Source organism: Lepidochelys kempii, chromosome 2, assembly GCF_965140285.1.
Source record: "Lepidochelys kempii isolate rLepKem1 chromosome 2, rLepKem1.hap1, whole genome shotgun sequence".
Classification (NCBI taxonomy): domain Eukaryota; kingdom Metazoa; phylum Chordata; order Testudines; family Cheloniidae; genus Lepidochelys; species Lepidochelys kempii.
In genome coordinates, this window is record NC_136381.1 from 269,753,682 (window position 1) to 269,875,577 (window position 121,896).

The following is a 121,896-nucleotide window of genomic DNA, read 5'->3' on the forward strand; positions in this document are numbered from 1 at the left end:
ATCTCACTTTTCCATTGTACTTTCATCACCTGTGGCAATGATTCAACATACAGTATGTTAAACCAAATCCCCACAAGGTATCCTAGATACATACCAGGTTTGGTTCTTTGAGGTGCTGAGCGCCTGCAGAGAAGGTTTGCGGGCACTGGGCATCTCTGCACCCAGCTGAGCTTAGCACAGTGACTGAGTAGGGAGGAAGGTGGCTTTACAACACCTTTAACTTGGGACAAAGGCAGGAGCGGGGGGGAGGGCTGGACTCTCTCGCAGGGTAGAGTAGCCTCCAGACTGCCCAAAATGACACCCAGCTGCCTTGCGGTTGTTGCAGCAGTTGGGAACAAGAAGTTACATCATCTGTGCATTTCAAGCATTCTCTGTCCGAACTTTGTTCCCCTCACTCCCGCCCCCCACATTCTCCCATCTCAGGCAGGCTTTAGGCACCCAAATGCCAGAGAGAAACCGGCTTGTTCCCTGCATTTCCACCTGCCTAACTCAGACATATTTTCATTTTTCACTCTTTGTAGGCAGTTTAAAATACTCCCCCTTGCCAACCCCAGTCCCTCCTATACATACAACCTTTTCGGTGTCAGTTGAGTTTGGAGATCAAATCTGTGAGATTTCTTCAGATGAAGCAGATATTTACAACTTCTGCACAGTCCTCCCAGCTTGTGGTATTACTCAAAAATGTCTGAAGTCTTCTGGTTTCTCTTTTTGACAGTAGTTTCGTATTAATAGTGGATGAAACTGTTGTGAAAATGAAAACGAACTACTCAGTGATTCAAATTTCTTTGTAACTAAATGCAGTGCGATGAGCCGCTGCCACTGACCAGGAAATACCTTTTGCTAAATGAAGAAGTCTGAATTTTACAGGAAGTGGGTTTGTGCTGAACGTATGAGAACATTCAGCCTGCATCCAAACTACCCTGTGTTTAAGGACAGAACAACATCAACCGCCATAAAGAAAGCCACACAAAGATTATATGAACAGTATGCAACAGATCTAACCATTTAGACATGACAAATCCTGCATTTTGGCAGGGGGTTATGCTAGATGACCCTTGCGGTCCCTTCTAACCCTATGAGTTTGCAAATATGTGCCATTTTAAGTGAGTAAATAAATACAGGACTGTACCCAGGAAGATGTATGTGTGTGAGAAACAAAGAAAAATGCACAACCAGATTCATCAGAGATCTATACAATATTTGTGTGTGTATCTATCTATATAAAAACCTTTTGATGCTCTGACAAAAGTAGCGATCAGAAATCTTGGGCTGTGATATTTTTCTCTGATGACACATTGTAACCATTAACGATTAATAATAATCATATCTCTATATGTATTATTATTTTGGTAGCATGTGAAGGCTCCAGTTGAACCCCATCATTCTGAGTAGTGTTCAGACACAGAAAAGACATACTCCCTGCCCACAAGGGCTTACAGTATAAAGACACAAACAGAAATGAAGACTAGGGGATGGGATAAAACATACAAACAAAAGAATCTGGTGAAGAATTGGGATGTACTAAAAATGTGCCAGATTTCCCCATACAGAAAACATACAAACTGCAACATGTGGGAGGCATACGGTGCATCCTTTTAGGGAGGCAACATCAGTTTGTCACTATAATTTTGCAGATATTTCTAAACTATTTTATTGACAGAAAAAGAAAAAAAACCCAGGTGAATCCTAGTAGTTTTGGCAGAACAGCAGCATCCTGGAAGGACAATGTAAAAACTGGAGGGATCTGTGAAGCCGAAGTCTGCATTCAGACAGCTAAAGCCAAATTTTCAGAAGCAGAGGGGAGAATTCCATGTGCAAATAAACAGCTGCAGTTACGCAGGAATTACTGAGATTAGACATTAACCACATACACAACTAGATACCGAACCAAGGGTCTGTGCTCTCTGGGGTAAACTGGATCTACACACTGTGGCAATCATCTCTTTGTTTTTGTACAGCACCCAACGCAATTCAGTTGCCCACTCAGAATCATAGAATCATAGAATATCAGGGTTGGAAGGGACCTCAGGAAGTCATGTAGTCCAACCCCTGCTCAAACCTGGACCAATCCTCTGCTAAATCATCCCAGCCAGGGCTTTGTCAAGCCTGACCTTAAAAACTTCAAAGGAAGGAGATTCCAGCACCTCCCTAGTGAAAAAGTTTTTCCTAATATCCAACCTAAACCTCCCCCACTGCAACTTGAGACCATTGCTCCTCGTTCTGTCATCTGGTACCACTGAGAACAGTCTAGAGCCATCCTCTTTGGAACCCCCTTTCAGGTAATTGAAAGCAGCTATCAAATCCCCCCTCACTCTTATCTTCTGCAGACTAAACAAGCCCAGTTCCCACTAATTCTTCCAAGTTTGTGAGCAGCAGGTCAAGAAGAGCTCTGCCCCTAGTTGGTTCCTCCAGCACTTGCACCAGGAAATTGTCCCCTACACTTTCCAAAAACTTCCTGGATTGTCTGTGAACTGCTGTATTGCTCTCCCAGCAGATATCAGGGTGATTGAAGTCTCCCATGAGAACCAGGGGCTGCGATCTAGTAACTTCCGTGAGTTGCTGGAAGAAAGCCTCGTCCACTTCATCCCCCTGGTTTGGTGGTCTATAGCAGACTCCCATCATGACATCACCCTTGTTGCTCACACTTCTAAACTTAATCCAGAGACTCTCAGGTTTTTCTGCTGTTTCATACCGGAGCTCTGAGCAGTCATACTGCTCCCTTACATACAATGCAACTCCCCCACCTTTTCTGCCCTGCCTGTCCTTCCTGAACAGTTTATAACCATCCATGACAGTACTCCAGTCATGTGAGTTATCCCACCAAGTCTTTGTTATTCCACTCACATCATAATTCCTTGACTGTGCCAGGACTTCCAGTTCTCCCTGCTTGTTTCCCAGGCTTCTTGCATTTGTGTCTAGGCACTTGAGATAACTTGCTGTTTGTCCTGCTTTCTTATTATGGGGCAGGAGCCCTCCCCTCTCAGGCTCTCCTGCTCGTGCTTCCTCCCGGTATCCCGTGTCCCCACTTACCTCAGGGCTTTAGTCTCATTCCCCCAGTGAACCTAGTTTAAAGCTCTCCTCAGTAGGTTAGCCAGCCTGCTTGCGAAGATGCTCTTCCCTCTCTTTGTTAGGTGGAGCCCATCTCTGCCTAGCACTACTCCTTCTTGGAATACCATCCCATGGTCAAAGACACCACCTGCGTAGCCATTCGTTGACTTCCACGATTCGATGGTCTCTACCCAGGCCTTTTCCTTCCACGGGGAGGATGGATGAGAACACCACTTGCACCTCAAACTCCTTTATCCTTCTTCCCAGAGCCACGTAGTCTGCAGTGATCCGCTCAGGGTCATTCTTGGCAGTATCATTGGTGCCCACGTGGAGAAGCAGGAAGGGGTAGCGATCCGAGGGCTTGATGAGTCTCAGCAGTCTCTCCGTCACATCGTGAATCTTAGCTCCTGGCAAACAGCAGACTTCTCAGTTTTCCCAGTCAGGGCGGCACATAGATGACTCAGTCCCCCTGAGGAGAGAGTCCCCGACCACCACCACCCGCCTCCTTCTCTTGGGAGCGGTGGTCGTGGAACCCCCATCCCTAGGACAGTGGATCTCATGCCTTCCAATCGGTGGAGTCTCCTTCTGCTCCCTTCCCTCAGACGTATCATCTAGTCCACTCTCCGCATTAGTACCTGTGGAGAGAACATGAAAACGGTTACTTACCTGTATCTGCATTGCTGGTACGTGGACGCTCCCCTTTCTTCTTCTGGAGGTCACATGCTGCCAAATTTCTTCACCGTCCTCCTGTCCCCGCTGCACAGCCTGCTCTGAATCTTCAGAACATTGTGTCCGTAGAAGCATATCCTGACGTCTGTCCAAGAAATCTTCAGATTCTCTTATGCAACGCAGGGTCGATACCTGTTGCTCCAGACCTTGAACCTTCTCTTCCAATATGGAGACCAGCTTGCACTTTGTACAGACAAAGTCGCTTCTGTCCTGTGGAAGAAAGACAAACATGGCACATCCAGTGCAGGACACAACAGCTGAACACTCCCCATCCATATTACCTTCCTTCTACGAGCTTCCTCAGGAGTTGTAGTAACTACTCAGAGAAGCCGGCAAGATGTCAGCCTCAGTGGGCTCTCCCCAGGCAAACTCCCAGGCAAACTCCCTATGTTAGCCTCTCTGCTGTTCACCGCTCAGCTGGTACCATGTTTTATAACAGTCTGGGCCACTCAAGGCTCACCTGGAACAAAGCACTCCAAATTCACACTGTTCAAACAACCAAGCAAGCAAGCAACACACGGTCAAACTGTCAAACTGTCCCCACAACAGATACTTGCTTCATTAGATCCTGAATTTGTGGCTTCTTAGGAGATGATGTAAAAGCAGGCTCCATTCTCTTGGCGTTTTTAAAGGGAATATTGATTAATGAGAGTGTAACAGGGGCAGGGCTTGGATGGCCAGCCAGTCATCTGGTTTGATTGCCTGGCTCTCAGCTAGGGTTGCCAACTCCCTTGAAGCGGACGCCATTTTGTGGCGATGGTGTCTGGTCCAGGACAGCTGGCAACCCTCCTCTCAGCCTCCCTGCCCCATAACAGCTGAGTGTCCTCAGTCTTTAAGGCTGAGAGATGGGTAGGGGGACTCAATCCCTTCCTCTCCACTAAGTCTCAGCCCAGGGCCATGTGCATGTCAGCCCTTGAACAGGGGGTTGGTGTCCCTCCCAGCAGGGAGTCAGAATCCGCTGCCTTGGGCTACTTCCTACCAGTCTGTTAGTCCATTCACATTGGGGCAGAGCCCCCTAGTCCAATATACCAGGCAGTTTGTTACCTGCAAGATTCCCCCGGGGGTCAGACAGCACCTTGCTGCGTTCCCAGGCTCCTCCGGGCTGGGCAGCTGCAAGCTGGTGAGGGCAAGCCCCACAATGTCTCTGGGGCTCACTCAGTTAGTAATCTGCAGTGCTGGGGATTCCTCCACAGTTGCCCTTTGTCAGGAAACCAGTGCTTGCCTGCAGGGCTGTGCTCTGTGCCTTCAGAAAGGGACCTCCCACCATCTATGCCACTTTATGTCAGCTGAGAGCTTCCCCCCACCAGGGAAGTGTTACCAGATTTGCCCATTACTTTGGGGTACACTGATTTATGAGGGTTTCTCTTCGGGGGGGAGGGGTTCTGTAATTCTATCAATGTACTGCTTGTGTCACTTGTGTTTTCATATGGAGTTCTACTTCTCCCTTCTGCAAGTCCCCTCCCAATGGAGCTTCCTGCAGGACCGAGATTCCCCAGGACTGGGTTCCTCCAGCCCCAGAACCAGATGAACACACACACACACACACACACACACTAATAAAGCGAGTCTGAGTGGACCGGGTCAGTCAGCACTCTCAAGCTGACCCCTTATATGTCCCTGGGCTCAGTGGCCTGGGTCAAGCAGCACTTTCAAGCTGCCACCCTCGTATTTCACAGGTTCATCATGTCCCTATCCCCACTTTCATGTTACAGTTGTTCTGGTCGTAACCCACTCGATGAGCAAACTCCACAGGATTTTGGGGCACTACGGGGATCTTTATCTTAGGTAAAAGAAGTGTTGCTGCAGAGTAAATGGGGAAGCCAAAAACACAAGAGAGTAAAGTTCGGGCGGGGCGGGGCGGGGCGGGGCGGGGCGGAGTGGGGCAGGGGGGAAGCAACCAGCTTAACCATAAACGTTATTTATTGAATAATAGTGATAACCACACATGGAGAGCCTAAATAAACATGACAGTTACATTATTAAAGATTACAGAAGTCATATATAGAAAACTATACCTGATCAAACAAGTCAGGGTTAAAAGTTATACCTGAGGTAGAAAAGAAAACAGAGAGAGAGAGAGAGAGAGCTGGGGTCTCACCACTCCATGAAGCTTGAACTTGTGCTTCCCGGTGATGGTGGTAGCTCGGGGTCCTGAGTGCTGGAGACAGGCAGAGCCCCTAGCACGATCAATCAGGAGAAGATGAAGTCCCAGTGGGACTAATGCAGAGTTTGGATCCAGGCATCAGAACATGTACTTGAGCGTGGGTAGGGGTTTTTTGTAGGGCAACAACAGTGGTTCCAGGGAGAACACTAGATTTGTTTATGGGTAAACTGATGACTCAAGGGTTTTCTTTAGGCTAGACAATAGGAACTGATCATTCCTGGGTATGTGTTGCGGTTCAAATACAAGACAGCACAAAGCTTTAAGCAAGCAAACAGGCTGGTCTGCCAACGGACTGGTGCTGTCAGCTTTCCACCCTCTCCTTTATTCTTTCTCTCCCCCCGCGCATTACATTCTCCAACAGATAAAAGGAATACACTGGCTTTGTTTAACATTCTTATTTACCAATTTCTATCTACCGCATTCCTTGCTCTCGGGCCTTGAGCCCAGTCCTGGGAGGCTTCCCACGGTTCATGTCATCTGGGCGAGATTCCAAGGTTCATGCCCTTGAGAGGAGCTGTGTGTGCACAGCTCCTACACAACACTCCGGGTGTGCCCTGAATGTTGCCAAGTGCATGAGCCTTGTATGAATCCTACAGGTACGGGTGGTGTTCCTTCAAGGGAGCTCACAATGCAATTAGGCAGCTTCAGTATTTTGGATATCAGTCAAGGATTCATTACTAGAATTGGTCTGATAACTGTTGAGCTGGGTGTGTGCAAGCGTGGGTTCATTGACATCTGGAGAAGAGATCCCCCATGATGCATTGCTTCCCTGCTTTTCTGGTCCCAGAGTTCAGAGTGGTTCTTGCCTTGGAATCTCTGTTCTCCATTCTGTATGCTAATGGAGATGCCTCCCTGTCCCATTTTTGATGCAGATGAGGCTTGGGGAGTTGCCTTAATCCTGTCACCCTTGTCAGGAGGGGTGTCATAAATAGGGGTTTAGGTTTGTCTCCCACGGCCTTTTCGTTGCTTTCTGTAAGTCTTTCTTCTGATTGGTTTTGGTTCAAGCAGAGCCTGGGGTGTGGGGGTGTCCTTCATGAGTCAGACAGGCTGGATACTGTGCCCTGGTTCCCCAAGAACACAGAGCTGACTGGTGTCAAGTGTCCCAGACACAACCCTAGGAACCTCCATCTTGCAGTGTCCAGTTATGCCCACTGGATGCTGCAAGCTTATATGAGTTTGTCAATTTAACAAAGAAATTGATATGTACCAGGCTTGTTATCCCAAGGGGAGCCTCTGACATGCTTCAAACCAAACGCACTGCTTCAGATAGAATAAACAAACTAATTTATTAACTACAAAAGATAGCTTTTAAGTGATTATAAGTCAAAGCATAACAAGTCAGATTTGGTCAATGAAATAAAAGCAAAACACATTCTAAGCTGATCTTAACACTTTCAGTGTCCTTACAAACTTAGATGCTTCTCACCACAGGCTGGCTGGTTGCCCTTCAGCCAGGCTCTCCCCTTTGATCAGCGCTTCTGTCACTTGGTGGTGACGTCTGTAGATGGAGATGGAAGAGAGAGGAAAAGCATGACAAACGTCTCTCCCTTTTATCATGTTCTTACTTCCCTCTTAGCTTTGTCCCCCACCCCTGCTTCAGGGTCAGGTGAACATTATCTCATCGTAGACCCTGACTGACCAAGGGAATGGGGGTGACTCACTGGACAGTCCAACAGATCCTTTATTGCTGCCTAGGCCAGTATCCTTTGTTCCTGTGAGGCTGGGCTGGGTTTGTCCCATACATGCCCTGATGAGATGTGAACTGCCCCTTTGGTCCTGGAGAGTTTTGCCTGAGCTTGTTTTAAGCCATGAGGACACATTTTCAGCCTCATAACTATAAACATGAAATTACAACTTATAACATTACTACAACAACAATGCTCAGTGCATCATGAGCCTTCTGAAGACACCCAACATGACAAACTTTGCATTGGATACCACACAACCATACTATGAGGATGAACATGGGGGTGCAGGGTCTTCCCCCGAGATAGAGTGTCACACCTGCCCCCTTAGTTTACTGCAAGAGGGTTAGCCACTGACTATCTCGAAGGCAGTTTGTGTTATAGTTCTCTTGGCATCCAGCCATTAAGACCATGAGGCAGCGTGCCTCAGTTTCCCCATTCAGCAAACCAGGTTTTTTAGGGTTTCTCTGCTGTGATAAGCTTTAAACCTGTTTACAGGTATTAACTGAAAAGTAGCATTATCATAAGGTTTAACTTCCATGTCAAAATTCTTATCCCCAAAACTTAATATTAATACCAAAATTTTTATCACAGATGGGTATTTACAAGTATCTTTATGATACAATGCCCTCTGTTCAGATAGTGTAGTTTGAGGTTAGTTTGTTCATTACCCATGGCGTCCTTTGACTCATGCCCATATAATCAGTCACTGGCTTTTCTTTCCCTCCAGTGTCCCCTCTGTGTGGACTCTTCATTTAATCATGTTTCTGGAATTTTGGTATCTCAGGATCTGGCAAGATAAGAGTCTAGGGGGATCCTGCACATTGGCTGGCCCTTTGGGGAGCAGTCTCCCAACCCCAGGACTGTACATATACCAAAAATCCAGCTCTCTTTTTGGGGGGGTGGGGGGGGTACTTTGGGGCTGTGAACACTTATCTGCACCACCAGGGTTCCAAAAGCTTAGTTTTGCGTTTGCATGAAAGGTGCCTTTGGGGCTCTTGCTAATGCTCCGTTCCTGTCCCGTATCCTGCAATCTCAGTCAAGAACCAGTCACCTAATGTCTGATCTCATTTCCCAGAGTCAGTTGGGAACCTATGGGACAGGGGGCTGCTCTCAGCTGAGAGCCATTAGCATGAGGCAGCTAACACACGTGTAACACTAGTCCAGGATCGCCACACACACGGCTGCAGCACACAGGTTATTGTGGTTCAGCCTAGGCTGAGCCCTGGGACACACATGTTACCTAATCCCCATCTAACACGAGCTTTTCCCTAATCTAGACACAGGTGAACACCTGGTACCTCGATTTCACTGGTCCAGGTCAAGCTTCAGGGAACCTGGAGCCAGCATGGACCAGTGAAATTGAGGCAGGAGGTGTTGGCCTGCATCTACACTCGGGCTAATGTTGATATTAGGCCAGGTTTAGCTAACCCTGACCTATACTTGACCTATTCTCCACTGCTGACCCCCAAATGGGGCACCCTCACCGGGGAAGAGGAACATCCACCTGCAGAGGCAAGAGGCAGAAAGGGAGATTTGCAGAGGCACAAGGGGCCACTAGGCTCCTAACTCCCATGGAAAGTCAATAGGGGTTAGGCACCTCACAGCAATGGTGGCCTTTCACTCTGCCCCAGATTGCCCAGGCAGCCTGCTCACAGCTCCTCCTCCATCCTCCTGAGCCTTCCTGGCCCCTGCCTGGCTCTGCCGGGGCTCCAGGATTTCCCCAGAGTTCCCCTCTGCAGTGTATTGAAGGGCAGTTGCTGAAGCTTTGGGGCCTCAGACTGGGGTTATCTATAACAGGGTTTTGCTTGTGCTGCCCTCTTCCCCCCGCATCTCACCCCCCCCCCGGGGCACTCGCTCATTCACTCACCTGCCCACACAGGCGACACCTGCTCCCAGGTTTGCGGGACCAGCCTGGTTTGGAGGATCTGGCCGGGGAGCTGACGAGGGCAGAACCGGCACCTGTGTGTGCTGCACCCCCTGCCTGTGACGTCACCATGGGGCTACTGCTGGGGCAGCCCCTCCTGGTGCGGGGTCCGTCCTGGGGGACTGATACTCACATGGCAGCTCCGTGTCCCGTCACTGCCCCAGTGTGGGGACTGCAGCATGCGCCCAGCTCACTCTGTGTCCTCACGTGGGGGTGTGACACACCAGCCTGGTGTCCTAGTGTGGATGCTGGGTGCTGAGGCCAGTCTCATGTATGGAGTCGTGTGGTCATGACACAACACGGCACCTCTGGAGACTCAAAGCACTGGGGACCCTGCTTGCAAGAGGCGGACAGACCCATAAAAACCAGGCCTGTCCCCGGATCTCAGAGGGGCTGGAGCCCCCACTCGGTGCCTGGCTAAAGGACGTGTTCACTTCTCTGCCTGGCCAGGGTGTGCTGCGGGGGGGGGGGCGGTCAGGGGGGGGGAAGGGGTGTTATGGGGGGGAGCGGCTAACAGCAGCCCCGAGCACTGCAGCTCTGACAGGCTGACAGCGCACCTCGGGCTCCCTGGCTCCCATGGCCTTTCTGCAGGTCCCTCTGCAGCACAGGGCGTGTGGCAGGCAATGACCCAGCTGTACCCCCCTCTCCTGGCATGGGACAGATGGAGGGAGTGAGGAGCAGCCAGAGAGGGGATGGTGCCACCCAGCCACTGAAACACAGATGCCATCAAACCCACCAACCCCAGCTACCGCCTGAAACGTGCTCCCAGAGACAGAGCCAGCGAGCACCTTCAGCAGCCGCGGAGGAGGAGGAATGCCGGGGTGAAATGAGGGAGCAAAGGGAAACACACTGCCCAAGTTGAAGGGTCACAGCGCTGGGCTCGGTTCAGTTCGCTGTGCAATAGAATATTCACTGGGCTCTGGTGCAGTGTTTCCAGGTCACTCTGGGAGCAGCCTGCTCTGGAGATGGGCAGGGGGCTGGACAGGCCTTTCCCACCTCTAAGGGCTGGGACTACAGGGAAACCTCTCCAGAACCATCTCTCCCCGCGGAAGGGAAGGCAGAGAAACCAGGTCTCTCTGTGTTGTGGGCGGCTGCTCACCCACTTCTGGGATTTGGCGCCATCGTGTGTCCTTTTGCTTCCCCAATTCATGATGTGGTGTTAGCTGTCATTGTTTATTCAGGCTGCTGTTACGATACTAACAGTGGAAAGACAAAGGCGTTATTCACAGATTGTATCTTGCTCCACTGGTGGATCTTGGGCTCTTTCACGTAACAGCAATAATACAGACAGGAGGCAAAGACAAAACAAGAAGCTCCGCAGCTTCAGGGTGAGCTTCAGCCTGCACAAGTGGCCAGGTGACTCCAAGTGCAGCCGCACACACAGCAGAGCAGAACTTGGCTTCCCGTTGTCTCTTTCCTCATACAACGTGCCCCTGGGGGATCATCAGCAAGGATTGAACCCAGGGGGCAGACATCTAAAACCAGGAGCCGCAGCACTTCGCCAAGCAAGTATAGACACAACCAGTCTTCTAGGCAGGGCTGGATTTATACCTTACGCACCCCTAGGCCCAGCATTGTCAGCGCTCCCCCCACCCCCAGCTGACCTTTGTGTTTTCCGTAAAAAATGAAACTTTTAACCCACTTTTAACTTTTAGGTGCCAGTAGAACACCGGTGCCCCAGGCAGGTACCTACTGTGCCTAACTGGAAATCCAGCCCTGGTTCTAAGCATGTACTGGACACACCAATACCATCCGGCAAGCAGTGGCTACCAGTGGTTGGAGATGTGGGGCTCAGCCGTTATACTGAGGAACATACAAATCACCAAATTTCTTATTACAGCCACTTATGATCATCAGTCATAGTCCTCTCTTCTGACAAGCCAAAATCCCTGATAGTTCCTCTAAACCCTGCATTCAGCGGACATAGTCTGGCCGTTGACCATGTCTAAGAGTTTTCTCTTCACCTGTTCCAAGGCGTATCACAGGATGAGGCATTTGATTGGCGGAACAAGACTGATCGTTGACACAGAGAGCCCTAGATCTCATTTATAAGACAAATGTACAGTTTGGGGTGACGGCCAGGCGGTTTGGATTTCTTGGGGACTAGGCAGTTTGCCCCATTTGACCTTCGCTTTTCTGGGTCTCACAGCAAGTTATTCCAAACTCGTTTAAACTTACATTTTCTACCCCTTTAAAGCTGTAGCTTAATTAAGGCTCCTTATTGGGATGGGCCTATTGACTCTCATTCTCTTTTCCTCCAAGAGGAAGCCAAAGGTTTGGAAGATGCATAAAGGTGATTGATGGCAGTCTGAGAACAGATTGAGACAGAGTGAGAACCACCACTCTTAGTAATATATTTTCAGGAGAGACAAGGTGAGGGAGGTGATATCTTTTATTGGACGAACTTCTGTTGGTGAGAGAGACAAGCTTTCGAGCTACACAGAGCTCTTCTTCAGGTCTGGGAAAGGTACTCTGAGCAATCACTCTGAACCTGACCTATCAGTCCTCACCCTCATCCTCAAAGGAAACCTGCACAACACTTTCAAAAGATGAGCCTGTAAATTCACAACTCTGCTAGACACTAAAATCATGGGCTGAACAGAGACATGGGAGTCCTGGCTTATTAGAACCATCTGTAACCCACGAACCCCTGCTGTTTTACCCCATGGCTGCAGAGTTGTTAATGGGCCACTCTGCCTTGAATGGTCCCTTGGAAGGTGTGTTAACTACTGATGCTAAACAATTTGTTCTACCTGGCATTTAGCTGTGATGCTTGGGGTACCCTTTTAAAAAAAATGTTGATATGTTGAACATTTTAAGATCTTGTTGGATTGTATCTATGATCATTGTAGGTGACGTTATGAAGTATTGTGATATGTGCCACTGAAATATGTTGCGAGGCTGGGAGATGCCCACAGGTGGCCTTTCTGTAGGGACAAAGGAGCAGCCATCACTGGCCAGACAGGTGTTAATGGCTCATCAAGAAGAATTACTCCTGGGGGAATTCTGCGCCACTGCCCACGGCAGAATTCATGTGTCCTGCAGAATTTTTTTCCAGAAAATACATTCTGCCCAAGCAGTGCTGCAGTTCTGCCTTTCACCCTCCAGATGCTGCTTTGGCACCAGAACAGCCAGCAGCATGAAGGCAGCCGTTCCTCTGCCTCTTTCTGAGCTTTGTCCCCGGTCCAGCACAGAGACAAAGCCGGAGATGATTTGTCTGTTACCAGTCAGGGGATGCCATTGTGTAGAGAGCTCCCCTCCATCCCGGCTGCCATGACCTTACCTGCGCAGTGCGGGCGAGGTCACACCAGCTGGGGCGGGCCAGCGAGCTCTTCAAAACAGCGTCCGCCATGCAGTTTGATGGTGTGGGTGAGGTCACGCCAGTGGGGGTGGGATCACATCAGACGGGGCAGGGTCACGCCGTTCCCAGAAGTACCAGAACATCCGGTATTCCAGGAATGCGTGAGTGGCCCCCCTACTAGGAGCTTCCATTTGAGTCACCCGACCCCAATCACCTGACCACTCCTTGACCCTTCCCAGCTGTGTCTAATTACCCCAAATGCCAGTCTGGGGCAGCTGGGAGAGGGGGAGCACTGCCCCACTCCTGCTACAACATTTCAGGTCTCAGGCCTTTGGAGGAACTGTGGTCTGGGTTTTTTTCTACCTTCAATCTCCCATAACAGCCCCTTCCCCAGGACCAGCAGCGTCTCTCCCAGTGACTGCTTCCAGGCCTGCATCCGCTTTTCCCTGGACACATGGAATGAGTAACTACATCCTCTAGCCTTAAAGGGCCAGACCCCCATTACAGGCTGCATTGCTGGAGAGTCTTTGTGGGGCAGGAGAAAGCTGATCCAGTGGTCAGTGCAAATTCCCTTCTCTGGCTTCAGCGTCCTCAATATTGGCTGTTTGTCAAAATCTGAACGTACCTCTAGTAACCCCCCCACACACTATTAGCTACGGTGTGTTTGACAGCCGCTAGTAACCTGTGCAGAGCAAAGCCTTGAGCTGAGACCCTTTTGCTTTTTATCTCTCTAGCTTTGTGAGGTGTCAGACAAACTTGCTGCCATGCTGTGGGATTCGTCACAAACCTGAAACCCCAGGGGCATGTCTCTGCACTGAGCACGGTCAGTGCAAAGGAGGAGATGGGGTGCTGCTTATGGACAACAGACTGGCCTCATCTCATCTATCCATCTTACTTGCTTGAAAACTCCTGACCTCAGTCTCAGGACTCTGTGTCCTGCGAAAGGCAAGCTGTTTGCAGGTCTCTGATGTGGAAAGAGCGGAGAAAACGTGTGCTTTGTTTGGGGTGGGTTTCTGGCTCACGTTTGGAGCCAGGCATTTTGGTTTCTTGATCAGGGTCAGGGGAAACGATCTTTGCTCCTTTCTGCAGAGGGCGATGCTGTACGAGTGTCTGGCAGAAGCTCTGCCTGGGTCTGCCTGGGTGATGCTGTTCCCCTGTTCACACCACAGAACGTGTTGTGTAGTCAGCAGAGCTGGAGTGAGCAGATGCAATTTTTATTTGGCGGTGTCCCTCCGTAGAGCAGATTGCCCCCTGCAGAGGGAGCTGCTGCCCCCTTGCCATGGGGCTGGCGGAGGAGGTGTCCCGAAGCTCCTTGTGTCAAAGCACCGGAGGGGTGATAGACAGAGGAGTCCTGCACTGTGGGTTCACCTCTCTTTTATATCACTGATCTGAGCTGAGGTGCTGAGGGGAGAAGGAGCTGGGAGCCCGTTCAGCTCCGGAGTGGGGAGCTGGGAAGACCAAGAAAGGTTTCTGTCCCCAGCAACAGATGAACCCCTTAGTCTGGGGGTTTGTTTCACAACCTTCTTCTGTGAACAGACGCTTTAGGGTATGAAGTTATATCAGCTCAGTAGATACGCATGTGTATAGAAAAAGCTTTACCGGCAGAGGGTGAGTTCTGGCTACACGACTGTATCCAGCTGTGCTGACCTAGTTGTACTTTTTACAGTTATTCAGTAGCTATCACTCCTCTAGGAAGATTTCAGGGGTTGCTTGCAATGGAGCCTGGTCACTCAAAGAGAAAAAACCAGCATCAATAGGATTTAGGTGAATGAGGCTTCAGGTAGCTCTTGTATAATTACATGAACTGGTGACGTTATAATAAAAACCTGCTGGATTCTTCTCGTGTTGTAGGGCTCAGCACTACAAATAATACAAACCTTCTTCATTTCCTGGAGGGAGGGTGTTGCACTTCCCAGTGAGACCATCACTGAACTCCAGCAGCTGCCCACCTGCCTGAGGCATTACCGCACAGCCTTGCAGTGGTGCGATTCCTGAATCCAGACTTCAAACAGGCTTTTTGCTTTCGTTTAGGCAAAGGGCTTGTCTACACTACCGAAGGGTTGATCTAAAATACGTAACTCCAGCTACGTGAATAGTGTAGCTAAAGTTGACGTACTTAGATCTACTCACCGTGGCGTCTCCCCTGCAGTAATAGAATAATCATAGAATATAATCATAGAATATAAGGGTTGGAAGGGACCCCAGAAGGTCATCTAGTCCAACCCCCTGCTCGAAGCAGGACCAATTCCCAGTTAAATCATCCCAGCCAGGGCTTTGTCAAGCCTGACCTTAAAAACCTCTAAGGAAGGAGATTCTACCACCTCCCTAGGTAATGCATTCCAGTGTTTCACCACCCTCTTAGTGAAAAAGTTTTTCCTAATATCCAATCTAAACCTCCCCCACTGCAACTTGAGACCATTACTCCTCGTTCTGTCATCTGCTACCATTGAGAACAGTCTAGAGCCATCCTCTTTGGAACCACCTCTCAGGTAGTTGAAAGCAGCTATCAAATCCCCCCTCATTCTTCTCTTCTGCAGGCTAAACAAGCCCAGCTCCCTCAGCCTCTCCTCATAACTCATGTGTTCCAGACCCCTAATCATTTTTGTTGCCCTTCGCTGGACTCTCTCCAATTTATCCACATCCTTCTTGAAGTGTGGGGCCCAAAACTGGACACAGTACTCCAGATGAGGCCTCACCAGGGTCGAATAGAGGGAAACGATCACGTCCCTCGATCTGCTCGCTATGCCCCTACTTATGTTGTACCAATAAAATAAAAACCAGCAGGATCTTATTAAAGGGAAAAAAGCAAAATACCACATTTATTGTGAATACAGAAAGAATCATAGTAAGCAGTTAGTTATAGTTATAACATTCCATTCAATCTCAAATTTATTCTCACATTCATTCATTCATTCATTCATACACACACACACACACACAGGTTCTGCAAGGTTGTTATCATAGTTACCAGCCTTAGAGTTGCTCATGCCAAGCCACTGGCCAGGTGGCCTGGACATGAGGAGGGAGCAGGGCCTTGTCAGATGCTCATCTGATGCTCCTGGAAGTTGGTTTGCAGAATCAGACCCCCAAAGTTCTCACTTTTTAGAGTCTATTTTTATAGGAATTTCTTCCTATGCCAGTCTATGGGAATTGCTTCATCATGCTGTTGCTGAATCAATCAGCAGATAGCACATTCCTGACGGCTCCAAGATGTTATCTTGTTCTTTGGTTCTCCCATCCTTGAGGCTGTTGGGTGGATTCCAGTCTGCCCTCCAGGTGGGGTCCTCTGGTTATTTCCACTTGACGCCTTCTTCAGCCGATGGACACTGGATTCTTAGGCTGGCACCTCCCTGATCATTCAGTTATTATCCACACCAAGCATCCATCCACATACATCCTCTATCTCTATTTTAATCACAATGGTTAATACAACAAAAGGGCGGGGAGTCTCTGGGTGCTGTTTCTGTTGTTAGAGTATTGCTTTGAGTCTCTCTCTCTGTGAACTGCTTTGAGAACAGACTCTGTCTTAGAATGTACTAACACAGTTAGCAGCTTGCAAGTTTCACACATAGAGGGAGAGAAACAGCACCAAAAACCAAGAGACCTCTTCATTAGTAATACCCTGGAATTGAAACTCTGGGGAATCAAACTCATTTGTGATTTTAATACAGAACTTCTTTAATATGATCCAACATAATCCCCCTTTTGACACTAAGATTTATAATCGTCAGTGTCACTTTCTATGTAGCCTATTCAAGAGAAAGTACTGTGAGGCAATTTGAGTTTGTGATTCCAATTCATGCCACATACATGATCCTAGTGATGTATCTTTACTACAAGGTTCTGGGGAAACAGGCAAGGTGAGGCACACCCACTTTTGAGGAGTCCATTCGGTACAACCTCTAGTGTCCAATAGCTTCCCTCCCTCCCCAGCCCACTGGCTCAAGGTCCAGGGTAGCCAAAAGGATCCCATGTGTAATATGGGGAGTGGGTTAACCTTCAATACCTTTGCCTCCAGGGACTGTTGGTGTGCAATTTTGACAACAATTTCTCCCATTAACAAGTCTGGTTTACAATAGTGGAAACATATTGCATCCATTCATATTGATAAGTGTCAAACAATGATCTCTTTCTTTTTTAACAAATGCATCAAACCCTTAATATTTCCCAATATGACCCAGAACATTTTGTGTTCCAAAGTAGCTAGTGCAAGTATCTGCATTTCAGTGCATCCCATAGCTATGGCTGTGTAGTTTCCTATTTCTAATATTTTTTTTTCTTATGGATAAGCCATGTGGTAGTATTAAGCCATTACTAAAGATTCCATTGGCCTTTTAGGTTACCTAGACCAATTTGGACCAAGTCTACATTGGCATGTACTTGTTTTTGTATCAGGCTGTCCTGTAGCTGGGACAGAAAGCTTAATTTATTTTTAAGTTCCTGCAGGTCTTCAGTATTTTTTTTTTTTAAACACACAACAGTGCTAGCAACAACACAAAACACAAGACAAAACATAGAACACAGAACACAATTTCTATTGTGACAGTAGATTCATGGTATTGGGTTGCTTTTCAGCTGGCAGCTTTTCCTGATTTTCTGAAAGACAAAAAAACATGTTTCTACCCCTTTTGGGGTGGCAGATTATTGCTTAAAATATTTCTTTTACAAATACCCTTGCTGATTGCAGGCAAAACAGAGAAATTGCCCCCATATTTTCCTGTTTTTGTTCTATAGGCAGGCCAGGTTTCAAAGGCTTTTATCTTTTAAGGGTTATGGGGAAATTATCCCACTGTTTAGTCATTAAATCCCTGAGTTTTCCTTCTTATACAGCAGACTAAGTTTATAATGTTTTTCCTGCTGTGTTAAGCTTTAAGTTTTATTTACAGGTAATAACTGAGAAGCATCATTACCATACGACCTTAAAGGATTTTTCCAAAAATCATACACACTATACGTTGTTACAGGGATACTTATTATCATTACATTTATTAAAATTATCTTGTTGTCCCATGCCTTTTATTTAGACAATTTGTTTGCTGACCAGGTATGTCCTTTATCTGCAGCTCCTTTGTGCTGCTAGTTCTTTCCTTCCTTTATCATTTAGGTCATTTGCATTTTCACAGAAACTTCCTGCTTTTGGATTTAAAGCCATCAGCAGCTCAGAGACTCTATCTTAAAAGGGACACAATCAACTTTCACCAGAGTTTTGATTACTTTTAACTTCTGCTTCCAAAACACACAGCAATCTGAAAAAGAAAACCCAACCTATTGTGGCTCCCTTTGGAGCCCTAATAGCATTTTAATTAAGTAGCATGGTATGTTTGCATTTCTTTTGCCCCTTCTACAATATACCCTGCACATGTTCTGGGGCAAATGCACATTCCTTCCATAGTTTAACTTCTATAACATTGTCCAGATCCATTTTTACATAAGGTGTCACTATTTCTTTTTTTTTGCTTACAGAGTTTTCATGTACCTTTATCAAAGTGACAGTCTGATTACTCAGAGCCATTTTAAGACTCAGTGTTTCTAACATTGCTTCTTTTTGTTTTGTGCACCTCACCCCTGCTGTTGCTTCAGAGAGGCAGTCTTTTTTTAATTTTTTTTTTTACTACAACTCTCATCTGCTATTTTGTTACAAAAACAAACAAACAAAAAACAAACAAAAAGAATCCAAAACAATTTTTTTTTATATTCTCCTGATTTTGACTGCCCTGCTGCAGCCACAACTTAAAAACATTTTAAATTTTGTAAAGCATTGAGTTACCTTTTAAGGGTTAAATGCCAAATCCCAAAGCCAAACAACACTAATTACCTGTGTCTAGCAAAAAGGTCTGTCAGTTTTGCAACTTTGAATTAAAGAGTCAAATGGATTTTTAGTGGCATTAACAAAAACAAAACTAACTGGTCCTTAGAACTTTACATATTTACACACACACAGACAGATACATACACATTTTCTTTTCCTTAACATCCCTTCCACACTGCTCTGTTTTTTACATCTTACATTCCCTTTATACATTTGAGGCAGTTAAGTTCCAATAGAACCCTCTTATGTTCTTTTAGCAAATTTGACTAAATTGTCCAGTCAAATGATTTTAATCAGATAGTTTATTTTTGCCTGGCTAATTTACAGACATTCCTTTGGAAAAGGGCCCATTTTTCTTTCAGAATGGCTGCAAAGAAACCAAGAATGCTCTAACACTTTTCTTTTTTAACATTTTCGGTTAAAAGTTGTTTGGGTGAAATACAAAGTTTAACTGCTTAATTCCCTCCAGCCTCTGCAGAGTTAACTTTTTTTTTTTTTTTACTCTCTTTTCTCTTTGTAATTATGCCTGGGGGTGCCGTACATAGGACCTTCTCCCCCTTTACCTGCCTCCCTCCAGCCTCTGCAGAGTTAACTTTTTCACTCTTTTTGTATTCCTGGAGTGCCTCTTTCACTATTTTCAGCTGGCTTTGGGTATTTGTAGCCAGCACCTTCCAATTGTCTGCTCCCTTTTCCATTTGTGCCTTTTCCTCTTTACATGAAGACAAGCGGAGGGAAGAATCCTTACATGCCTCCCACAACAACCAAATTGCTGCTGCATCTCTTTTGGCAGCACTAGAAGGTTTGTATATGAGGATATACTGAGCCAATCTATCCTCTAGGTCCGAAATAGTGCAGACATCAGCTAGGGCTTGTTTAGTCCAAGGACTGTGCCCAAATTTTTGAAGGATTTGTTTAAAAGGTGTAATTTCTTTAACAAAAGGTGAGGTTGGAGTTCCTTCTGACTCCATTCCTCCCTCTAGTACTGGCTTACCCTGTTTTCTTTTAAACATCTTAACATGGATATTTCAATCTCTTTGTCACTGCTGGTATTACTTAGCAAGTGACACAGCCTAGATTCTGAAATCATAGCTTAATCTATGCGTTTTTCCCCTGCTACCTTCCCGGAGGCCAGCAGGTCCCCTGCTACCTTCCCAGAGGCCAGCAGGTCCAGTTAACCTATTTCTCCCTGCTACCTTCTCGGAGGCCAGCAGGTCTGGTTAACCTGTTTCTCCCTGCTACCTTCTCGGAGGCCAGCAGGTCCGGTTAACCTGTTCTTCCCTGCTACCTTCTCGGAGGCCAGCAGGTCCCCTGCTACCTTCTCGGAGGCCAGCAGGTCTGGTTTAATCTGTTTTCCCTACTACCTTCTCGGAGGCCAGCAGGTCCCCTGCTACCTTCTCGGAGGCCAGCAGCTCTGGTTTAATCTGTTTTTCCTGCTACCTTCTCGGAGGCCAGCAGGTCCCCTGCTACCTTCTCGGAGGCCAGCAGGTCTGGTTTAATCTGTTTTCCCTACTACCTTCTCGGAGGCCAGCAGGTCCCCTGCTACCTTCTCGGAGGCCAGCAGCTCTGGTTTAATCTGTTTTTCCTGCTACCTTCTCGGAGGCCAGCAGGTCCCCTGCTACCTTCTCGGAGGCCAGCAGGTCTGGTTTAATCTGTTTTCCCTACTACCTTCTCGGAGGCCAGCAGGTCCCCTGCTACCTTCTCGGAGGCCAGCAGCTCTGGTTTAATCTGTTTTTCCTGCTACCTTCTCGGAGGCCAGCAGGTCCCCTGCTACCTTCTCGGAGGCCAGCAGGTCTGGTTTAATCTGTTTTTCCTGCTACCTTCTCGGAGGCCAGCAGGTCCCCTGCTACCTTCTCGGAGGCCAGCAGGTCTGGTTTAATCTGTTTTTCCTGCTACCTTCTCGGAGGCCAGCAGGTCCCCTGCTACCTTCTCGGAGGCCAGCAGGTCTGGTTAACCTAATAGAAATGCCTAGCTCACTAGAGCTGGCGGTGTGCACACCAATATTTACAATAACTGAGGTTTTTTACCAATATTCCCCCTTTCGCAATTCTCCACCAAAATGTTGTACCAATAAAATAAAAACCAGCAGGATCTTATTAAAGGGAAAAAAGCAAAATACCACATTTATTGTGAATACAGAAAGAATCATAGTAAGCAGTTAGTTATAGTTATAACATTCCATTCAATCTCAAATTTATTCTCACATTCATTCATTCATTCATTCATACACACACACACACACACAGGTTCTGCAAGGTTGTTATCATAGTTACCAGCCTTAGAGTTGCTCATGCCAAGCCACTGGCCAGGTGGCCTGGACATGAGGAGGGAGCAGGGCCTTGTCAGATGCTCATCTGATGCTCCTGGAAGTTGGTTTGCAGAATCAGACCCCCAAAGTTCTCACTTTTTAGAGTCTATTTTTATAGGAATTTCTTCCTATGCCAGTCTATGGGAATTGCTTCATCATGCTGTTGCTGAATCAATCAGCAGATAGCACATTCCTGATGGCTCCAAGATGTTATCTTGTTCTTTGGTTCTCCCATTCTTGAGGCTGTTGGGTGGATTCCAGTCTGCCCACCGGGGGGGGGGGGGGGGTCCTCTGATTATTTCCACTTGACGCCTTCTTCAGCCGATGGACACTGGATTCTTAGGCTGGCACCTCCCTGATCATTCAGTTATTATCCACACCAAGCATCCATCCACATACATCCTCTATCTCTATTTTAATCACAATGGTTAATACAACAAAAGGGCGGGGAGTCTCTGGGTGCTGTTTCTGTTGTTAGAGTATTGCTTTGAGTCTCTCTCTCTGTGAACTGCTTTGAGAACAGACTCTGTCTTAGGATGTACTAACACAGTTAGCAGCTTGCAAGTTTCACACATAGAGGGAGAGAAACAGCACCAAAAACCAAGAGACCTCTTCATTAGTAATACCCTGGAATTGAAACTCTGGGGAATCAAACTCATTTGTGATTTTAATACAGAACTTCTTTAATATGATCCAACACTTATACATCCCAAAATGCCATTGGCCTTCTTGGCAACAAGGGCACACTGCTGACTCATATCCAGCTTCTCGTCCACTGTCACCCCTAGGTCCTTTTCCGCAGAACTGCTGCCTAGCCATTCGGTCCCTAGTCTGTAGCTGTGCATTGGGTTCTTCCGTCCTAAGTGCAGGACCCTGCACTTATCCTTATTGAACCTCATCAGATTTAAGTAAGCTGACAGCTGACGCTCTCCCGTTGACTCCGCTTGCGCTCCTCGTTCTGGCGTCCTCAGCTCATCCTCCTAGTACCGGAGTCGACGGGAGAGCGCTCAGCAGTCGATTTATCGCGTCTAGACTAGATGCGATAAATTGACCCCTGCTGGATTGATCGCTGCCCGCCAATCCGGCTGGTAGTGTAGACAAGCCCTAAATTTTCAATTCAGTTTCAGAAGAGGAAAAGAAATCATCAGGTAATCTGAACAGGTAGGATATTTATTCCCTACCAATGGTCACCTGTCTGATTTGTTCTGAAGCCAGATGGTATCAGCCTCACTCCTACAAACCGAGACAAAACAGTGTCGTTACTAGGGCACTGTCTCATGAAAAGTGAAAATTTACTTAAACACATTTGATCTGTGCTCCATTTTAAAATGTGTGTAAAATCGCCATCTCTGACGGGGCAATTGGGGAAAATCTCCCCTAACCCTGCCCCAACTTCTTCCCCCCTCACCCCCTGCAGGACATTTATCCCCACTCTCCTGCCTCACCAAAACATCCCTGTTTTCCCTTAAATCTTATGTGGCTTTGTGACGAAGCAGGACTGTTCTTAATGTTTCCTCTGAATATTGTGGGGGTGCCTCAGTTTCCCCTATGCAGTTCTTAAGTATCTAGGTGGTGGGGTAAGGGTGTATGATCATTGCAGAGCCCTAGAGGGCAGGTGTGTGCAGGGGTCTGGACACAGAGAATGGCCGACACCCTGTTTCCTGGCCACTGATGGCCTGGGCCCTTCCCCCCTGCAAGGTGAGAGCTAAAGGGTTGGAGAACAAAGGAATCAGGTGACCACCTGGCCTGGGAAAGCCCAGAGGAGGAGGGGCTGGAGGGAGTTTCAGTTTGGGGCTGGCTGGAGACAGGGAGTGAAGGGCAGACGTGGTTGTCTGGCTCACTGCCCCCCAAAATGGACCCAGCTGAGGGGTCCTGTTCTCTGCACCTACAAGCTCTGTGTTAGACCATGTTCCTGTCATCTAATAAACCTTCTGTGTTACTGGCTGGCTGAGAGTCACGTCCGTCTGCGAAGTTGCGGAGCAGGACCCTCTGGCTTCCCCAGGACCCCACCTGAGCGGACTCTCTGTAGGAAGCGCACGGAGGGGCAGAGGAGGCTGAACACTCCGAGGTCAGACCCAGGAAGGTGGGAGCCGGGTGAGCTGTGTGTCCTGCAGACAGGCTGCTCACAGAGAGGAGACTTCCCAGAGTCCTGCCTGGCTATGTAGGGAGCAGTTCCAGAGCAACACCTGGGGACTCCGTGACAGGCTTCAGGGGACGTTGTGGGAGGTTCTGCACCAGCTCTGAGGGCCTTTCCCTCTTTGCCAGAAGCTGGGAATGGGTGACAGGGGATGGATCACTTGATGATTCCCTGTTCTGTTCATTCCCTCTGGGGCACCTGGCACCGGCCACTGTCGAAAGACAGGACACTGGGCGAGATGGACCTTTGGTCTGACCCAGTCTGGTGGTTCTTATGTTCTTAAGAACATGGGCAAGGGGACTGGGCCAGATAAAGGGGTTTCCCCAGCCTGGGGAATGCCGGGTTCGGGAGTGGCACCGTTTGAGCAGCGGGCAGATTGTGGCTAGATCCTTGTGGTGGATCCTGCTACCTGCAGCAGCCACGCACCATCCAAGATGATACATTAATATTGTCACCAGCTTTCATTTGAAAGCCCCGTTTTAGCCCCCTTATAACTTTAGCCTGGAAAATATCTTAGGCCCAAAAAATCCCAGATTCACTTTGTAAGCCAAGAGCTTCTGAGGAGTCTGACTGTAACTCGTGAAATGGTGTTTGAGTTACGGAACATGAAAACGTTCCCCCGATTTGACATTTTCACATTTCAATGTTTCTTTGGCTCCCTCTAGCTCAAAGAGCCGCTTGTTTGTTCTTCAAAGTTCCTATATTGTTAAATCGCCCTGAGAGCTCATGCACTGGCGATATTTGGTAAAAAGAGATTGTAATTAGGCTGTTATTTAATCTTTTTTTTGTTGGGGCCCAGCCTAGTTCCTGTTGATAACAAGAGGAGTCGTTTCTCCTGGGCTTCGATGGGACCAGAACTGGGCTCTGTACGCGTGTGTGCTCTGTACGGGAGTCCCTCCTTGGTCCCCTCCACTTCTCCCTAAACACACTGGTTTCCGGCGATCTCAGGCCTGCTGACGGGGGAGGGGGCAATTGCCCAGGGGCCTGGGCGATTTCAAAGGGCAGAACAGTCAAGGGGCCCCCTATGACGTGGGCTACCTGACATTTGGGCAGTGCTGCGCAGGAATGATTCAAGTAGGGTGACAAGATGTCCCGATTTTATAGGGACAGTCCAGATATTCAGGGCTTTTTCTTATATAGGCACTTATTAACCCCCCACCCCCCGTCCCGATTTTTCACACTTGCTGTCTCGTCATCCTAGATTCAAGTGCTGCCTGGCTGATTATCAGAGCGCAGTGTTCAGTGGTGCTCCTCCCCACATCGCTCCGTCCTGCTGCGGCTCCCGGGACCCGCACCCGAGCTGTGCAGAGCGGGCAGTAGGGGGTGCTGATGTGAGGGTGTCCCCGCCTCTGCACCCCATCTCTGCAGAGCAAGGCACAGGGGACATGACACGACACCGCCTGGTTCAGGAGGACTCAGAGCTACTGCAGGCTCCTCTGTGGTAAGTGCCTGCCTTTCCTAAAGAGACACTGCTCTGATTGTGAGATTTTCCCAGCAGCCAGCTCACACTGTCTCTCTCTCTCTCTCTCGCACACACACACTGCCCTGTCTGTCTCTGTGTCTCACACATACTGTCCTGTCTTTGTGTTTCTCTCACACACACACAGTCCTCTCTCTCTCTCACACACACACACACACACACTGTCCTGTCTCTGTCCCTCTCTCTGTCTCACACACACACAGAGTCTCTTTCACACTCACCTCCCAACACATACGTGTATTATTGTTGTTGTTACTTCTTGGTACTTCCTGCAGTGCACATATATTCTCTGCCATTTTATTCTTTTAAAGTGTGTTATTTTCATATTTTAACTGGTCTGTACATTTCAGTATTTGTATTTCTCTTACACTTTAAATTTACTTCTTTGAGTAGTGAGTTCTAAAATGCCTAACCTGTCCTGGCTGGAGTAATTATCCCTATGGTAACTTTTTAATCTATATATACATAATAGCTGGGAGGGGGGGTGTTTGTTTCTACAGGTGGTGCGCATCCACACGTACCTCGGTGCACACAACAACATTTATTGCTCACTGGATGGGAAAAAAATAGAGGGAACATGCAAGCAGGGCAGGCACAGCACTGCCCAAATGTCAGGCAGCCCGCGTCATAGGGGGCCCCTTGACTGTTCTGCCCTGGGGCCCAGAATTGCTATCCGCGGGCCTGGGTGATCTCACTCAGCGGTCACCTCTATGCTGGGGACCCACAACAGGCCAGATTCGACGGCAGCTTCTCTGCCTCGGACCCAGCGTGGAGTCCAGGAGGGCCTGGGCTCCCATACACCACCTCCGCTCCGCGGTGAACAGAAGCCCCGGTGTAGTGGTGCGGCAGCCCACTCCAAAAGGGGAGCAGGGAAAGCAGCCTTCGGGAGGCTGCGCAAACCTGCAGCCAATTAGAAAGGGCCTGTGGGGAGCCAATCAGGGCCCATGTCAAGGTTCCTTCCCCACTCTGAACTCTAGGGTACAGATGTGGGGACCCGCATGAAAGACCCCCTAAGCTTATTCTTACCAGCTTAGGTTAAAACTTCCCCAAGGCACAGATTCCTTTCTCGCCTTGGGAACCAGCGTAGGTGAAAACCTGTACGCTGCCACCACCACGCGATTTAACAAAGAATCCGGGAAGAACCCACTTGGAGACGTCTTCCCCCAAAATACCCCCCCAAGCCCTTCACCCTCTCTCCTGGGGAGGCTTGAGAATAAACAAGATTCTAAGATTCAAGATTCTTATGATTCTAAGATGAGCACAAACCAGCCTTGGATTTTTAAGACCCTAAAAACCCCATCAGATTCTTAAAAAACAGAACTTGATTAAAAGAACAAAACAAAGATAAAAGAATCATAGAATCATAGAATATCAGGGTTGGAAGGGACCCCAGAAGGTCATCTAGTCCAACCCCCTGCTCAAAGCAGGACCAATTCCCAGTTAAATCATCCCAGCCAGGGCTTTGTCAAGCCTGACCTTAAAAACCTCTAAGGAAGGAGATTCTACCACCTCCCTAGGTAACGCATTCCAGTGTTTCACCACCCTCTTAGTGAAAAAGTTTTTCCTAATATCCAATCTAAACCTCCCCCACTGCAACTTGAGACCATTACTCCTCGTTCTGTCATCTGCTACCATTGAGAACAGTCTAGAGCCATCCTCTTTGGAACCCCCTTTCAGGTAGTTGAAAGCAGCTATCAAATCCCCCCTCATTCTTCTCTTCTGCAGGCTAAACAATCCCAGCTCCCTCAGCCTCTCCTCATAACTCATGTGTTCCAGTCCCCTAATCATTTTTGTTGCCCTTCGCTGGACTCTCTCCAATTTATCCACATCCTTCTTGAAGTGTGGGGCCCAAAACTGGACACAGTACCCAGATGAGGCCTCACCAATGTCGAATAGAAACACTGTGTAAGATCAGAATGGAAGATAATCTTACAGGTAATCAGATTCAAATCATAGAGAATCCCTCTAGGCTAAACCTTAAGTTAAAAAAGACACAAAAACAGCAATACACATTTCCTCCAGCACAGCGACTTTACAAGCCAAAACAAAGAAAACCTAATGCATTTTCTAGCTAGATTACTTACTAACTTTACAGGAGTTGGAGGGCTTGCATCCTTGATCTGTTCCCGGCAAAGGTATCACACAGACAGACCAAAGCCTTTTCTCCCCCCTCCAGATTTGAAAGTATCTTGTACCTTCATTGGCCATTTTGGTCAGGTGCCAGCGGGGTACCTTAGCTTCTTAACCTTTTACAGGTGAAAGGGTTTTGCCTCTGGCCAGGAGGGATTTTATAACACTGTATACAGAAAGGTGGTGACCCTTCCCTTTATATTTATGACAGCCCATCTGGGCCCTATAAAAAGGCTGCAGAGCTGAGAGGAGATGAGTCTAGCCCTGACCAGCAAGGGTGAAGGACTGGTTCCCTGTAGAACATCAGTTCTCAAACTGGGGGGCGTGAAGAAATTCCAAGGGGGGGTGCAAGGCTACCCGACCCTTGAGCTCCTGGCCCCTCCCCTCCTGTCCACCCTCCCCTGCAGCTTGCGCCTGCCCAGCTCCCAGGCTTTCCAATAAGCCAGTCCTGCCACTCTGAGAGGCCTGGTAAGGGAGCGCAGAGAGGTGGGATAAGGGGCAGGGGGTCCTGGTGGGGCAGTCAGGGGACAGGGGGCAGTTGGATGGAACGGAGGTTCTGGGGGGCGGTCAGGAGACAGGGAGCAGAGGGGATTGGATAGGGGGTGGGGTCCCGGGGGGGGCAGTTAGGGGCAGGGGTCTGGATAGGGGGCAGGGCAGTCAGGGAGCAGGGGGAGTTGGATAGGCGTGGGAGTCCCGGGGGGCCTGTCAGGGGGTGGGGGTGTGAATAGGGGTTGAGGCAGTCAGGAGACAGGGAGCAGGGGGGGTTGAATAGGGGGTGGGGTCCTGGGGGTGTGGGGGGTCCCGGGAGGGGGCGGTCAGGGGACAGGGAGCAGGGGGGGTTGGATAATGGTAAAAGAGAAGTGGGGGGTGTGAGGGTTTCTCGAAAATTAAAAAGGGGGCATGATGCCGAAAAGTTTGGGAACCACTGCTGTAGATGGAGCAGCACCTTGGACAGAGCCGTGCTGGGCAGGCTCAGGGGAGCAGAGCGAGAGCTCCGGCCTGTTACCTGCCAGGTTGAGGCCCCTGACAGAAAGAGCCGAGGACGTGCAATGGCCAAGGGGAAGTGGCCCAGGGAGCATGAACAATAGAGGGGAGAGAAGGAGGGCAGGACACGGCTGCTGCTAGAGGGTCCCTGGGTCGGGACCTAGAGTAGTGGGCAGGCCTGGGTCCCCCCACCCCCACCTCCCTTGCTCTGCACTTGTTACGGAGCAATGTGGCCGAGACAGATTGCAGTTTGCCCTGAGGCTGCAGTTGGCCACAGAGGCCATGCAGAGACTGCAGACAGACTGACAATACCCCCGGAAGGGGGCAGAATGGAGTTGGGGGCACAGCTGGAGTGCTGTGTCCTGAAGCGACGCTGCGGCCCAAGGCGCAACATGGGTCCAGCTACAGGCGGTGGAGACAGAGCAGAGCAGACACCAGGCGAGACACCAGCCGAAGGCAGCGCACTCAGACTGGATTGAGCTAATTCCCGGACTGACCAGCAGGAGGTGCCGCGGTGGTGAGTCTGCGCCCCGTCACACCCAGCAATCAAGGGGGCAAAGGGACTGGTTGGAGCCCTTGCAGCCAAGGCGTGAAAGGGCTTGTTTGGTTTGTTTACACTCTTGTTTTATCCTGCCAGGGCAGGTGGAGGGGTCGAGGAGAACTCTTCCTTTGGCCAGAGATCTCAAAGCACCAAACTACCACCTCATTAATGCAGCCCATTACCAGATGTGGAGGGAAGCTGAACCAGCAGTCGCTCCAGGCAGAGAGTCAGGTGAGCAGCCCTGTTACTCTCAGATTCAGGAATCTGGCTTTTCTCATTTCAAAATGTCCAAATGCCGGGTGTCTTGGAGTCACCAGAGCTTAGGTCAGCAACTGACAGCAACAGGCTTCTGGAATTTCTGTCTAAAAGTGGGATGTTCCTTGCACTCAGGTGTATTTAGAGACTGAGGTCTGGAAAGTTTTGTTAGCTCTTAAGGCATGTTTAAGTGTTTGTACAAAGCATTCCTCTAGTCCCTGTGTAGCAGGGTGGTGTGGAGCTGAATGTCTGTGCTGAATTCCATTTAAAGACGTGATGCCTAGCCTTCATCCGTACAATGCCAAAATGACCTTCATGAAGAGTTTCCAAACCCCGAGACTGATGTGATTTCGGAATGATCACTCGCATTCCCCCCAAAACACAACTGTGATTCACAGATAATTCACACTGATGTGACACGAATGGTGTGAACTGGGGATTCTTTTGATCCAATGCTCTACCTTGTAGCACCATCCCCTTCACAAGAGAAAGCACATCATCCTTAGTGGTTTCTTCGTTGATGTCTGCGCTAGTGACGGGTAACCTAGCCACCAAATTGAGACAAAGCACTTTGTCGCAAGTTTCTTTGGGTTGATGAGAGCTTGGACTTGGCAGATGTGACTGCCCATCAGCATTGCCATGCTGAGTTCCTTCACAGAACTGAATAGTATAGGAATGAGCTGAAAGTAGCAAGGCCCATCGTTGCATACGAGCAGCAGTTAGTGACGAAGTTCCACGCTTTGGTCCAAAAATTGAAAGTAACAAGCGATGATCCTTCAGCAAGGTAAAATGTCTAGCACACGGATAGGAAATTTCCAAATTCTAAAGATAATGCTCAGAGCTTCTCAATCTGTTTGCGCATAGTTCTTCTCAGACATGGTGAGTGCTCAAGAGGGAAGGCAATTGGTTTTTTCATGCCATTAGGAAAAAAGTGGGGAAAAACTGCACCCACTCCAAGTGGTGAAGCATCACAAGTCAATTGCAGTGGTAACAAAGCATCTAAGCATGTAAGAGCGTTGGCTGATTTCAGCAGTTTCATTGCTTCCTTAATTTCACACTCGCAATCTTTAGTCCATTTCAAGTTTTTATTTACTCATAACAGTTCACACAAAGGTGCCAATACGTTTGCCAGATTAGGCAGAAATTGGCTGTAGTAGTTAAGCAGTCCTAAAAATGAATTTAACTGTCACATGTTCTCTGTCAATTTCCTTAAGCTCACGGCACCAGTTACGTGTCCAAGGTATTCAAATTAAGGTTTGAAAAACTCACATTTGTCTCAGCGCACTCTCAGTCCATGGACTTCCAAATGTCGCAAAACAGCATCCAAATGTCAAAGATGATCCTCTTAATCCTTTCCTGTATTAAGAATGTCATCCAAATAGCACTGAACTCTGTTCAGTCCCTTCAGAATCTTATCCATGGCTTTCTGGAAGAGGGCAGGTGCCCAGTGTGATACTGAAAGGTAACCTGTGGTAGCGAAATGTAACCCACACACCTCCTGGAGGTGGGGTTCTGTCCCATCTCGTGGCACCGAGACCACTTACGGAGAGAGATAAAATGAGTCTGCTCGATAGCCTGAGCTAACAGCCAGCTGGCTTTTAGCTCCTGCGGTAGAGGCTCATGCACTAAGCTCCAGAGGCCCCAGGTTCGATCCCGCCCGTCAGTGACCAGGGTCTGATGGCATTACGCAAACAAGACTGTTTGTGAGATATTTGCGAGATGCCAGGTCAGTCTCCATTTGTACATATGCGCTGAGCAAATCCAATTTACTGAAACACTGTCCTCCACCAAGAATAGCAAACAAATCCACAATATGAGGTAGTAGGCACTGCACATAAAACTGGATTCAGTGTCACTTTGGAAAGTCAGATGGAGCCATCCTTCTTGATCACTGGTATCATGGATGTAGCCCACTCACTGCTGCGATGGGTGTAGCCAGGGGTGAAAGTAACTTAAATTTCTTACAGGTACTGTCATATCATATGAATGCAGGGGGCTCAGGGCAGGGGGTTAGGGGTCTGGGAGGGCTCAGGGCAGAGGGTTGGGGTGCAGGGGAGTGAGGGCTCTGGGCTGGGGGTGTGGACTCTGGGGTGGGCCCGTGGATGAGGGGTTTGGGATGCAAGAGAGGGCTACAGGTTTAGGGAGGGGCTCAGAGCTGGGGGTTGGGGTGCAGGAGAGGGTACGAGCTCTGAGCTGGGGGTGCAGGCTTTGGGGTGGGGCGAAGATGAGGGGTTTGGGGTGCAGGAGGGGGTTCTGGGTTTGGGGGGGGCTCAGGGCTGGGGCGGGGGGTTGGGTCTTGGGCTTACCTTGGGCAGCTCCTGGGCAGTGGCGCTAAGGCAGGCTGCTTGTTTGTCTTGGCTCCATGCTGAGCCCTGGAAGCGGCCAGCAGGTCTGGTCCCTAGGTGGGGGTGGGGAGCAGGAGGCTCTGTGGCATGCACACTGCTCTTGCCCACAAGCACCCCTCCGCAGTTCCCATTGGCCGGTTCCCGCCCAATGCGATTTCGGAGCCGGTGCTCAAGGCAGGGGCACTGTGCAGAGCCCCGTGGCTCCCCTGCCTAGCCTGCCTTGGCTCCGCAGCACCGGCAACCGGACTTTTAATGGTCCGGTCGGCGGTGCTGACTGGAGCTGCCAGGGTCCCTTTTCAACCGGGGGTTGGGGGATGTGGAGGGTGTGGGGGGCTCAGGGCAGGGAGTTGGGGGGGCTCAGGGCAGGGGCTTGGGGGCATGGCGGGGTCAGGGCAGGAGGTTGGGGGGGGGGTGTAGGGGTTTGTGGGGGGGGGAGTTGGGGCTAGGGCAGTCCCGGTTGCAGTCGGTGACCCTGCCCTGCACTGCTCCTGTTCCCAGCCAAATGGGAGCTGTGGGGGTGGTGCCTGCAGGCAAGGCAGCGCACGAAGACCCCCAGCTGCTCCATTCCCCCCAGGGGCTGCACGCCACAGGGACAGACCTGCGCTGCTTCCCCAGCTCCTCTCCTCCCCCCCAAAGTGCACCGTGTCCCCGCTCCTCTGCCTACCTCCCAGCGCTTCCCGCTACCAAACAGCTGTTTGGTGGTGCTTAGGGCTTTCCCGGAGGGAGGGGGAGGAGTGGGGACACAGCACGCTCAGGGGAGGAGGCAGAGAAGAGGCGGGGCCGGGGCGGGGATTTGGGGAAGGGGTGGGAATGGGGCAGGGAGGGGGCGGGGTTGGGGCGGGGATTTGGGGAAGGGGTTGGAATGGGGGCAGGAAGGGGTGGGAAGAGGCGGGGCAGGGCCCCATGGAAAGGGTGGAGTGGGGACAGGGGCAGAGGGGAGGTCTTGAACAGAAGTAATTCTAAAAGTAAATGCGTGGTTTGTTGTTTGAGTGGGGTGCATTATTGAGTGTTTATATTTTATTAAAACCCCTCGGAAATTACTTTGGCATCGAAAAAAAGAACACTTGTGGAAGAAAAGAGAGTTTTCCAAGACAAATGGGAGAATTTATATTTTTTCACAGAGGTAAAAGATAAAATTCAATGCCTTATTTGTCAGCAAACGATTCCTGTTCCCAAGGAGTATAACGTATGACAGCCCTACCACACGATGCACTGTGAAAAATGTGATGCATTCACTGGAAAAATCCGAGAGGAAAAAGTTCGGCAACTTAAAGCAGCATTTGCCAAGCAAAGAAATTTCTTTTTGGAGATTAACAAATCTAGTGAAGATTCAGTAAGAGCAAGTTTTGTAATAAGCAAAATGACAGCTAAATCATTGTGACCTTTTACAGAAGGCCTATTTGTAAAAGAATGTCTTGTGAAGGCCAGCGAAATTTTATGTCCTGATAGGAAGAAAGTTTTTGAAGGCATAAGCTTGTCTGCCACTATGGTTGCCTGCAGGATAACGGATTTAACGGATAATGTACAAAAACAATTGATTCAAATGGCAAAAGACTTCACAGCATTTTCAATTGCTCTTGATGAGAGTACAAATGTATCAGATACTGCACAGAGTGCAGTGTTCATTAGAGGTGTGGACTGCAATTTGAGTATAACCGAAGAATTGCTAGACGTAATGCCACTGAAGGGTCCCACAGTGGGACGTGACATATTTCAAGGACTGGAAGAGTGCATTGAAAAAGCTGCGCTGCCATGGAACAAACTCGTATCTTGGGCTACGGACGGTGGCCATCAGCGTGCTCTGAAAACGTTGGCATGGTTGGATGATTGAAGACCGAAAGGAACAGGCCCAATAGACCAGGCATTAGCTTCACCAGCATACACTGCATTTTGCACCAAGAAGCCCTGTGTAGTAAAAGTCTACAAATGAAGGAAGTTATGGATGTAGTTGTTAAAACCGTTAATTTTATACATGCACGAGGGCTGAATCACAGACAGGTCACTTCTTGTCTAGCAAGTATGGACAGCGAATATGGGGAACTTCTGTATCACACTCAAGTGAGCTGGCTGAGTCGTGGAAATGTTCTGAAGGGTTTTTCGCACTTAGAGAGGAGATTGATTCCTTCATGAAAATGAAAAACAAGGAGGTTGCATAGCTTGCTGATTCCACTTTTATCTGCAGCCTTGCTTTTCTCACAGACAGAACTGATCACCTGAACGCACTGAACGTGAAGCTTCAGGGCAGAAAACAGGCGATAACACAGATGTATGACAGTGTGAAGTCATTCAAAGTCAAGCTTACTTTGAGGGGGAAACAGCTGACTGCTGGCAATTTGGTCCATTTCTCAACTTTGAATTCCTTAGGAAAAGTTGAACCCGAATCCTTGAAAGAATATGCAGATATCATTTCTAACTTACACATACAGTTTGATGTGCGGTTTAAAGATTTCAAGGTGCTTGAACCACATTTTCAACTTTTTTCCACACTATTTTCTGTAGAAATTGACAATGTTGCAGAGGAAATGAGGATGGAGTTAGTGGAGCTTCAGTGTGATACCATTTTGAAGCAGAACTATACAGATGTTGGAATTCCAGAATTCTACCGGTTTCTTTCACAAGAAAGATTTCCCATGTTATTCTCTGCTTCCGCAAGGGTAATGGCAATGTTTGGAAGTACATAGATATGTGAACAGTTTTTCTCTTCCATGAAGATTAACAAATCTGTGTTAAGATCAAGGCTCACTGGTGAACATTTGCGAGCAACACTGAGATTGGTTTCATCTCCGGATATCAAACCTAATATTGATGCTCTGGTTGATGCAAAACGCTGTCAGCTAAGTGGACAAAAATGAAATGACTGTCAAAATTAGCACTTCGCATTACAATTCTTAAAAAGTTAAGACATTGATTTTTAATAGCATATTACTCTTCATTTTTTTTCATTTTTTACTATACTTTTGTATCGTTGTATGAAAAGGTTTCAGTGACGCAGCCCTTGGGCCAATGTACTAGTCCTCATGTGGCCCTCGTGGTGATCTGAGTTTGAGATCCCTGATCTTGTTGAACTTTCACCTGGCGTATCCCTTTTGGGACTAACTTTTCTCTGGTATAAGGCTTCAAAACCGTGGCAGTTTCTTCCGGAGGAACTTGTGACAAAGTCTGGTGACAGGTGAATGCAGGAGACAGCAGCTCCAGTATCAAGCTCCAAGCTTGTAGGAACTCCCTCGATCGAAGGTGTGACCCTGATGCCATCTCTGACTCCAGCTTCCGATAACCCATGTAGTGCTAGGTCTTGGGCAGTGTCACTAGAGCTCTTGTCTTTTCCCACATTATGAATTCCTGACTTCGATGCTGTCTTAGGTTCACTCTTCATAGGTGTCTTCTGGGGTGGGTGGTTAGTCTGTGCTCCTGGTCATTGAACTCTGCGACAGGACACAGCGAGGTGTCCTTTCTTCTGGCACTTCCTGTGAATGACCTGGCAGGCCCAGCAATCCTGCTCTGCATGCACAGTTTGTTCACAACATCCACATGGACATTCCTTACATGTCTGTGTTTCTCTGCGTCACCAATTCAGAAGGTGAATTTCTTGGTTCACACTAAATCCCAGGGTAACTGTCTCTGCAGTTTCCATGGCCCTAGATATTTCAATAGCCTTCTTGAACGTAAGTGCTGATGCAGTCAGTAACTTTTTCTGAATCTGGTCATTACATAATCCAGAGACAAACTGGTCATGCAGAGCATCACTTACCGTTTGTCCGAACTGACAGTGCTCTGACAACTTCCTTAGAGTAGGAACTCCGACTCTCCACTTCTCTGACGTCGCCGATGGAACCAATATCATTCCGCTGTCATTGATGGGGTTGGGGAAAAATGTCCCCACATTGCTGCCGAAATTGTGATGTGCGTGGCCATTCTGGGCACAGTTGGAGACAAACGCTCATGCAGCAGTCCGCGTGCCTGCTCGGTCTACAAGACTGAAACTCTTCGTCTGTCTGGATTGGAGTTGCAAGCTACAAATTACTCAAAATGTTCAAGGCCCACCACCCAGGATTCACAGTGGGAGCGAGGACTCAGATCCTAGACGTCACCTCTGCCACAAGAAAACGGATTTGTTTGTCATGTGCTCTGTCTGAGCTGGATTTCCATGTACTGGCTCCTGCCTATGTAAGCGGGGGGATAGTCCCGCTATTGTGGGGAACTTTCCTGGCTTATACACGACCCCAGTGGAATTGGCTAGTGAAAGGATCTGAGTCCTCGCTCCCACTCCCTTTACCCAGAGGCCTGCCTGACCTCGAGGGCTCCCCTCCCACTCTCCCGTGTGGCAGAGTCCTCATAACCCCAACAAAGCTTACTCCAGGATTCTTGGGGGGCTCGACTCCAACCTTGCTGTGGTCACTTAGGGCAGGGGCTAGGGTGTCCCCACTCCGGGGTGCTCTCTCTGCACTGGATGCTTCCCTGACCCACTGATCGTTACATACAGTTTAAAGCAAATACAATTTATTAAACAGCAACCAATTAAAATAATAAGGAAAACTGGGAAAGGTGACAGGAAAACCCACCCCCCGGCTCTGTGGCAGGGACCATCACAAACAGCATCTCTGGGATGTCAGGGCAGTTCACAGTCTGTTCCTCACACGTCCCAGGCTCCTGCCCAGGCCCTGGCTATGCTGCAGGGATGCTACGGGTCAGACACTCGCTCTGGTGGTGGCCACGCGCCCTCAGGCTCCAGGTGGCAGGACCCTTCTTCCCAGCATCGGCCCCCACGTCGGGGCTACAATCCCCCTCCGAGTCTGGCCTGCAGAGCCTCTTGGCTGGGGTGTCTCTCTGCGCTGGGCCCGCTGCCCAGGGTCCCGGTCGCTCTGCCCAGCTGCTCCCCGCACCCAGCTCCGGACGGCTCCAGTCCCAGCCCCATCTCCACTCTGCCTCAGCACGGCTGGTGCTGCTGCTCTGCCTCCAGCCCCCTGGGCTGCTTCTCTGGCCCCCCTGGCTCCGGTCGCTGCAGCTCTGCCCCCAGCACAGGGGCTGCTCCCTGCGCTGCTTCTGTGACTCTGCTCCCAGCTCTGACCTTCTCCCTGGCTGCTTCTCTGGCCCCTCTGGCTGGCCCAACTCTGCTCCCAGCTCAGCTTGGGCCCCTGCTCTCCCCTTAGTTCGGCCCCCCTCTGTCTGACCCAGGAAATTCTGGCTCACATGGAGGATGGGACCCCCCTGGCCTCCTGACTCCCTGATTACCCTGCCCGCCCTGTCAATCAGGCTGACCTGGAGCATTGGCCTCTCCCCATTGCCCCTGGGGACTGTCAGTCTCAGGGATCTGGTTTCCCATTGACCCTTCCCCTTCCTTTTTGTACTGGGAGCTAGCAACCAAAACACCCCCACTGAGTTTTAGTGAGGGGACAACAGTCCCCTTACACTAGGAACTAATTGCTGCCGGTCCAGGGATGCACTGCGAGCAGCCAGCCACCCATAAACCTGAATGGGACATGCTCCCCAGGGCCATGCTTAGGCATATGCAGTGTATGCGGCTGCGAAAGGCACCCGAAAATTTGGGGCACCCATGGGTCTCAGTGGCCACCCTCCTGCCTCTTCCTATCCCTGTTCTGACTCTTCCTGCAGGCTCCCACAGCTCGCTGCTGCAGCCTGGTGAGTCTTCCTCCAGAAGGGATCTAGTAACTTAAAAGTGAAAAAGCCTCCAACCTGCCAGACTGATTAGCACAACATTGAAACTGTTAAAGAGCCATTCAAGGGGGAATGAAGCCATTTAACAGGCATTTGCCAATCCCCAGGTATAGACTGTCAGTTTCTGAATTTACTGACAGAAACAGTTGTACATTGCAGTAATATTTACTCAGAACATGTCAGTCTACAGGACCTTAGTTTAAAATTTGCTTTAAAAATATTTCATTAGTGAGTTGCTGAAGATTTTAAAATCACATCTCTAAAAAATCCTTGCATAGATTTTTAGATGCACAATCTGAATATTCATCTTTAGCCTTAAATGCTCGGATCTTCAGACATATAGTTTTTTAAATAAATCCTTCAAAAGACCACCCTTCTCTAACATACACATTTTAATTGTAATTACTATAGTACAAAAAACTTGCTTCCAAAGTCTTCCTGTCCATCCCTTTCTCCTTGAAGAGAGCCCTTAAAGGGACAGGATCGCTGGACAAACGAGTTTCCCTTTCTTTACTTCTGACTATTTGATGAACCAGTTTTAAGAGAACCCTCCAGCAAAATCAGCACCTGGTCAGATATAAAACCCTTTGTTGTGCCTAAAATCTTTGGAAACATATTTTTTAAAGTTGGTGAAATTTCATAAGCATGAAATTTAATAAGAATAATAAGAAAATAAGAATATTTCCAACACACCTCGGAACAACATACTAATCCACAGAGACCTCCATACCAACCCTACAAAAAGAGGGATTCTAGGTGGACTCCTCCTGAAGGTCGAGACAGCAGACTGGACTTCTACATAGAGTGCTTCCGCCGATGTGCACGGGCTGAAATTGTGGAAAAGCAGCATCACTGGCCCCATAACCTCAGCCGTGCAGAACACAATGCCATCCACAGCCTCAGAAACAACTCTGACATCATAATCAAAAAGGCTGACAAAGGAGGTGCTGTTGTCATCATGAATAGGTCGGAATATGAACAAGAGGCTGGTAGGCAGCTCTCCAACACGACTTTCTACAAGCCATTACCCTCTGATCCCACTGAAGGTTACCAAAAGAAACTACAGCATTTGCTCAAGAAACTCCCTGAAAAAGCACAAGATCAAATCCGCACAGACACACCCCTGGAACCCCGACCTGGGGTATTCTATCTGCTACCCAAGATCCATAAACCTGGAAATCCTGGACGCCCCATCATCTCAGGCATTGGCACCCTGACAGCAGGATTGTCTGGCTATGTAGACTCCCTCCTCAGGCCCTACGCTACCAGCACTCCCAGCTACCTTCGAGACACCACTGACTTCCTGAGGAAACTACAATCCATCAGTGATCTTCCTAATAACACCATCCTGGCCACTATGGATGTAGAAGCCCTCTACACCAACATTCCACACAAAGATGGACTACAAGCTGTCAGGAACACTATCCCCGATAATGTCACGGCTAACCTGGTGGCTAAACTTTGTGACTTTGTCCTCACCCATAACTATTTCACATTTGGGGACAATGTATACCTTCAGATCAGTGGCATTGCTATGGGTACCCGCATGGCCCCACAGTATGCCAACATTTTTATGGCTGATTTAGAACAACGCTTCCTCAGCTCTCGTCCCCTAACGCCCCTACTCTACTTGCGCTATATTGATGACATCTTCATCATCTGGACCCATGGAAAAGAAGCCCTTGAGGAATTCCACCATGATTTCAACCATTTCCATCCCACCATCAACCTCAGCCTGGGCCAGTCCACACAAGAGATCCACTTCCTGGACACTACAGTGCTAATAAACGATGGTCACATAAACACCACCCTATACCGGAAACCTACTGACCGCTATTCCTACCTACATGCCTCCAGCTTTCACCCAGACCACACCACACGATCCATCGTCTACAGCCAAGCTCTACGATACAACCGCATTTGCTCCAACCCCTCAAACAGAGACAAACAGCTACAGGATCTCTATCAAGCATTCTTACAGCTACAATATCCACCTGCTGAAGTGAAGAAATAGATTGACAGAGCCAGAGGAGTACCCAGAAGTCACCTACTACAGGACAGGCCTAACAAAGAAAATAACAGAACGCCACTCGCCGTCACCTTCAGCTCCCAACTAAAACCTCTCCAACGCATCATCAAGGATCTACAACCTATCCTGAAGGACGACCCATCACTCTCACAAATCTTGGGAGACAGGCCAGTCCTTTCCTACAGACAGCCCCCCAACCTGAAGCAAATACTCACCAGCAACCACACACCACACAACAGAACCACTAACCCAGGAACCTATCCTTGCAACAAAGCCCATTGCCAACTGTGTCCACATATCTATTCAGGGGACACCATCATAGGGCCTAATCACATCAGCCACACTATCAGAGGCTCGTTCACCTGCACATCTACCCATGTGATATGTGCCAGCAATGCCCCTCTGCCGTGTACATTGGTCAAACTGGACAGTCTCTACGTAAAAGAATAAATGGACACAAATCAGATGTCAAGAATTATAACATTCATAAACCAGTCGGAGAACACTTCAATCTCTCTGGTCACTCGATTTCTGGCCTGAAAGTGTCTATTCTTCAACAGAAAAGCTTCATGAACAGACTCCAACGAGAGACTGCTGAATTGGAATTCATTTGCAAATTGGATACAATTCACTTAGGCTTGAATAGAGACTGGGAGTGGTTGAGTCATTATACAAAGTAACCTATTTCCCCTTGTTTATCCCCCCTCCCCCCCACCCCTGTTCCTCAGACGTTCTTGTTAAACCCTGGATTTGTGCTGGAAATGGCCCACCTTGATTGTCATACCCATTGTAAGGAGAGTGATCACTTTAGATAAGCTATTACCAGCAGGAGAGTGGGGTGGGGAAAGAGAAAACGTTTTGAAGTGATAAACACCCATTTTTTCATGGTCTGTGTGTATAAAAACCTCCTCACTGTATTTTCCACTTTATGCATCCGATGAAGTGAGCTGTAGCTCACGAAAGCTCATGCTCAAATAAATTGGTTAGTCTCTAAGGTGCCACAAGTCCTCCTTTTCTTTTTGAGAATACAGACTAACACGGCTGCTACTCTGAAATAAACACGTCTATTGTTATGGAGATCACACAAAATAAATTATTGTCCCTTTTTCTAAAAGCAGTGAACATTGTTATGAACACACTACACCGCTGTGACTGATGAATTTAACATAATGTCTTTGTTTCAGTGAGTTAAATCTGTAGTACTCTGGAATGATTCCTTTCTGAAGGCTTAAGAGTGCATTTGAAATATAAGATCAGCTTAGAAATACTGATTAAGAAAATGTAAAACAGAGAAGAGCTGCATCATGTATCCCATAATATTTCACGTTGTATTCAGCACGGCAGCTGACTCGCCCTTACTACAAAGTTTTTGCAAATAAATCTCTGACAAACTTCTGGGCATATCAAAAAACCTGTCACTGACACTTTTTATTCCCAAATTTAGTGCTTTTAATTAGGTACCTTCTGCATGTCCAGTCGTCACCATCTGACATGCAGTGGAAAACACGCTCCATTTTCTCTAGAAAGAAATGGCAGAAGAGTGTTTTTTTCAAATGTCATTTGCTTCATTTGGGTTCAGGGATTTGGCTGGAAGGGGGTGAGCAGGGAGGAGGAGGGAAGAGACGGAGGAGATAGTGGGGAGAGGGCGGGGCCTGGGCGGAGTGGGGGCGTGGCCTGGGTGGAGTGGGGGAGGAGCAGGGGTGGAGTATGGGCGGGGCCACAGGCAGAAGAGCTGGGTGGGGAGAGAGGATCCCCAAGCGGCAGCTTCACTCACCGCCCATGACAGCAGGTGAGAGCGGGTCGGCTCCCGCACACCCAGCGCACACTGCCTTCTCCTTCGGCAGGGGCCGGATTCACAGAGCCGAATGCACCAGTACCGCGCATTCTGTGTGAGGGAGAGGGTCCGGGGGTCTCTGAGGGGAACTGTGACTCTCCGCCACCGTGAGGTGGGCCGGGCGGCTTGGTATCCTTTGCTGCCTCGTCCCTCCCGCCCTGGGCTGCGACCCCGGGCTGCCGTCGGGCATAGGGGCACCAGTTTAATAATACTGCGTAGGGCCCCATAAATCCTAAGGATGGCCCTGACGTTCCCTGACCCTCTCACAGCTGATAGGTGTATCTGGTCCCATCACGGCTCTGGAAAGAAGGCTGGCATGTGAAATAGACCCATTCTCCCTCTAACCTTTACTAATCCTCGACAAGAATTCTGCGGATTCGGCAGCCATTAACTGAGACACTGAGTGCAGGAAGCAAACAAGGGAAAAACCAAATATCCTGCCCCAGAAACACGGAAAAAGACAGACCTGGATTCTTCATCATTCTCCAGTTTACAACGAAATATTCTTCTGGCTTATCTGAAAGGGAGAAGTGACAATAAACTGCTGAGAGGCTTTTCTGCTCAGGTAGAACATTATTAATTCTTATTGTTTCTATTGCAGTAGCACAAAGAATCTCGTTGCACTTGGTGTTGGACAGGCACAGAGACAGACACAGCTTCCAGCATAGCCAGTGTTTACCCTAGACTCAGAATTCAGCATCATTCGTTGCAGGAAGACTTTAGAACGCTGTCAGCCACTGTTTAATAGACCTGGGTTTCTATTGACAACAAGCTAAATCCTTGGAGTTTGTGAGTAGTTTTTATGTGACTCTTTTAGTAAGACGTGACTTTGGTATAAATTCAGACTCGCCTTCTATACAATTAACAAACAGGCTTTTAATTTAACCTCCTGTTGCTACAGTGGGGACGAATGAAATGGGCTTTGTTTGTTCCTGTGCTGTTCATCCCGGATGATATTTCTGAGGAATAGAAAAGGCAGCTGGGTGGTGCCACCGTGTGGCATTTGCTGTTCACATCTAAAGAGGGACTGTCTGCTGCAGTTTCCACGATATGCATCTGAAGAAGTGAGCTGTAGCTCACGAAAGCTTATGCTCTAATAAATTGGTTAGTCTCTAAGGTGCCACAAGTCCTCCTTTTCTTTTATGCCTAAGTAATTTAAAAGTTTGGGGCCAGATTCTGATCTGTTTTAATCCAGTAATAACTTCTCTGAAATCAGCAGAGATTGTCTGAATTTCCATCGGTCTGACTGAGGGCACAGGCCCGTACTCTTGTAAAGCTCCTCTGTGATTTCAGCACTTTTGTATATAACAATATAGTGAAAATTCAAATTGGAAATAAAGGGCAAATTTTGAAGTGCGTGTGATTAGCCACTGGAAGGAGCTTCCCAAGGGGATGTGGTGGATTCTTTGTCATTTTAAGTCTATAAATTGAGATTCGATGTCTGTTTTCTAAGACAGTTTTTCAACCTTTTCGATACCAGGGACCAGCTTGCTGCATTTCTAAACTGTGTCAGAGAGATCTCAGGGACCAGCGCCAGCCCACAACCCGTCGCTGAAAAACACTGTTGTAAGAGATGCTTGAGTTTAACTACCAGTTACTAGGCTCACAGTGTCACTTACATACAAGAGAAGAATAATTCCTCCTCCAATACAGGAATTGCTGGATCCTGAGTGAAATTCCCCAGCCTGTGTGTGCAGAAGATCATAGAATCAGAGAATATCAGGGTTGGAAGGGACCTCAGGAGGTCATCTAGTCCAACCCCCTGCTCAAAGCAGGACCAACCCCAACTAAATCATCCCAGCCAGGGCTTTGTCAAGCTGGGCCTTAAAAACCTCTAAGGAAGGAGATTCCACCACCTCCCTAGGGAACCCATTCCAGTGTTTCACCACCCTTCTAGTGAAATGGTGTTTCCTAATATCCAGCCTAGACCTCCCCCACTGCAACTTGTTCTGTCATCTACCACCACTGAGAACAGCCGAGCTCCACCCTCTTTGGAACCCCCCTTCAGGTAGTTGAAGGCTGCCATCAAAACCCCCCTCACTCTTCTCTTCTGCAGACTAAACAAGCCCAGTTCCCTCAGCCTCTCCTCATAAGTCATGTGCCCCAGCCCCCTAATCATTTTTGTTGGCCTCCGCTGGACTCTCTCCAGATGGGATTGGCATAATGGTCCTTCCTGGTCTTAAAATCTATGAACCACTGCTGAATTTGACCTCAGTGTTCCGGGATATTGACTCTGGTTTGGGGGCGGTGTTTGTCTTTGTTTTTTAATGTCACCATCCACTGTCAACAAAATAACTTCAGAATTCCTTTATTATACCCAGCAGGTGAGGTCCCATGGTTGAAAAGGAAAAGCATCAACATGGAGCGGTCTCAAGAAGCTGGGAAGAGAATGGCTTCCAGAGCTGTGACAGTGGGAGACACTGCAGGAGCCCACACAATGTGATACAGGAACCGAGCAGGAAACACACTAGACATTAGTGTGTTGTGGAAGAGGTTCCAACAAAGCCACAAACTTTATCACCCATATGAATGTGGGAAAGAATCCAGAGGAGAGGTGTTAGATTTATCCCTGTGGGTCTGCAAAGGGCAAACCTAACAGAAATATCCTCAGGTAAAGGAAGATGCTCAAGGTGCATCCAGGTATCTGCATCCAGGGGAGAGGGCGGTGTAAATGCACTGAGTGTGGCAAAAACCTTCCGGCAGAAGAAGATCCTGAAGGTGCATCAGATTGTGCCCATGGGGGAGAGGCCACACCAAGGCAGAGAGTGTGGGAGAAGAGCTACCGGCATAAACAGATGCTTCTGACACACCAGCATCTGCACACGGGGGAGCGGCCATATGCCTGTGCTGAGTGTGGGAAGAGCTTCCGGCAGAGGAAGATCCTGTTGAAGCACCAGGCAATCCACATGGGGGAATGGCCCTATCCCTGCACCGACTGTGGGCAGAGCTTCTGGCAAAAGGAGATGCTGATCATCCACCAGTGTATCCACACCGGGGAGCGGCCCCACGCCTGCCTACGCCGCGGGAAGATCTTCCGCAGAAGAGCGGCTTGAACAAGCACTAGAGAGTCCACGGGGTGGACGTGACCCCGCATTGTGCCCAGTGTAGGAGGGACATCGGCAAGACTCAGGGGGTCTCGGTACACCAGGCCTCCTATCGATGTCCTGAGTGCAGCATAGACTTGAGTCTGAGAATCCACCTGCAGGACATGATACATCGCTACAGTGACAGCAGGAGGGGCTTTGGGAAGGAGCCAAAACCGATCAGGCCACTGGAATGCCATGCAGCAGAGAGGCCCTTCACAGGCACAGAATGTGGGAACAGCTTAAAGCAGAGCAACCACATGCTGAGCCACCAGCAGCCCCACGCCCTCGGCGAGCCACCAGCCGCCCCACGCCCTCGGCGAGCCACCAGCAGCCCCATGCCCTCGGCGAGCCACCGGCAGCCCCACGCCCTCGGCAAGCCACCACATATGCAGCCAGTGTGGAAAGAGCTTCAGCCAATGGATACATCTGACAGCGCACGAGAAAACTCACACAGCAGAGAATCAGATTAAATGCACTGACTGTGGGTAAAATCGGTTCCTGGGAGAATAGCCCCATCACATGCTTAGAGTTAGGGCAGGGGAAAGAACGCTTTCTGTGTGTCGGTGGTGGAGGGACACCTTAGCAAGGGAATGACACAGGAAGGAGACTCCGTAGGGGTCTATTTACATGCAAAGAACCACAGAAACAGATTGTGTTTGAACATCCCTGCTCTGACCAAGGTCTGCTGAGCACCAGACTCGGGGAACGTGGGGTCAAGGGGCTTTAACACCTTTACACTCCCCTGATCCAGGAGTCTGTCCCCAGCCTATGCGATAGCACCTCATAGCTGCTCTAACATGTCAGCTGCTCAAAGCCCCAGGGAGCCGTTCCGGCAGCAGGGGATTGCCGGGGTGCAAGTTCACTTTGGACTTGCCCCTTCACCACAAGGCACATCACCTGTTAACGTGGTTCTACACCACCCGAGAATTCCCCAACACTGTGGGGATCCTCAGCGTATCCCCTGCTTCCACGGCTGCAGAGGGCAGCGAAGCGGCTGAGACAGACGTGTCATTGCTGAGTTCTCCTCCCCCAGCTGAACTCACTGGGAGAGAAACTCAATAAATGTGAGCAAAGCTGTTTTGAATGTTCCATGCCACACTAGGCCCTGGTCTACACTAGGACTTTAGGTCGAATTTAGCAGCATTAAATCGATGTAAACCTGCACCCGTCCACATGATGAAGCCCTTTATTTCTACTTAAAGGGCTCTTAAAATCGATTTCCTTACTCCACCCCTGACAAGTGGATTAGCGCTTAAATCGGCCTTGCCGGCTCGAATTTGGGGTACTGTGGACACAATTCGACGGTATTGGCCTCCGGGAGCTATCCCAGAGTGCTCCATTGTGACCGCTCTGGACAGCACTCTCAACTCAGATGCACTGGCCAGGTAGAACCGTGAACTTTTGAATCTCATTTCCTGTTTGGCCAGCGTGGCAAGCTGCAGGTGACCACGCAGAGCTCATCAGCAGAGGTGAGCATGATGAAGTCCGAGAATCGCAAAAGAGCTCCAGCATGGACCGAACGGGAGGTATGGGATCTGATCGCTGTTTGGGGAGAGGAATCCGTGCTATCAGAACTCCGTTCCAGTTTTCGAAATGCCAAAACCTTTGTCAAAATCTCCCAGGGCATGAAGGACAGAGGCCATAACAGGGACCCGAAGCAGTGCCGCGTGAAACTGAAGGAGCTGAGGCAAGCCTACCAGAAAACCAGAGAGGCGAATGGCCGCTCTGGGTCAGAGCTCCAAACATGCCGCTTCTATGATGAGCTGCATGCCATTTTAGGGGGTTCAGCCACCACAACCCCAGCCGTGTTGTTTGACTCCTTCAATGGAGATGGAGGCAATACGGAAGCAGGTTTTGGGGACGAAGAAGATGAGGAGGAGGAGGAGGTTGTAGATAACTCACAGCAAGCAAGCAGAGAAACCGGTTTTCCCGACAGCCAGGAACTGTTTCTCACCCTGGACCTGGAGCCAGTACCCCCCGAACCCACCCAAGGCTGCCTCCTGGACCCAGCAGGCGGAGAAGGGACCTCTGGTGAGTGAACCTTTTAAAATACTATACATGGTTTAAAAGCAAGCATGTGAAAGGATTACTTTGCCCTGGCATTCGCGGTTCTCCTGGATGTACTCCCAAAGCCTTTGCAAAAGGTTTCTGGGGAGGGCAGCTTTATTGCGTCCTTCATGGTAGGACACTTTACCACTCCAGGCCAGTAACACGTACTCGGGAATCATTGTACAACAAAGCATTGCAGTGTATGTTTGCTGGCGTTCAAACAACATCCGTTCTTTATCTCTCTGTGTTATCCTCAGGAGAATGAGATATCATTCATGGTCACCTGGTTGAAATAGACTGCTTTTCTTCAGGGGACACTCAGAGGAGCCCATTCCTGCTGGGCTGTTTGCCTGTGGCTAAACAGAAATGTTCCCCGCTGTTAGCCACAGGGAGGGGGGAAGGTTGAGGGGGTAGCCACGCGGTGGGGGGAGGCAAAATGCGACCTTGTAATGAAAGTACATGTGCTATGTATGTAATGTTAACAGCAAGGTTTACCCTGAAAGAGTGTAGCCACCGTTTTATAAAATGTGTCTTTTTAAATACCGCTGTCCCTTTTTTTTTCTCCACCAGCTGCATGTGTTTCAATGATCACAGGATCTTCTCCTTCCCAGAGGCTAGTGAAGCTTAGAAAGAAAAAAAAACGCACTCGCGATGAAATGTTCTCCGAGCTCATGCTGTCCTCCCACACTAACAGAGCACAGACGAATGCGTGGAGGCAAATAATGTCAGAGTGCAGGAAAGCACAAAATGACCGGGAGGAGAGGTGGCGGGCTGAAGAGAGTAAGTGGCGGGCTGAAGACAGGGCTGAAGCTCAAATGTGGCGGCAGCGTGATGAGAGGAGGCAGGATTCAATGCTGAGGCTGCTGGAGGACCAAACCAGTATGCTCCAGTGTATGGTTGAGCTGCAGCAAAGGCAGCTGGAGCACAGACCGCTGCTACAGCCCCTGTGTAACCAACCACCCTCCTCCCCAAGTTCCATAGCCTCCATACCCAGATGCCCAAAAAAGCGGTGGGGGGGCCTCCACAGAGGATTACCCAAAAAAAAGAAGGCTGTCATTCAATAAATTTTAAAGTTGTAAACCTTTAAAGTACTGTGTGGCATTTTCCTTCCCTCCTGCACCACCCCTCCTGGTCTACCTTGGTAGTCATCCCCCTATTTGTGTGATGAATGAATAAAGAATGCATGAATGTGAAGCAACAATGACTTTATTGCCTCTGCAAGCGGTGATTGAAGGGAGGAGGGGTGGGTGGTTAGCTTACAGGGAAATAGAGTGAACCAAGGGGCGGGGGGGTTTCATCAAGGAGAAACAAACAGAACTTTCACACCGTAGCCTGGCCAGTCATGAAACTGGTTTTCAAAGCTTCTCTGATGCGTACCGCGCCCTCCTGTGCTCTTCTAACCGCCCTGGTGTCTGGCTGCGTGTAACCAGCAGCCAGGCGATTTGCCTCAACCTCCCACCCCGCCATAAACGTCTCCCCCTTACTCTCACAGATATTGTGGAGCACACAGCAAGCAGTAATAACAGTGGGAATATTGGTTTTGCTGAGGTCTAAGCGAGTCAGTAAACTGCGCCAGCGCGCCTTTAAACGTCCAAATGCACATTCTACCACCATTCTGCACTTGCTCAGCCTGTAGTTGAACAGCTCCTGACCACTGTCCAGGCTGCCTGTGTACGGCTTCATGAGCCATGGCATTAAGGGGTAGGCTGGGTCCCCAAGGATAACTATAGGCATTTCAACATCCCCAACAGTTATTTTCTGGTCTGGGAATAAAGTCCCTTCCTGCAGCTTTTGAAACAGACCAGAGTTCCTGAAGATGCGAGCTTCATGCACCTTTCCCGGCCATCCCACGTTGATGTTGGTGAAACGTCCCTTGTGATCCACCAGAGCTTGCAGCACTATCGAAAAGTACCCCTTGCGGTTTATGTACTCGGCGGCTTGGTGCTCCGGTGCCAAGATAGGGATATGGGTTCCGTCTATGGCCCCACCACAGTTAGGGAATCCCATTGCAGCAAAGCCATCCACTATGACCTGCACATTTCCCAGGGTCACTACCCTTGATATCAGCAGATCTTTGATTGCGTGGGCTACTTGCATCACAGCAGCCCCCACAGTAGATTTGCCCACTCCAAATTGATTCCCAACTGACCGGTAGCTGTCTGGCGCTGCAAGCTTCCACAGGGCTATCGCCACTCGCTTCTCAACTGTGAGGGCTGTTCTCATCTTGGTATTCATGCACCTCAGGGCAGGGGAAAGCAAGTCACAAAGTTCCATGAAAGTGCCCTTACGCATGCGAAAGTTTCGCAGCCACTGGGAATCATCCCAGATCTGCAACACTGTGCAGTCCCACCAGTCTGTGCTTGTTTCCCGAGCCCAGAATCGGCGTTCCACAGCATGAACCTGCCCCATTAGCACCATGATGCATGCATTGGCAGGGCCCATGCTTTCAGAGAAATCTGTGTCCATGTCCTGATCACTCATGTGACCGCACTGACGTCGCCTCCTCGCCCAGTATCGCTTTGCCAGGTTCTGGTGCTGCATATACTGCTGGATAATGCGTGTGGTGTTTAATGTGCTCCTAATTGCCAAAGTGAGCTGAGCGGCCTCCATGCTTGCCTTGGTATGGCATCCGCACAGAAAAAAGGCGCGGAATGATTGTCTGCCGTTGCTCTGACAGAGGGAGGGGCGACTGACGACACGGCTTACAGGGTTGGCTTCAGGGAGCTAAAATCAACAAAGGGGGTGGCTTTACATCAAGGAGTATTTCAGGCAGGACTTCACGGAGGGGTCCAATAAGAAATGGTGCACCTAAGTTATTGTTAGGTTTCAGAGTAACAGCCGTGTTAGTCTGTATTCGCAAAAAGAAAAGGAGTACTTGTGGCACCTTAGAGACTAACCAATTTATTAGAGCATAAGCTTTCGTGAGCTACAGCAGGAGGTTAGTCTGGCCTCTGATTGATACATGGCTAGATTTACCTCGCTGCACCTTCTCTGTGAGTGACTGCAGTGTGACCTAGAGGAATGAGTCCCCTAGACAGGGGAGGAGCCAAATGAGTACAAAACAAATCTGGTCTATTTCTTGTTTTGATCCACTCCATCTATCTTTTACATCTTTGGCTGGCAGCAGACGGTGCAGAAGGACTGCATGCCATCCACATCTCATGGCTGCTCGGCAGAAGATGGTACAGTACGACTGCTAGCCATCCTCAGCTCTTGCCTGCCTGGCAGAAGATGGTACAATACGACTGCTAGCCATCCTCATCTCTTGCCTGCCCGGCAGAAGATGGTACAGTACGACTGCTAGCAATCCGTATCGCCTGCCTGCTCACCATAAGACAGTTCAATAGGACTGACTGCAGAACTAAAGAGAATGACCTGGTCAAGTCACTCCAAATTTAGTCCCTGCGCCCATGTCTGCCCAGGCACTCCCAGTCGACGTGGCCAGGAGCACCGTCATGACAATGACGGCTACTAGTCATACTGTACCATCTGCTGCCACAAGGCAAGGGGTTGCTGCTGCTGTGTAGCAATGCCGTACCACGTCTGCCAGCACCCAGGAGACATAGGGTGACGGTTACCTGAGCGGGCTCCATGCTTGCCGTGGTATGGCGTCTGCACAGGTAACTCAGGAAAAAAGGCGCAAAACGATTGTCTGCCCTTGCTTTCACGGAGGGAGGGAGGGAACGGGGGCCTGACGATATGTACCCAGAACCACCCGCGACAATGTTTTAGCCCCATCAGGCATTGGGATCTCAACCCAGAGTTCCAATGGGCAGCGGAGACTGCGGGAACTGTGGGATAGCTACCCACAGTGCAACGCTCCGGAAGTCGACTCTAGCCTCGGTACTGTGGAAGCGCTCCGCCGAGTTAATGCACTTAATGCACTTAGAGCATTTTCTGTGGGGACACACACACTCGAATATATAAAACCGATTTCTAAAGAACCGACTTCTATAAATTCGATCTTATTCCTTAGTGTAGACATACCCTAGGTGTGGATAGAGTCATGAATCCTGTGCTGTGAGTGCAGGGCCAGGTGTGTCCTGTAGCCATGTATATCTAATGTCTACACAAGAGTGTCTTGTTGCCCTTGGAGGGCTTGTGGGGTGTTTATTATGTAAATGGCTGGGGATTAGAAAGTTGGTTCTTTTTAATCAAGAATGGAATTTCTTAGCTTGTTTCCATGTAGTGCCTGGTTTTTCAACCACAGGGGATCTGGGAGCCTGAACTCTTTTGCCACAGACCAAACCTTTAAACCCAAGACAACCTGTGCTGTCTGCAAACCCTGTTGAATCGACACGGTTAGTATAAGAAACCACCAGAAATGTGCACTGCTGCAGGTACCCTCAATCCAAGTATCTCTCAGCCCTTCACACACACATGAATTGCGTCTCACAGCCTGCCCTGTGAGGGAGAGAGGCAGTTATTATTATCCTCGCTTTATAAATGGGAAACGTAAGGTCCAGAAAGGGTAAGAGGAGGTGCATCCGGGAGCAACAGAGAAGGGGAGGGGCACTACTTGGCCCTCAAACCTTCCCCCTCTCCCACCCCCATCACAGCCCATGAGGCTGTGGCTGCAGGAAAAGTCCCAGGTGGCCACGTTTGAGAACCGCTGAACCACGTGAGTGGAGAAGGTTCTCAGGAAGGTTATGATCTCTCCTTAGCCCTCTTCTGTGCTACCCTAGAAATAGCTCGTCCCTGCCCGGTGACGTTGTGACAGGTGACTCACCTCTTCGAACAGCGTATGCTTGAGCAGTGAGCTCGTGCGTCAGCCAGTGACGGGGCTCACTCCCCACACTAGTGCCCCTTGCTGGACATCTTAGGGATTAGCTCAGCAGGTCGGTACTCCCTCTCCCGGTGATGCCTCGCCTGCCATCACATCTTCTCTCTGACCCAGGTTACTCCAGGACCGTGGTTTAGACTCTCTGGCTGTAAGGCTCTGTCTACACTACAGCCTATGTTGGCAAAACTTATGTCACTCAGGGGTATGAATATTCCACCCCCCTGAGCAACATCAGTTACGCCGACATCAACGCTCGTGTGCACAGCGCTATATCAGTGGGAGAGCTTCTCTTGCCAACATAGCTTATGCCTCTCGTGGGGCCGGGGGTTTTATGTGGACGGGAGAGCTCTATCCCATTGGCATAGAGCATCTTCACCAGACGCACTGCAGTGCTGCAAGTGTAGACATGCCCTCAGAGTTCAAACAGCGAAGAGAGAGATGGAAAATTTTTCTGTGGCTTTGTTTTATTTCCTTCATTCAGCTCAGCATTTCGATAGGGTCATGAACCAATCCTTTGTATTGCAATGTTCCTTGATGGCCCATCTGATCTGATAGTCCTTCTGGATGGGTAGGGGACAGGGATGATTTCCTTGCCTGGGTTAACAAGTTCAGAGCAAACATTTTCAAAGTTATAAAGCAAAACTTGTGTATTTTCTTATAGCAGGGAATGCCAACATTACACATGAGATTAATGCAAACAACAACTTACAAACATTTCTTAGAGTCTGAACACTAAATATATTCTTATAAGATTAATAGTTTTGCTCAAAATAGATAACATACAGGTGAATTGGTTTGGTCTCCGGTGATAAGTTTGTTAGTTTTTAGCTACTGCCTGCAGTATTGGCAAGAGCTGGCCCCTGGTTTGCCAGCGACTCAAAATTAACCAAATGTTTGGAACAGTACAAACATACATGCATGGAAGAAGCTTACTGAAAATACAAATACTCAGTGGGAGGGAGAAACCTAGGACTTGTACTGCTTAGAGAAGCAGGGTGTTCAGTAGTAACTAATACCAATTCTGCACTATGGAGACTTTGGGCCAGATCCTCAGTTGGTGTAAATCTATGAAGTCAATGGATTTTGCTCATATGCATCAGATGAGGATCTGGCCGATTGTGTAGGGTCTAGGAGGACTGGAAGGATTGTATAATAAACTCTGTGCATTTCAGTGTAGCCAACACTCATGGTTTTATTGCAAGTCTCATGGTATTGGATGCTTTTCTTACAAGCCCCAGCTCTGGGAGTCATGTCAACGTGCGAATTTCAGCTAGTGCTCATGGCTTTGCAGGAAAGCTTGGAAACATGACCCATCCGCCTCTGAGGCTACGTGTACACAGCCGGTGGCAGCAAATCTCAGCACCTGGGCAGACTCAGGCTTGCATTACAGCTCTAAAATCAATTGCAGAGACATTCGAGCTGGAGCTTGGGCTCTGAAGCCCTTCCCCTTCCCTAGGCTCCAGAGCAGTTTTAGTGCGGAGTCGCCAGTCCTGTGAGTCTGAGCTGCCGACCGGGGGTCTGCAATTCACTGCCGCGGGCTGCCACTCACGGTGTAGATGCACCCTGAAAGGCTCACAAACCAGGCGGCAAATAAAAGAACCAGCCATTTGTGGGTATGAATTTCCATGATTTTTTTAAAAAAAGGAGTACTTGTGGCACCTTAGAGACTAACAAATTCATGAAAAAACTCATACAGATACAGACAGACATCATCTTCCTTTCCAAATGCAGACCGATGGACGTCGTACCAAAAGGAGTGAAGGAAAAAAATGTGTTAGTCTCTAAGGTGCCACAAGTCCTCCTTTTCTGTTTGCGGATACAGACGAACACGGCTGCTACTCTGACACCTGTCATGATTTTTAAGGCAGTCGCATCCTTTGGAGGACCTGGCTTATGTGTTTTGAACACTCGGGGTTTGTACTTTCTGGGATCTCAGGAGGCAGCATGGTGTTCTCTCCATTTCACTTACCGATGGGCCTCGGGAGCAGCGACTGGCTCACCACACTGCAGGAACCGGCTCATTTTGGCCACAGCACATTATATTCACTTTTATCAGACCAGCCTAATAACACACCCCCCGTCCATTCTCTGTCTAGCTGACCTGTTCATTTCAGAGTGCCCACAGCCAAGTCTGATTATAGGAGGCAGGGAGGCTGCAGCCCCAAACAGCTGGAACCCGTTTCAGTGAGACAGGCAGCCACATTGTATGGGTTTTAATTTTTAATCCCTTATTTTAAGAAGCCTCGTCAGTGCACAGTGCCATGACCTACCATTGGGCCGGGTATTTCATTGACACCAGGTGTGGATCTGGCGGATCCACAGATGACAGATGACAGAACGAGGAGTAATGGTCTCAAGTTGCAGTGGGGGAGGTTTAGATTGGATATTAGGAAAAACTTTTTCACTAGGAGGGTAGTGAAGCACTGGAATGCGTTACCTAGGGAGGTGGTAGAATCTCCTTCCTTAGAGGTTTTTAAGGTCAGGCTTGACAAAGCCCTGGCTGGGATGATTTAACTGGGAATTGGTCCTGCTTTGAGCAGGGGGTTGGACTAGATGACCTTCTGGGGTCCCTTCCAACCCTGATATTCTATGATTCTATGATTCTATGGCCCCGAGCATCCAGCACGCTATGGTCTGTGTTATACCAGTGCGATACACTCTGATCGGCCTGCGCGGAGGAAACAAAACCAGAAATCCCAACCATCCTCTGCACCAGTAAATCCTTCCAGGAAGGACTACAACTCCCAGGAATACCCTGCAAGAGAGCAGCTCTCCCAACAGAGCAGGCTGGGCGAATTAAACACAGCAACAAGGGAGACCAGAGCCCGGTCCTTCCCCGAGCAAAACCTCTGTGGATTATGCTCTAAATCTAGCCTCTATTTGCTCTCCAAGCAGGGACTAATCCCCCCCCCCCCAGCTCAGCTGCGTTTCTGTTTGCTGTGCAGCTTCCCCTGGTACTTTACTGAGCTGCACACAAGCTGGTGGCCTGAGGCTGAGTTTGCAGCCATGATGAGCTGCAGTGAGAGCAGAGAGCAAGCAGGCATGAGGAATGCTAAGAGAACTGAACCCTGTCAGAGCGTGGTCTGGAGCCTTCCTTATTTTCCATTTCTCTGCTGAGAAACCCAGTCTGGCCAGAGGAAGGAGAAGCAAGGAAACGCCTGGAGAGGTTTCTGCTCAGGTAGGAATCTTACCGTGATCTTGGGGCTAATCCAGCTTTCATTCAGATCAATGGGAGTCTTGCTGTGGGTGTTGTTAGAGCAGGACCAAGCATCACTGCATCCAAATGTACTACAGTCTCTGCAGTAAAAATCAGGGCAGCCTAGAGAAATTTGTTTAAGCATCTGCTGCCCACGTGATGACTAATAACTAGTCAGGATCAGACTGCGGGCTCAGTTCTGCCGTGCAAACTTGGAGTAAATCCCCTGCCCTGCTTTCAAAAGAAATCGCCCAATTCGCACTAGAATCATAGAATCATAGAATCATAGAATATCAGGGTTGGAAGGGACCCCAGAAGGTCATCTAGTCCAACCCCCTGCTCAAAGCAGGACCAATTCCCAGTTAAATCATCCCAGCCAGGGCTTTGTCAAGCCTGACCTTAAAAACCTCTAAGGAAGGAGATTCTACCACCTCCCTAGGTAACGCATTCCAGTGTTTCACCACCCTCTTAGTGAAAAAGTTTTTCCTAATATCCAATCTAAACCTCCCCCACTGCAACTTGAGACCATTACTCCTCGTTCTGTCATCTGCTACCATTGAGAACAGTCTAGAGCCATCCTCTTTGGAACCCCCTTTCAGGTAGTTGAAAGCAGCTATCAAATCCCCCCTCATTCTTCTCTTCTGCAGGCTAAACAATCCCAGCTCCCTCAGCCTCTCCTCATAACTCATGTGTTCCAGTCCCCTAATCATTTTTGTTGCCCTTCGCTGGACTCTCTCCAATTTATCCACATCCTTCTTGAAGTGTGGGGCCCAAAACTGGACACAGTACTCCAGATGAGGCCTCACCAATGTCGAATAGAGGGGAACGATCACGTCCCTCGATCTGCTCGCTATGCCCCTACTTATACATCCCAAAATGCCATTGGCCTTCTTGGCAACAAGGGCACACTGCTGACTCATATCCAGCTTCTCGTCCACTGTCACCCCTAGGTCCTTTTCTGCAGAACTGCTGCCTAGCCATTCGGTCCCTAGTCTGTAGCTGTGCATTGGGTTCTTCCGTCCTAAGTGCAGGACCCTGCACTTATCCTTATTGAACCTCATCAGATTCCTTTTGGCCCAATCCTCCAATTTGTCTAGGTCCTTCTGTATCCTATCCCTCCCCTCCAGCGTATCTACCACTCCTCCCAGTTTAGTATCATCCGCAAATTTGCTGAGAGTGCAATCCACACCATCCTCCAGATCATTTATGAAGATATTGAATAAAACCGGCCCCAGGACCGACCCCTGGGGCACTCCACTTGATACTGGCTGCCAACTAGACATGGAGCCATTGATCACTACCCGTTGAGCCCGACAATTTAGCCAGCTTTCTACCCACCTTATAGTGCATTCATCCAGCCCATACTTCCTTAACTTGCTGACAAGAATACTATGGGACACCGTGTCAAAAGCTTTGAGACCACACCATGACCTGTGCTAGTTTTAGAGAATTTAGAAGCTGTAAAACACAAAGTGATGAGTCAAATCCTGCTCTTGTTTACACCCATGTAAATCGTGAGTAACCCCACTGATGTCAATGGAGTTACTCTAGGTTTACAAGCGTGGAATTCAGAGCAGAGTTTATTATGGCTTCAGTTCTGGAGAGGCACTGAGCACCCCCAACACCCACTGAATTCAGTGCCGGTCCTGAGCACCTCTGTGAGTTTGGCCTAGGATTAGCACTCAGAGGGTCTGATTCACCTCTCACTTCCCGCAGTGCAAATAAGGAGCAGCCCCACTGACCTCACTGCTGTAAAACAGGTCTAAGTGACTGGAAAAACCGGGTCGAGAATTTTTGCTAGGGCCAGAGACATTCTTGCTAAACATTTCTGCCCAGCAAAGGGAGCTGGCTGACACCAACGGAGCTGGCCTTTGGTGTCTGTATGACAATTATTCTATTTTATTGTATTGCTGAGGGGCTTGGCCCTCAGACACACCAATTTAATGACAGGTTCAGTTCTTCTAGCAAGAGGAACACTTTCTGCCCCTGTTGCCCCCAGGGAGATGTAAGCCGTTATTCAAGAAAAAGCCCAGGTGGAGAATTAAGTATATCGTTCACTTTATAGTGAATTGATTTAGAATAAAGCTCTGGCCTTAATTCCCCCCTTGTTGTAAGAAAATAACCCGAATAGCAGCACCCTCTCCCCCTGCTGAAAGAGGGGCTCCACTGGCACCCGAGACTGCTTTGCGGTGGTGTCAGATCCGCGTTTGGGTCTCCGATGATGGTGTGTAACAGCACGCTTTCCTAACGGGCCCAGTCCTGCAGTGCTACTGGCAGAGCCCCATTTGAAACTGCTAAAGTGCGATGTAAGAAGCCCGAGATTGCATTCCCACTGCTCCTCTCCCCCAGTTGACTTTCATTCTGGGCAAGCAACAATTTCAAAACTAGGCTCAAATTATTCCAGTTTCATTCTCACTCACTTCAGCAGTGGGAGGTCTCATGTTTTCAGGCTTATGAAGATATATATGCTTCATGTTGGGACAATTGTATTGCATCACAGTAACCTCCAGAATATCTTTCTTCCCCAGTACCCGAAGGATCCATGAACAAAAAGAAGCAGCAGCATACAGAATACATTGAACTGCAGGGAACAGCCTCAGAAAGACATGATGAGAATGGTTTCTAGGGCTGTGAGAATGGGACAAGCTGCAGGAACTGGTGAAATCTGAAACCAAAGAGGAACCTAGGAGAGAAATCCACTCCTGGTGAAAGAAGACCCAGCACACTTGCTGATATTAGACTATGGAGACTATGTGATGTGGGGAGAGATTCCCAGAGCAGAATCTTCCTAATGCAGCCCCCACTAGACAGAAACCCTATGCATCTGTACAGCCCCTAGCACAATGGGGCCCTGACCAGGTTAAGGCCCCTAGGTGCCATTGCAGTATCAATGTTTAATACTAGAAATACCTTTCCTGTGCCGTAAGCCGGAGGGGAAGGAAGATGCTCAAAGCCCCGCAGAGCCCTGACCTGGACGACAGGCCGTACAAGTGCACCGAGTGCGAGAAGTGCTTCCGGCAGAAGAAAATCCTCAAAGCCCACCAGAGCATCCACACCGGAGAGAAACCGCACACGTGCGCCGAGTGCGGGAAGAGCTTCCGGCAGAAGAACAACCTGCGGAAGCACCAGTGGACCCACACCGGCCAGACTCCCCATCAGTGCGCCGAGTGCGGGAAGCGCTTCAGCGAGAAGCAGCGCCTGCGGAAGCACCAGAAGACGCACACGGGGGAGACGCCGTACGCCTGCCCCGAGTGCGGCACGCGCTTCAGCCACAAGCACAACCTGAAAACCCACCAGCGGGTGCACACCGGCGAGACACCCTACAAGTGCCCCGAGTGCCAGAAAGGCTTCAAGCAGCAGAACCACCTCGTCAGCCACCTGCGCACCCACCGGGAGGAGAAGCTCTACAAGTGCACCCAGTGTGACAGGTTCTTCAGGAAGAAGCCCAACCTGCTGAAGCACCAGGAGAGCCACGTGGGGGACAGGCCCTATCGCTGCAAGGACTGCGGGAAGACCTTCAAGCAGAACAACCACCTGGTGAGTCACCAGAGGACCCATGCCGCAGGCAGCCTCTACATATGCACCGAGTGCGGGAAGAGCTACAGCCAGTGGGCGCACCTCACCACCCACGGGCAGGCCCACGCTGGGGCGGGCCCGCTGACCTGCAGCGAGTGCCGGTGAGGGCTTCGCACAGACCGTCTCAGAACACATGGATGAGAGACCATCAACAGAACTGAGCATGGTACAGCTTCGTGGAGCAGATGACTAAGGAAAGACCAGGAAAATCAAGACTTTACCCATTTAGATGATATGCTTTTGTTCTGAGTTTGTACAGTGCCTACCACATAGAGCCCTGGTCCATAGCGAGGGTCGTAGGCACTCTGGTAACACAAATAATAAATCATAATATACCCAGAGGTGAATAGGAAAGCTTCATTGTGAAGCCACTAGGATGGTAAGTGGCAGAGAATCATCCACGCAGGAGAGGAATTCTCTAGGTGTGATAATTACTAGACAGTTTCAGCAATAAATCTAATCTTAGTAGGACAGATGACTCTCCGGAGGAGAGGCGCTGTGTGCATTATGTGGAAATCTGAGTAGCAAGAAGTGTGCTGTTAGAATAGACACATGGAGCTGGATAGAGTGTCACTAATGAGTCCTCTCTGCCCCTGCAGAATTTCTAGCAGAGAGAATGGGTATCATTTTGTTAAAGTATTTCATGAAACACGATGGCTATCTGCTGCATTGTATGTAGTTATATGATGGTCATTTTGTTATTCTCCAGAATAACCATCAGGTTTACACACAGTTGTTGATCAGGTTTCCAATTAACAGCCTCTGTTTTCCTTTCTTGTTTATTCAGGAGTTTCCTGGTTTGCCCCAGAATGTTTCCATTTGCATGACTTTCCAGCCCATCCTTTTAAAAACACCATCTGTTCCCCATGGAAAGTTCTGCCTTATGTTTTTTCCCCAAAGATACTGAATTCAATTCCTTCTGGTGTTGTGTTTTATGGAAAAGCAAGGGGAATAACATAACATAAGAATGGCTCTACTGGGTCAGACCAAAGGTCCATCTAGCCCAGTATCCTGTCTTCCAACAGTGGCCAGTGCCAGGTGCCCCAAAGGGAATGAACGGAACAGGGAATCATCAAGTGATCCATCCCCTGTTGCTCATTCCCAGCTTCTGACAAACTGAGGCTAGGGACACCATCCCTGCCCATCCTGGCTAATAGCCATCGATGGACCTGTCCTCCAGGAATTTATCTAGTTCTTTTTTGAACCCTATTATGGTCTTGGCCTTCACAACATCCTCTGGCAAGGAGTTCCACAGGTTGACTGTGTGTTGTTTGAAGAAATACTTCCTTCTATTTGTTTTAAACCTGCTGCCTATTAATTTCATTTGATGACCCCTAGTTCTTGTGTTATGAGAAGTTGTAAACAACACTTCCTTATCTACTTTCTCTACACCAGTCATGATTTTATAGACCTTAATCATATCTCCCCTTAGCCGTCTCTTTTCCAAGCTGAAAAGTCCCAGTTTTATTAATCTCGCCTCATATGGAATCCGTTCCATACCCCTAATCATTTTTGTTGCCCTTTTCTGAACTTTTTCCAATTCCGATATATCTTTTTTGAGATGAGGCGACCACATCTGCACACAGTATTCAAGATGTGGGCGAACCATGGATTTATATAGAAGCAATACGATATTTTCTGTCCTATTATCTATCCCTTTCTTAATGATTCCCAGCATTCTGTTCGCTTTTTTGACTGTCGCTGCACATTGAGTGAATGTTTTCAGAGAACTCTCCACAATGACTCCAAGATCTCTTTCTTGAGTGGTAACAGCTAATTTAGACCCCATTATTTTATATGTAGAGTTGGGATTATGCTTTCCCAACTATACATGAGCGAAAATTGCTAAAATGAGATTCCACAGAGAGCAACATATTATGTGCCTAGTTCACCCTACTGGAACATGGATCAGTGCTCCGCAGGCCAAGTGCTTGGTCGAGTTCCATTCAGGGAATTCTTGTCATCCAGGAGTGAGGCGAGTGAGAAGGTTTAGGGCTTCTGTGTCCATGATGGGCACAGCTGTGACATGACGTGGCGTCTCCTGTCATTCTAGGCCCTGATCCTGGGAACATACTCATGTTTAACCCTTAGCACGTGAGCCACCCCTTTGCAGTCAGGGGGACGATTCACCTGGTTAAAGCCAAACACTTTTGTAAGTGTTTGAAGGATCAGGGCCCTAATTTGTAAACATATTTTTTTCCTTTCTGAGACTAGAAACCTCATTTGAGCCTGGGAAGGGGAACAGAAACAAAGGGATGAATTTTTAACTGTCCCAGCAAAGAACAGGGTGAACAATAGTTTGGGGTGAGTCATTTAAACAAAAGGGCTATTAAAGGGCTCATTGAGATGTATCTATTGTAGAACAATCCCAGCATCAGAGAAAAGATTAATCGGTTTTAAGGGCAATAGGAACCATTCAATCATCTAGTCTGATCCCCTGTATACGGTAGGCGAGAGAATTTCACCCAGTTACTCCTGAACTGAGCTTAAGCATGTTTTCAGGGAAGACAGACCATCCTGATTTGAAGTATCAAAGAATGGCGAAATCCACCACTTCCCTGGGTAATTTGTTCTAGTGTTAAAAATGCATGTCTCATTTCTCATTTTAATTTGTCTGGCTTCCGCTTCCAGCCATTAGTTCTTGTGATGACTTTCGCTGCTGGATTAAAGAGCCGAGCCTGCTAGTACCCAGTGTTTTCTCCCCAGAAGGGTACTTCCAGGCTGTAACCAAGTCAGCTCTCCGTCTTCTTTGTGATAAATTAAACAGACTGAGCTCTTTAACACTCTTGTGTGAAGGCATTTTCTCTAGCCGCTGAGAACCATTTTTATGGTTCTTTTCTGCACCTTCTCCAATTTTTGAACATCCTTTTTAAAATGTCAGTACCAAAATTGGACACAGTAGTCCAGTACCGGTCTCACCAATGCTGTGCACAGAGGTAAAAATTACCTCTCTACTTCTACTCACTGCTCCCCTGTTTATCGAAGGATCACACAGCCCTTTTGTTTGCCACACCATCGCACCAGGAGCTGATGGTTAGTTGTTTGCTCAGCTGACCCCTATGTTTTTTCAGGGTCACCGCTTTCCCGGGTACAGCCCGCAGTCTGTTGCTATGGCTTGCTGTGGCCCACTGCTGCATCCCCAGTCAGGCGCAAAAGACAAAAGGGGTTGAGTTAGCTGTCACCCCTTTCCAGCAGGGCACCACCAGCAACAGTGTTATGCAGCAAAGTCACTGGTAGCAAACCAAACAATCATCCCCCGTCAGGTCTGCTTCTCCTCGGGGAGGCTCTGGCAGGCGCGCTCCCTCGTCAGACTTCTCCTACCTGGCCCTAGCCAGACTTCTCTGGCTCACAGACGGAGAGCTGGAGGTCTGCTCTTCCTCCCAGCCAGTTCACAGCTGAGCTGGGATCTCCCCCTGGTAATTTCCCCCTGCTAGTCCCACACCTATTGCAGGGCTGAATGGGCCCGCAGCAGCTCGTTAAGGCTCTCCAGCCAGCATGGGGCATGTGTACCCCCTCACACCTGCATTCTTTGTTCCTAGCTGTATGACCTCACATGTATTTATCAAATATGGATATAAAATCCCCTCAAATTTCCACCCTTTCGTCTTTGATAATCAAACACTGCTACAAAATCACTCCAAATGTTTGCTTTTATCAAATATGGACATAAAATCCCCTCAGATTTTGATCCGTTTCTCTCATTATCAAATATCAATATAAATGGTATTTTAGATTTTTGCCATTATCCAATTCTCAAATACTGATAGAAAATTTCCTCAGATTTTGGCCCTTTTAATTCTATACTACTGTAAAACCGCTTCAGATGTTGCTTCTTCTCTTCAAAATTTTATTGAATACCCTTAGATTTCCCATTTGGTCTTTCTAATTATTTAATATTGATACAGAATCTCCTCACCCTGCACCAGTTTCCATCAGATTACTGAACTGTGATTAAAATCTCCTCAGATTATGCCATTTTTCATCCAATTTTCAAATATTGACATAAAACCCCCTGAAATGTTCCCTCTCTCTCAGTTATTGAAGAATTATTTAAAACTGCCTTTGCATATTGCCCCTTGTCACTAAATATCAAAATTTGATTTTAAAAGCCTCAAATTTTTCCCATGTTCTCCCCAGTTCTCAAATGTTGGTATAAAATCCACTCATGCTTTGCCTCTCCTCTCTAATTATTAAGTATTTATATAAAATCGCCTCTGTTTTCTATCTAATTTTCAAATACAAATATAAAACTCCCTCTGACTTGGGGTTTCCCATCCTGTCTAACTGCAACAACGTCTCCTCGTTTTGGAGGGAAACTGCTGGCCCTGTGTTTCTAACTCAGATGGGCCCTTGCTCTGGATTAACTGCACGGACGGGCTGACATTGAAACACTGGTGGGAGCGAGACTGGAACCCGGGGCTGCCAAGGCTCAGGCCCCTTCTGTGACACTCGTGCGCTGGGCACCGTGCCATGTCAGCCGCAGCCTGGCGGGACCCTCGCACACTCAGCCGGGCCGTGGGCAGCAGCTGCAGTTCCTGCTCTGGGGCACCTGGCCCTGGATTGGAGGCAGCCCAGTGGTCTCCTTGCCTCTTGGCGTTCTCTGACACCCCGCTCGCCGGCCCTTGGGGAGGAGGTGTAGCAATGGTAGTGGAAGATGATAAGCAGTGGGGGACCTGGGGATCAAGGGAGGGAAGAGAAGAGGGCTGGCGAAGGGGGAGAAAATGGGGCAGGGGCAGAATCATAGACTTTAAGGTCAGAAGGGACCGTTATGATCATCAAGTCTGACCCCCTGCACAACGCAGGCCACAGAATCTCACCCACCCACTCCTGTAACAAACCCCTAACCTATGTCTGAGCCATTGAAGTCCTCAAATCATGGTTTAAGAATGAGGGAGGCTGCCCCAGATCCCCCACTCCCTCAACAGATGCCTGGTTCCCACTGCCCCCTAAGACACTGCCTCTCCCTCTCAACACACACAGCCATTGCCAGGCTGCCACTGCCCTGGAAACCTCCAAGCTCATCTTTCCTCCCCCCACCACCAACAAGCTGTAACCATCACCCCCTGGGATTGCTGTGACACCAGCCCGGCTCCCTGGCAGTGCCCCGGGGGCATCTCTAACCAGGCCAGTGCTGCAAGCCCATATGACTCTAACAGCCGGAGCGGTCTGATACAGCCCTGTGCCAACCAGCTGCGATACTCCACGCTCCTGCTGGGGTCCCCAGACACCCCTTCTAACTCCTCACAGTCACACTGCCCCTTGCTGGTCCACAACCGCTCAGCAAAATCACCACAAATCCCTCTTCCACGCTCCCCACACCTCAGCAGCCCCTGGCTCCTCTCAGTACCTCCTCCCTATTGGCTCCCCAAACACCCCTGGCTCCCCTCCAGTTCCTGCCTCTCCCACACCTGCTCCCCCTGCTTGGAGGGTACCCTGACTTGGAATCAGTGACGATCGGTCCCCAGTGTCACACGTGGGGCTGCACCAGATTTTGCAACTGTAGGAATTGGGCACACTGGGCCCAGTTCTGCTCTCTGTGATAGCAGTGTAAATCCAGAGTAACCCCACTCACGGCACCAGAGTGACTCCAGGCTTACACCAATGTGCCTGGGAGTGGAGTTTTGGCTCATTTGCTGGGCGGGTGGCATGTGTTTGAATCCCAGCCCCTGAACCTCGGGCAATCCTTGTCCCTTTCGCTCCAAGCCAGAGAAACTTTAATTATGGGAGTGGGCCCATTGGACTTTGTTTCAAAATAGGGGTAAAATCCTCATTAGTTCAAATGGTGTAAATCCTTGTATCTCCCTGTACATGCTTAGGGGCCAGCATCTTTACAGCGATGCCGGTGGCTGAATTGGGGTTATTTATGAGGTTAGACAAAGCCACTGTGGTGGGCTGGGATGGGGAAAGCTACTTTGACCAGCCCTTCAGAGTCTGTGCGTCAGCAGCAGCTCCGAGACAGTTGTTTTCAGAATAGTTCCTCTGTTAGAAAGGTAAAATCAAGAGCACAGAAAGCTCCTGATTCAACAAACCTGGAAAACCAGCAGGGCCAGAGTTCACAAGCTCAAAAACAGTAGAGAGAAAGTATCAGAGGGGCGGCCGTGTTAGTCTGGATCTGTAAGAGCGGCAGAGAGTCCTGTGGCACCTGATAGACTAACAGACGTCTTGGAGCAGGAGCTTCCGTGGGTGAATACATGCCATGCAGCCGACGAAGTGGGGATTCACCCATGAGAGCTCATGCTCCAGTACGTCTGTTTGTCTGTCAGGTGCCACAGGACTCTCTGCCGCTTTAGTAGAGAGAAAGTGTCATACGTAAATAGATTTTTTTAAATTAACAATGTTTGTAGTAGCTGCCACTCCATGGGGGTTGCTGTATCGGCCTGTTAATGCACAACACAGCTGGTTACAGGCATTCAAACGCCATGTACCTGAGCCAAGTACTGTCTTAAAAGACCAATAAAATCCACCTTGTTGTGTATTAATGCTGAGTCATAACTTATTCACCATACTGCATGGGTTGATACTAACTAACTCAGGCAGAATGGACTCTTGGGGACCTATTATTAATCCAATTATTTGTTAGGAGAGAGAGCTTGTTTCTTACTAATGATCTTTTCTTTTTAGTACAGCAGATGATGCCGTGTTGAATGGAAAACAAAACAAAAATCAGCATAAAACTTGAGAGAACAACTGAAAGAAGATACAGTCTGCAATAGATATGAGAGAGGTTCGCAGAGCTGTCGTAGGAGAGCCAATGCAAAGTGAAAAATAAGAGGAATCACATCAAATATCAAACCAAATAAATCGATTTCAGCAAAGAATCCAAGACAAAGAGCCAAAAGCTTCATAATTCTAGGCAGAGAGACCAGACCAGAGAAGAACAACATAAATATACTGCAGAACTGAAGACGCAATCAGATTCCTCACTCTGTGGATTATCCAAATGGAAGAGAAACCATTCAAGAGCTCTGAGTGTGGGAAAATCTTCAATCTGAAATGAAATCAAAACACACAAGGCCAGTCACGCAGGAAAAAAAGCCATAAACGTGTACTGACTAATGGGGGGAAACAACATACAAACTGGAACTGGTCTGAAATTTTCCAGCTGGACAACTGTCAGTTCGAAACTGTTGATTCAACTAAATGAGCATATTGATTTCATCGAACATTTCAATTAAACAGTATCCAAACATTTTGTTTTGATTAAGTCCTAGCGCTTTGTCTCAATCATATAAACTATATTATTCATATATTATATCATATATTATATATCATATATATATCATATATCATATATCATATATATATCATATATATATCATATATCATATATCATATATCATATATTCATATTATATTACATTATGATATGATATTTGAATACGGTGGAAACAAAGTGCTTTGACAAGGTTGTTTCAACATTTCCGGAACAACACTCGATCTGAAGCAGGCCGCCCCAGCTCTGAAATAGTCCTGATGCTCCGCTCCTATATTAAACTGATCTCTGCATGTCCTTTACAGTTGTGCCCCCTTGTGTGACGTGTGCTGAACTAAGCCACAGGCTGGTACCCCCAAGCATCCTGCTCAGCCCTGAGCAGGCACTTGGCGTGGACCAGAAGCTGACACAGGCCGCAGCAGCTGCCCCAGATCTCCGCACCTAGTGCCCACCTCAGGGCTGCTGGGAAATGTAGTTTATTTTTTACATCAGCGACCAAGAGAAAGAACAGGAAACTACAGCAATTCCCCCCAGGAAGTGGTGCTGTGCAAGCCAGCCCCGACTGCATAGCGAGGGATGGAGCTCAGAGCATCTGGCGCCGCGCTAAGGATGGTCTGAATGGCTCACTCTGGGAATATCCCTTCCATAGATCTGCCTTCCCTTACCTCCCAGCCTTCCCCTCCCCTAGGCCCCAACATCCCTCCCGCTCGCTCGGTCCCTTTGTTCTACCCTTGCACTCACTGTAGCCTTAGGACAGTCAGACACTGCAAGAGGCAGGAGTGGAAACAGGCTCTCCTAACCCTGAAGAGAGGAGAGATCTGGGAACTCACAGCGGTTATAATCACAGCGTCATCAGGGAACCGGACAGGAAAACACCTGGTGAGATTTCAGCTCAGGTAGGACACTGACTTTCTTGTGTTTGCACCTGGACCATGATGACACAGAGGACTGAACAACGAGCTCTGTCTAGGGAACTGAGCTGCTCAGAAATTTAAAATCTCTTCCACATGTAACCTGCCTTTAAGGGAACAGCTGCATTCCAGGAGAGCTTTCTGCGGGCACTGGGTGGCGCAGGGATGGGTAACTGGGCTGTAGACATGTTTTAGCTCTAGGTTGCTAGTCAAATCCAGACCAAGGTGGCGGTGACTGAAGGTTGCTGCCATCTGAGGCTGTTTGCCGGACTAGCTGTTATACATTCTGGGGATCCCAGTGCAGTTCCTACAGGATGGCGATGGGGTTCTCCTCCCCAAGCCTACCATCACAACTGGCCCACGGTCACAGAGTCCCCGGGCGATGCTCTGGAACTGCTCCCCATGAAGCCAGGCAGGACTCTGGGGAAGTCTCCCTTCTGGGCGCAGCCTGTCTGCAGGACACACAGCTCACCCAGCTTCCACCTTCCTGGGTCTGACCTCGGAGCATTCAGCATCCTCTGCCCCTCCGTGCGCTTCCCACAGCCAGTCCGCCCAGGCGGGATTCTGGGGAAGCCAGAGGGTCCTGCCCCTCAACTCTGCAGTCAGACGGGACTCTCAGCCAGCCAGTAACACAGAAGTTTATTAGATGACAGGAACATGGTCTAACACAAAGCTTGTAGGTGCAGAGAACCGGACCCCTCAGCTGCGTCCATTTTAGGGGCCAGTGAGCCAGACAACCCCGTCTGCACTTCACTCCATGTCCCAGCCAGCCCCAAACTGAAACTCCTTCCAGCCCCTCCTCCTCTGGGCTTTGTCCCTTTCCCGGGCCAGGAGGTCACCTGATTCCTTTGTTCTCCAGCCCTTTAGCTCTCACCTTGCAGGGGGGAAGGGCCCAGGGCATCAGTGGCCAGGAAACAGGGTGTTGGCCATTCTCTGTGTCCAGACCCCTGCAGACACCTGCCCTCTAGGGCTCTGCAATGATCATACACCCTTACCCCACCCCCTAGAGACTTAAGAACTGCCTAGGGGAAACTGAGGCACCCCCACACTACTCAGAGGAAACATTAAGAACAGTCCCACTTCGTCACACCCATCGCAACAGAGCCACTGTAGACCGAACAGTGGCTCTCAACCTTCCCACACGACTGTGTCCCTTGCAGGAGTCTGATTTGTCTGGCGTACCCCCAAGTTTCACCTCACTTGAAAACAACATGCTCACAAAATCAGACATAAAAATACGGAATTGCCACAGCCACGCTGTTACGGAAACGTTGCTGACGTGCTCATTGTTACCATACGATTATCAAATACATCCATTGCAATATATTACTGTCCTTACATTTCAGTGAATAGTGTGCAGAGCAGTATAAACCAGTCATTGCCTGTATGACGTCTTCGCTAGTGCTTTCTATGTAACCTGCTATAAAACCAGGCAAATGTCTAGATGAGCTGATGTGGCCCCTGGAAGACCCCTGCGTCCCCCCAGGGGTACACGTCCCCCTGGCTGAGAACCGCTGGAATAGATCACAGCGAGTCCCCTGCCGCAGGCAGATTCCCGGTCGTTTATAGCTAAGGCACGTGGGCTGGCCCCCGTGGGAAGCGGAGCCCGCTGCTGCACCCGTCACTGGGTGAACCCAGGGTTTCAGTCTCTGGAGATGTCAGGCAGGCGCCTTTCACAAGCAGTCATGTATCTAAGCAGCTGGCTTTTATCCCACACACCTGAGCACACAGAATTTTGCTACCTATATAGGTTGTTTGCTACTCCAGGCAATGGAAACATCACTGACAAATATCTGTATACAACACAAGGGGCCAACCGTCTAATCACACAAACCCAAACATCCTTGCCCTGCCCCTGACCCTGCCCCACTCCTCCCCCAAGGCCATGCTCCTGCCCCGTCCCTTCTCTGAGGCCCCACCCCCCGCTCAGTCCATCCCCCCCTCCGTTGCTCGCTCTCCCCCCCACCCTCACTCACTTTCACCAGGCTGGAACAGGGAGTTGGGGTGCGGGCTCTGGGCTGGGGCTGAGGGGTTTGGAGTGTGGGAGGGGCTCAGGGCTGGGGCAAGAAGTTGGGGTGCAGGAGGGGGTGCAGGCTCTGTGCGGGAGTTTGGATGCAGGAGGAAGCTGAGGTCTGGAGTGCAGGAGGGGGTGAGGGGTGTGAGCTCTGGGAGGGATTTGGGGTCAGGAGGGGGCTCAGGGCTGGGGCAGGGGGTTGGGGTGCAGGAGGGGGTGAGGGATGTGGGCTCCAGATGGGAGTTTGGATGCAGGAGGGGGCTCACGGCTGGGGCCGGCAGGGGGTTGGGGTGCAGGAGGGGATGAAGGGTGCAGGCTCCAGCCGGGCAGTGCTTATCTAGGGCAGCTCCCGGAAGTGGCCAGCATATCTGGCTCCTAGGCTCAGAGGCAACCAGGTGGCTCTGCGCACTGCCCCTGCAGCTCCCCTTGGCTGAAGTTCCTGGCCAATGGGAGCTATGGAGTCTGCGCTCGGGGCGGGGACACCACACAGAGACCCCCTGGCCACCCCTGCACCTAGGAGCTGGACATGCCGGCCACTTCCAGGAGCCGCACGGGACCAGGGCAGGTAGGGAGCCTGCCTTAGTCCCGCTGTGCCGCCCACCGGACTGTTGGCCTATTAAAATCTCCCGGATAGCTTTCAATAGCCGCCGGGAGATTGAGGCCGATTCCGGTGGACTCCTGGCCAATCCAGGAGGGTGGGCAACCCTAGCTGCTGATGCCAGCACTGCCTGGCATTTGTGTTCTCCAAGATGCAGCGGGCGTTTGAGGGAGAGATCGGGGATGTCAAGGCCTCCTTGTCTTGGGAAATACTAAACAAGAAATTTTTATCCTAACCATAGTGTGATGCTTTTTGGGCTCTGCCCAGTGATGAGCTGCCAAAATCTTAACAACTGGTTCCCTATAAAAAGTTCTGATTTAAGGGATGTGCCCCAGTATGTATTTTTTTGTACCAACAGGGTTACCCTACGTCCGTATTTTCCCGGGAGGAATTTTTAAAATTTAAAAAATGTCCGGGGAAATACGGGTGTGTGTTAACCCTGTCGAAAGTTCCTTTTTAAAAAGATGGGCCTGACCTAGCAATGAGCTTGTTTCACATGTGTGGGGCCCCGCCACGCCCTGGGCATGTGCTAGGGTGACCAGATGTCCCGATTTTATAGGGACAGTCCCGGTTTTGGGGTCTTTTTCTTATATAGGCTCCTATTACCCCCCAACCCCTGTCCTGATTTTTCACACTTGCTGTCTGGTCACCCTAGGGTGTGCACAAGTGTGGGTCCCAGCTGCTCCCTTCCCCACTCATTGAAGCAGGTGTGCAGGGTTACTGCCCTGGGAACTGCAGGGCACCAGTGGATGTGGGGCCAGCTGCAGACAGGGGCGTGGGGCAGGGCTAGCTGGAGGCAGGGGGTGCGGAGCTGGCTGGAGACAGGAGGGTGGGGGGTTGGCTGCAGGCAAGGGGGTGCAGGGCTGGCTAGCGACAGGGCAGGGGCTGACTGCAGGCAGGGTAGGGGGGTGCAGGGCTGGCTGGAGACAGGGGCTGGCTGTAGGCAGGGCAGGGGGTGCGGCGGGGCTGGTACGGCAGGGCAGGGGTGCGGCAGAGGCAGAGGCTGGCTGCGGGCAGGGGTGCGGGGGTGGCTGGAGGCAGGGGTTAGCTGCCGGCAGGGCAGGGGGTGCAGCAGGGCCTGTCTGCGGGCAGGGCAGGGGGTGCGGTTATCTCAAGTGCTTATATACGAATGCACAAAGCCTTGGAAACAAGCAGGGAGAACTGGAGGTCCTGGTGATATCAAGGAATTATGACGTGATTGGAATAACAGAGACTTGGTGGGATAACTCACATGACTCGAGTACTGTCATGGATGGTTATAAACTGTTCAGGAAGGACAGGCAGGGCAGAAAAGGTGGGGGAGTTGCACTGTATGTAAGGGAACAGTATGACTGCTCAGAGCTCCGGTACGAAACTGCAGAAAAACCGGAGTGTCTCTGGATTAAGTTTAGAAGTGTGAGCAACAAGAGTGATGTAGTGGTGGGAGTCTGCTATAGCCCACCGGACCAGGGGGATGAGGTGGATGAGGCTTTCTTCTGGCAGCTTGTGGAAGCTACTAGATCGCACGCCCTGGTTCTCATGGGTGACTTTAATTTTCCTGATACCTGCTGGGAGAGCAATACAGCGGTGCACAGACAATCCAGGAAGTTTTTGGAAAGCGTAGGGGACAATTTCCTGGCGCAAGTGCTGGAGGAGCCAACTAGGGGGGGCGCTTTTCTTGACCTGCTGCTCACAAACCGAGTAGAATTAGTGGGGGAAGCAAAAGTGGATGGGAATCTGGGAGGCAGTGACCATGAGTTGGTTGAGTTCAGGATCCTGACACAGGGAAGAAAGGTAAGCAGCAGGATACGGACCCTGGACTTCAGGAAAGCAGACTTCGACTCCCTCAGGGAACGGATGGATAGGATCCCCTGGGGGGCTAACATGAAGGGGAAAGGAGTCCAGGAGAGCTGGCTGTATTTCAAGGTATCCCTGTTGAGGTTACAGGGACAAACCATCCCGATGTGTCGAAAGAATAGTAAATATGGCAGGCGACCAGCTTGGCTTAATGGTGAAATCCTAGCGGATCTTAAACATAAAAAAGAAGCTTACAAGAAGTGGAAGGTTGGACATATGACCAGGGAAGAGTATAAAAATATTGCTCGGGCATGTAGGAATGAAATCAGGAGGGCCAAATCACACCTGGAGCTGCAGCTAGCGAGAGATGTTAAGAGTAACAAGAAGGGTTTCTTCAGGTATGTTGGCAACAAGAAGAAAGCCAAGGAAAGTGTGGGCCCCTTACTGAATGAGGGAGGTAACCTAGTGACAGAGGATGTGGAAAAAGCTAATGTACTCAATGCTTTTTTTGCCTCTGTCTTCACTAACAAGGTCAGCTCCCAGACTGCTGCGCAGGGCATCACAAAATGGGGAAGAGATGGCCAGCCCTCTGAGGAGAAAGAGGTGGTTAGGGACTATTTAGAAAAGCTGGACGTGCACAAGTCCATGGGGCCGGACGAGTTGCATCCGAGAGTGCTAAAGGAACTGGCAGCTGTGATTGCAGAGCCATTGGCCATTATCTTTGAAAACTCGTGGTGAACGGGGGAAGTCCCGGATGACTGGAAAAAGGCTAATGTAGTGCCCATCTTTAAAAAAGGGAAGAAGGAGGATCCTGGGAACTACAGGCCAGTCAGCCTCACTTCAGTCCCCGGAAAAATCATGGAGCAGGTCCTCAAAGAATCAATCCTGAAGCACTTACATGAGAGGGAAGTGATCAGGAACAGTCAGCATGGATTCACCAAGGGAAGGTCATGCCTGACTAATCTAATCGCCTCTATGATGAGATTACTGGTTCTGTGGATGAAAGGAAAGCAGTGGATGTATTGTTTCTTGACTTTAGCAAAGCTTTTGACACGGTCTCCCACAGTATTCTTGTCAGCAAGTTAAAGAAGTATGGGCTGGATGAATGCACTATAAGGTGGGTAGAAAGCTGGCTAGATTGTCAGGCTCAACGGGTAGTGATCAATGGCTCCATGTCTAGTTGGCAGCCAGTGTCAAGTGGAGTGCCCCAGGGGTCGGTCCTGGGGCCGGTTTTGTTCAATATCTTCATAAATGATCTGGAGGATGGTGTGGATTGCACTCTCAGCAAATTTGCGGATGATACTAAACTGGGAGGAGTGGTAGATATGCTGGAGGGCAGGGATAGGATACAGAGGGACCTAGACAAATTGGAGGATTGGGCCAAAAGAAATCTGATGAGGTTCAATAAGGATAAGTGCAGGGTCCTGCACTTAGGACGGAAGAACCCAATGCACAGCTACAGACTAGGGACCGAATGGCTAGGCAGCAGTTCTGCAGAAAAGGACCTAGGGGTGACAGTGGACGAGAAGCTGGATATGAGTCAGCAGTGTGCCCTTGTTGCCAAGAAGGCCAATGGCATTTTGGGATGTATAAGTAGGGGCATTGCCAGCAGATCGAGGGACGTGATCGTTCCCCTCTATTCCTCATTGGTGAGGCCTCATCTGGAGTACTGTGTCCAGTTTTGGGCCCCACACTACAAGAAGGATGTGGATAAATTGGAAAGAGTCCAGCGCAGGGCAACAAAAATGATTAGGGGTCTGGAACACATGACTTATGAGGAGAGGCTGAGGGAACTGGGATTGTTTAGTCTGCAGAAGAGAAGAATGAGGGGGGATTTGATAGCTGCTTTCAACTACCTGAGAGGTGGTTCCAGAGAGGATGGTTCTAGACTATTCTCAGTGGTGGAAGAGGACAGGACAAGGAGTAATGGTCTCAAGTTGCAGTGGGGGAGGTTTAGGTTGGATATTAGAAAAAACTTTTTCACTAGGAGGGTGGTGAAGCACTGGAATGTGTTGCCTAGGGAGGTGGTGGAATCTCCTTCCTTAAAAGATTTTAAGGTCAGGCTTGACAAAGCCTTGGCTGGGATGATTTAATTGGGGATTGGTCCTGATTTGAACAGGGGGTTGGACTAGATGACCTCCTGAGGTCCCTTCCAACCCTGATATTCTATGATTCTATGTGACAGGGGCTGGCTGTGAGCAGGGCAGGGGGTGCGGCAGGGGCTGGTGCGGGCGCGGCAGAGGGTGTGGCAGGGGCTGGCTGCGGGCAGGGCGGGGGTGCGGCAGGGGCTGGCTGCAGGCAGGAGGTGCAGGGGTAGCTGGAGACAGGGGCTGGTGCGGGCAGGGGGGCTGGGTGTGTGGCAGGGGCTGGCTGCAGGCAGGGCAGGGGGTGGCTGGAGACGGGGGCTGGCTGCAGGCAGGGCAGGGGGTGGCTGGAGACGGGGGCTGGCTGCAGGCAGGGGGTGTGGGGGTGGCTGGAGGCAGGGGCTGGCTGCAGGCAGGGGGTGCGGCAGTGGCTGGCTGGAGGCAGGGCAGGGGGTGACTGGAGTCAGGGGGTGCAGGGGTGGCTGGATACAGGGGCTGGTGCGGGCAGGGGGTACAGGGGGTGCAGCAGGGGCTGGCTGGAGACAGGGTCTGGCTGCAGGCATGGGGTGCGGGGGTGGCTGGAGGCAGGGGTTGGCTGCAGGCAGGGCAGGGGGTGGCTGGAGATGGGCTGGCTGCAGGCAGGGCAGGGGGTGGCTGGAGACAGGGGTTGGCTGCAGGCAGGGCAGGGGCTGGCTGGGGGCAGGGGCTGGCTGCGGGCAGGGCAGGGGGTGCAGGAGTGGCTGGAGACGGGCTGGCTGCAGGCTGGGCAGGGGGTGCGTGCGGCAGCAGCTGGCTGCAGGCAGGGCAGGGGGTGCGGCAGGGGGTTGCTGAAGGCAGGGCAGGGGATGGCTGGAGGCAGGGGCTGGCTGCAGGCAGGGGGTGCGAGAGTGGTTGGAGACGGGGACTGGCTGCAGGCAGGGCAGGAGCTGGCTGGGGGCAGGGACAGGCTGTGGGCAGGGCAGGGGGTGCAGGTGGCAGGGGCTGGCTGCGGGCAGGGCAGGGAGTGCGTGCGGCGGGGCTGGCTGCGGGCAGGGTGGTGGGGGCTCGCGGGGAGCAGCCCGAGCAGGAGGACGCAGCCCCGGCCCAGCAGAGCAGCCGGGGACCCCCCAGGCAGCAGCGGGAGCCCCAGGGCCGGGGGGGCAGCCCACGTCGCTCCCGCAGTGCAGCGCCCCCGGTGGCCGGAGGAGGAATCACATCACTTCCCGCCAGAGCCCAGCAAAGCCTCAGCGCCCCCTGCAGGGAAGCGGGTTAACAGCCGGTTCTAAAACTGGTTCAGAATTTAACAACCAGTTCGCGCGAACCGGTGCGAACCGGCTCCAGCTCACCCCTGGCTCTGCCATGGCTTTTAATGCCACAGCATGTAATGGGGCTAAAAGTGAACTTACCATGAGCATGCATGTTCCAAGCTATAAACACGTGTGTACACTGTAGGAAGCCACTGCTTTTGCTTTAAGAGGTTTGGTCGGTTAATTGAAGAGGTGACAGTGAGAGGTGTCTGAAATACGACACAAGGGAAATCTCTATACCCATTGGTCCAAATTACCACAGACTCTCAAACATTACACCCGAGAGGCAGCACTTTCAATGTAGCAACAACAGTGAAGAATCAAAAATTTTGGAGACCCCCCTGTGAATAAGAGTTTTCTGGATTATTTTTGCATTTGACGATAGCGCCATTGCTAGCAACAAAATAATTTGCTTTTTCCATTTTCATTACAGTGGGTAAAAGGTCCACGAGTGGAAACTAGAGAAGAGAAACACCATAAAAATATAAAGCAACTGGAGGAACGGGAGTTTCCGAGAGAAAGACACAAAGAGCTGGTTTCTGGAGCAGTGATAATGAGAGAAGCTGAAACAGCTGGAGGAGACTGAGAAAGAAGAGGAAGCCAGCAGAAAACAAGCCAGATACATTCACTGCTGGTGAAAGAAGTTTCAACAAACTCAGCAGCGTTTTTAAGATTCCCGGTGCCGTGCACACAGATCTGGTACACATACAATAATCACACCCATTAGACACCACAGAAAAAAAAACATGTCCGTTTGGGGGAAAAACTCATGGAGTCTTCACAGAATTAACAGAGCTGGTTGAATGATACGAAACATATTTTGGAGACTGGAAGCTATTAATTTGGTTCCATGTTATTCCTGCAGTCACATTCTTTGCTATTCACCAGTATTTGAATAACCATCGGGTATTTGTGAAAATGTCTGCGCACCGCCAGAGTTTCATGAATTTTAACTCCAGTGATTACCTGTCCAAATCTTCATCCGGGGAAACACATTTTTCATTATTTACTATTCATTATTTTTTTAGTTTAAACATTTCAGCCATCCAGTCAGGGAGCAGAAACAATCCCATGGGACCGAGGTGATCAGTCAAACCCCCACGAATAACGAATAGTAAATAACTTGTGGACAACCCATAGACTGAGATTTATTAGCACAAACCCGCTGGTGAACACATGCACATTGCAAAGATGCTCCGGCCGAGGAGAAAGGGCTGAATCCCCAGCACAGGCCGATCGCAATGACCCATCGTTCAGCCAGCTCTAGTAGATAATACCCTGTATGTGGGCCACGAACAGCAACACCATGTTCCAAGCTGCCCAGGTTCTCTGTGGGGATGAGAAGCCCTATAAATGCAGCGAGTGTGGGAAAGGCTTTGGCCAGGAGAAGATCCTCCGAGAGCACCGGCGAATCCACACAGGCGAGAGGCCGCACAAATGCGCTCACTGCGGGAAAAGCTTCACCTGGAGCACCAGCCTGATCAAGCACCAGCAGATCCACACGGGCGGCAAGCTGCACGCCTGCCCCGCGTGCGAGAAGAGCTTCCGGTGGCGGCATAGCCTCCTGCAGCACCAGGCGGTGCACACCGGCGCCAAGCCGCACACCTGCGCCCAGTGCGGCCGCAGCTTTGTGGAGAAGCAGGCGCTGAAGAAACACGAGAGCATCCACACAGGGGAGAAGCCCTTCACCTGCAGCGAGTGTGGGAAGAGCTTCCGGCAGAAGGGCAACCTGGTGTCGCACGAGAGGAGCCACCTGAAGGAGAAGCCGCACCGATGCCCCGAGTGCGGGAAGTGCTTCCGGGAGCAGCGCTTCCTGGCCACCCACCAGCGCACCCACACCCAGGAGCGGCCCTACCAGTGCGCCCAGTGCCAGAAGAGCTTCGGTGCCAAGCAGGGGCTCCGCGTCCACCAGCGCCTGCACACCGGGGAGCGGCCCTTCCAGTGCCCCCTGTGCGGGAGGAGCTTCACCGAGAGGAAGAACCTCAACAAGCACCAGCGGACCCACAGCGGGGAGACGCCCTACACCTGCGGGGAGTGCGGGAACAGCTACACCCAGAAGTACAGCCTGAAGGTACACCAGCGAACCCACAGAGGGGAGACCTCCCACACCTGCGGGGACTGTGGGGAGCGCTTCAAGCAGAGGAACCACCTGGTGAGCCACCAGCGGGGCCACAAAGCCGGGAGCCTCTACATATGCGCCGAATGTGGAGAGAGCTACAGCCAGTGGGCGCATCTCACCGCCCACGAGAGAATCCACACCAGGCAGAGCCAGCCAGTGCGCACTGAATACGGGTAACAGAGGCAACGTATCTCAGAGCATGCCAAGGATCCACACGACAGCCCATATCCATACACCAGTTAAAGGCCCCGGCTACGCCCCAGGTATAGGGCATTAGCCAGAGCCATTCTGAAACAGAATGCTTCCCAGAGAGGCGTCAGGACGTCTGGGCCTTCCCGGTCTCTCTAAGGACCTGATCCAATCAATGGGAATCTTTCTGTTGACTTCAGTGAACACTGGATTGGGTCTCAGTTGTGTAGACTGGGTAGAACTTGCCATAAACCATTTTACTAGCCAACTAGGTAACAGTGATAAGCATCATGCACAATTTACGTAGTGTCCTAGACTTGCAGGTACTTGTAAACATCAATTAATTAAATGAGGCAGAATCCTAGTCTAGGAAGCCGTGTAGGTCAACCAGTTTGTCACACAGCCTGTAGCGGGCTGGGGATCCATTTGGAAGTTGTGTTCACGCCTTCCTGAAACAATTTTATTTCAGAAGAGCTCTGTCTAAAATGTTGTCCCTCTCGGGCAGGCAGGGCCAAAGAAACTGGTTCAAAACACAGAGAATGCTTCGCAGAGCCAGTCCTGCTCCCATTGAAGTCCATGGAGAATTTGCAATCGAGCCCTTTATGTTTGCTGTCTGCGCACATGCATTTGGAGTAGAAAGTGCACACTTTAAAGGAAAGTGATTCCATTTCTAAGGCACTTATCTCACACAAGAAACATCTGTCTTGACATTGATGCTGATGGTGTAAACAAAGCTAGAGCTGGGGCAGAGAAGACCTTTAAGCTATAACTTTCCCTGGGTTTAGCTGAGCCGGAAAGGCTGGATCCCCTGGCAGCAAACAGAACACCAGCATCTTCAGAAAAGGACAGTTGGTGAAAGAACTTCTGGGGGATCCTGGCAAGGATGGACCCATGACAAGCATCACTAACCTCCCTACTGGGTATACTTGAAGTCTTAAATTTAAAAAGCTAATGCCCTCAAGGGACAGGCAGTTTGAGACGGGCAACAAACCCAAACGCACAACATACACCATACAAAAACCCACCAGCCACAACTAGCAAAGAGATTACTCCAATAACACAATGTTGTTAATGTATGATTGTCTCCTAGAGAAGAGCCCTGTGATCCAGATTCTCGCTCATCATGAGTGAATGCTGGTATTCCAGTGGGGAAGGAAGCATCCAGTCCCGCCTATTTCATGGAGGAGTTTGAAGGGGACTTCCTGAATTTAGTTACCAAAGATCACCCTTTGCACGTAGAGAAATACCACATATATGCACCACTTTCTGGAGGTGCAGGTCTTGGTGGGACATTTATCAATGACCTTGCTGGACACGAGGGATGGGACCAAGTTCTGGCAGCCACTGGGCAGCAGAAAGCTTAGCTCGAAGCACATGCTAAGATGTTCATTCTTCCAGATTTAAGTCCAACCAGAGCAAATGGAAGCAGAGAGTGCCATGCTGTGAAGTAGAAGTCATGTGGGTGAGGACACAAGGGTTTCCATTCTGTGTCCTGCCAATGCATGGGCAATTCCTAACAAGTCCTTTACCTGTTGGGACGTCGGGTGATGAAATTGGGTGCTGGGAAACATCACACCAGACAAATGCCCGAGAAAAAGAAGGTTTGAAAGGTGACCCGGGAGATGAATGAGCTGTAACTGTGCCATTTGTATGACGCACACTCAGGCTGTGAATGCCGGCTTTCTTAGAATGTATTTCTATTATTTATTATTTGCATAATGGCAGCAGATGCTGAGCAGTTTACGGACAGGTGTAAAGGAAAGGCTTCGCCTCATTGACTTTACAGTTTCGAGTTCCTGTCTACTATATGGTCCTTAATGCACAAACATTAAAATCAGCACTAAGAGTTGCTGATGTCCGTTCCTTACCATTTAATTGTGTTGAGATGGAAGCTACTCGACCCATTGTTCCGTAGAAAGATGGAGCACAGAATTCTCTTTAAATGTGGTATTGATTTTCTAATGTGATAAGGAGAGTGATCCTGGCAATTAAGGTCTGTAACTCATAGCCTAGTAAAAACAGTAAAACATATATTACAGAAAAAAAATCACTGATCAGCCACAAGGAACAGAACCATGAGCAATAATGAGCTTGGGTTAATTATTATGAGGAATATCTTAGGCACAGAGAATGTGTTTCGTGTTGCACAAGACACAGATTGGTTGTCTATAACTAACCCTAAGAGGTGCTGATGGTCTGTAAGACGAATATAGAAAAGATGAGATGTATTCGGAGATTCTCTGTGAAAAGAATAAAATTTCCTGCATAAACACACCTGGCATTTTGGCAGAACGGTGAATTAGTGGGTGAAGTGACTGCAATAAATCAGAAATGTGAAATATATTTGGATTTTAGTCAAACATTTGATTCTGTGACTCACAAAATTTCCTTTCAAAAGTTCATTCAGATTGGTGTGGATTGAAAACCGGCTGGAAGACCAGTCAGTCTAACCTATCTATGTTCTTATTATGGTTCCCATCACTGGGGTATTTTCACAAAGAGTAATCAGAAATGGCCATGTAACCAGTTATAGGGAGGTGTCTCACAGGGTTTACAGGAACTGGTGAGAGGTCCTGTTTTAGTTAACATCTCAGTCAGTGATCTGAAAGATGAGATGACCAGCACACCAATGAAATCTGTACATGATACCAAATTGGAAGGACTTGCTAACATCAATAATCCCAAGGGTCCTAGTGGGATTAGAGACCTGGGCAGGAAATAACTAAATTAAGATCAACTTGGAAAAAAGCAGTTAGTACATGTCAAGGAAAGTAACCAGAATCTCACATACTCAGTGGGGAAGGAGACACCTGGGAAGCAGAAATGGCTGGAATGGACCCAGGTCTGACGGTGGTCAGCAAATTAGACATGTGATGTGGTGGCAAAAAGTTGTGTCCTGCATGCAATTGTTAGCACTGGTTTTCAAAAATCAAATGAGAAGAAAATTCCCAAAGTGACCAGATCATCAGTTATCAGAGCATTTCCTATTGGTCCTTGAAGACTTCATGTTACAATTTTTAAATGGGCTGGGAAGTTCTCGGATACGGCATAACGGTCCATGGCCACATGTCCATAGACGCCACCACAACCAACTCAGCTGCACTCCTGCAGCAGTGGGCTCCTCAAACCCAAGACCACAGGGATGGCCCTGAGAAGACAGTAGCAGCGAGGCTTTCCTCCCTCCCTGGCTCCAGACACACACTAGGGGGTAATGGTGCATGAACCTGCTAGCCTGGATACTGCACAGTTCTCCTTACCTGTGAGCTGAGGCTGGAGAATTTCTTTCTAGATAGTTAAGTGGTTAGAAGAAAATTCTCGGTTTTATTTGGGGTTGGTTTTTTTTTTTTTTGCTTTGTTTTATATAGTTCCTTGTTCTAGCAGCCATGTGGATGCCAGGGGCTGGGGCTCTTGGATTGGTCCCCTGCCCCCAGGCCGGGTAGACTTACCTGCCCCGGGTAGAACACTAAATGCCTCTTGACCCTGGACGTGCAACCCTGTTTCCAAGACAGCTCTGGCCAGAGTGGGGCCTTCCGAGGGTACACGGGAGGGAGTAAAAGAGATGAGCTGCAGGATGGCATCGGAGGACCGCACACTAGGTGTATGCGACTAGCTGAGAATTGCCCTCTCCCTCTCAGGCCATAGGCATACGGACTGGGCCGTTCCGTGGGGTTAAAAAACTTTTCCTCCCACCCCCGGGAAAGAAGCCAACACTTCATTGATTCATACACAGATAAAACAGATGGTGCCTCCTAGCAGCAGGCCCTGCGGCTCAGTACGCACAGAGAAATACCGGCCGGAGCAGCAGCTCAAAGACCCCAGCTGGTGCCATGGGGCTCATAGGGATCAAACCAGACCTGCGCGAGGAGCTGGGGCACATGGAGATGCTACTCTCATTAGCTGCGGCAGAGCCCTCCATCTTGGCTGCAACGGGATTGTGCGGAAGAACTACTCCAGTGGGAGGAGATTAGGTGACAAATTCAGATCCTGAAATGAGTTTCTCAGACTGGCGTTCGCATCGCATTAACAGCGAGGGCACGGAAAATGCGCTCAGTCACGCAGCTCCCCTTGGAAGTACTGTTTGGGAAACCCAGCGGGTGAGTCTTTGGCACATATGTTACGAGGGAGGTCTCTGATCTCCTGAAACTCCACCCTGAAGGCAAGTGATCTCCGAAGAAACCCAGTTTATTGTGTGGATCTCTTCCTTTCATCTGAATAAATCCCATTCGGCTACAGGCACAAGAATACGGCTTTGAGATCATTACTGAACAGAGGTGTTGGGCAGCAGGAGGGAACTGATGAAATAGAGAAAGCTGGGAGGGGGACAAGGGCTTGTTTTCTGCTCCACCCCATATTTGTTCTGGGCATCCCCCATCTTGGGGAGAGGGCCTGGTTTGGTTAACCTCTCAGGGAATGCTCTGGAAGAGAAGGTGACCAGCACACCTGTGGATGGCGTCCCCACGGGGCCTTGAGCTCACAGTGCTCGCTGGAGAAGCTTCCATTGGGGGGGATGATGTGAGGGTGTCATTCCCCCGCACCCAGCATCCCTCCTCCGCCAGCCCCCACGTCCCTTACGCTCATGGAAGCGGAGGGGAGGAACTAGACCGAAGTCTGTGCACTGTTGCATGTGGCCTGGAGTACATTCCATGGGTCCACAGGGCCTCCCACGTGCTGATGGGACGCTGCTTCCGAGGGCCATTGCAGCTCCAGGGCTCAAGGGTTCCCACTGGTTAAGCGCATGTGATTGTGTCTCCCAAGCCCCAGTGACCACCACAGTCTGCTACTGCCTCAAGCTAACGGAGCGTGGTTGTTTTTTTCCCCTTTAGCTGAACGGGTAGAAGCCAGTGGTTTAAGCGCTGATGTTCCTGGGCCGTGAGAGTGGGGATAGCCATATCTGTGCAGCCAGTTCGTTACACCTAACCAGGGGCTGATGCTGGAAGATCATGGGTGAGCCGCGATCAGGACAGATTTTCACATCAATCAATCATCACACAGCGCAAAGTTCCTTTCAAACACACCTTCCTTTATTGATCTCTAGCATTCCAGCTACAGTACCCGAGAGACACCCCCCATTTCACTGCTGCTTCCCCCCAGGATTAACCCTCAGCAGACATGCCCCTCCCCACCATGCTCCTGTCATATTTTCACACCCTTTAAATCAGCCCATCTCCTTCTGCCCAGGCAGGGGTCACTACAAGTATTCAAGCAGATAGTTAAAGACCCAGGATCCTCTATAGAAATACGAGCCATCACATGCCTCTTAATCAGGAATACGGCACTCTCCAGCCATAGAAAGGTCTTGGGGAAATGGTAGCCGTGCCTTCCCAAAGAGAAACTTACCCAGCCAATCCTCTGGGGTTACAGACAACATTCAGATTTTTTTTTTTAAATAAAGGGTGTTGGGAGGGTGAGGATCTCAAAAACCTCGTACCGATCGGAGTGTTTGCATGAATCTCTGACGATGAGATACACGTGCTCTCTCATCCAGGGTGGGTACCCTATCCCTTGGTAGGATAAGGGTGATCAGATTTTCTCCTCGATCACTAAGGCCTCAATCCTGCAAGGTGCTCAGCACTCTGACCCTGATCCAGTGAAGCACTTACGCCCTTGCTAAACCAGTGAGTAGTCCCACTGATGCCAATGCATGTGCCAAAGTGCTTTGCTTTGCTGGATCATGTCCAGAGTATTCAGCACCTTGAAGGATTGAGCCTTTCTGCTCCTGTTCCCACTGAAGTCAATGAGAGCCTGTCCATTTATTTCAACAGGAGTTGGACTGGGCCCTAAAGTCTGATCTATGATGTTAATCTCTGGATGTATCAGCTGTTATGACTTGAAATCCATGGGTTAATTTTACCCCAATACAGCTCCACTGAACCCAGTAACGATATGCCCATGGCGAGACCCGGAAAGTGAAAATGGCTAGAAACTAAAACTGACCAATCTGGTTTCCTTGCCCAGGCAGAGTGAGATGTAACACTGAGCAAACGGCAGAAAACCATGAAAGGAAAATTCATTTTTCCAAACCATTTCTCTTTACTCATCTGAACAGCTGAGTGACACAGGCAGGAACCGTTTGTGTTGGACATCTCTTGAGTTTTATGCTGACTGCACTGATGGCCTTTTCCAGCAGCTGCCTCTCCCAGGGGAAACAGACTGAATTCTTGCCCTCCTCACATGCAGCAGAAACTTGCCTCCTTTTGAAACATTAATGAAACCTTCCCCTTCTGCCCGAAATCTTCAGGCATAGAAAAGAAACATTACAAACACAAACAGAAAGGACCAGAAGAGACTAGAACAGGAGGTGGGAAATATCACAAAGGGAAAAATGTGGATGCAACTACATGCCACTGGCATAGCAACTCTCCTTGAACTGGCCTGTAACAGCAACCAGGGAGCAACACTCCAGTGCAGCCACTTGGAGATTTCTTGCTGTCCTGTACAGCAAGGGGAGCGAACAAGATTTTTCCAACGTACATGACATTTGTATGATGTCTATCCTTGTGTTTTATCAAAATATTTTCCCACCTTCAGGAGGTCTCAGGTGTATATTCAGAATTACAGATTCACAGAATTTAAAGCCAGAAGAAATCACTGTGCTCCTCTAGCCAGACCTCCTGCACCAGCCAGGTCACAGAACCATACCCAGTGATTCCGGCAGAGAGAATTATTCTTAGCTTATCTCTGCAGTTCCTTAGTTCTCCAGTTCTGGTTAAGTGATCTCACTCATGCAGATTCACTGGGGAAGTTTTATCTTATGAGGAGCGTGCCCTCCCTTGGGGCATTTAAATGGTCTCCTCTGGTACGGATTCTCTGGGGTATAATGACAGCTGAGGCATGTCCCGTGCTCAGAGCAGGTAAATGGGGCCCCTCCTTTGCGGATTTTCTCAGATGTCAGCAGGAATATCCTCAGACCAAGCCTCTCCCACATTCAGTTACCTGGGATGGTCTCTCCCAAGTGCAGGTTCTCTGGGGTTTTGTGAGCCTGCTTCTCCCTGAAGGTTTTGCAGCAAGGACTATATTTGCTCAGTCTCTGCTCCGTGTAGGGTCCCTGGTGATTTAGAAGAAATCTCTGGTCTCTGAAGTTTTTTTTTTTTTTAATCAATTATGAGGATAACACAGTTTCTCTGGGTTGGATTCCAGGGGGTGGGATGAGATCCTGCTCCAGGTGCCACCTTCTCTCCTGTGTGGTTTCTAGGAGAGGTGGCTGTGGGCTGAAGCTTTTCCCACATACAGTGTATGAATATTTCACATGAGTCATGAGCTCCTGCTTCTTTTTCACACTCATCCTTCTCGCTCCCTGGGTAAATGAACACATTCAGAGATTAATTCATGCGCTAGTGGAAAATTTCCAACGCAAACAATACCGAGCACATATAAATAGTGCTTTACGGGCCAGTGCCAGGGCCAAACACCCCAGAGCAAGAGCTGGGGGGGGGAAGCCGGGCAAACACGACTGACAACTGCTGTAATTTACACAGCTCTGCAATGGTCACAAGGCACTCTTAATTCAGCCAAGGGCTGGGATGGTGCAGCCACGTTTGCCTTCTCTGGGCACACTCCCCTCTGCTCTGTTCACTGGCACCAGCCACCCTGCCTGCATCCCCTAACGCAGAGCTGCTGGTACCTTCGTGCTTCCGCTGTCCCAAAAGGGGCTGCAGCAGACGCACCCCAACTGCCCAGCTAAGGGTATTTAACCAACAGCCTGGGAGCTGTGTCTAACTGGCAAGAAGTGAGTGCAGCTCCCCTAACCCTTGATATGGAGGAGGGGCTTACAGAGAGCCCCGATCCCAGCATGCCTGGCCTCGACTTGCTCTGAGCAGCCAGGCGAACGCCGTTTGGAAGACCAGGGCCCTTGTGGCCCACGCTGTAGAACACTGGGCCTGCAGTGATCCCAGGGCTGAATATTGGCCAGGCCAGAACTACGGGCTTTAAGGTCCTCAAGGCTGCAATGCTCCATGACAGAGAGAAAGTGAAGAGAGCTGTTCCTAGTTTTCAGGGGTGCTTGGCATTCACCGCTCCCATGGGAGCCAGCAGGAGGAGTGGGTGCTCAGCACCTCTGAAAAGCAGGCCAGACAGGTCTGACCCTGCAAGATGTCAGGTGTCTCCAATGGAGGCTGAAGGGTACTGACGGGACTCAGCACTTCACAGGATCAGTCCCTACAGCAGCAATAAAGAACTTCGCCAGGAGTTTCCCTCATTGTTTAGCTCATCTGCTCCCAAGCACAGGAAGCTGAGCGAGCCGGGACAGGGACAGGGAGCTGGGAGAGGGACGTGGGTGGAGGGCGAGGCCATCACCATGGAGTCGGGGCGCTGGGACTTGGGATTCCTTCTGGGGCTTCTATGTGGGGTGGGCACAGAAGAGCACGAACCTGACCGACCAATGGAAAGAGGAGCTGTACAGGGGGACCCAGAGTCAGTGCGTGAAGACAATCAGTATCCCCTGTGGGGACTCCGGGGTGCGTAAGGAGCGACTGAGGCCTTCTGGACACTCCGAACGTTCACATGGTGTCTCTGCCATTCAGCCTCTCACGTCCAGTGCAGTCATGGGCCCCTCCAGGAGCTCCCAGTGGAGTTCAGAGCTATCCGCTCTGCAAAGCTTTTAGCACTTCATCAGGCTCATGTCAGGGCTTTGTCTCCCAGGTGGGTTCTCTGGTGCGTAGTCAGGTTTATCTTCTGCGTGAAGGTTTTCCCGCACTCGGGGCATGTGAAGGGGGTCTCCCCAGTGTGGATTCTCTGGTGGATTTTCAGAGAGCCTTTCTGGCTGAAGCGCTTCCCGCAGTCGGGGCAGGCGAAGGGCCGCTCCCCGGTGTGGATGCGCTGGTGGGTGACGAGGCCGCTCTTGCAACTGAAGCTCTTCCCGCACTCGTCGCAGGTGAACGGGCTCCCCCCTTGGTGGGTCTTCTCGTGCGTCACCAGGAACGTGCGCTGGCTGAAGCTCTTCCCGCACTCGGTGCACTGGTACGGCCTGTCCCCGCTATGGGTCCTCTGGTGGCTGGCGAGTGTCTGCTTCTCCTTGAAGGCCTTGCCGCAGTCACTGCATTCGTAGGGCCGCTCCTCCGTGTGGGTCCTCTGGTGGTTGAGGAGGAATCGCTGCTCCCGGAAGCTCTTCCCACACTCGGGGCAGGCGAAGGGCCGCTCCCCGGTGTGGATGCGCTGGTGGGTGACGAGGTTCTGCTTCAGGCTGAAGCTCTTCTCGCAGACACTGCACTTGTAGGGCCGCTCGCCCGTGTGCGTGCGCTGATGGATAATCAGGTTGTGCTTGAGGCTGAAGCTCTTACCGCACTCGGGGCAGACGTAGGCCCTCTCCCCCGTGTGGTTCTTCTGGTGCCGGGTCAGGCTGGGCTGCTGGTTGAAGCATTTCCCGCACAGAATGCATTTGTACTCCCGTTCCTCCGCCTGGCTGTGAATTATGAGGTTTCTCTCATCGCTAAAGCTTTCGTCGCAAGCGGGAAACGTGAATGGCCTTTCTCCGGGGGGGGGCGTCAGGTGAGTCATGAGATCCTGCTTCTGATCCGCACTCATGGGACCGTCATCTCCTGGATAAACAAACACACTGCAGGTAGTAACCCAGGCCCCAGTGGAAAAGAGCCGTGAACACACCCTTAGACACTGAACAGACTCCTCACGGTCACTTCCAGCATCAACAGCCATTAACTCTGCCTGAAGACAGCTGGGTTTTATTATTATTAACAACCCCCCCATTTCATTGATTTGTCCACTTCTACTCAGAATAGCCCCAGTGCGGTTTACAAATATAAACGGATACAGAGATGAAGGGGATCATGCTGAAACGCAGCCTCCTCCAGGGTGGAATACGAGAGCCCTGAAACACCACACAACAACAGCTAAGCACCCAAAAGGAAGACTCCAATTTCAGCTGTGGAGGGAATTTAAATAAAGACAGTGTAACCAATCAAGTCAAATAGGGCACTGACCCTTACCCAGCGTGCCATGGTTCCTGTAATGACTATCAGTGATCAGGGCCTGGCTGTCTTGTATACCTCACCTGAAGGATGGTACCTACAGCAACAGTGACCCGTGCATGTCTACACCCTGGTATTTATTCAGTACTGGAGTAGAGGGAAGAGTGACATCTATTCAGTCTCACCACATCTGTGTATCCTGGGAGGTCTCCAACTCTCCTAGCCTGACTGCTTAACGGGAAGGCATGAGGGGATCACAGCACAAGGTGGGGGGGGGGGGCTGATGGCTGGGGGGTTCCTCCTCATTGGAATATGTTGCAACCAGAGGGAAGTTGTCCCTCTGCTTGAATACGCTCAAGCAGCTGAATTAGGGTGCCCCAGCTTTCCCCAGCAGGCGACTGCATGGAGACCCAGGAGCCCAAGTGATGAAGGTCCTGCCCACAAAGTGGGGCTGGTAGCAGCCAAACTCCCCCTTCACAGTGCCGCCCACAGAGACTACAAGTCCCAGCATGCAACGAATCAGGCTTAGCCCTGGACCAGCAAGTGCTGCCCGCTGGGGGCAGCCTAGGACCCCGCACTGTGTCCGCACGGAGACAGGGCAGCCGCGTGTGACAGCCAGGAGCAAACGCGGAGCCCCACGATGCCCCCGCCAGGCGTGTTAGCCTCGCCCACGGCGAAGTGACTTGCCCAAGGCCGTGCAGCCAGGCGGTGGCAGAGCTCGCGCTCCACGGGAGCCGGGCAGCGCCTCGCACTCCCTTGGGCTGGCAGCCCGCTCGCGCCCGTGGGCCTGCGGCGTGGGCGGGACCCGTCTCCCCTCTGCTGGGCCGTGTGAATGCCCCGGCGCGTGCTGCCCCCCGACACCCACCCGCGTCCAGCCCGGTACTGCCCCGCCCCCACCCCTCGGCGCGGCCGCAGGGCCCCGGCCACGCAGAGCAGCCAGTCACTGGGCCGGGGTCCCCCCCCACGCGCCTTACTGCGGAATCCCCAAGCGACCGCTCTTACCCAGATCCGCTTTCACTCCGGCGTGGCCGCGCGCAGACGCTGCACCGGTGCGGGACCCGCAGCGAGCGCCGGGAGGTTTGTGTACAGCAACCCAGCCCGGGCTCTTCCCCGGGAGGCAGAGGCTGGGTCCCGGGTGCAACTCCCCGGCTCCCTCGGTGCAAGCAGGCGGCGAGCTGGCTGGAAGCGTCCGACGGGAGCGGAGGTGGCTGGGCCTTCCTCGGGCGGATTCCCCGCTTCGGCTCGGTGCGCCGGGCTCCCGGGCTCGGCTGCAATGCGGAGCTTGTGCCTCGCTCCGCTTCCTTCTCCTCCCCCAGCCCCGCGCCGCTGAGAGACTCCCCCGCGGGCAGGGGCGGAGAGGAGCTTGCGGAGCAAGAGGCGGCGTGTGGGAAGCAGGACAGGCTGGATTCACACCGCACGGGCGAGTGCGCCGGTGATGCCGGGAACTCAGCTCGCCCTTGGCGAGTCACACCGAGCCCGCTCCATTGTGCGGGGCTTCCAGCCTCCCAGCGCATCCCTGGGAGCCGCTGGATCACTTCCTGCGAGGGGAAGGAGGCTGGCGATTGCTGCGATTTCCTGTTTTATCACGGCGTGGGGACGGGCTGACAGGCCTCCGCCCTGGCGAGGAGACACCGGCCAGACAAACTGTGACCCCCCAGGGTCAGTCCGGAGAGAAGAGCTGGGTGTATTCAGAGAATCCTAGAATATCAGGGTGGGAAGGGACCTCAGGAGGTCATCTAGTCCAACCCCCTGCTCAAAGCAGGACCAATCCCCAGTTTTTGCCCCAGATCCATAAATGGCCCCCTCAAGGTGCTCCAAAGCTTCTCTTCCCCCCCCCCCCGCCCCAGAAGTTGGTCCAATAAAAGATATGACCTTCCCCGCCTTGTCGCTGTCCCCCCCTGGCACCCACCGGCTACCACAACGCTGCCTACACACTTCTGTCCGCTGTGCAGTCATGTATGTTGTAGGTATGTATCCTCCCAGATCATCCCGCTTTCTGGGCCAAAGACCATCTGGTCACCGTGTGCAGATGAATCCAGAAAGCGAGCTGCAAAGGGGTGAAATGGGTTTGTGCCTTTTATAAAAAAACATTCTAAGATGTATTAAAAAAGTCAAGTGTCAGGGGGTAGCCATGTTAGTCTGTATCCACAAAAACAACCAGAAGTGCGGTGGCACCTCAAAGACTAACAGATTCATTTGGACATAAGCTTTCGTGGGTAAAAAACCACTTTTTTTTTATTTTGGCATCTGAAGAAGTGGGTTTTTTACCCACCAAAGCTTATGTCCAAATAAATCTGTGAGTCTTTAAGGTGCCTCCGGACTCCTCGCCTCCTCTCCTTGTTTTTTACCTTAGAAATTTAGGTCTTCTTTAATCTGTTTTTTTCGTGGAAGACTCTATGGATGACTAGAAAACTCTGAATCGCTGGAGATGTTCATACACTATGATGATGAGGATGGTATAAAAAGACAGGCAAACAGAACTAGACTTATGGCACTAGAGAGACCATTCAACTGACCCTTGATTAATTGAGTGGGGAGATAATTGTTATTCAGCACGTTTAAAACGCTTTGGTTTTTGTTTGCGTTTGTTGACACATTTAACTCAGATGCCCGAGAAACGCTTGGAAGAAAGATGTCTTTGTTAAAACTTCAGACCTGGCCCCGATCCCTTCCGTTAAGGGCTAGGGAAACTCACAATCCTTATTGGCCCCCTCTGAACACTGCTGCTAACAACACCTCTTTGTGACTTAGCCTCACCCTCTCTGATCTGGTATTTTACCCCACCTTTTCACTGACAAATAACCCAGCCTTTGCTGTCCACCACTCAGCTTCGAGCCTCAGACATGGCTCTGATTTCTTCAGCACCACCTAGTAAAAGTTCCCCAGCAAGGTGGGGATGAGGTGGATGAAGCTTTCTTCCGGCAACTCGCAGAAGCTACTAGATCGCAGGCCCTTGTTCTCATGGGCAACTTCAATCACCCTGATATCTGCTGGGAGAGCAATACAGCGGTGCACAGACAATCCAGGAAGTTTTTGCAAAATGTAGGGGACAATTTCCTGGTGCAAGTGCTGGAGGAACCAACTGGGGGGGAGCTTTTCTTGACCTGCTGCTCACAAACCAGGAAGAATCAGTAAGGAAAGCAAAAGTGGATGGGAATCTGGGAGACAGTGACCATGAGTTGGTCGAGTGCAGGATCCTGACACAGGGAAGAAAGGTAAGCAGCAGAATACGGACCCTGGACTTCAGGAAAGCAGACTTCGACTCCCTCAGGGAACGGATGGGTAGGATCCCCTGGGGGAATAACATGAGGAGGAAAGGAGTCCAGGAGAGCTGGCTGTATTTCAAAGAATCCCTACTGATGTTACAGGGACAAACCATCCCGATGTGTCGAAAGAATAGTAAACAGCAGGCGACCAGCTTGGCTTAACAGTGAAATCCTTGCGGATCTTAAACATAAAAAAGAAGCTTACAAGATGTGGAAGATTGGACAAATGACCAGGGAAGAGTATAAAAATGTTGCTCAGACATGTAGGAATGAAATCAGGAGGGCCAAATCGCACCTGGAGCTGCAGCTAGCAAGAGATGTTAAGAGTAACAAGAAGGGTTTCTTCAGGTATGTTGGCAACAAGAAGAAAGCCAAGGAAAGTGTGGGCCCCTTACTGAATGAGGGAGGCAACCTAGTGACAGAGGATGTGGAAACAGCCAATGTACTCAATGCTTTTTTTGCCTCTGTCTTCACGAACAAGATCAGCTCCCACACTGCTGCGCTGGGCAACACAGCATGGGGAGTAGGTGGCCAGCCCTCTGTGGAGAAAGAAGTGGTTCAGGACTATTTAGAAAAACTGGACGTGCACAAGTCCATGGGGCCGGACGAGTTGCATCCGAGAGTGCTGAAGGAGTTGGCGGCTGTGATTGCAGAGCCATTGGCCATTATCTTTAAAAACTCATGGCGATCGAGGGAAATCCTGGACGACTGGAAAAAGGCTAATGTAGTGCCCATCTTTTAAAAAGGGAGGAAGGAGGATCCTGGGAACTACAGGCCAGTCAGCCTCACATCAGTCCCCGGAAAAATCATGGAGCAGGTCCTCAAGGAATCAATCCTGAAGCACTTACACGAGAGGAAAGTGATCAGGAACAGTCAGCATGGATTCACCAAGGGAAGGTCATGCCTGACTAATCTAATCACCTTCTATGATGAGATTACTGCTTCTATGGATGAAGGGAAAGCAGTGGATGTATTGTTTCTTGACTTTAGCAAAGCTTTTGACACGGTCTCCCACAGTATTCTTGTCAGCAAGTTAAGGAAGTATGGGCTGGATGAATGCACTATAAGGTGGGTAGAAAGCTGGCTAGATTGTCAGGCTCAATGGGTAGTGATCAATGGCTCCATGTCTAGATGGCAGCCGGTATCATGTGGAGTGCCCCAAGGGTCGGTTCTGGGGCCGGTTTTCTTCAATATCTTCATAAATGATCTGGAGGATGGTGTGGATTGCACCCTCAGCAAATTTGCGGATGGTACTAAACTAGGAGGAGTGGTCGATACGGTGGCAGGTAGGGATAGGATACAGAGGAACCTAGATAAATTGGAGGATTGGGCCAAAAGAAATCTGATGAGGTTCAACAAGGATAAGTGCAGGGTCCTGCACTTAGGACGGAAGAACCCAATGCACAGCTACAGACTAGGGACCGAATGGCTAGGCAGCAGTTCTGTGGAAAAGGACCTAGGGGTGACAGTGGACGAGAAGCTGGATATGAGTCAGCAGTGTGCCCTTGTTGCCAAGAAGGGCAATGGCATTTTGGGATGTATAAGTAGGGGCATTGCCAGCAGATCGAGGGAGGTGATCGTTCCCCTCTATTCGACATTGGTGAGGCCTCATCTGGAGTACTGTGTCCAGTTTTGGGCCCCACACTACAAGAAGGATGTGGAAAAATTGGAGAGAGTCCAGCGAAGGGCAACAAAAATGATTAGGAGTCTGGAACACATGACTTATGAGGAGAGGCTGAGGGAACTGGGATTGTTTAGTCTGCAGAAGAGAAGAATGAGGGGGGATTTGATAGCTGCTTTCAACTACCTGAGAGGTGGTTCCAAAGAGGATGGTTCTAGACTATTCTCAGTTGTAGAAGATGACAGGACAAGGAGTAATGGTCTCAAGTTGCAGTGGGGGAGGTTTAGGTTGGATATTAGGAAAAACTTTTTCACTAGGAGGGTGGTGAAGCACTGGAATGAGTTACTTAGGGAGGGGGTGGAATCTCCTTCCTTAGAAATTTTTAAGGTCAGGCTTGACAAAGCCCTGGCTGGGATGATTTAATTGGGGATTGGTCCTGCTTTGAGCAGGGGGTTGGACTAGATGACCTCCTGAGGTCCCTTACAACCCTGATATTCTATGATTCTAAGGTCCGTTGACCTATCAGCCTCTGCCTGTAAATCCCCGAAAACTCACCTCTGCTGTGATGCCTACAGAGCTCTGCCAGCTGACAAAGGGAAGGGAGAGAGGATGAAATGTACAGACAAGGTTAGAGGGCAACTTGGATGTTGTATTTATAGATTCCAAGGCCAAAAGGGACCATTGTGATCATTTGGTCTGACCCCCTGTATAATACAGGCCAGAGGACAACCCCCAAAATAATTCCTAGAGAAGAGCTCTTTAGAAAAACATCCTACCTTGGTTTTAAAATGACCAGTAATAGAGAATCCACAGGACTAAATGGTGGTGAATCATCCTGCAATTTACATGGTCTAATCATATCCACACATTTATAACATGCCCATCACCATAGTATCTAAGCAAAACCAACACACTGGATTTGTAACGAAGCCTATACCAAGCCTCTTCCCCCCAAGTATGTTTGCACCTGCAGTATATAGTGCCAGACTGTTTGCCCCACACTTAAATCTGGGTGCAAGTACATCACTCTCTAAATGCTGCTCTACGTACCCACCGTTAAAAGGCGCCCACCAACATCGGAGGGGGGCCCTGAAAAGCTGGCTCAGACGCGTGCCCAAGTTTCACCAACTCTAGACCTCTGAGGACTCTACTCATGCAAGTGGGTCCATGGAGGGCTGGGGGATCAGACCCTTAGTCTCCTAAATGTAAAGAGACTGATTTGTAATGCAGAGGGGACGGGCTTTGCTGGCAGTGCAAGGGTGGGAAGGTTTGCCACAGCAGCCATGCAGAAAACAAAGGGTTTACATGACTGCTCCGTGGGCTGATGGGAAGTGTAGTTCTCCCTCTCTGATAAGGTTAAACATCTGTGCTGTGATCACAGGCAGCTTCAGTACCTTCCGGGGAAGGACTACAGCTCCCAGGAATGCTTTGCAGCTCTGTAGGAGTAAAAGCTTTACAATAGAAGGGACTCTATGGGGCTAAGACAGCTGCACATGTGATCTCTGTGGGTAACTGCCTTATTCCTCAGCATCCTTAGTTTGTCAGGGTTTGCTTTAAAAAAAAAATCCCTCATAGTCCTGCCTGCAGATCGCCCCCCTTTTTCTTCTGTCTAATCTTTCACTGCCTTTCCTGGTAACCTGAAATCAGACCAGAGTCTCTCTGCACTGGCAGCCATTAAGAGAGAAACAACGGGCAGGGGGAATAGGAATCTCTAAATACTGATTGATTAAAAAAAAAAACCGGATCTGGGGTCCTCATGGTCTGAGGAGTTCCAGCCAAGAAAGCCCATCTACACCCGGTTCATTCCAGCATCAGAGGGGAATGGCTGAGGAGATCTCCGCTCAGGTAGGACATTTACCTTGAACATCGTGTTTGCAGATAAATTAGAAATACACCGAAGAATCTGTCATGAAGCAGATGGCGATCTCAGTTACACTGGTGTAAATCCAGAGCAGCTCTTCTGAATTAAGTGGAGTAGCTCCAGATTTACACCAAGATCAGGATGTGTCTCTGTGTCCTGATACTCAGCCTGAGCCAACCAGTTAGGCTGCAGCTAGGGTGACCAGATAGCAAGTGCAAAAAATCAGGACAGGGATGGGGGGTGATAGGCGCCTGTATAAGACAAAGCCCTAAATATAGGGACTGTCCCTATAAAATCGTGACATCTGGTCACCCTAGCTGCAGCCTGCAGGTTTCTAAATACATAGGTTGAGACTTGGATTTCGTTCTACTTGAGCAGTTTCTAATGAAAGGGTAAAATACCTCTCGGCTGGGACTCCACTATAAAGTCATCGATTCCAATGCCAGGCGGGACTGTTCATTGTAATCATCTCGTCTGACCTCCTGGGTAACACAGGCCAGAGAACGGCCCCAGAGTAATTCCTGGAGCAGAGCTTTTAAAAAACCCTGCCTAGGAGCAGGGAACATATATATTCAAGCTGCCCCATCTGCCCTATGCAGGAAAGCAGTGCCAGGCTGTCATATCTGAGGGGATCTGACCTACAGCACTGCATCTCTCCATAGAGCATTTGTAGCCGTCGTCAGGTGCATGTTCCATTTAAAAACGTGGCCCGAGATGGCTGAGAAGTGCACTTGGGCTGAAGAACCTCATTTTGGAGATGGGGCATGGAAGGGGATAATCTAGATTAGTTTTAGACTGGAGCGCAGGTTAGAAGCTGAACCAGGACTCAGGGTTTATATTCAGCAGCACAGAGCCCGGCTGTTCTTGTGAGATTTCATCCCCAAACGGCAGAGAACTCACGGGAACAGCTGATCTCACAAGTCTTGTGCCACATGAGGCCAAAATCACATGAGAACAGGTTCCAGCTTCATCTTAGCCAGAAGAGGAAAATAAGACCCTGCCAGGTTTAGAATCCAACCTAGAATCAAAACCATAGGGCGAGCTTTGGAGCTGGGAATCCGTATCCAGCCCCTCGGCTTTCGAAGGGGTTTGGATCGTAGGTCGTGCAGCATTAATAGCTATGGTCTTTGGGAAGAGAATTAGAAAAATAACCTGTGGTTATGGTCACCTAAATGTGTTACTGTTCTGCAAAGGCTGGGCATGTTCTTTGGAGGAGCTCAAAGTAACGATCCCTGCAGACAAACCATTCCTTGGCAAGGCAATGCCATGTATTGTAGGTAACCAGCTCTGTATTTGCACCCACAAGACAAGGCATATGCCTGTAGCTAGTTGAAGGGCAAATGGCAGGTTTCAGGAAGGTAAGTACCGCACAAGGGTTCCAGAACTGAGCATTCTCACAATCCCGTTACAAACCCTCGGGTTCCCTGAATTTGTTCACCTGCTTCCTACTTCACACACTGTTAACCCCCCGCCCACACACACACACACACACAGCAGCTTTTAACCTCACACCGATACCATTAGCCCTTCATGTTCCAGGTGGGCACTGAGCGGGTTGCTGTTTGTGTTTCAGAGGCTGGTAACATTTGAGGATGTCAGTGTCTATTTCTCCCCGGAGGAGTGGGCGATTTTGGAAGAATGGCAGAGAGAGTTTTACCGGGACGTCATGAGGGAGAATTATGAGCTTCTGATCTCAATGGGTAAAAATCAACAATCGTTTTGCTTTCACTTTATGGATAGCCTGATTCTGGGCATGTCTGGGGGGACTTCAGTTTAGTCACTTTGGACCACATTTTTAAGGGTTTGATTTCAATAAGAGTTAGGCCCGTAGGTGCTTCTGAAATCCCACTAGGGGCCGATCTGCATCTTTAGGCACCTGAATATCTTTAAACATCTGGCCCTTTCTCTTTCTCCATCATGGTGAAGCTGTGGGCCTGATTCTGAGCTCAGTTACACTAATGTAAATCTGGAGTAACTCCAGTGAAGTCCATGGAGATTCACCACTGTAAACATGGTTTAAGTGAGAGTAGAATCATACTCTGTGAATGGAAATAAGGCAGTAACATGCCTGAAATCTGACCCACTAATCTGGAAATGGGGGTGAACAGTGAAATGGCAAAGTTTACAGATGATACAAAATTATTCAAGACAGTGAAGTTCAAAGCAGACTGTGAAGAGCTACAAAGGGATCTCACGAAGCTGGGTGATGAGGTAACAACATGGCAGATGAAATGCAACCTTGACACGTGCAAAGTAACGCACACTGGAAAAAATAATCCCTACTGCACATCTATAATGATGGGTTCTAAATTAGCTGTTACCACTTAGAGAGATCTTGGAGTCACCATGGATAGTTCAGCTCAATGTGCAGCAATGGTCAAAAAGGCGAAGAGATTGCTAGGAACTATTAGGAAAGGAATAGAAAATAAGGTAGAACATTTCACATACCATTATGTAAGTCCCTGGTGCCCCCACACCTGCTATACTGTGACCAATTCTGGTCACCCCATCTGAGAAAGGATACAGGGGAACTGGAAAAAGTTCAGAGAAGGGAAACAGAGACGATCAAGGGTATGTAACAGCTTCCATATGAGGAGAGACTAAAAAGATTAGGGCTGTTCATCTTAGCAGAGACGACTCATGGGGATATGATAGAGGTCTATAAAATCATGACTGGTGTGGAAAAAAGTGTTATTTGCCCTTTCCCACACTACAAAAACTAGGGATCACCCAATAAAATTAATAGGCAGCAGGTTTAATACAACCAAGAAGTACTTTGTCACACAATGCACAATTAACCTGTGGAACTCATTGCCAGGGGATGTTGTGAAGGCCAAAAATATAACTGGGTTAAAAAAAGAACTAGATAAGTTCATAGAGGATAGGTCCATCAGTCAAGATGGGCATGGATGCAAAACCATGCTCTGAAGTGTTTGCCAGAAGACGGGTGGATCACTCCAGCTGCCCTGTTTTTTACAGTTCCCTGAAGTTCTGGGACCAGCCATTGTTGGAAGACAGGATACTGGGCTAGCGGGACCATTGGTCTGACCCAGCACAGCCGTTCTCATGTTGTTAACTGCTGACTTGTGGCGTATCCCTCCTCAGTACAGTTCTCTGAAAAATGCCCTCTGAGTTGGTTTGTTTTGCAACTTTTTTTCTGCAGATCATCATCGCACTAGATGACGCGTGCAATAGAAACGCCCGTTCATTCATGCATTTACTCCAGAGCGTTCTTCCTCTAGGGCAGCCCACAAACCCACCACCATCCACCGGAACAAATATTCTCTTAAATATTCCTCTTCATTGCTGTAGAGCAGAGGTACCCTCAATTTCTTGCTGCACCCCTTCTCCACAGGAGTCACATAACAGCCCACCCCCAAACTCCCACCCAACTGGGGCAAAAGCAACTCACCAAGCAGGGCAGGCGGCTCACCCCGAGGTCAGGGCAGGACCTGGCTGGCTACGTCTCCAGAGAAGCCCACGGCAGCACAGTGCGGGACTAGACCAGGGCACCTTGTGCTTCCTCCCCCTGCCCAGAGCCTCTAGCTCCTGCAGGCTCCTGCAGCACATGGTGCTGGGGCAGGTCAGGCCTGTGGGCCAGGGCAGGACAGCAGCGGGGACAGTGCACAAGGAGTCCCCAGCAGTCCGGGAGCGGGAGGAAGAAGAGAGCAGCAGGCTGCTGCTAGGATGGGGTGGGGCTGCACTCCCCCTCCCACCCCGAGTGCTAGGGGCTTCCTGCATGTTATTTTTCCACATTTAAACTCCAGGGTCCTGATCTTTCAGAGATTTCGGACCAGGAGTGGTGCTGACTGCCTTGAAAGCAGTGGAATGACTCGTGGCAGTCAGCACCACTCCCTGTAGTGAGTTGTTCGCAAGATAAAACCCTTACACACACAGCAACAGCTCCACGGATGCCAGGTGTAGCAGAGTGCGGCATGGCCCCCTTGGCTCCTGCCCCTGCTAGGTCCATAAAGTCACTCGGTGCAGTTTGTTTACAGGCTTGTTCCCATCTGCAGGCCACCCTCCCTGCTTCCACTCTCTGCCTTTTCCCTGCGGCTTTTATACAGCCCCAGGTTAATCAGGCAGCAGCTGTCTCTGCTTCCCCAGTTAGGACCAGGTTAGCTCCAGCCAGCTCTAATTTATTCCCCTGAATGGGAGCTGGCCTGAGAGAGGGCTGAATCAGCAACCCTTTGCCCAGCGCCCTGTCACACAAGGGGTGTTATAATCACTGACATCGGGGTGACTGTCCTTTATTCCACACACGCTGTGACTGGAACAATTCTCAGTGGAATACAGAAGTAGGACATTCTAGGTAACAGAGGGGTGGGTGGTGATGTGGTACTGGAAAGAGACCCTCCGGCCCACCCACCCAGCGGTGTCTGTGCACCACTGTCCCAGGCCACATCCACACCAGTGACCTGGCAGGCATGTTGCCCAGCGCCGGCCAGTCCCCCTGTGTGAGGCCACTGTATTCCCATGCCATGGACCACATTGCCAGCCAGGCTTGGCTGCCTGGCGAGTAGGCCCCGGGCTGCGGCTGTCCAGGCAAGACACCCCCTCCCCATTGAGTCCTGTTGCTGCATGAGGCCAGGAAGGGGATAGCACCATCTCACCCACTTCTCTTGCTGGTGAGATGGGGGGGGCAGGACCGGGAGCTGCAAACGGTGCCCACCCAGACTCCTGGGTTCCCTCCAATTTTGGGCACTGTCTCCCAAGCGGTTGCCATGGCACTGGCTGTCGAGGGTACCGGCCCTGAAGGATGCAGGGCAGCGCAGTGGATAGCCCTATGCTACGTAGGGGGCTGTATCTCTGTATCCAATCCAAGGGAGGGCAGGGGGCAGCCCGCTACACGGGCTCTCTGTGGTGGGAGAGCTGTGCGGGGTGGAGAGGCATGCTAGGCCCGGTCTCTGTGTCCCAGGAGGGTAGCCCCAGCTGGAGGGAGGCCCCTGCCAAGATGAGAGTCCCTGGGGGAGAAGGGGACCAGGCTGAGTGGAGAGATGCTCCCTCAGATGGGGTGGGGGCAACACACAACAAAGCAGGGGACCCTCCTGAGGGGCAGTGGAGCAGGGAAACCCACCCTCGGGAGGGATTAGGAAGAGTGGGGCTTGCAGAAGCAAGACCCTCTCTCGGAGGGGAGTTTTCACCTTGCCAGGGGGCACATTCACCAGGAGGAGGGGACCTTGTCAAGGGGCCACAGAAGACTCTGAAGCCTGGGAGATGCAAAAGGAAACTAACTGGGTCTGCCTTGCGCTCTCAGCAGGTCATTCTGTTACGAAACGTGACCTCCTGCCACAGACCGAGCGAGGGGAGGAGCCGTCACGTCCCAGGGCGTGGAGTGACGTAGAGGAAAAGGGGACTCTGCAGAGCTGCTTCACAGGTGAGGGATCAGACCTGCTCCAGAACGCAGAGGTGTAGGCCCTGCCAGCCCTAGCCAGCGGAAATGGGCTCACAGCTTCCTAGGGAGGAGCTGCATTTAAACACGAATCTCTGAGGGCTGCTCCACTGGTTCTTTCTTGGCGGATGCCGCCAGGGCAGAAACGGAGCAAGGCCACCATTCCACGAGCGCTTCAGGTTACAGGGTTTCTCTTCCGAGCTTCAGATTTTTACCTCTTCATTGTCACATCTTGGTGGGCTGAGCTTTCAAATGCCATTCAAAGATTTTGTTCACCTAGAGCTTCTTGAATTTTTTGCTACAAATTTAGCACCTCGTCGGTTAATCTCGCTCTCAGATCCATCCTTCGTTTCTTCAAATGGTTCGTTATTCTCTGGGCAGTGGGGATGTAGCGACACGGGACTCACTGGCACAGCGCCTCCCGCTGGTCATCCTGGGAATTAGCTCTCCAGCCTCCAGACCACCCCCTGCAGGCCAGGGTCCTGCTTGCCTCAGGCCCCCTGTCCCCCCCAGACCCCAGTGCCCCTCTACATCAGGGTTCTGCCCCCTGCAGTACCCCTGCACACTGGGTCTCCCCTCCCTGGGGAATCCCCACCCCATCTCAGCAGCTACTGCCAGTCCTCACCTAGCCCCCACACACTGGGGCAGACTGCAGCCATCATCGGCAAGGAGGGTTTGGACCTGCTGCCTTTGCCTAACCTTGGGCTGCCCCTTTGCAACCCCAGTACCTGCTTTAGACCTTCAGCAAGGCCTGCAGGCTGGGGATTTTCCAGCCTGGAGCCCCCCAGCTCCTCTGGCCTTTCCCCAGCCCTGCTCCACTTTGGGTACCCTGTTGAGCTCCCAGGCAGCCAGGCCCATCTCTCTCCACAGCTAGAGAGAGACTGCCTGAGCCCCTGGCCCACAGCCTTTTATAGGGCCAGCTGTGGCCTGATTGGGGCGTGGCCCCAGCTGTGGCTGCTTCCCCTTCAGCCTAGCCCTTGGCTCGCAGCCCCAGCCCTCTCCCAGGGCTGGCTGTAACCCTTTCAGGCCCGGAGTGGGTGACCACCCCGCTACAGGGGGCCTATAGTTTTCAGGCTGTTGGCTGTTCGCAAACTGTTCGTTTTGATGATTTCGATTCATTATTAGTGCTTCTTACAGTGCTATGTGGTTGGGAAAATTAAGACACATGACATTGTGTGTGCTTCCTGTCTGGGAGAATAGCAAATAAGAAATCAAGAATAGCACATGATTAATAGCACGCTTTCTGGTGTGGATTTTCCTACTCAATCTTTTCTGTGAAAATTTTTGGAATTTCGGGTAATTTTTACGATACGGTAGACTCTCAGAGTTATGAGCACCAGAGTTACGAACTGACCCATCAACCACACGCCGCATTTGGAACTGGAAGTGCGCAATCAGACAGCCGCAGAGACCTTGAAAAAAACCCCACCAAAGACAGTACGGTCCTGTGTTAATCGTAAACTGCTAAAAAAATAAAGGGAAAGTTTAAAAAAAAGTTTTGACAAGGCAAGGAAGCTGTTTCTGTGCTTGTTCCATTTAAATTAAGATGGTTAAAAGCAGCATTTTGCTTCTGCACAGTAAAGTTTCAACGCAGCATTAAGTCAATGTTCAGTTGTAAACTTTTGAAGGAACAACCCTCGGGCTTTGTTCCGAGTGACAAACATTTCAGAGTTATGAACAACCTCCCTTCCCGAGGGTCTCGTAACTCTGCGGTTCTGCTGTATGTGACAGTCATCTTAATCTTCCTAAGTAACCAGCAGTGCGACCTTCTGGCTCACTGCAAACTGATGTGACCTGACAGCATTTTTTAAAATCTATCTTTCATACATGCCACCTAGTGTTCAAATAATTAAGACGATCCTGGGAGCAATTTTATCTTTAACCAGCAAATTCTAAGAAATCTTGGAAAGGAGGAAGCAGCATGTATGGTGGGAGTACGGTCTCCTGAGTTGTGTTCCCAGCTTTCTGTCACTAACCTATTGTGTGACTTCTGCCAAGCCACTTGATCTCACTGTGCCTCAGTGAGCCACTCTGTAAAACGGGTATGATACCACTACTGCTTACCTACCTATCTCACAGCACGGGTTTGGGGGACTAGATAATGCCAGTAAAATGCTTTGAGATCCTAATATGGAGGCAACATCCTGTTGGCACGATGACTTCCTACAAAAGTTCAAAATCTTTTAAACCTTGTATCTGTAGACATGGAGGTGGTACAAGGGGCCTATAACCAGTGCTGCTTGTGAGACACACCTTCATGGGATTACACTGGAAATCAGACAGAGCTGATATTAAGAGTTTTACCTTCCCTTGCAATAATATTCTGAACTCTTGTCTCTGTGTTGTAGATGATGACAACTCTACTATAAAATCAGAACCACCTGACCCCTTACCAGAGAGATCAGAAGAGAGTCTCTCCATGTCTCCAGACTGGAGAAATGCCTACAAGATCCAGTGCAAACCACAAAGGCAACAGATGTACCATGCAGAAGCCAAGCATGAGAAACTAACTGTAAAATTAGAGCCAAGTGAGCCCTCATCAGAAAAGTCTGAAGAAGATCTTTCCACATCTTCAGACATCTACAGGATCCAGTGCAAACCAGAAAGGCAGCAGATGAACCCCACCGGAGCAGAGAATGAGAACCTTACTGTGAAATTAGACTCACCCGAACTGTCACCGGAACAGTCCAAAGACACTGTTCTTAAGTCTTCAGACTGGGACAGCATCTTCAGGATCCCTTGCAAATCAGGAAGGCAGCCGGTGAGCCTCATTGAAGCAACCCATGAGACCTCTGCTATAAAACTGGAGGTATCGGACCGATCATCGGAAACACGCCAAGAGAATGTGGCCATGAATCCAGACTGGGGGAGTGTCTGCAGGGTCCCATGCAGATCACAAAGGCAGCTGAGGAGCACTCTAGAGGCTGAGGCTGAACAATCCAGCTTTGGCAACATGGAGAATTTTGCACTTTTCCAAGGACACCTGAAGAGAGAAATGCCATACGTGTGCATGGAATACAAAGACAACTTTGCGGATCAGGTTGGCCTGGAACCACACCAGGGAAAGCTCCCACTGGAGGCTCCATTTAACTGGACTGATTGCAGCAGCAGCTTTGGACCGATGTCCCTTCTCATGACTCATCGGGAAACCCACATGGGAGTGAGGCCATACATCTGCACCGAATGCAAGAAGGGCTTCAATCACAAACAAGACTTGATACGGCATTACCGTATCCACACGGGAGAGAGGCCCTATCAGTGCACTGAATGCGGGAGAAGCTTCATCCAGAAAACGCACCTTATAACGCACTTCCGAATCCACACGGGCGAGAGGCCATTTCCATGCACCGAGTGTGGGAAAAACTTCAGGAAGAAAACCCACCTGGTGCGGCACCAGAGGACTCACTCGGGAACCCGGCCGCTTCCCTGCTCTGTATGCCAGAAGAACTTCAGCCACAAGCAAGATCTCGCCAGGCACCAGCAGATCCACACAGGGGAACGGCTGTTCACGTGCATCGAGTGTGGGAAGAACTTCAGCTGGAAGAAGAATCTTATCACCCACCAGCGTATCCACACGGGGGAGCGGCCCTTCAGCTGCGTCAAGTGTGGGAAAAGCTTCAGCTGGAAGAAATACCTCATCACGCACCAGAAGACCCATGAGGAGAAGAGACTGTACAACTGCCCTCACTGCGACAGGAGCTTCTGCCAGAAGTCCGTGCTCACCATGCACCAGAAGACGCACCTCGAGAGGCGATCCTACACCTGCGCCATATGCCAGAGGAGCTTTGGTCACAAGCAGGACCTCATAAGGCACCACCGGATCCACACCGGAGAGAGACCCTTCGCCTGCAGCGAATGCGGGAAGAGCTTCAGCCAGAAGACTCACCTGGTTACCCACTTCAGGATCCACACAGGCGAGAGGCCGTTCCTGTGCAGCGAATGCGGGAAAGGGTTCAGCAAGAAAACCCACCTGATGAGGCACCAGCAAATCCACACAGGGGAGCGCCCCTTCAGGTGCACCCAGTGCGACAAAGGCTTCAGCTGCAAGAAGAAACTCCTCACCCACCAGCTGATCCACTCGGGGGACGTGACCCTCTATGCCTGCGCCGAGTGTGAGAAGAGCTTCACCTGGAAGAAGAACCTCATCACCCACCAGAAGATCCACGCGGGGAAGAAGCCGTTCATCTGCACCGAGTGCGGGAAGAGCTTCAGCCAGAAAACCCACCTGAACGCCCACCAGCGCATCCATACCGGAGAGCGGCCCTTCCCCTGCGCCCAGTGCGGGAAGGCCTTCAGCCAGAAGTCCATCCTCATCACACACCAGAAGACCCACCTGGGCAGCCGGCCCTACGCCTGCACGGAGTGTGAGAAGAGATTCAGCCACAAGCAGGACCTGAAGAGACACCTGAGGATCCACACAGGAGAGAGGCCCTATGCATGCACCGAGTGCGGCAAGAGCTTCAACCAGAGGACACACCTCGTCACGCACTACAGGATCCACACCGGGGAGAGGCCCTTCCCCTGCGACCTCTGCGGGAAGCGCTTCAGCAAGAAAACACACCTCATGAGGCACCAGAGAGTGCACGCAGTGGTAAAGCCGCACGTGCGCTTACTCAACATGGGGGCCATCGCCATGGGGAGCCAGCTTTCGGTCTCGGTTGGAAGTCCTATCTCACTCGGGAATCCGCTGAAGGAGGAGACCATATACATTTACCAGCTGTGAAAGAAGAGCAACACTAGACACCTGCCCAACGGAGCTGAGCAAGGAAGGTGCAAGGAAGAAGCTTCTTGTAAAATAACCACTCAGAATCCAGACACTGCTGAATGTGAGAGAAGCTTCATTCTTGCTCCACAGCAAGGCCACATGCCTGGACCCAGTGTGCAGGAGCAGGTCCAGTCTAACCGTCCAGCTCCTGTTCCCACCAGCAAATGCGCACAGAGCAGAATCCGTGTCTCTTTATCAGGCTGAAGTCTGCAGATAAACTTCATAGCACTCCAGGGACCAGCCTAGCGCTGGGACCCTAGAGGAAAGGTTCGTCTCCTCTCTAAGGTTAATTAGTGGCCTCACACAAAGAACATACTTTGGCCCCAATTTGCAGCAAGTTGCCTTAGTTGCACATGCAGAAGTTGAGTGCATCTGTCTGTGCCCCCAAAAGTGCATCAGCCTACGCAAGACGAGCAACTGCCTGCACAAAGCACGCTGGGGGTGCAGTACTTGTGAGCACTGTTAAAGAGTCCCCCTGGAAACATGTCCCTTTGTATCCTGGATGTGAGAAGAACGTCCATCACAACTGGACATTTTAAAGGTCACAAGACAGTCCACATAGACATTCACGGGAATCTACCGGGAGGAATATAAGCTTCACTACTAGGTCCTGCTTCAGTCTACTCTGCAGATCTGAACCAGGAGAGCAAAGACAGAACTGCAATGAATGTGTGAAAAGCTGCTATCGATGTTTATATGTAAATTTCAAATGGGATCATCGCAGGAATCAACAAACCACAAAGACTGCCCTCAGTTGTACAGTAACCCCTGAAAACATGAGAAATGGGGGGACACAGTGTCCGACATGTAGAATGTTTTCAAAAGAAGAGGAGTAAAGGAATAACCAAGATACCCTGTTATCATCTCTGTCAGCCACTCCCCCTGCACCCCGTATCTGCAGGGTGGCAGAGGACACTGAACACGAGTTGGCAGGAAGCTGTAGTGGGAAACAGTTTCGAACAGTTTCGAACAGAACCATCATTTCTCCTTGAACTGCTCCTGGAAATACTGGAGTGTATTTCAGTGGCGCATCAGCACACACTGCAGTGACCAAACCAGGGGCTTTCCGTTCAGACAGTGGGAATGTCTACCTAGTTCTTCTCTCATTTGGCTCGTACATCCGCAGCAGAGAGCAGCTTGATGGGATTCAGAACCGGGCACACCATGAGAATCCGAGCACCGTCTGCTTCCCCACAGGGACCCAGGGCTGTTATTGCAGATGTTAGATCTTGCTTGCAAAACGAGCGTGCTGAGTATCAGACACGCTCACCACCGTCTAGCCATGACACACTAACAGGGCTTAAATTCGTCCGGAGCAGAGCTCTAGTAAATATTCCCGAGCCCCAGCACCACCCTGTGGGGTGGAGCCCCTGCCTGCCCTGAGACCCGATGTGCCCCTCCTCCCCTACCCCCATTGCGGCTATATCCCAGAGCCCCGCCACAGGGCAGAATCCCCGAGCTCGCCCCACCAGCCCAGCGGCTGGAGCCCTAAGCCTCCCCTCCACCCTGCTGGGCCCTGGAGTTTTTATAGCATGGTGGGGGGAGGTGAGGGGGGCTCTGGGAAATAATCTATAAGAATTCAAGCTTTGCCCACTAATACTGCGGCCTCTGCTACAGGGGATAGCAGAGACTTCGGTGCCTAACATACAACACGAAGACTTGTTCATCCACAGAAGCAGAGAATATCTAAAGTCGCATTCAGTGTCCTGCGTAAAGCGCGGGTACCTTGTCGTGAAAGGGGTGGTACGACTGGTGTTACAGCACTTCCCGCTCCCAGGCGGTCTAGGGGCCAGTCTGAGCTGTCCAGCGTCTAGGGGCTTGTCTCTTCTCCCCACATCGCTGGAGTATCTGAAAGCCTCCCAGTAAAACCAACCCCGCTGTTGCTGCCATTGGAGGGTTTTAAGGGCAGGTTGGACAAACCCTGTCAGGGATGGTCTAGTTATTATGCAGTCCTGCCGTGAGTGCAGGGCACTGGACTAGGTGACCTCTCGAGGGCCCTTCCAGGCCTGTGGTTCTGTTTCTTTCTTCCGTCCCTGCAGGCGAGAAGCCGGTTTGGTGGACACGGACACACAGCCTGGGGCAAATAAAGAACATGGGTTTAATGTTGTGCAATGTAATAATATACGTGGGGGGAAAGTTACTGAGAAGGGGACTGTAGAGATCCATGAGCTCAGAAAATGCCTGCCTTGGTTTGTAAAGGCACCGCGGCGTGAAAACGCAGGAAATCCCCTCCTGTCCCTGCACGTAGTAACGCTCGCTGAAAGGGCTTCCCTCGGTGGTTCATGTGCCACGCTGAACCTGCAGCGTCAGGGGCTGGAGTTTGCTGCTCATTGTAAATGGAGCGAATTTGACCTGGAACCCACTGAGGCAGAATCAGTGTTAACTGCCCCACCCGGCAGTGCTGTTTCAACAGGGGCCTACCTATCTGGCCACACTCACACTCTAGGTAAAGTCCCATAGCAGCAGGCCCGCCAACGCGGGGCAGGAGGGGGCAAAGGGGGCAATGGCCCAGGGGCCCCCAGCCCCCACCCCAACCGCCAACTCCGCAACTCCCATTGGCCGGGAACTGCAGCCAATGGGAGCTGCGGGGGCAGTGTCTGCGGGCAGCAGCGTGCGGAGACACCCTAAGCCCCCCGCCTACGAGCCGCTGCGAGAGGGGTGTGTGGGTCGCTTTCGAGAGCTGCCCAAGATAAGCGCTGACCCCCTCCTACAACCCAGCCCCCTGCCCCAACCTAGAGCCCCGACCCCCTCCCACACCCAACATTCTGCCCCAGCCCAGAGCCTGACCCCACACCCCCTCCCACACCCAAACTCCCTCCCAGAGCCTGACCCCACACCCCCTCCCACACCCAAACTCCCTCCCAGAGCCCCGACCCCCTCCTGTACCCAAACTCCCTCCCAGAGCCCCGACCCCCTCCTGCACCCAAACTCCCTCCCAGAGCCCGACCCCTCACCCCCTCCCACACGCAAACTCCCTCCCAGAGCCCCGACCCCCTCCTGCACCCAAACTCCCTCCCAGAGCCCGACCCCTCACCCCCTCCCACACCCAAACTCCCTCCCAGAGCCCCGACCCCTCACCCCCTGCTGCACCCAAACTCCCTCCCAGAGCCCGACCCCTCACCCCCTCCCGCACCCAAACTCCCTCCCAGAGCCCGACCCCTCACCCCCTCCCGCACCCAAACTCCCTCCCAGAGCCCGACCCCTCACCCCCTCCCGCACCCAAACTCCCTCCCAGAGCCCCGACCCCTCACCCCCTCCCACACCCAAACTCCTTCCCAGAGCCCGACCCCTCACCCCCTCCCACACCCAACATTCTGCCCCAGCCCAGAGCCTGACCCCACACCCCCTCCCACACCCAAACTCCCTCCCAGAGCCCCGACCCCGCACCCCCTCCCGCACCCAAACTCCCTCCCAGAGCCCGACCCCTCACCCCCTCCCGCACCCAAACTCCCTCCCAGAGCCCTGACCCCTCACCCCCTCCCACACCCAAACTCCCTCCCAGAGCCCGACCCCTCACCCCCTCCCGCACCCAAACTCCCTCCCAGAGCCCCGACCCCTCACCCCCTCCCACACCCAAACTCCCTCCCAGAGCCCCGACCCCGCACCCAAACTCCCTCCCAGAGCCCGACCCCTCACCCCCTCCCGCACCCAAACTCCCTCCCAGAGCCTGACCCCACACCCCCTCCCACACCCAAACTCCCTCCCAGAGCCCCGACCCCGCACCCAAACTCCCTCCCAGAGCCTGACCCCACACCCCCTCCCACACCCAAACTCCCTCCCAGAGCCTGACCCCACACCCCCTCCCACACCCAAACTCCCTCCCAGAGCCCCGACCCCTCACCCCCCACCGCACCCAAACTCCCTCCCAGAGCCCCGACCCCTCACCCCCCCCCGCACCCAAACTCCCTCCCAGAGCCCCGACCCCCTCCTGTACCCAAACTCCCTCCCAGAGCCCCGACCCCCTCCTGCACCCAAACTCCCTCCCAGAGCCCGACCCCTCACCCCCTCCCACACGCAAACTCCCTCCCAGAGCCCCGACCCCCTCCTGCACCCAAACTCCCTCCCAGAGCCCGACCCCTCACCCCCTCCCACACCCAAACTCCCTCCCAGAGCCCCGACCCCTCACCCCCTGCTGCACCCAAACTCCCTCCCAGAGCCCGACCCCTCACCCCCTCCCGCACCCAAACTCCCTCCCAGAGCCCGACCCCTCACCCCCTCCCGCACCCAAACTCCCTCCCAGAGCCCGACCCCTCACCCCCTCCCGCACCCAAACTCCCTCCCAGAGCCCCGACCCCTCACCCCCTCCCACACCCAAACTCCTTCCCAGAGCCCGACCCCTCACCCCCTCCCACACCCAACATTCTGCCCCAGCCCAGAGCCTGACCCCACACCCCCTCCCACACCCAAACTCCCTCCCAGAGCCCCGACCCCGCACCCCCTCCCGCACCCAAACTCCCTCCCAGAGCCCGACCCCTCACCCCCTCCCGCACCCAAACTCCCTCCCAGAGCCCTGACCCCTCACCCCCTCCCACACCCAAACTCCCTCCCAGAGCCCGACCCCTCACCCCCTCCCGCACCCAAACTCCCTCCCAGAGCCCCGACCCCTCACCCCCTCCCACACCCAAACTCCCTCCCAGAGCCCCGACCCCGCACCCAAACTCCCTCCCAGAGCCCGACCCCTCACCCCCTCCCGCACCCAAACTCCCTCCCAGAGCCCCGACCCCTCACCCCCCCCGCACCCAAACTCCCTCCCAGAGCCCCGACCCCCTCCTGTACCCAAACTCCCTCCCAGAGCCCCGACCCCCTCCTGCACCCAAACTCCCTCCCAGAGCCCGACCCCTCACCCCCTCCCACACGCAAACTCCCTCCCAGAGCCCCGACCCCCTCCTGCACCCAAACTCCCTCCCAGAGCCCGACCCCTCACCCCCTCCCACACCCAAACTCCCTCCCAGAGCCCCGACCCCTCACCCCCTGCTGCACCCAAACTCTCTCCCAGAGCCCCGACCCCTCACCCCCTGCTGCACCCAAACTCCCTCCCAGAGCCCCGACCCCTCACCCCCTCCCACACCCAAACTCCTTCCCAGAGCCCGACCCCTCACCCCCTCCCACACCCAAACTCCCTCCCAGAGCCCCGACCCCTCACCCCCTCCTGCACCCAAACTCCCTCCCAGAGCCCCGACCCCTCACCCCCTCCTGCACCCAAACTCCCTCCCAGAGCCCCGACCCCCTCCTGCACCCCAACATTCTGCCCCAGCCCAGAGCCTGACCCCACACCCCCTCCCACACCCAAACTCCTTCCCAGAGCCCGACCCCTCACCCCCTCCCACACCCAAACTCCTTCCCAGAGCCCCCCAACATTCTGCCCCAGCCCAGAGCCCAACCCCACACCCCCTCCCACACCCAAACTCCTTCCCAGAGACCGACCCCTCACCCCCTCCCACACCCAAACTCCCTCCCAGAGCCCCGACCCCTCACCCCCTCCTGCACCCAAACTCCCTCCCAGAGCCCCGACCCCCTCCTGCACCCCAACATTCTGCCCCAGCCCAGAGCCCGACCCCACACCCCCTCCCACACCCAAACTCCTTCCCAGAGCCCGACCCCTCACCCCCTCCCACACCCAAACTCCCTCCCAGAGCCCCGACCCCTCACCCCCTCCTGCACCCAAACTCCCTCCCAGAGCCCCGACCCCCTCCTGCACCCCAACATTCTGCCCCAGCCCAGAGCCCGACCCCACACCCCCTCCCACACCCAAACTCCCTCCCAGAGCCCCGACCCCTCACCCCCTCCTGCACCCAAACTCCCTCCCGGAGCCCCGACCCCTCACCCCCTGCTGCACCCAAACTCCCTCCCAGAGCCCCGACCCCTCACCCCCTCCTGCACCCAAACTCCCTCCCAGAGCCCCGACCCCCTCCTGCACCCCAACATTCTGCCCCAGCCCAGAGCCCAACCCCTCACCCCCTCCCACACCCAAACTCCTTCCCAGAGCCCCCCAACATTCTGCCCCAGCCCAGAGCCCAACCCCACACCCCCTCCCACACCCAAACTCCTTCCCAGAGACCGACCCCTCACCCCCTCCCACACCCAAACTCCCTCCCAGAGCCCCGACCCCTCACCCCCTCCTGCACCCAAACTCCCTCCCAGAGCCCCGACCCCCTCCTGCACCCCAACATTCTGCCCCAGCCCAGAGCCCGACCCCACACCCCCTCCCACACCCAAACTCCTTCCCAGAGCCCGACCCCTCACCCCCTCCCACACCCAAACTCCCTCCCAGAGCCCCGACCCCTCACCCCCTCCTGCACCCAAACTCCCTCCCAGAGCCCCGACCCCCTCCTGCACCCCAACATTCTGCCCCAGCCCAGAGCCCGACCCCACACCCCCTCCCACACCCAAACTCCCTCCCAGAGCCCCGACCCCTCACCCCCTCCTGCACCCAAACTCCCTCCCGGAGCCCCGACCCCTCACCCCCTGCTGCACCCAAACTCCCTCCCAGAGCCCCGACCCCTCACCCCCTCCCACACCCAAACTCCCTCCCAGAGCCCCGACCCCTCACCCCCTCCCACACCCAAACTCCCTCCCAGAGCCCCGACCCCTCACCCCCTCCTGCACCCAAACTCCCTCCCAGAGCCCCGACCCCCTCCTGCACCCCAACATTCTGCCCCAGCCCAGAGCCCAACCCCTCACCCCCTCCCACACCCAAACTCCTTCCCAGAGCCCGACCCCTCACCCCCTCCCACACCCAAACTCCCTCCCAGAGCCCCAACCCCCTCCCACACCCAAACTCCCTCCCAGAGCCCCGACCCCTCACCCCCTCCCACACCCAAACTCCCTCCCGGAGCCCCGACCCCCTCCTGCACCCAAACTCCCTCCCAGAGCCCCGACCCCCTCCCGCACCCAAACTCCCTCCCAGAGCCCCGACCCCCTCCTGCACCCCAACATTCTGCCCCAGCCCAGAGCCGGACCCCACATCCCCTCCCACACCCAAACTCCCTCCCAGAGCCCAACCCCTCACCCCCTCCCACACCCAAACTCCCTCCCAGAGCCCCGACCCCCTCCTGCACCCAAACTCCCTCCCAGAGCCCCGACCCCTCACCCCCTCCTGCACCCAAACTCCCTCCCAGAGCCCGACCCCTCACGCCCTCCCACACCCAAACTCCCTCCCAGAGCCCCGACCCCTCACCCCCTCCTGCACCCAAACTCCCTCCCAGATCCCTGACCCCTCACCCCCTCCTGCACCCAAACTCCTTCCCAGAGCCCGACCCCTCACCCCCTCCTGCACCCAAACTCCCTCCCAGAGTCCGACCCCTCACCCCCTCCCACACCCAAACTCCCTCCCAGAGCGTGACCCCTCACCCCCTCCTGCACCCAAACTCCCTCCCAGAGCCCAACCCCTCACCCCCTCCCACACCCAAGCTCCCTCTCAAGGCCTCCACCCCAACCCCCTGCCCCAGCCCACAGCCTGCACCCCCTCCCACATCCAAACACCCTCCCAGGGCCCCGACCCCCTCCTGCACCCAAACTCCCTCCCAGAGCCTGACCCCTCACCCCCTCCTGCACCCAAACTCCCTCCCAGAGCCCAACCCCTCACCCCCTCCCACACCCAAGCTCCCTCTCAAGGCCTCCACCCCAACCCCCTGCCCCAGCCCACAGCCTGCACCCCCTCCCACATCCAAACACCCTCCCAGAGCCTGCATCCCCACCCCAGCCTGGTGAAAGTGAGTGAGGGTAGGGGAAAGCGAGCGACAGAGGGTGGATGGAGTGAGCAGGGGCGGGGCCTCGCAGAAGGGGTGGGATGGGCGTGGCCTCATGGAGGGGGCGGGGCAAGTGTCTTTGGGTTTGTGCAATTAGACAGTTGGCAACCCGACCAGGCAGGCATGAGCAAGCCCTGGCTGTGCCAGAAGTAGGGTGACCAGATAGCAAGTGTGAAAAATGGGGACAGGGGGTGGGAGGTAATAGGCACCTATATAAGACAAAGCCCCAAATATCGGGACTGTCCCTATGAAATCGGGACATCTGGTCACCCTAGCCAGAAGAGCACTCCCGGCAGCACAGCCCGCTGGGCACCAGCCAGCGCAGGGGACACCACCCAAATGTCAGGCGGACCACCTCCGCGTGGGCCCAGCTTGTGCGTGCACAGGGGCCCGGACTTGCTGCCGGCCGGCCTGCGTAGCAGCGTACAGAGTTACAGTCTCATCTGTACAGCAGCAGGTCTGTATTCTCATTTCATAAATAAAACTAGTCCCTGTACAGACCAATGTGTTTCAGTGGCGAGGTTAAAATAACACACCATGAATTACACATCAGCACAGCAGTGAGTACTGGTAAGGTGCTGAGAGCCTTCTCCCGGTGACGTCAAGAGCACGCAGCCCCTTGAGAGAACAGGCCCTGGGCACCTCGTACACAATTGCTAACTATTCCTACCCTGTGTACACGGCCTGTTTGCGAGCAGGAGGCGGTAGGGTGGAGATCAGAGGCTGGTGGCTTTGAGGGATGCCGGTTTGGGATTCTTGTCTGGAGAGTTTTCTACCAACATCTGAACCACTGAACCATCTTGACCTGCTCTGAGCAAGTTAAGACAACGTGGTGATGAGAGCACCTGTGCCCTGTCTACACTAGCGCGCCCACTGTTGCTACCTCGACTTCCACTGGCTTCAGTAGGCATTGGATCAGCCCCCCGACAAGCAGCTATGGCAGGTCATGGAGGTGCTAACGTTGGAAGGGGCAAACTCAGGGCAAGATTCTGCCCCCGGAATCCCATGTTGTGTCCGGAGTCAGACTTTGATGCTCAGCTCCCCCTACGGGCATAGACCTGGGGCAGAACTCCGGCCATTTGCTTGAACCTCTGTGGGGGGTGATACGGGACCACGTATGGAGACTTCCCCCTTGGCGAAGAAGAATGACACAGAGTACTTTAGACACTGCAACAGCCAGCAAAGCTGGCATTAGCCACGATGACTTTAGCTTCTTAGGAGTGTAAAAGTAAATGAAAATGTTAATGGCAGTAGAGACAAAATGTCTCTCTCCCTCTGTCCACACGCATAATTCTCACTATTGCACCTGGCTTCCAATCATTAAGAAATCAAAACTTCACAGGTCTTTAAATACTAGCACGTCTTGTCAGATTCTGTTAAGGGCTTGGATTTTGCCGAGGTTTCTTTCTCCCTTCTTGTACGTGCTCCAAGAGGTTAAAATATTGATGATAATGAAAACATACACACTTAAAATAAAACACCACCACCAAGGTGACACAATGGCCCCCCACGGAGTCACATCTCGCCCTCAAAACAGAATTGTCTAATTATAAAGCCAGTGCAGCAAAGAATATGATTGACTGGTTATAATTATGCTATCTGTGTATTTGTATCATTTTTTTAGTTAAAGTTATGAATATTGGCTCTATACTGTCTGTATTTCAAACTTATGCTATGCTTCTGGGTGACACCCCAGACAAGTTGGTCTCAGCTCTGCCCAGCCTTCTTGATGGCCCATTGAGGACCATCCGCTACACAACTGACCTATCGAAAGAAGGCAGATACACCTTGGGACTCAGCAAGGTGTGCAGGGTCCTGCCTATGGACAGAACTCTGAGGTGTTTCCAGGCCATGGGATGGGCAACTTGTCCTTGGGACAAAGAAAGCAGAGATCACATGGCAAGACACTATAAAAAGCTGCTGCAGCTCCTCCATCTGGTCTTCAATCCTGCTTCATTCCTCTGGAGGGACTTGGCTACAAACGGAAGCTCTACACAAAGGACTGAATGATGAACCAAGAACTTTGACATTACTATATGTAATTGATTCCATTTCATAGAATCATAGAATCATAGGATATCAGGGTTGGAAGGGACCTCAGGAGGTCATCTAGTCCAACCCCCTGCTCAAAGCAGGAACAATCCCCAACTAAATCATCCCAGCCAGGGCTTTGTCAAGCCTGACCTTAAAAACTTCTAAGGAAGGAGATTCCACCACCTCCCTAGGTAACACATTCCAGTGCTTCACCACCCTCCTAGTGAAAAAGTTTTTCCTAATATCCAACCTAAATCTCCCCCACTGCAACTTGAGACCATTACTCCTTGTTCTGTCATCTGCCACCACTGAGAACAGTCTAGATCCATCCTCTTTGGAACCCCCTTTCAGGTACTTGAAAGCAGCTATCAAATCCCCCCTCATTCTTCTCTTCCGCAGAGTAAACAATCCCAGCTCCCTCAGCCTCTCCTCATAAGTCATGTGTTCCAGTCCCCTAATCATTTTTGTTGCCCTCCGCTGGACTCTTTCCAATTTTTCCACATCCTTCTTGTAGTGTGGGGCCCAAAACTGGACACAGTACTCCAGATGAGGCCTCACCAATGAGGAATAGAGAGGAACGATCACGTCCCTCGATCTGCTGGCAATGCCCCTACTTATACAGCCCAAAATGCCATTGGCCTTCTTGGCAACAAGGGCACACTGTTGACTCATATCCAGCTTCTCGTCCACTGTAACCCCTAGGTCCTTTTCTGCAGAACTGCTGCCGAGCCATTCGGTCCCTAGTCTGTAACGGTGCATTGGGTTCTTCCGTCCCAAGTGCAGGACCCTGCACTTATCCTTGTTGAACCTCATCAGATTTCTTTTGGCCCAATCCTCTAATTTGTCTAGGACCCTCTGTATCCTATCCCTACCCTCCAGCGTATCTACCACTCCTCCCACTTTAGTGTCATCTGCAAACTTGCTGAGGGTGCAATCCACACCATCCTCCAGATCATTTATGAAGATATTGAACAAAACCGGCCCCAGGACCGACCCTTGGGGCACTCCACTTGATACCGGCTGCCAACTAGACGTGGAGCCATTGATCACTACCCATTGAGCCCGACAATCTAGCCAACCTTCTATCCACCTTATAGTCCATTCTTCCAGCCCATACTTCTTTAACTTGCTGGCAAGAATACTGTGGGAGACCGTGTCAAAAGCTTTGCTAAAGTCAAGGAATAACACGTCCACTGCTTTCCCCTTATCCTCAGAGCCAGTTATCTCATCAAAGAAGGCAATTAGATTAGTCAGGCATGACTTGCCCTTGGTGAATCCATGCTAACTGCTCCTGATCACTTTCCTCTCCTCTAAGTGCTTCAGAATTGATTCCTTGAGGACCTGCTCCATGATTTTTCCAGGGATTGATGTGAGGCTGACTGGCCTGTAGGTCCCAGAATCCTCCTTCTTCCCTTTTTTAAAGATGGGCACTATATTAGCATTTTTCCAGTCGTCTGGGACTTCCCCCGATCGCCATGAGTTTTCAAAGATCATGGCCAATGGCTCTGCAATCACATCCGCCAACTCCTTTAGCACTCTCGGATGCAGCGCATCCGGCCCCATGGACTTGTGCTCGTCCAGCTTTTCTAAATAGTCCCGAACCACTTCTTTCTCCACAGCGGGCTGGTCACCTCCTCCCCGTGCTGTGCTGCCCAGTCCAGTAGTCTGGGAGCTGACCTTGTTCGTGAAGACAGAGGCAAAAAAACCATTGAGTACATTAGCTTTTTTCACATCCTCTGTCACTAGGTTGCCTGCCTCATTCAGTAAGGGGCCCACCCTTTCCTTGTCTTTCTTCTTGTTCCTAACATACCTGAAGAAACCCTTCTTATTACTCTTAACATCTCTTGCTAGCTGCAACTCCAGGTGTGATTTGGCCTCCCTGATTTCCCTCCTGCAATCCCGAGCAATATTTTTATACTCTTCCCTGGTCATTTGTCCAGTCTTCCACTTCTTGTAAGCTTCTTTTTTGTGTTTAAGATCAGCAAGGATTTCACTGTGAAGCCAAGCTGGTTGCCTGCCATATTTACTATTCTTTCTACACATCCTGATGGTTTGTCCCTGTAACCTCAATAAGGTTTCTTTAAAATACACCCAGCTCTCCTGGACTCCTTTCCCCCTCATGTTATTCTCCCAGGGGATCCTACCCATCAGTTCCCTGAGGGAGTCAGAGTCTGCTTTTCTGAAGTCCAGGGTCTGTATTCTGCTGCTCTCCTTTCTTCCTTGTGTTAGGATCCTGAACTTGACCATTTCATGGTCACTGCCTCCCAGATTCCCATCCACTTTTGCTTCCCCTACTAATTCTTCCCGGTTTGTGAGCAGCAGGTCAATAAGAGCTCTGCCCCTAATTGGTTTCTCCATCACTTGTCCCCTACGCTTTCCAAAAACTTCCTGGATTGTCTGTGCACCGCTGTATTGCTCTCCCAGCAGGTATCAGGGTGATTGAAGTCTCCCATGAGAACCAGGGCCTGCGATCTAGTAACTTCCGTGAGTTGCTGGAAGAAAGCCTCGTCCACCTCATCCCCCTGGTCCGGTGGTCTATAGCAGACTCCCACCACGACATCACCCTTGTTGCTCACACTTCTAAACTTAATCCAGAGACTCTCAGGTTTTTCTGCAGTTTCGTACCGGAGCTCTGAGCAGTCATACTGCTCCCTTACATACAGTGCAACTCCCCCACCTTTTCCGCCCTGCCTGTCCTTCCTGAACAGTTCATAACCATCCATGACAGTACTCCAGTCATGTGAGTTATCCCACCAAGTCTCTGTTGTTCTGATCACATCATAATTCCTTGACTGTGCCAGGACTTCCTGTTCTCCCTGCTTGTTTCCCAGGCTTCTTGCATTTGTGTATTGGCACCTGAGATAACTCGCTGATCATCCCTCTTTCTCAGTATGAAGCAGGAGCCATCGCGCGCTCCTGCTTGTGCTTCCTCCCGGTATCCCACTTCCCCACTTACCTCAGGGCTTTGGTCTCCTTCCCCCGGTTTAAAGTTTAAAGCCCTCCTCACTAGATTAGCCAGCCTGCTTGCGAAGATGCTCTTCCCTCTCTTCGTTAGGTGGAGTCCGTCTCTGCCTAGCACTCCTCCTCCTTGGAACGCCATCCCATGGTCAAAGAATCCAAAGCCTTCTCTCCGACACCACCTGCATAGCCATTCATTGATTTCCATGATTCGACAGTCTCTACCCCGGCCTAACCAATTCTAGCTCTAATCCATATATTTTTCCTTTTATGAATAAACCTTTAGATTTTAGATTCTAAAGGATTGGCAACAGCGTGATTTGTGGGTAAGATCTGACTGGTATATTGACTTGAGTCTGGGGCTTGGTCCTTCAGGATCCAGAGAACCTTTCTTCTTTTACTGGGGGGTTGGTTTTCATAACCATTCGTCCCCATAACGAGTGGCACTGGTGGTGATACTGGGAAACTGGAGTGTCTAAGGGAATTGCTTGTGTGGTTAGCTAGTGAGGTAAAACTGAAGTCTTCCCTGTTTGGCTGGTTGGGTTTGCCTTGGTGTGCATAGAAACCCCAGCCTTGGCCTGTAACTGCCCTGCTTTAAGCAGTTTGTCCTGAATTGGCACTCTCAGTTGTGTCCCACCAGAACCAGCATCGTTACAAAGGTCTTTTAAGCACAGCCAGTGCATGATCAACAACCTTGTTCAGACCTTTCTTCCTCTCCCACTTCCATACCCACAGGCCTGCCTGCCATCTCGCTAGGCTGAGCTTTGCTGCTCTTCTTCCTGGGAGACACCCCCAGACAGAGGCTAGGGAGCAATGTGCATCTGAGCTCTGCCAGTCCGGGCATGAGAGGGATGTTATCATCCTAGTGCAGCAGTTCTCAAAGTTCATTGCACTGTGACCTCCGCCCCTTCTGACAACAAAAATTACTACACGGCCCCAGGAGGGGACCAAAGACTAAGCCCCCTTCCTCACTCCCCCCCGAGCCCAGCTGCCCGAGCCCCACCACCTGGGGCAGGGAGGCCAAAGCTGAAGCCCAAGGGCTTCTGCCCTGGCCGGGGGCATGTAACCTTAGCCCTGGGCAGTGGGGCTTGGGTTTCAGACTTGCTGGGGCCCAGGGCCAACACCGGCCTTGGCGACCCCCACTTTGGGGTCCCAACCCACAGTTTGAGAACCCTTGTCTTAGTGCATTTGATTAGAAAGGCAACTGACCATCAGCCAAACAATGAAGCTGGCTCCCCACACAAGGTGGTCTCAATGCACAAAGCAAAGACATGTTAACAGCAGAGAAGCAGGGTTGTTTCTGTCACGGGGCTCTCCGGTGTGACTTGTAACAAAGCACGTGCAAAGTGCTCAGAGGGAAATGAGGTTTTCCAGAGGACAGCAGCTCCTTTAATGCTGGCGTAACCGAGAGCTTTGAACTGACCACCGTTCTCTCACACCCTTCATTCCTAACGAAACCGGGCAAGCAGCCGCTCAGCCCAGGCAGGAGATTTTTGACAATAACAAAATGATCGGGTTCGAGTTGAAAATTATAGGCACTGCAAATCATAGGAAGCCACCAAACTAGGTTGTTTTAGTTGGGATGACTAGGGTTTGAAAACAAGCCTCGGCCAATCAATACCCCACAGTGTGACCGGCTTATTTGGAACAGTTTGCGAATGACTGAGCAAGATTTGAAATGAGTCCACAAAGAGAGGAGTTTTTATCCTGGGAGCCTGGCTGATGAGTTTGGGGGTCCAGTGACTGTGCAACTACTCAGGGGGCCAGGACACTTTTCCAGAGCCCCTTGGACATGCTGGGTGGGGATTCTCTAGGGCTCTGAGAACCACAGAGTTACAAACCTCAGAATCCCAATCCGACTGGTTGACCCCACACCGCATTTGGAACCAGAAGTTCACCGTCAGGCAGCAGCAGAGACGCACACAAAAACGAACACAGTGCAGTGCTGGGTGAAACGTCAACTACGAATAAAACCAAGGAAAAGTTTACGATGTTTTGACAAGGGAAGGAAACTGTTTCTGTGCTTGTTTCATTTAAATCAAGATGGTTAAAAGCAGCATTTGTCTTCTGCACAGTAACATTTCACAGCGGCATTAAGCCACTGGTCAGTTGTAAACTTTTGAAGGAACAACCCTCAGGCTTTGTTCCAAGTGACGAGCAGCCTCCAGCCCCGAGGGGTCCGTAACGCCGAGGCTCTGCTGTAAAATGACTCTGAGGCTAACCCGGAGCAGCAGAAGCACATGGAGAACCACGGTTAACGTCATGAGGCGAGCGGGCTCGACGTAGTCTGGGACAAACAGGGCTCTGCTGGTTTGCTTTGTCCAGGCAGGCTCTCAGTGGCTGTCACTCACCCGTGCAGACATTTCTCGGCATTTCCTTCTCTGTGGAGTCCCTTTGATGCAGGGAGCCCAGCTCCTGCCTCCTCTCCATCCTTGTAATTGGGCGGCGAGGTTCACAGACTTGGAGGACCTGGTAGGGAAAAGGTCATTCAAATGGTGGGAAGAGGCTGCCCTGCGGTGGGGACACAGGTCCCCAGAAGCAGCAGCACTGGGATGAGCCTGCTGGGGTCAGGCCGGCAACTGGTTGATTCCAGAAGGAGCCAACACGAGTGACCCAGGGTCTGTCCAAATGGGTGGAGAGTAGTAATGGAATGACACCCCACCAAACAGCCTCTGCTATACTCCCCCTCATGCTCCGGCTGCTCTGAAACCACCCCGCCCCCCAGCTCAACCCCTCCCGGCGCTGCAGCCCTCCCACCACCACACCTCACCTCCAGCAATGCAGAGCCACAGAAGGGACAAAATACTGCGCGACCCTCGACCCTGCCTGCACAGGGCAAGAGCTGGCGTGGGTGTGGCACCCGGCTCCCTTGGGTAGGTGGCATGGCTCATGGAAACTACAGGGCTCATCCCTCAGTTTGACTCCGGATTTGAGTGCAAAGCCTTTGCATGGGTTTGTACAGCACCAAGCACACCTACAGCACCATATCACCAGCTCTGCCATATTTGTGGCGCCAGGGGGCCAAGCTGGGGGGCTGCACTGGGACAGCCCATGGCACTTGTGCAGATGTGGGGCCTGTCACAGACCCAGGATTCACTGCACCTCTGCCCCTATGGGGTCTCCTTTAGGGTTCAGCGCTCCAGAACCCACATCCCTCTCCCTCCAGACCAGGAGTTTAGGCTTGCAGCCCCCGCTTGCAATTCACTGTGATTATCCCAGCAGCTCTGACCTTAGTCCAGCACCTGCATCTCACTCTCCCAGGGCTTTGGTGGGGATTACTAGAGACCAGCCAGCTGTCACAATGCCCAGTACATTTATTTAGGACAAAAACAGCACAGGGAGGGTCCTAGTGGCTTCTCCATCGCTGGATATTTTGAAATGAAGATTGGAAGGGTTTGGAACTTCTTTAAAGAGATGCTCTAACTCGGAAGTTGTGGTTCCGGGGAAGTCCTCTGGCCTGTGTTATGCAGGAGGTCAGACTGATCCCAATGGTCCCTGCTGGCCTGGGAATGTCTGAAAACATGTAATAAAACACATGCTAATTTACCAGGTGTTACCCATCTCCCCCATGGAGACCCTGGCAGGTTCTGGTCCCTCAGCCCCTGCCAGTCTCTTGGTTACAGTCGCATGTCAGTTCAGGGCTCAAAGGAGGGTCACTGAGTGAGTCCAGGCTGCTTCTTGGTACCAAAAGCCTGTTTTCTGTCTCCAGAATCTGATCAGCGCCAGTCTGGGGCCTGGTCCACACTGCAGGGTTAGGTCGATGCAGCTGCCTTGCATCGACCTAGCTGTGGCCTTGTCTTCACTTAAATCTGGCTCCTGCCGATGTCAGGGCCTCTCTGCGCCGATTCAGTCACACCGCCTCCCCGAGCGGCATAGAGACACGAGCGATATAAGTAGGTCGACGCAGTGTGAGTGTAGACACGGCATTGCTCACATCGACCGCTACTGGCCCCCGGGAGCCCTCCCACCAGGCCCTGCACTGACAGTAAAATTGATACAAGCGCTCCCGGTGAGGGGACACACCGCCCGCGCAAGGAGCAATGTGTGCACACGCCTAAGCAATTTAATAGCTGCGTGCCGACGTAAGTTAGGTCGCCAGCATTTGGCCACGTAGACGCGGCCGAGGCAATGGTGGTATCTCTCTGCAGCAGGGTGACCAGATAGCAACTGTGAAAAAAAACGACAGGGGGTGGGGGTAATAGGCGCCTAGATAAGAAAAAGTCCCAAAAAACAGGACTGTCCCTATAAAAACAGGACATCTGGTCACCCTACTCTGCAGTGATTTACAGTAATTACCCCCCACTGATTTTAGTTCCTGCAGCAAGGTCAGTTACTGTCCCTCATGGAGCCAGAGTGCAATCCCCAGCTCCCGGAGATACAGAGAACACTGAGAGATACCAAAGCCTGTGAATGGTCCAGGTGCCCATCCCAGCACATCTCAGTAGAACAGTCCGCTGAGCTTTCCACGCTTTTGAGGGCTCACTTCTGGCACAGCAGCTGGTGTGGAAAAGCATCCCCGGAGCACGTGCTGTACGTTGGGCTGTTTACAAGTTGGATAGTAAAATGCAGGAAAAGGAGATTGTTTGCAAAGTGCTGTTTCTAAGACTAAAGCCAAGTTGAAGTATTTTAGAGGCAGCTTATATCTACACAACCTTTATTATTATTAAATATTTATATTACAGTAGCAGCCAAAAGTCCAAGCAGGTTCCCTGACCTGGAGAGCTTCCTGCTAAATGACTCGCCCTGTAGCACCAATAAGCTGTGGTACTGGGGGACCGACGGTGGCGACAGAGACACCGGATTGGATAGCAGGATGGGCTATAGGGAAACAGGGATTCCTGAGTTCTCGCCCCTGTTCTCACACGACTTTCCCATAGCCTTGGTGGGGAATTCTCTTAGGGCACTTTGTGGAGGATCTGGGTGGCCAATTCTGAATGCTCAGAAAACACAGGGAAATATGATCTAGATGAAATCACTACAAGGTGGGTGCACAACTGGTTGAAAGATCGGACTCAAAGCGGAGTTATCAATGGTTTGCTGCCAAACTGGGAGGGTGCATCTAGTGTGGTCCTGCACCTTCACCCACCACAAGACCAAGCTTCCTCTCTGCCTCTAGCATATCATGTGGCAGTGAGTTCCACAGGTTAATTATGCACTGTATAAAAATGTCCTTGTATTCCCTTTCAGTTTCATTGTGTGGGGGTCCCCTCATTCTCTGGTCACAGGAAAGTGTGAATGGGATTCACCTTCTCTGGACCAGTCGTTATTTTGGTATCTATTTCATTCCCTCTCATGTGACTCCTCTGTAAACAGATCTAATCGTACCAATCCCTCTAGCCTTTTTCATTGCCCATCTTTGGAGTCCATCTGCTTCAGCTCTTTTTTACTAACTCACTTAAACCCCCTATGTTTTCTGTCACCTCTGATGACCACTTTTTTCTCCTCCTTGATATTTACTCTCATCACCTACATCCTCAGGTCAGTGCCCCTTTGCAGTCCCAGTGCCCCTGTGGCTCCCAGCCCAAACCTTTCTCCCTCTCCTGGATCCTCTCTCTGTATTACAGTCCCCATGTCTGGAATCATCTCCCCATGGAATCTCCTAAGCCGACCGGTCACCAATAGTATAAGCAAATGCAATGCCCATCTCCCACCCATGGCACTTTCCTGACATTCTGTATCTAAGCAAACCTGTCACCTGCTTGGCTGCTTTTCTTACCCTGCGTTTGTAAAGACTTCCTTTTCATTGCGCAGCGGGCAAGACCCTGTGCGAAAGAGGCTGCAGCATTACAGAACAACCATCTATTTCACAGTTCAAACTCAGGTTACGGATCCGATGATTTACTCCAACCCCCATAGCGGGGGGATTTTCCTCTGTTCTCCAGCAGTTACCAAGTGAAGTAAAGTTTCAATAATCTCCATTGTTCAGCACCTGTTTCCCTCTACTTCTGCTTCAATCCATTGTCCACACAGAGATGCACAGACACCAGGGTATTGGCCACCTGCACCCAAATGCAGCCGGCGTTGTGGCCTGACCTGGGCAAGCCCCTTGAGCATTTCGCCTGCCCCTTTTGGCCCAGGAACTGGCCAGCTGGTTTCCTCTTCTCCTGTCCCAATTTTAATCTGGTTGATCAGGAGGCATCCTGGCCTCCACCCACTTCCCAGAGGAGTGGGACCAACCCTGCCCACCACCCCCTATTTGCACAGACTACAACAAAAGTTTCCAAGTGGAGGGGAGATTGTGGGAAGGTTTGGCAACCCCACAAGGACATCAGTCACTCAGCTCCACAAGCCAGGCCATCCAGGGAGCCTGACCGAGGGGGGCAAAGCACCGGTCCTGCCCGTGAAATGCAGAATTCATGCAACAGCAGATGCAGGGATCCTGTCGAGCGGACCAGATTACAGAGAGAGATGCACACACCATCCCCATATCTACATAGACACCCCACACACACACACACACACATTCGGATTGCTGGAGACAGGGGCTCCAAAGAGCATCCCAGAGAGAGAGAGAGAGAGAAAATACCTTTGGACTTTGACCCTAAAGGGGGAAACACTTAGTGCCTGGGCTCAGTTACTGTTTTCCTGGCTGACAGTTGAGTCCTGCCTGTGCTAGGCATGGACGGTCTGCGGCCCTAGGATTGGCTGGGGGCCCTGACAATCCAAAGGGCCAGAGCAATTCAAAGGTTTGCTCTGGAGGGGGAAAAAAGCAGCCAGAGTTGAGGGTAGCAGGAAGCTGCCATTGGCTCCTTTTCTCAGATGACCCAAACCCTCCTATTGTAGGGGACGGTGGGGAGGTGAGGGGGCAGCTGACAGCTCTGAGGAAGGGCCTTTGTTCTCAGGGACCAATAAAGAGCCAGTAGGTTCCCCAGCTGGCTGGCCAGCCACAGCACTGGGAAGTGATCGAATTAACCCCAGTCTCTCCAGGAGCGGGGGTGTGTACAGGGCAAACAGGGCTCAGCAGGGCATGGAGACGAGCACCCAGCATGGCTGGTGTTGGCTCACGATACCAGCTTCGGCGCTGAGACACGGCTGGGGCACTATTCATTGTTTGGTCCATTGTACCCACTGTACA

General features: G+C 51.1%; 4 protein-coding genes and 1 long non-coding RNA gene across 8 annotated transcripts in view; 2 read left to right on the forward strand and 3 right to left on the reverse strand.

The window, feature by feature from the left end:
* The window catches only part of LOC140905792 (GTPase IMAP family member 9), a 24,600-nt gene extending 20,618 nt beyond the window's left edge, over positions 1 to 3,982 (reverse strand). For 2 of the 3 annotated variants that reach the window (XM_073329277.2, XM_073329278.2), the window contains exon 1: positions 574 to 930. The gene's annotated coding sequence lies outside the window, so the exon portion shown is untranslated. Of the gene's footprint in view, positions 1 to 573; positions 931 to 3,714 lie in introns of those variants that run through there. The other variant, XM_073329276.2, reaches the window with a different exon arrangement.
* Positions 3,983 to 15,673: 11,691 nt separating this feature from the next.
* Positions 15,674 to 40,985, reverse strand: LOC140905818 (uncharacterized). The gene is made up of 3 exons (XR_012156955.2): positions 40,843 to 40,985; positions 40,004 to 40,061; positions 15,674 to 17,450 (listed from the first exon to the last, which is right to left on the reverse strand). It is a non-coding gene; the product is annotated as an uncharacterized LOC140905818 (long non-coding RNA).
* A 12,089-nt stretch (positions 40,986 to 53,074) lies between these two features.
* On the forward strand, positions 53,075 to 77,583 carry LOC140906203 (uncharacterized). Its single transcript, XM_073329695.2, has 4 exons — positions 53,075 to 53,472; positions 56,019 to 57,167; positions 57,854 to 57,863; positions 74,219 to 77,583. Exons 2-4 carry the CDS (start codon positions 56,434 to 56,436, stop codon positions 75,242 to 75,244), a joined length of 1,770 nt encoding a protein of 589 aa, XP_073185796.2. The 5' UTR covers positions 53,075 to 53,472; positions 56,019 to 56,433; the 3' UTR covers positions 75,245 to 77,583.
* A 2,681-nt stretch (positions 77,584 to 80,264) lies between these two features.
* On the reverse strand, positions 80,265 to 86,896 carry LOC140905795 (uncharacterized). 2 transcript variants are annotated; one of them, XR_012156942.2, is made up of 3 exons: positions 86,179 to 86,896; positions 83,623 to 84,789; positions 80,265 to 82,550 (listed from the first exon to the last, which is right to left on the reverse strand). XR_012156942.2 is itself a non-coding variant. In XM_073329283.2 (2 exons), exon 2 carries the CDS (start codon positions 84,773 to 84,775, stop codon positions 83,870 to 83,872), a length of 906 nt encoding a protein of 301 aa, XP_073185384.1. In that variant the 5' UTR covers positions 84,776 to 84,789; positions 86,179 to 86,896; the 3' UTR covers positions 80,265 to 83,869. The 2 variants fall into 2 exon arrangements, 1 of the variants encoding a protein (XP_073185384.1); XM_073329283.2 differs by having other exon boundaries at positions 80,265 to 84,789.
* A 4,575-nt stretch (positions 86,897 to 91,471) lies between these two features.
* LOC140905760 (uncharacterized) lies at positions 91,472 to 104,862 on the forward strand. The gene is made up of 4 exons (XM_073329188.2): positions 91,472 to 91,908; positions 93,498 to 93,624; positions 97,182 to 97,301; positions 99,665 to 104,862. Exons 1-4 carry the CDS (start codon positions 91,885 to 91,887, stop codon positions 102,037 to 102,039), a joined length of 2,646 nt encoding a protein of 881 aa, XP_073185289.1. The 5' UTR covers positions 91,472 to 91,884; the 3' UTR covers positions 102,040 to 104,862.
* Positions 104,863 to 121,896: the final 17,034 nt, after the last annotated feature.

Coding starts and splice junctions, on each gene's coding strand:
- LOC140905795 (XM_073329283.2), bottom strand. CDS start 84,775: ATGAGTGCGGATCAGAAGCAGGATCTCATGACTCACCTGACGCCCCCC.
- LOC140906203 (XM_073329695.2), top strand. CDS start 56,434: ATGCTCAAAGCCCCGCAGAGCCCTGACCTGGACGACAGGCCGTACAAG.
- LOC140905760 (XM_073329188.2), top strand. CDS start 91,885: ATGGCTGAGGAGATCTCCGCTCAG. Junction 93,625..97,181: donor TGAGCTTCTGATCTCAATGG/GTAAAAATCAAC, acceptor TTGCGCTCTCAG/CAGGTCATTCTGTTACGAAA. Junction 97,302..99,664: donor TCTGCAGAGCTGCTTCACAG/GTGAGGGATCAG, acceptor TCTGTGTTGTAG/ATGATGACAACTCTACTATA.